Here is a 144,179-nt window from a genome sequence, read left to right on the forward strand (position 1 = left end):
GATGACTGGGAGGGAGAAGGAATGTTTTGATATTTCAGAGCTTAAATCCTACCATCACAGATGCCACTTTGAGCACATGGGGAGGCGGCAGTTGTCTGGGAGGGGAGGGAAAGGGGGTTGGGGACAGCGTGGCCAATGGATGTGGGATTTGATATTTCAGAGAAAAGTGTTGTAGAGCTTAAATTCTCTGGCACAGATGCCATTTTGAGCATGTGTGTGTCAGAGTGAGTGTGGGGAGTGTCACGTTATTGACTTGAACTGGGACCGTATAGAACATTGTTGCAACCAAAGTCCCTTAGTGGCACCAAATCTTGTATAAAGGGGGTCAAATGAGGTGTCTAAGATAAGGTTATGGTTTGCTGGTTATGATTATGTTGTCTATATGTGTGTATCAATTTTGTAGTTGAAGTTATGAATATTAGCTCTATACTGTCTGTAATTCAAACTTATGCTATGCTTCTGGGAGACAACCCAGACAAGTTGGTGTTAGCGAGACGAGATGTTTGCAGAAATCATGGAATCCACCCACAGTGACAGAGCTCATCTGAATGAGTGGAAGGACATGGTTTCAAAGTATAGGAAAGAAGCCAGTGAACGTGAGGACAGGAGGGACCAACGTGAGGAGGGGTTGGGTACAGCAATCATCCCAGAGAATTCATGGCGGGAGGGGGAGTGCGGGGGGGTTAGTTTGGTTCCTGCAGGGATCTTCCCTGATACCAGCCACGCGGTGCGGGGAGGGATAAAGCGATCATCCAGAGAATTGGATGGGGGGGGGGGTTAGTTTGTTTTCTGCTGCTGCTGAATGTTAACAGGAAAACTGCAGCACTCAACGGGCTTTGCTTGGTATGTGGGAAAGGAGGGCGCAGAAGCCGAAAGACAATGGCTTACCATGGCCGCATGCAAGCTGAATTCTGTTGCCCGGACCTGTTATCTCTAGCAGCAAAGACACAGGCACTCAGTATTAAGAAGCAAAATGCGACCTTGCACAGAAATCACATGTGCTATGTAATGTGAATAGTGTTGGTCACCATGAAAGAGTATAAGCATTGTTCTGCAAAATGTATCTTTTTAAAAAATTTTCTTTTTTCCCCTCCCTACAGCAGATGCAAATTCTTCAAGCCTCCCTCCTCCGTCCCGAAGGCTATCACAGATAAGGCGTCGGAAAAAGAAGACGCGAGACGAGATGTTTGCAGAAATCATGGAATCCACCCGCAGTGACAGAGCTCATCTGAATGAGTGGAAGGACACGGTTTCAAAGTATAGGAAAGAAGCCAGTGAACGTGAGGACAGGAGGGACCAACGTGAGGACATGAGGGACCAACGTGAGGAGAGGAGAGACGCTTGAGATGAGAGGTGGTGGCAGGAAGATCAGAGGAGGCAGGATGCAACGCTGTGGCTGCTGCGTAAGCAAACAGACATGCTCCGGCGTCTGGCGGAGCTTCAGGAACGGCTGCAGGAAAACAGAGTGCCGCTACAGCCCCTGTATAACCTCCCTCCCTCCTCCCCATGTTCCATATCCTCCTCACCCAGACGTGTAAGAACGCGGGGGGGGAGGCTCCGTACACCTTCCCATTCCACCCCAGTGGACAGCCCAAGCAAAAGGCTGTCATTTTTTTAACCTTTTTTTAGTGGCCTTTTCCTTCCCACCGATCCTCCTCCCAAACCCCACCCAGGTTCCCTCCCTCTTTTTATAATCTATTAATAAAGAATAAATGATTTTTAAATGATAGTGACTTTATTTGGTTTGAAAGCAAGCTGGGGGGAAGGGGGAGGGTGGGTTCCTTACAGAGAATGAGTCAATAAAGGAGGCGGGTTTTCATGAAGGAGAAACAAACAGATATTTCACACTGTAGCCTGGCCAGTCATGAAACTGGTTTTCAAAGCTTCTCTGATGCACAGCGCTTCCTGGTGTGCTCTTCTAATCGCCCTGGTGTCTGGCTGAGCGTAATCAGCAGCCAGGCAATTTGCCTCAGCCTCCCACCCCGCCATAAAGGTCTCCCCCTTACTTTCACAGAGATTGTGGAGCACGCAGCAAGCAGAAATAACAATGGGGAGATTGGTTTGGCTGAGGTCTGGGCGAGTCAATAACGATCGCCAGTGACCTTTTAAATGGCCAAATGCACATTCTACCACCATTCTGCACTTGCTCAGCCTGTAGTTGAACAGCTCCTGACTCCTGTCCAGGCTGCCTGTGTATGGCTTCATGAGCCATGGCATTAAGGGGTAGGCTGGGTCCCCAAGAATAACTATTGGCATTTCAACATCCCCAACGGTTATTTTCTGGTCCGGAAAGTAAGTCCCTTGCTGCAGCCCTTTAAACAGAGTAGTGTTCCTGAAGACGCGAGCGTCATGAACCCTTCCCGGCCAGCCCACGTTGATGTTGGTGAAACGTCCCTTGTGATCCACAAGTGCTTGCAGCACCATTGAAAAGTACCCCTTGCGGTTTATGTACTGGGTACCCTGGTGCTCCGGTGCTAAGATAGGGATATGGGTTCCATCTATCGCCCCACCCACAGTTAGGGAATCCCATTGCAGCAAAGCCATCCACTATGGCCTGCACATTTCCCAGAGTCACTACCTTTCGTAGCAGCACCTGAGTGATTGCTTTAGCTACTTGCATCACAGCAGCCCCCACAGTAGATTTGCCCACTCCAAATTGATTCACAGCTGACCGGTAGCTGTCTGGCGTTGCAAGCTTCCACAGGGCTATCGCCATGCGCTTCTGAGCTGTGAGGGCTGCTCTCATCTTGGTATTCTGACATTTCAGGGCAGGGGACAGCAAGTCACAAAGTTCCATGAAAGTGCCCTTACGCATGCGAAAGTTCCGCAGCCACTGGGAATCATCCCACACCTGCAACACTATGCGGTCCCACCAGCCTGTGCTTGTTTCCCTTGCCCAGAATTGGCGTTCCATGGATAGACCCTGCCCCATTAACAACATGATCTCCAAAGCACTGGGGCCCACGGTTTGACAGAATTCTGTGTCTGTGTCCGTGTCCATGTCCTCATCACGCTTGTCGCTGCGCTGCCGCCACCACTGCCTCCTCGCCTCGTTTTTCTGGTCCTGGCTCAGCATAAACTCCACGAGAATGCGCGAGGTGTTTACAATGTTAATGACTGCTGTCTTGAGCTGAGCGGGCTCCATGCTTGCCGTGGCATGGAGTCTGCAGTGTTCACCCAGGAAAAAAGGCGCGAAATGGTTGTCTGCCATCCGTTGCTTTCATGCAGGGAGGGAGGGAGGGGTGAGGCTGTACCCAGAACCACCTGCGACAATGTTTTTTGTCCCATCGGGCACTGGGATCTCAACCCAGAATTCCAATGGGCGCGGGAGACTGCGGGAACTATGGGATAGCTACCCACAGTGCAACGCTCCAAAAATTGACGCTAGCCCTGGTACTTGGATGCACACCGCCGAATTAATGTGCTTAGTGTGGCCGCATACATTCGACTTTATACAATCTGTTTCCCAAATTCGAATTATATAAATTCGGATTAATCCCGTAGTGTAGACATACCCTCAGGCTCTGGATTCCTATGGATGCCAGTGTGTGATGCCGGTCGGTATCAGTGCCGCTTTACTTGGACAAAGGCAGAGTCAGCGCTGTGCCAACTCTCACTGTTTTAGTGCCAATAATCCAATTTTGGCCCCTATGATCAGGGCTGGATTTAGGGGCAGGAGACCCAGGCGACCACCTGGGGTGCCAGGTTTGGGGGGCACCAGGCTTGGGGGTGCTGTTTTCGTTGTTAGTGACAAAAGGGGAAATAGAATGTTTGAAGTAACATGTGTCAAGTATTCCTTATGTAGATTCATTTTTCACTAACCTCCTAGAATGTTCTGGACCTTTGTAGAATCTAATGGAACCTTCCAGACTTTCTGAGAACGACATTTTCCTCAAACTTCCTAGAATGTTTTCAGCCATTCATTCGTGGGTATATAAGGGACAGTGCATCACCACTCAGTCAATGAGATATAAGACCAAAGTGAAGTGAGAGCCCAACTGCGAAATTGAGAACCTTGTTTTATTGTGTAATTGTGTACCTGTGTTTTAAGACTTGAAGAGTGTAAGTAGCAGGTAATAAAGGATATATTTGATGAGATGCCAAAGATATCTATCAAAGAATCCCTATCTATGCAACAATATAAAAGAAAACTATTACTTTTTTTGCTTAACACATTTTTAAAACTTTCTAGGAGAGCAGTCCTGAAATGGGCAACAAATGCAATAAAAATATGGTATTCAAAAGTTTAACAAATGGGGAGGGGGGACCAAAGACACTCTTCGCCTGGGGTGCCATTTGGTCTGGGGCCAGCCCTGCTTGTGAGTATGTAAAAAGTTCTGACCATATGCTTTTGAGAAGTAGCGAGTGGGCCAGCCTTAGGATTTATGGTGCCCTACGCAGGATTATTAAACTGGTGCCCCTATGCCTGACTTGCTTTTAGCAACACAAACATAAGCTTACAGTACTGGAAAACTTGACACATGCACTTTATTAAAAACAATTTAAACTAATTCAGCACACTGTAATGCTGATGGACTATACTTGCACTAAAGAAGTAGCGCTATAGAAAAAAATTCTGATTTATTGACAGAGTGATGCAAATAATCTTAAAATTTTTTTAATTTGTCAACATTTTATTGGAAACTTCTATGAAGAGGTATTGAAACAAGGATTTGTTTTTAATTAAAAGCAATCTTTCTGGTTTTTTGGCTGAAAAATCAGTACTAATGTCATCGTAAGAAAGACAAAGTGATGTCTTGTTCGATTGCAGGACTAGCAAGACCAGTCAAGCGTTCCTGACTCATTGCAGAGCGGAGAGAGTTTTTAATAAGCTTTAGTTTTGAGAAACTCCGTTCTCCTGATGCGACTGGTACAGGAATTGTCAGTAGAATACGAGTGGCAATGTACACAGTAGGATATATGTCAACAAGTTTTGCTGGTATGAAAAAACTGTACAATGTCCATCACCGATTTTGCATGTGCAACATTGATAACAATGTCCTCAATTCTTTGTACAGCTCAAGTCCGTTTAAATCAAAACTATCACCGTGCTTCAGGAGGCTCTCTAGGTTCTTGCACTTTGTAATTAGCTGCTCTTATTTTCCTATTTCGTTGAATTTAGTTGTCATACAAAAATCCAAACTGTTCATGGTGTACTCGTAAGGTATTAAACCTTTCATCAATGGCAGATATTACTTTATCCATCACAACATTAAAAATATTCAACCTCAAATTTCTTTTCTGGATCTTCTATGGGCTCATCTGCTCCTTCATATTCCGCTTGCCATTTTTTCCTTGAAACTCGTGTCATGTTTGAACATGGAAATTTTGGTTCTACACCGAGTGCCTGTGCAAGCTCTCTTGCTGTAAACTGTACTTCTTTGAATCCATTTTCTCTGTATTTCACTAAAAAGTCTTGTGTAAGGTAAGTGTTGAATCAAGCTGCATCATTGGACTCTGCATTACTTTGCTTACACTTGAGATTTTAACAAGAATGTCATACCAGATTACAACAGATGTTAGAAACTTGAAGCTGGATATTTCAGAGGCCAATGACTGTGCTTCACTTTAGCTTTTGGATCTCTAGCTTCTTCCAAAATAGCAACCAGTGCGTCGTAAACTTCCTCAGATTGATATCTCAATGTTTTTGCACTTTCTGCTCTGCTTTCCCAGCGTGTCTCAGATAGAGGCTTAAAAGTAATACCATTGACATGTGCTTTGAATATTTGCCATCGCTGAGTGGAAGCTGAGAAGAGCACATAAATGCATTGCAGCAAGCCAAAAAAAGAAATAGCTTCTACAGAAGACTTGGCCATATCACACAAAATCAAATTAAGGCTGTGGCATGCACACGGAACAAAAAAGGCTCGTGGATTTTCTGCCAGCAATCTGGCTTGCACGCCAGAAATGCATCCTCTCATATTGGCGCCATTATCATAGCCTTGTCCTCTAATGTTCATTACGGACAATCCCATTCGTTTTAGTTCATCAAGGAGAGCTTGAAGAAGTCCAAAACCTGTAGTGTCCTCTATTTCTAAAAATGTGATAAATGATTCCTTAACTGTAATCTGTGCTGAATCACTAATGTCGACAAATCTCACTACTACTGACATCTGTTCTTAATGACTTATGTCCAGAGTGCAATCTAGAATTATGGCAAAATATTTTGCCAAAGTAACCAATGAAACAATTTTGTCTTTCACTTTATCGCTCATTACCATGATCAGTTCATTTTGAATTCTTGGTCCCAAATAGTGGTCATGTATTTCATTTTCAGTTACTCTTCGGAGATGTTCACGCATCACTGTGTCAAATTTTCCCAGCAGTTGTATAAGGCCCAAAAAATTGCTATTTCTTGGCTGGAATAATTTCTCAACGCTTCCTCTAAAAGCAAGATTGTTTGTTAATAGATGTTCAAGAACACGACGCCAATGCTGCTTCTCTGACTCCAGCAATCTTTGGGCATCAAGAGTTGTCTGATTTTTTAACCTTACACTCAGCTCACACCATTTGTGCATACTTTCAATGTGGTGTTGTGCCTTTTCATGTTGCAGTAATGTGTGACTAAGATTTTGCCAATCATTAATACCCATGGTTGCTGTCTTAAAATTGCAACTGTTGAAAATCGTGCATGGGAAACAAAATACAGCATCCTTGCATTTAGAGTACACAAACCACCGTCTGTTGACAATTTCATCATTGGAAAGTCTTTTGTAGTAATTGTTTTCTGTGAATTTCCTACCTTTAATATCTTTAGGATATTTAAGACCTTTTATTCTCACAGGGCCTTTCTCAAGAATAATGGCATGTAATTCATTGTTTAAAAAGTGTGGCCATGCACCAGTGTCATCTATATCCCATGCTAGTACAGTTTCAACTGTAATTTCTTGTTTTGTGTCTGTGTCTGTTTCAAAGGATTGTTCCATGTGTTGTTGCATTTTTTGAGCTTCGTCTGCATAACAATTTTCTTCAGCAGTTACTTGATGATCTTGATCAACTTTGTTGTTTTCATGACATACAAATTTAAGTATAGAACCCTACTGTGCTTGTATAGCTAATCCTATTTCATTTTTCTGTTTTCTTTTTTGTGACCCAGAAAGTTTTTTTCAATAAGACATAACTTATAAAGGTGTTTTTTAAAGAAATAACTGTTTAAATTATTGTCAGTTTATCAGAAATATTATTTAAAATAACTAATATAGGATAGCCATGAGTCTGTGACCCTGACTGAGACACAGTAGCATTGGAAACCCAGGTCATTTTTACAAAGTCACTTTTAGTTTTAAATGTATAGTGGGCATCAGTCTTACTGTTAGTTACAACTCTCTATCAACCTTCTACTGTAGATAGATCAGTGGCATTATCCAGTTTAATAAGCTGGGTTTCCAAGCAGCAGGAAAATAGAACCCTAGTTTTATTCCTAGGTGAAGCACAAAGTGACCGGAATGAAGTCAGCACAGAATCATCTCCTCTAGATTAGGGTAGCACAGAAATGTTACAGAAGTCCTATTGTGCCTCATTTTTGTTTGGAAAGACGTTAGCAATAGCAGCACATTTTGGACACTTCCAGAAATACAGGATACATCACTGCCTCTAAAGTTCCATCAAAAATTGACATTTTCACAGCTCTAGCATGATCTGCTACACAGATTCTTCCCAAGGAAGTGTCCCTGGCCTTTTTAACTCCTATTAACCATGTATTGACTTTATGAAAGCATTGTGAAAACGTAAGACAGTGGCTGCCCAATTTGCTCTGTGCTGACAAAAACTATACTGACTCACTAAAAAAAAAGAAAAAAGAGAGAATCTTAGTACAACAGATGGTCACTCTAGACACTAGTAAGGGGATGAGCATATTACAGTTGTTGGAGGCTCTATTTAGCAGTAACAGGGCTAGAGGAAAGCCAGTCAATGTTTTTTGTTTCTCTGATGAAAACTGGCCCACTCCCTGCCCCAAACCGAACTTGTCACAAATAATTGTCAACAACTTAATTTTCTGTTTTTTGGTTAAGATATTGATTTTAAAAAAAGTATTGAAATTGGATTCAGGGATTGTTAGCCAGCATTTTTGGCAAACAAAGTTGTTCAGTGACAATCTAAATGGTAACACCGTCCTGCTTTCATGCTTGGCTCACCCCCCAGCCTGCTGGTCCCACAGCTGCAGTAGAGGAGGAGATCGGTGGAAAACTGCAGGACCCCCAAATCCACCTCTTGGGGGGCAGAGTGGCAACAGCAGCAGAAAACCCTCAGGTCCGATCACACGCCACCGGGCACCACCGCCAGCCCCACGGACCATGGTGAAGTTAGCCCAGCATCTGATCTCAGGGACGGGGCACCCACGGAGCCACAGCAGCTCATCCTGCCCCACGCGGCTCCACCCGGATGAGATGGATCGCTGCCAGCCCGGAAGAGAGACATGTTCCCCAGCTAGGGTGATCAGATGTCCTGATTTTATAGGGATAGTACCGATATTTGGGGCTTTGTCTTATATAGGCACCAATTACCCCCACCCCCACCCCGTCCCGATTGTCGACAGGATGAACCATGGGTATCTCCTAGGCACTCTGCGGACGTTCGGCTTCGGGCCCCAGTTTGTGGGGTTTCTCCAGGTGTTGTATGCCTTAGCGGAGTGTTTGGTCAGGCTCAACTGGACCCTAACTGAGCCGGTCAGCTTTGGGCAGGAGGTGCGTCAGGGGTGTCTGCTGTCAGGCCAGCTGTACACTCTGGCAATTGAGCCCTTCCTCTGTCGGAGATTGATGGGGTTAGTGCTTCGGGAACCGGAGTTGCTGCTGGTCCTGTCGGCATACGCCGACGACGTGCTCCAGGACCCGGGCAATCTGGTGTGGGTGGAGACCTGCCAGGTGATCTGCTTGGCGGCCTCCTCATCTGGGTCATCTGGGTCAAGAGCTCTGGCCTGGTGGTTGGGGATGGGTGGCAGACGAGCTCCCTCCCACCCTCGCTTCAACCCATTCGGTGGAGCGCAGGTCCACTGCTCTATCTCAGCATTTACCTTTCCGTCATGCATTCTTCACCGTCGGAGAACTGGCAGGGTTTGGAGGCCAGGGTGGGTGAGCGGCTGTGAAGATGGACAGAACTCCTCCGGTGCCTCTCCCTGTACGGGAGGGTACTGGTGCTTAACCAACTAGTCCTGTCCATGCTCCACACCCTGAGCCTGCCCCTGGGGATCCTGGCCCAGCTCCAGAGGGTAGCGCTGGAGTTCTTCTGGCCAGGACTGCACTGGGTCTCTGCAGGGGTTCTAAGTCTTCCCCTGCAGGAGGGGGAACAGAGCCTGGTCTGCCTCTGTCTCCAGGCCCTGCAGAGACTCCTTAAGAACATAAGAACGGCCATACTGGGTCAGACTTTGGTCCATCCAGCCCAGTATCCTGTCTACCGAGAGTGGCCAATGCCAGGTGCCCCAGAGGGAGTGAACCTAACAGGTAATGATCAAGTGATCTCTCTCCTACCGTCCTTCTCCACCCTCTGACAAACAGAAGCTAGGAACACCATTCCTTACCTCTCCTGGCCAATAGCCATTAATGGACTTAACCTCCATGAATTTATCCATTTCTCTTTTAAACCCTGTTATCATCCTTGCCTTCACAACCTCCTCAGGCAAGGAGTTCCACAAGTTGACTGTGTGCTGGGGGAAGAAGCACTTCCTTTTATTTGTTTTAAACCTGCTGCCCATTAATTTCATTTGGTGGCTCCTAGTTCTTATATTATGGGAACAAATAAATAACTTTTCCTTATTCACTTTCTCCACACCACTCATGATTTTATATACCTCTATCATATCCCCCCTTAGTCTCCTCTTTTCCAAGCTGAAAAGTCCTAGCCTCTTGAATTTCTCCTCATATGGGACCCGTTCCAAACCCCTAATAATTTTAGCTGCCCTTCTCTGAAACTTTTCTAATGCCAGTATATCTTTTTTGAGATGAGGAGACCACATCTATCTGCAGTATTCAAGATGTGGGCATACCATGAATATAAGGGCAATAAGATATTCTCCATCTTATTCTTTATCCCTTTTTGAATGATTCCTAACATCCTGTTTCTTTTTTGACTGCCGCTGCACACTGCATGGGTGTCTTCAGAGAACTATCCACGATGACTCCAAGATCTCTTTCCCGATTAGTTGTGGCTAAATTACCCCCCTCATATTGTATGTATAGTTGAGGTTATTTTTTTCCAGTGTGCATTACTTTACATTTATCCATATTAAATTTCATTTGCCATTTTGTTGCCCAATCACTTAGTTTTGTGAGATCTATTAGAAGTTCTTCACAGTCTGCTTTGGTTTTAACTATCTTGAGCAGTTTAGTATCATCTGCAAACTTTGCCACCTCACTGTTTACCCCTTTCTCCAGCTCATTAATGAATAAGTTGAATAGGATTGGTCCTAGGACTGACCCTTGGGGAACACCACTAGTTACCCCTCTCCATTCTGAAAATTTGGGTACGTCTTCACTACCTGCCGTATCGGCGGGTAGCAATCGATTTATCCGGGATCGATATATCGCGTCTCGTTAAGACGCAATATAGCGATCCCCGAACGCACTCACTGTCGACTCCGGAACTCCACCAGAGCGAGTGGTGGTAGCGCAGTCGACGGGGGAGCCACGGCTGTCGATCCCATGCAGTGTGGACCCCAGGTAATTTGATCCAAGATACTTCAACTTCAGCTACGCTATTCGCGTAGCTGAAGTTGCATATCTTGGATTGATCCCCCCCCCGCAGTGAGGACCAGCCCTTTACCATTTATTCCTACCCTTTGTTCCCTGTCTTTTAACCAGTTCTCAATCCATGAAAGGCTCTTCCCTCTTATCCCATGACAACTAAATTTACGTAAGAGCCTTTGGTGAGGGACCTTGTCAAAGGCTTTCTGGAAGTCTAAGTGCACTATGTCCACTGGATCCCCCTTGTCCACATGTTTGTTGATCCCTCAAAGAACTCTAATAGATTAGTATGACATGATTTCCCTTTACAGAAACCATGTTGACTTTTGCCCAACAATTTATGTTCTTCTATGTATCTGACAATTTTATTCTTTGCTATTGTTTCAACTAATTTGCGTGGTACTGATGTTAGACTTACCGGTCTGTAATTGCCAGGATCGCCTCTAGAGCCTTTTTTAAATATTGGCGTTACATTAGCTATCTTCCAGTCATTGGGTTCAGAAGCTGATTTAAAGGACAGGTTACAAACCATAGATAATAGTGCCGCAACTTCACATTTGAGTTCTTTCAGAACTCTTTGGTGAATGCCATCTGGTCCCGATGACTTGTTACTGTTAAGTTTAACAATTAAATCCAAAACCTCATCTACTGATACTTCAATCTGTGACAATTCCTCAGATTTGTCACTTACAAAGGACGGTTCAGGTTTGGGAATCTCCCTAACATCCTCAGCCATGAAGACTGAAGCAAAGAATTCATTTAATTTCTCCGCAATGACTTTATCGTCTTTAAGTGCTCCTTTTGTATCTCGATCTTCCAGGGGCCCCACTGGTTGTTTAGCAGGCTTCCTGCTTCTGATGTACTTTAAAAACATTTTGTTATTACCTTTTTGGCTAGCTGTTCTTCAAACTCCTTTTTGGCTTTTCTTATTACATTTTTACACTTAATTTGGCAGTGTTTATGCGCCTTTCTATTTACCTCACTAGGATTTGACTTCCACTTTTTAAAAGATGCCTTTTTATCTCTCACTGCTTCTTTTACATGTTTTTTAAGCCACTGTGGCTCTTTTTTAGTTCTTTTACTGTGTTTTTTAATTTGGGGCAGACATTTAAGTTGGACCTCTATTATGTTGTCTTTGAAAAGCGTCCATGCAGCTTGCAGGGATTTTCACTGTAGTCATTCCTTTATGGTGCAGGTAGTCCAGCATGGAGCATGTTGGCACAGTCCTTCCTGCACCGCCTCCGAGGGCTCCGATATGACTGGCAGCTCTTTTTTCTCCATCTGAGGGGGTCTTCTGTGAGACCTCTTCGAGTTGTTGGTCTTCTATCAGGACCTCCTCCAGACCTGGAAGCTGTTTTCGGCAACCAGGTCTGTTGGGGCCACCGAAGGGGCGGACCGCCTCGCGGAGCCCTTGCTACACAATCCCAACCTACGTGTGCAGATGGCGGAGTCCCTCTCGGTGCGCCAGAGGCTGGTCCTGGCAGAAACCACCAGAATCGGAGACCTCCTGGATTACAACAGGGGGGCAGGGTGGATCACCAAGCACTTGGTCAGCACATGGGGCTCTCCACCCTTCAGACCCTCGCATGCGCGTACTCCAAGAGGTGGGGACAGCCTTATTGCCCACCTCTGGGGTTTTCCTGGAGTGTGTCCTGCGAGAGAGTGCTCCCCACCCACCCTTCACCCCAGGCCCTCCAGACCTTTTCATCAGGTCCCTGTCCCATGAGTCCCCCAGCTCCCTCCCCTCCATAATCCAAGACAGCTGTGTAGCCTGCAGCCAGTTCTCTTCCAAACCACGCCAAGGGAACAACTTTACACACTTGTGCTCCACACATTTCACTTCCTCACCCTCATGTCCTGCTCCCATACCAAGTGGCGGGACTTTCTACCACCTGTAGAGGGTGAGGAACCCTTTTGGGCCAACCTATATTCCACGCTGGTCCCACAGTCCACCAGGAATATTAGTTGGGGGCACCTCCATGGAGCCGTGAACATGGGCATGCACCTGGCGTGGTTCACCCCATCCCTGACACGTGCCCATTTTGTGGGGTGAGGGAGACTCTGGCGCACACTTATTTAGAATACACCAGGTTGCAGCCCCTATTCCAGCTCCTCCAGAACCTCCTGTTTAGGTTCTGGCTGCACTTTTCCCCACACCTCTTCATATATTCACACCCTGTCCATGTGCCCATGAACCTCCTCGTCCGCCTCCTCCTGGCATTGGCCGAAGTGGCCATCTACAATACCAGGTGGAAGATGCTGGATGAAGGGGTGCTCTGCAACTGTGGGGCCTATTTATGTTCCTCCCTTGGCTCATGCATCCAGGCAGAGTTCCTCTGGGCAGCATCTGCTGGTTTCCTAGCTTCTTGGAGCAGTGGGTGCTGGCTGGGCTTCTCTGTTTGGTGCCCACCTCTGGATCCCTAGTTCTGAACCTATGATCCCCACTCTCATCCCTGTTATTCCTTAGTTGTCCCCCAAATTCAGTTGGGTCCTGAATCCAGTTGTTTCTCCCACAAGAAATTTCCAATAAGGAGGACCCTCTACCTCCACCAGCTCTGGGTGGGGAACCCAGGGGGTGGGGATATGGGGGGTAGAGAAGGGGAAGGAGACAGGGTCCGCCATGGTGAAAAGTGGACAGGGCCAGGCTCCCTGCCCCCCCCACCCCATTCCGACAACACTGTCTTAGCCTGGATGCAGATTTCCCACATGACGTATCTGATTCTGCGCAGCACCCTGTGAGGGCCAAGTTGGAGCTGCTGGCGAGGAGTCTGCCTCATTGAACCCAACTGCCTTTGTCCTCTCATGTCACAAAGTGCCTCTGCGGGGAATGGGGGTCTGAAACTGAAACTGAGCATCTCTGCCACAGTCACAGAACTGGGCTCCCCACTGGGCAACCCTGAGCAGGTGGAGGTGAAAAGGGAAACTGGGGGGGTTTCACAGTGGGGCAACAATGCCATGCAAAAAATTTTCCCTGAGCTATCTCTCTGGCAGGCTGGGGAAAGACTCATGATGAATCATTTCCAATTCCGAGAGCATCTTAACTCCTTAGAGACAGCAAGAGGGAGATACTGTATCAGGGAATAGCTTTGCTTTGAAAGCGTAGGAACATTTGCATCTTGGCTTATTTTCTTTCCAAACAAAGTGGGTGTGACTCTGTGGGCAAAAATGCATTTGGTGTAATTTAAAGAGAGTGAAGCTTTTAAGTCTCCTACTTAAAGCCATCCCTTAGGAACTGGGTATCTCAGGGGATCCCCCACTGGTTACAGAGCAGTTCAGACTTAGCCCAGGTCTATAGCAGCTCAAAGTTAGCCTCGTGCTCAGTCAGCCATGTGACAGGAGTTGGGGAGCTGATGTGTAGTGGCTAGTTGCCCCTCTTCCTTTACACAGGAGCAATAGGCAAGGAAGGTCTGAGCTCCCCGCCCCTCAGGCAGAGAGATGCAGTTGGCAGGAGCCAGAAAGCTTGCACACAGGCTGTATCAGGTCTGCCATGAACTCAGAGCTCCAGAGCTGCCCCTCTGGTGCTTCTCACAAGCAAGAAGCTCAAACAAAATTGTATTTTAAGAAGAAAGGCAGCTTCTCCCTTTCACTGGCTCTAAACGCCCAGATGTGCTCCTACCTGATGTCAGCCGCATTCAGCTGACCTCTGTTCCACAAGTCACAGTCAGCTTTTGAATTTAATGTTCTGTTCCCAAAGAGTCTTTTTCAGAAACATGGTGCAACGCTGTTTCTTTCAGGGGCGTGTGGACATGTGGCAGTAACACAAAAAGATTACAGACAAAAAGGGCAGGCGAAATGAGCTTGTTCACAAAAGCCAGGACTTCATAGCCAGGTGGGAGAGGTGGCATTGGAGAGGAGCTGGCCATTCCTCATCACCAGGAGTCACAAGCAAGTCTCCTCCTGGCCTCCATTTGTTACACTGTGCAGCTCTCTGATCATCTTTCTCTGTTCAAAAGGAGCTCAGTGACAGGGATGGCAGGGCAGGGCAGAGACGAGGTACATGGACCATCCATCCCCAGGGCTGCAGTAGCAGGAACTGCAGCTCAAGAGCCAGATGTATTGACTATAAGTATGTCTACACTGCAATAAAAAAAATCAGTGGCACCGAGTTGCAAGGCTTGAGATTGCAGTATATACATTTGGGCTTGGGCTGGAGCCTGGGATTTGAGACTCACCCCCCCTCACTGGGTTCCAGCCCAAGTCTGAATGTCTTCACTGCAATTATTAGCCTGCTAGCCCAAGGTCTGCGAGCCTGTCAGCTGACACAGGCCAGCCGCAGCTATGCTATAAGTCTTTTATTGCAATGTAGACATACCCTTTGTGGCCTGGTGCACAGGCATGTGAATCTGGAAGTCCTCAGTTCTATTCCCAGCTCTGCTACTGGTCTATACTGCAACCATGAGCAAATGAGTTAACTCTGCAGGGTCCCAGCTTCCCCATAACTACAATACCCACCTGGGGAAGTGAGGAAACAGATTGACAGAGCAAGACGGGTACCCAGAAATCACTTACTGCAGGACAGGCCCAACAAGGACAATAACAGAACACCACTGGCCATCACATACAGCCCCCAGCTAAAACCTCTCCAGCGCATTATCCACGATCTACAACCTATCCTGGAAAATGATCCCTCACTCTCACAGACCTTGGGAGGCGGGCCGGTCCTCGCTTACAGACAACCCCCCAACCTGAAGCAAATACTCACCAGCAACTACACACCACACCACAGAAACACCAACCCAGGAACCTATCCCTGTAGCAAACCTCGTTGCCTACTCTGTCCCCATATCTACTCTGGCAACAGCATCAGAGGACCCAACCACATCAGCCACACCATCAGGGGCTCATTCACCTGCACATCCTCTAATGTCATATATGCCATCATGTGCCAGCAATGCCCCTCTGCCATGTACATTGGCCAAACGGGACAGTCCCTCCGCAAAAGAATAAATGGACACAAATCGGACATCAGGAATGGTAACATACATAAGCCAGTAAGTGAACACTTCAATCTCCCTGGTCATTCTATTACAGATTTAAAAGTCACTATCATTGAACAAAAAAACTTCAGAAACAGACTTCAAAGAGAAACAGCAGAACTAAAATTCATTTGCAAATTCAACACCATTAATCTGGGCTTGAATAGGGACTGGGAGTGGCTGGCTCACTACAGAAGCAGCTTTTCCTCTCCTGGAATTGACACCTCCTCATCTATTATTGGGAGTGGACTACATCCACCCTGATTGAATTGGCCCTGTCAACACTGGTTCTCCACTTGTGAAGTAACTCCCTGCTCTCCATGTGTCAGTATATAATGCCTGCATCTGTAACTTTCACTCTATGCATCCGAAGAAGTGAGGTTTTTACTCACGAAAGCTTATGCCCAAATAAATCTGTTAGTCTTTAAGGTGCCACCAGACTCCTTGTTGTTTTTGTAGATACAGACTAACACGGCTACCCCCTGATACTAGCTTCCCCATATGTAATTAATGGTAGCTTAAGTATATGTGAGCATGACTTGATCACATTGCTAGTGCGCAAACAGAATAAAGTCCCTAACTATGATATATATACTTAGTGCTTTAAAAGCTGGAAAAAATTATGAGTCAAAACAGCTGAGAGGAAGAATTTAATCAGAAAAAAGTAAATGATAACGGAATTATTTAAAAACACTTAACTTCATGCCCTGAAACCCACAATCTCACAATCAAGGAAGAAGATAGTGCTGGTTAAAAAGAATGACCTGGTTTAGAGGGGAAGTGAAGGCAGATATAAAAAATAAAAAAATATGTATAACAAATGGAAGAAAGAGAAAGCTCGTAGTAATGACTATAAATTGGGAGGTAGGACCTGTAGAAAATTGTTAAGGGAGGAAAAGGGACTCACCGAGAAATCTATGGCCAGCAGAGTTAAGGATACTAGGAAGGCTTTTTCTTAAAGCATATTAGGAACAAAAAGAATCCTGACAATGGTATTGGCCCATTATTAGATGAAAATGGTGGAATTATCAATAATAATGCAGAAAATGCAGAAGTGTTCAATAAATATTTCTGTTCTGTTTTGGGAAAAAACAAATGATGTCATCTCATCATTGATGATGATGACAATAATATTTCTACTCCACTAGTATCTCAGGAGGTTGTTAAACAGCAGTTAACTAAATTTAGACATTTTATAGTCAGCAGGGCCAGTTAATTTACATCCAAAAATTTTAAAAGAGCTGTCAGAAAAACTCACTGAGCCATTAATATTGATTTTCAATATGTCTTGGAATACTGGGGAAGTGTTCCAATATTTGAACAGGATAAACCGGATGATATAAATAATTAATTATAGGCCTGTCAGTCTGACATTGATCCTGCACAAAATAATAGAGCAGCTGATACAGGACTGGATTAATAAAGAATTAAAAGAGGGTTATATAACCAATGACAATTAACTTAGATTTATGGAAAACAGATCCTGTCAAACGAACTTGATAGATTTGTTGATGTAATATACACCTCTACCCCGATATAACGCTGTCTTCGGGGGCCAAAAATCTTACCGTGTTATAGGTGAAACCGCGTTATATCGAACTTGCTTTGAAAGATGAATGGAACAAGTGCAGAGAAGAGCTACTAGGATGATCAGGGGAATGGAGTGGAGACTGGAAGAGCTTGGCTTGTTTAGTTTCACAAAAAGATGGCTGAGAGTGGATATGATTGCTCCGTATAAATACATTGGGGGTAAATATCAGGGAAAGTGAAGAGCTAGTTAAGCTAAAGGACAGTGTTGACACAAGAACAAATGGATATAAACTGGTCACAAACAAATGCAGGATGGAAATTAGAAGAAAGTTTCTAACCAGTAGAGAGTGAGGGTCTGGAACAACCTCCCAATAGGTTTACAATTGTATGACAGGGTGGCTTGTGATGGTGGAGGACAGGACTCTACAACTCTGGGGCTTACTTATGGTTTATGTCTTATGTTCCTAACACTCATGCTTCAGGGTTTCATCTGACCACTGTCAAGGGTTAGGAAGGGACTTCCCCACCCAGGTATTCAAGGAGGGTTCTTTTAACTCCTTTTCCTGAAGCATCAGGGATGGCCACAGCAGGAGATGGGACACTGGGCGGGGTGGGCCAGTGCTCTGAGGTGACACCAAACTTTCTCTCTCTCAGGTGTTTGGCTGGCTGGTTTTTGCTCCTATACTCCTAAGGTCTAACTGGGGTCAGGAAGGAATTTTCCCCCAGGTCAGACTGGCTGTGACCGTGTGGGTTTTTTGCCTTGCTCTGCAACATGTGGGTGTGGGTCACTTGCCAGGATTATCTGGATATGTCTCACAATCATTTCTCTACCATTGTGGTATACCTTGGTCCCTCCTGTTCTTGACCTGTGGCATATAGTCTAGTCTCCATACTTTGGTCTCTGTGACAGAACCCTATATTCATCCTTTTTTACAAAACTATGATAAATTTTGTACAACGTATGCCCAGTGAGGTATCATTTGAAAACTCATAATCTACTGAACATTATTGTCCTGGTAAAATATGTGTGACAACGTTGTATGTAAATTATGCATTTCCACTGTATAACATTGCTGTGACATATTCCAAACTCAGAAAAGCAGGCCCAAGCTAGTTCTTCAGAGCCAAAAGACACATTGATGCCCCAGCCAAGTATCACCATAATCAAATGGACTATCATGAACAATCATCTGGTTAAGTGGCCATTCTTTGACAGGAAGGAGGGGTTGAGTGAGAACTTCACATATTAGAAATGGAAAACAGCTGGGAGTTCCTGTGTAAACAGACTGGCTGTCGCCTGAACCCCAATGGGAGATAGCACTCAAGGAGGGGAAAAGGTATAAAAATAAAGAACAAATCCCATGGCTCATCTCTCGCCTCCATTCCTCTCTGCTCATGGCATCAACAGCACCTGAAAGAACACTGAACTGCGGGAGGAGTCCTGTCCTGGAGATTTCCAGCCAATAAAGACTGTAAAGAGCATATGGTGAGGAAAAACCTTTGTTTTGAATCCATTTAGCTTGCTAAATTAGGTATTAGCTTGCAGCTTATATTTTTATTTTCTTTGTAACCAATTCTGACTTTTATGCCGCATTACTTGTAATCATTTTAAAGCTATCTTTCTGTAGTTAATAAACTAGTTTTATTGTTTTATCTAAACCAGTGTGTTTGGTCTGAAGTGTTTGTGAATCTCTACTTGAGATAACAAGGATTGTGCATATGATTTTTCATTGATGAAATTAAGGACTTTATATGAGTTTGCATTGGCCAGTAGAGAGCTGGACAAGAACAAAATGCACATTTCTGGGAGAAGGTTTGGGACTGGACAGTTGCTGGTGTCACCCTGTATGTAACTCACAAGTGGCCAGCCAGAGCATTCATGTAATTCAGCTGGAAGTTATTTTGCATTCTAGAGGCTGTGCGTGAGCAGGACTAAGATTGGTTGTTGTCACATCAAAGCAGTGTAAAAGACACCCCAGGTTGGAGATTTGAGGGGACACAGCTGTCCAAAAATCCAGATTATATTCTGAGGAATGTCACAGTCTCATTTCTATTGTTGGGTTTAGCGGGTGGGTGCTGAGTGGCGTTGGTGGCCTGTGATATACAGGAGATCAGACTAGATGATCTAGTAGTGGTCCCTTCTGGCCTGAAACTCTATGATTCTATGACTGTAAACTGCAGCAAAAAGCCATTTTGCTTTAATCAAATATATACGAAGCCACATAAATAGTGAAGAGCAGGAAGAGTTGAAAGATCAGTGATTCGATTAATAGTTTGAGTGATAAAGGAAATAATGTTAATGTAAGAGACTTCTGTAAGGTGTTTAATTTGGTACAGCATGACATTTTGATTAAAAAAAACTGAACAATATAAAATTACCACGACATACATTAAATGGATTAAAAACTGGCTAACTGATAAATCTCAAAATGTAACCATAAACAGGGAATCAGATACTTTTTATTGGGTTTCCCCAGGGATCTGTTCTTGGCCCTACATTATTTAACAACATTATCAGTGAACTGGAAGAAAACAAACCGTCACTGATAAAGTTTGCAGAAAACACAAAAATTGGGGGAGAGATAAATAATGAAGACGACCGGTCATCAATACAGAGCTATCTGGATCACTTGGTAAGTTAGATGCAAGCAAACAATGTGTTTGAATATGGCTAAATGTAAATGTCTACATCTTTATCCCGCCCCCTCCCACACCTTTTTTTTTCATGACAAAACATAACCATTTAAAAGAAAATCTTTCACCATAGGTCAGGTTTTCTAAACCTTTTATCATTATTGTTGCTCTCCTCTGGATTCTTTCTTATTTGTCAACATTGTTCTTAAAGTGTGGCATCCAAACCTGGACACTATACTCCAGTTGAGACCTCACCAATACTTACTAGACTGTAACAATTAGCTCCTGTTTACATGACGCTCCTGCTGATGCACCCTCAGAATATTAGCCTTTTTCACAACTCATTGACTCATATTCAATTTGTGATCTATTTTAACACCCAGATCCTTTTCAGCAGCACTGCTGCCTACAGTTGTTCCCCATTTTATTGTTGTGCGTTTGATTTTTCCTTCCTAATGTAGTATTTTGCACATCTTTATTGAATTTCATCTTATTTTATCTTATTCTCCCATTTATGAAGATAATTTTGAATTCTAATCCTGGCCTGCAAAGTGCCTGCAACCCCTCCTAGCTTGATCTCACCAACAAATTTTATAAGCATACTCTTCACTCCATTATTCATGTCCTTTGCATTTATCAGCATTGAATTTCATGTACCAACAAATTGTCCATTCAACTGGCTGAATTAGGTCTTTCTCAGGTTCCTCATAGTCCTCTTTGGTCATGACTGACCTAAGTTATTGTGTTTTCTGTAGATTTCACCACTTCACTCCTTCCCCTACCCTCTTGGCAGTGCCAATATGGAACCTTCTGCCACTGACCTTTTGTTTTGTGTATTTAAATCAGTGGAAGTAGGCACAACGGTTTGTATAGTGCTTAATACAATGGGATCCTTGTCCATGATGTGGGCTCCTGGGTGCTAATGATAATATAAATAAAGTTATGCAGGTGCTTAAGTTCTTTCCTAGACTGGGAGCTACAAATGACTTATTTAGCGTGGTGTGGCTGACTGGAGCACAAGTAGGACTAGGACATCCCTCAACCAAGAAAATGAAACCTGATTAACATTTTTATTCAGACTCTCTGGTTTTTAAAACCTATTTAAATAAGAGCTTGTCTATCCCTGGAGCTCTTCCTGACTAGCTCCAGGGGCACACTTATTCCAGAATAACAATTTAAGCTAAATCAGACAAGGCACTCAATGTATTTTCCATTGTAGGTCACCATTAAGGAACACTTTAATTCAAGGCGTCTCTAGCTTTCCCTAGTGCTAAGGGGCGTTCATTTGATTCTGCTGTAGCTGGTGATACAGCTGCTGGGAAGCACTCACCTTATTTTGTTCTGAGATTTGTCACAGCTAACTGGACTTTCCTTTCCATTTTTCTGTAGATGCGGTGGCACTCAGCTGCAGGGACTAGGCTCAGGCTGGCAATGGGTTTGAAACTCCCAGGCTCCTACTGTGACACCCTGACACCTTGATGTCATAGAATTGTTTTGTACAAAGTGTGCCTTGCGAGGTGTCATTCTAAACATCTTGATCTACTGAACATTAATATCTCGCAAAAAGAAGGAGGAGTAATTGTGGCACCTTAAAAACTAACAAATTTATTTAAGCATAAGCTTTTGTGGGCTAAAACCCACTTCATCGGATGCATGCAGTGGAAAATACAGTAGGAAGTTTTATATATACACACAGAGAACATGAAAAAATGGGTGTTGCCATACCAACTCTAACAAGAGTAATCAGTTAAGATGGGCTATTGTCAGCAGGAGAAAAAAAACTTCTGTAGTGATAATCAGGATGGCCCATTTCCAACAATTGACAAGGTGTGAGTAACAGTAAGGGGAATAGTTCTACTTTGTGTAATGACTCATCCACTCCCACTCTTTATTCAAATGGTGTCTAATTTGCTAATTGGATTGTATGTGCTGTCATTGTATGTGACATTATAAAGTTTTGCTATGCATGTGTTACTGAAAGATATTTTGTGAAGTTGGAAACACCCACACCAAGCCTTTCAGGTACAACAATGAAGAAGCTAGACAGTGCTAATGGCCCATCAACAAAGACAATGAACCATGGAAAAGCATATCCTCACCTGCAGACACTTCAGACAGCCTATAGATAATGGCTGCTATGACTCAGCAAGTCATGCAAGAGCATGTGACTGGTCCACATGATACTGAACTCCATTTTGGTACCTGTATTTTTCCATAAAAGGGCTGGGAACTTGGCTTAGAACAAAGGGGTTCCCACCCTATGGAGAGACTAAAAGATGGGGAGTGACATCATTTTGGGGCCTCACTCCCCATACAAGAGAACACCTGAGGAACAAAGACTGAACTGGGGGAAGTGCTGGTACAAGGCTAAAGGGATTTCTAGCCTGTGTACGGAAGCTGGGTGGACTGCTTGCATCATCAGGCAGGGTGAGATATTGCTGATTCAAATCCTATCTAATATATTAGGCTTAGACTGCAGTTTTGTTTATTTGCTCGGTAATCTTCTTTAATGTGTTTGCTATCACTTAAAAATCTATCTGTAGTTAATAAACTTGTTTTATGGTTTATCTTAACCAGTGTGTTTTTGAGTATTTGGGAAAATCTCAGCCAACTTAACAAAGGTGTTGTGCATATTCCTCTCCATGTGGAAGGAGAGATAAATTCATACTGGTTGGGTTTTTGAGCAGGGCAGGGTGGCACAACTCTGGATTCCTAGGCTGGGGAGCTGGTGATATTTTGGCTGTAGCCTCTCTATTGTTGGTTCATGCAGCGGCTGGCCAGAGCCTGCATGTAACTGCAGCTGGATGTATCCCTGCCACTATGAATGCTGGTGGGAATGTAGGATCAGGAGCAAGTGGCCTGTAGCTTTTCACAGCAGCACAGTGAGAGGGAACCCAGGCTAGCAAGTTAGAGGGCTCAGTGGTACCCCAGTTTTATGTTGCACCCTAGGTGGGACCTGCCACACCTACCATTCACATCATCAGATCTTGGCAGGCCCCACTCAGCTCTTCCGTCTCCAGCACAGATAAACAGAGTACCAGGCCCAACTGACCCCCACCATTCCCCAGTGTCTGCCAACTCTGTTTTGCGTATAGAAAGGCACACGGGACTCTGTCGCTGTGGGACGATGCTCAGATCTAACAGAGGCCTCTGCAAGGGGGAGATTTAGCTGCACCTACACACACTGTCCCAGCCTGAAAACTATGGGCACATTTACTGCTGGAGGGCAACTGGGTGAAGGAGCATGCTGTGGTGCTGTGTGGGGGAGAGGGGGAGAAAGAGAAGCATCTGATAGGAAACAGAACTTCTGGCATTCACAAAGATGTAGTGGTTCATTGCTACCCCATAACCTTGTGGCAGCTGCAATGCAATATCCCAGTGTGTATAAAATTTCTCAAGTAGCAGGAGAGCAGCTGTATGCATCCATTAAAAGTTACATTTCCTAGCCCTGAATAACTTGGGTTAAGACTGAAGGAGCTCAGTCAATTTAGGTTACTGAAGAGAAGGTTAAGAGGCAACTTAATCATAGTCTATAACAGGGGTCGGCCACCTTTCAAAAGTGGTGTGCTAAGTCTTCATTTATTCACTCTAATTTAAGGTTTTCCATGCCAGTAATAATTTTAACATTTTTAGAAGGTCTCTATGTCTATAATATTTAACTAAACTATTGTTGTATGTAAAGTAAATAAGGTTTTACAAATGTTTAAGAAGCTTCATTTAAAATTAAACTGAAATGCAGAGGCCCCCGGACCAGTGGCCAGGACCCGGGCAGTATGAGTGCCACTGAAAATCAGCTTGTGTGCGGACTTTGGCACGTGTGCCATAGGTTGCCTATCCCTGGTTTAGAAGTACCTTCACAGGGAGAAAATAACCAATACTGGAACTTTATTTTAATCTAGTAGACAAAGGCATAACAAGATGCAATGAGTGGGAGTTGAAGTCAGCAATGTTCAAAATGATTTTTTTTTTTTTTAAAGTGTAATAAACCATTAGAAGGGATGGGGCAAATTCTCTAATCTTAGAAGCCACTGGGTGTTTCTAAGATTGAACTAGAGCCTATCACAAATCATTGACCTAGATACAGGAATGTATACATATGTTTTAAACAAGGCAGTTTAACTTGCTTTTAGAAGATTTGGCTGAAAATGAACCCTTGATGGGACGTTTCATTAACTGAACCCAGGAATGGTTTGGTGGTGCCACCTGCAGATCTATTGTCTAATAAATCCACAGATGACTCCTCCCTGCTGTTAGAGATGGGACTGATATGCCCCACCTCAACAGCAATGACACAGCCCTTACCTTCCTTGAGATGTTGCTTTACTCCACATCATTCCCCTACCACATTCTCATAGTTTATGATAAATAACCTGATTCAAACCACCAAGGACATTTCAGCCTTGGTATTTAGGAAGGGTATTCAGCAGGGAGGAGGGTATTGAGAGGGTATTCAGAAGGGAGAAGGTAGATCAACACACAACTGTGAAACTCTTCACAGGGAGGTTTCCATAAGACCAGCCATACTGGGTCAGACCCAAGGTCCATCTAGCCCAGTATCCTGTCTTCCAACAGTGACCAATGCCAGGTGCCCCAGAGGGAATGAACAGAACAGGTAATCATCACATGATCCACCCTGTCCCCCATTCCCAACTTCTGGCAAAGATTAGGTACACCATCCCCATCCTAATAGCCATGGATGGACCTATCCTCCATGAATTTATCTAGTTCTCTTTTGAGCCCTGTTATAGTCTTGGCCGTCACAACATCCTCTGGCAAAGAGTTTCACAGGTTGACTGTGCATTGTGTGAAGAAATACTTCCTTTTATTTCAAACCTGCTGCTTATTGATTTCGTTTGGTGACCCTTAGTTCTTGTGTTATGAGTAAATAATTCCTTATTTTCTCCACATCAGTCACTATTTTATAGACCTCAATCATATCCCCCATAGTCTCTTTTCCAAGTTGAAGAGTCCCAGTCTTATTAATCTCTTTTCATACGGAAGCCATTCCTTAACTCTAATACGCCCTTTTGTCACCCTTCTCTGAACCTTTTCCAAATCCAATATATCTTTTTTGAGATGGGGCAACCAAATCTGCACACAGTATTCGAGATGTGGGCATATAGCGGTAATATGATATTTTCTGTTTTTCTATCCCTTTCTTAATGATTCCCAACATTGTTTGCTTTTTTGACTGCCGCTGCACATTGAGTGGATGTTTTCAGAGAACTATCCACAATGACTCCAAGATCTCTTTCTTGAGTGGCAAATCATTTTATATGTATAGTTGTGATTATGTTTTCCAATGTGCATTACTTTGCATTTATTAACACTGAATGTCACATGCCATGCTGTTGCCCAGTCACCCAATTTTGAGAGATCCTTTTGTAGCTCTTCACAGTCTGCCTGGGACTTAACTATCTTGAGTCGTTTTGTATCATCTGCAAATTTTGCCACCTCACTGTTTACCTCTTTTTCCAGATCATTTATGAATATGTTGAATAGGACTGGTCCCAGTATAGACCCCAGGGAGACACCACTATTTACCTCCTCTCTTCTGAAAACTGACCATTTATACCTATCCTTTGTTTCCTGTCTTTCAACTAGTTACCAATCCATAAGAGGACCTTCCTTCTTATCCCATGAGAGCTTACTTTGCTTAAGAACCTTTGGTGAGGGACCATGTCAAAGGCTTTCTGAAAATCTAAGTACACTATATCCACTGGATCCCCCCTTGTCCACATGCTTGTTGACCCCCTCAAAGAATTGTAGTAGATTGGAAATCATGCCTCACCATTTACAAAAACTCTTCCAACAAATTATGTTCAACTAGGTGTCTGATTTATTTTTTTTACTATAATTTCAACCAGTTTGCTCAGTACTGAAGTCAGGCTTACCGGCCTGTAATTGCAGGGAGCACCTCTAGAACCCTTTTTAAAAATTGGGTTTACATTAGGTATGTTCCAGTCATTTAATACAGAATCTGATTTAAATAATATATTACAGACTACTTTTAGCAGTTCTACAATTTCACCTTTGAATTCCTTCAGAACTCTTGGTTGAATACCATCTGGTCCTGGTGACTTATTACTGTTTAATTTATTAATTTGTTCCAAAGCCTTCTCTGACACCTCAATCTGGGGCAATGCCTCAGATTTGTAACCTAAAAAGAATGGCTCTGGTTTGGGAATCTCCCTCACATCCTCAGACGTGAAGACCAATGCAAAGAATTCATTTAGTTTCTCCGCAATGGCCTTATTGTCCTTGAGTGTTCCTTTAGGCTCTTGATTGTCCAATGGCCTCACTACCTGTTTAGCAGACTTCCTGCTTCTGTACTCAAAGTTTTGTTGTTGTTTTTGTTTGTTTGTTTTTAAATAGAGTCTCTGGCTAGCTGTCCTTCAAATTCTTTTTTGGCCTTCCTATTTGTATTTTTACACTTCATTTGCCAGACTTTATGCTCCTTTCTATTTTCCACACTAGGATTTAACTTCCACTTTTTAAAGGATGCCTTTTTGCCTCTAACTGCTTTTACTTTGTTCTTTAGCCTTGGTGGCACTTTTTTGGTTCTTTTACTATGTTTTTTTTTAATTTGGGGTTTACATTTAAGTTGAGCCTCTATTATGGTGTCTTTAAAAAGTTTCCATGCAGCTTGCTGGGATTTTACTTTTGGTGCTGTACCTTTTAATTTCTCAGAGGGGTAGCCGTGTTAGTCTGGATCTGTAAAAAGCAACAAAGTCCTGTGGCACCTTATAGACTAACAAATGTATTGGAGCATAAGCTTGTGTGAGTGAATACCCACTTCGTCAGACACATGTAATGGAAATTTCCAGAGGCAGGTATAAATATGCAGGCAAGAATCAGTCTAGAGATAACTAGGTTAGTTCAATCAGGGAGGATGAGGCCCTCTTCTAACAGTTGTGGTGTGAACACCAAGGGAGGAGAAACTGCTTCTGTAGTTGGATAGCCATTCACAGTCTTTGTTTAATCCTGAGCTGATGGTGTCAAATTTGCAAATGAACTGAAGCTCAGCAGTTTCTCTTTGAAATCTGGTCCTGAAGTATTTTTGCTGTAGGATGGCTACCTTTAAATCTGCTAGTGTGTGTCCAAGGAGGTTGAAGTCAGTTTTAAGGTTATAAACTAAGTCAAGAACTTCCCAGCTCATTCTGCCCAGCACTAATGAGAAGAGCCTGCAGGGTCAGGATACTCTGTTTCCTTTAATTCATCAAATTTTCCCACATAGGTACCAGTAAACATGCCGACCTCAACATCTTGTCCCAGATCTTGAACTTTCATTTCTATTAAGTTGATAGGGTTGACTGATTTTTTCATCTCTGTGGATACTGCTATATTGGAATGTTGGTAAACTGCACTGAGAAGACAGTAAAGGAAAAGGAATCCACTTCTGTCTCTAGTAAGGTATGCATTCAGAATTAAAAATAAAGTCCAGCTGATTGTTATGACTGGCCAGAACAGCTCCCATAGGTGAAAGGGACTATAAACTGCATCTGTGCCTGCATTTTGTATGGCAATTCCCTTTCTCCACATTTTTGGTACCTAACACTCAATGCCTGAAGTCAGTTCAGCACATACTTTTGGCACAAGCAGCGAGTGTTGCAGTTGTGGACATCTGCATTCCGGCAGGTATTTCGATTAACTTTTTTTTTTTTTTTAATTGCACCACTGCAGCTAACAGTAAAACCAAGATGATACTAAATTCCTCTTTCAGTCACTGATGTAAGTTCAAAGTAAGTGACTCTTTTACACTACTGTAATTCCAATCAGGACTTGGCCCTTAATTGGGGCAAAGAGACATGATCTCAACCAAGAACGTTAGAGTTTAATTGTTTTGATTTGTTTTGGGGATTCTCCCCCACCCCCCACCCCAATAGCCAAAGTTACTGAACCATGCTCCACAGGAACCACTGGATAAAGTTTAATTTTATTGATATTTTCCACAGTTGAGTTGAGCCAATACAACATCTTCAGAACATCTAAATGAGCTACATGTATTTTGAAAACTAGGGTGGAAAATATTTTAGTTGAAAGCTGAGAGCTCGTATACAGATTGGTTATGAATGGTTATGACAGAGGATTCCTCTTCTCCTCTTGGTTTAGCAGGGAAAGGGTGCTGCATGGAGATCAGGTGACTTGAAAAACACCCAGACCTTTGGAAAACAGCCACAAAATACTGACTTTAGATAGATGTTTATTAGAGGAAACTGGCCATTACAAAAAAGGACCAATAAAAACATACAATACATATGCATAGTTTTCAATACACTGCAAACTACAACAGAGAACACTGTAAATACACTTACAACACCCACCTGATATTTTGATACACATGTAGTTCATTTCTTGGATCCCATGCTGTCTGATCAGCAGGTACAGGAACTCCTTGAAGAGGACAGCAGTCTAAACAATGCTATTGTTGCATCATTTTTCTAGCTGTCATTTGTCCCTTTTTAATAGTGCCAATGTATTCCAAGACAAAAGGCGGCCTTTTTCTTCCAAAATATAGATTGAATGCATTGTTGTAGCAGTTAATGCTTAATTTGAGAATTCTTGTAGCAACTCTGTTTAACCTGCACCATTAATGTATCCACAATGTTCTCCTGAATCTCTTCCTTTCTAGTCTGAATTCTTATGACTGATTTAGAACAGTAAATAAAAATACAAGATCTAATAAAAGGAAATTTGGGATTGTGCCAATGATCTCATTTTCCTGCTCTCAAACTCTTATGGTTCATTATTTCTCATTAAACATTTCAGCTTCTAAACAAATATTTATCTAGTCAGGGTATCAACAAGACCAATCACTTTCATTGGTATGAGGGTAGCAATTCAGGAATTTAAACTGAAGTCCCCTATAAATGAGAAGTCTGTGCAAAACTTGTATAAAGAATCTTGCCATACTTGCCACAGTCACTTTTCATTAGGCTTCACAGCAAACACTACCTTAAAAACTTCAATGCACTTAATTACCTGTCCTTAACCACCTATCCGTGATAGAAAGCTGCATTCTCTCACCACAAAGCAGGCAGTGATACTTAATTTGAACATGTACGCAAGCTGCCTGGAGAAAAAAATTGGTACCTATACAGTGCTTTCCATGTTCCACGTGAGATAGGTGAATATGCACTATTCCCATTCTACAGATGGTGAAACTGAGGCAAAGAAGTGAAGTGACTTGTCAAAGGCCACAGAGCAAGTCAGTGGCAGATCAAGTCCTTAATTCCAACCAGCGTTCATTGCTCCAGACCATGCTACCTCTAGACAGCTAAAAATGTGTTCCCTAGCTCTTCTTGCATTGTTCTTTAGATCTTATCCTGGTTTCAGCTGCTTTCCATACACTTCGTACACTGTTCTGGGAATCTAAGATGAGATAATATTAAGGAAAGTTAAGAGTACAGGCTTTTTGCTGCTTACGTACCATTCTCTGTTATCAGCTTGCACCTCAACAATGTTGTTTCATTACTTCTTAAAAAAGACATTGCTATTAAGATTTGGAAAATATATAGCAAAACCACAACACTAGAGAAAAGATACTAGCCAAGCAAAAGATGTACTTAGCATCCAAGTCTTCCCATGTTAGTACATTACAGAGGTTTTAAGTTTGATTCGTTACCATTAACATTCACAATATTGGCTTCCACTTCTAGTGTAGACTCCAATTATTTGTAGTGTTGCTAAACCAAGCTATCAAAACAATGAATTGGAAATAATTAAACTCTAAAACTAAACAACAGAAGGATATAGCAATTATAAAAAGGACACAAGGAAGAAGAGATGTTTTAGATTATATTAATAACAGATAAGGCAGCCCTAAAGGAGAGTGAGAAAGGAAGACATAAGAATGGCCGTACCGGGTCAGACCAAAGGTCCATCTAGCCCTGTATCCGGTCTACTGACAGTGGCCAATGCCAGGTGCCCCAGAGGGAGTGGACCTAACAGGCAATGATCAAGTGATCTCTCTCCTGCCACCCATCTACATCCTCTGACAAACAGAGGCTAGGGACACCATTCTTTACCCATCCTGGCTAATAGCCATTAATGGACTTAACCACCATGAATTTACCAAGTTCTCTGTTAAACGCTGTTATAGTCCTAGCCTTCACAACCTCCTCAGGTAAGGAGTTCCACAAGTTGACTGTGCGCTGCGTGAAGAACTTCCTTGTATTTGTTTTAAACCTGCTGCCTATTAATTTAATTTGGTGACCCCTAGTTCTTGTATTATAGGAATAAGTAAATAACTTTTCCTTATCCACTTTCTTCACATCACTCATGATTTTATATACCTCTATCATATCCCCCCTTAGTCTCCTCTTTTCCAAGCTGAAGAGTCCTAGCCTCTTTAATCTCTCCTCATATGGGACCCATTCCAAACCCCTAATCATTTTAGTTGCCCTTTTCTGAACCTTTTCTAGTGCCAGTATATCTTTTTTGAGATAAGGAGACCACATCTGTATGCAGTATTTGAGATGTGAGCATACCATCAATTTATATAAGGGCAATAATATATTCTCAGTCTTATTCTCTATCCCCTTTTTAATGATCTCTAACATCCTGTTTGCTTTTTGACCGCCTCTGCACAATGCGTGGACATCTTCAGAGAACCATCCACGATGACTCCAAGATCTTTTTCCTGACTTCTTGTAGCTCAATTAGCCCCCATCGTATTGTACGTATAGTTTGGGTTATTTTTTCCAATGTACATTATTTTACATTTATCCACATTAAATTTCATTTGCCATTTTGTTGCCCAATCACTTAGTTTTGTGAGATCTTTTTGAAGTTCTTCACAGTCTGCTTTGGTCTTAACGATCTTGAGCAGTTTAGTATCATCTGCAAACTTTGCCACCTCACTATTTACCCCTTTCTCCAGATCATTTATAAATAAGTTGAATAGGATTGGTCCGAGGACTGACCCTTGTGGAACACCACTAGTTACCCCCCTCCATTCTGAGAATTTACCATTAATTCCTACCCTTTGTTCCCTGTCTTTTAACCAGTTCTCAATCCATGAAAGGACCTTCCCCTTTATCCCATGACAGCTTAATTTATGTAAGCGCATTTGGTGAGGGACCTTGTCATAGGTTTTCTGGAAATCTAAGACCATCCCAGACAGAAAAATCTGTTAAGACCCATGTTGCCTCAAGGCAAAGGAGGCTGGTGCTGGATGAGTAGATACAGTCTGATATACAACTGTCAGTAAATAACATGGATGGATGAAGCCTCACAGCCAAGTTTTGCCAGGAAACCACTTTGTTCCTCTAAAGATGTGAATAGGATATTCTGTAGCCAATGCCTCCCTTCCACAGCAGATTTTATTAGGTATTAGTAATGAAAACATCCATCTCCCAAAGGAAATATATGGCAATGTACAGTACAACCTCAGAGTTACAAATACCAGAGTTATGAATTGGTCAGTCAACCACACACACCTCACTTGGAACCAGAGCAGCAGCAGCGGGGGGGGGGGGGGAGGGGGTCGGGGAGGGGGAGGAGGAGGGGAGGGCAGGAAGGCAAATACAGTACAGCACTATGTTAAACAAACTACTAAAAAATAAAAGGGAAAGCAACATTTTTCTTCTGCATAGTAGTTTCAAAGCTGGATTAAGTCATTGTGCAGCTGTAAACTTTTGAAAGAACAACCATAATGTTTTGTTCAGTTACAAACATTTCAGAGTTACGAATAACCTCAATTTCTGAGGTATTCGTAGCTCTGAGGTTCTACTGTACTGCAAACTGGCAGACCTTATGTATATGGTGTCTTTGGGTTCTACAGATAAGCCAAAATTGGAGTTGAATAGAGAAAATATTTGTTTTGTATCTGATTAATTAGGCATTATCTTGAAATGGTGTAGTATGAAACACTGGGAAAAACACCAAACACTTTAATCTGAGCCAGACACTAACAGGCATGTGTGCTTACAAAACAAAAACAACCAAACCCACTTTCCAAGTAGGAATCAGAAAGGTAGAGGTCTGGAAATGGTGTACAGACTACTTACTGTGTGTTCTTCCTGCTGTACAATGGAAATCTCATGTGAGGCCACTAAAAGATCAGCTATAGAACAGATTGTTACTTTGGTTACTGTCCCTTACCATCTCATTGTGTCCTTGGGTATGGACAGATTGACAGGTGTACATTTGCTGTCTTCTACTTCAATAGTAAGCTCTTTGGGACCCTTTTTTGTTCTGTGTTTGTACAGCACCCAGCCAAGTGGAGCCCAGGGCCATGAGTGGAACTAAGCACTATGGCAATACCAATAAAAGGCAATCTAACAATCTTGGACTCAGTAAGTACTGTCTCTCCTAACACTTCTGAAAACAGAATGAATGGTATTGCACGACACTTCTCACAGGCCTTGTATGCAGAAGGAGTTTTATCAAGCTGCACTGGTGGGAGCCCTACAGTAGATGGGTCTGGTGGCATCAGACACTACAGTTAGACTAACAAACAAACAAATGTTTTTTAGCTAATTCCCCTGTTGTCCATAAGGCCTTACGGTCCCAATTGAGCCCGATGGAACCACAGGAGGCTGAGGGGGCACATGAGCTGCAGAGAATTACTTAATACCATGGAAGGGATTTTCAGTGACGAGCACAATCCATGACACTAAAATTAAAGACAGCAGGCAACATCATATGTAACAGTGTTCCACTGAGTTTACTGACAGAACATCTTGTAGCTAGTCAGGATAATCACAAGGGGTGAATGGGTGAAATGATCACCAATTCTGCAGAAATTATGAATTTTAAGATTCCTCAAGAACTACTTGACAGCTGTGATTCACAACATGGGGCCATTTCTCTGCACGATGAAGGAAACCAGAGAAAACTTCAGTGTGTGGAACTTTGGGGAAGTATGAGCTTGCCAAATCACACAATTCCTTCCCACTAAGCCACTCTGCATCTGCTGTGCTCCTCCCTCTGGGAAAAAGCAATGGCTGATGGATTTGCATAGTCACAGATCCACCAGTGCTGCCTCATTCCTACCATCTCTACACAATGAAGAGCAAAGATGTAATCCAGACTGAACAAGGGATTCAGAATTTGCAAACAGCCCCACTCCCAGAGAAAGCTGCATAACATAAGGGAGGTATTATGGAGCTAACAGTTGTGAAGCAACCTGTTTATGAAATGTACTGACAGGGATAAGGATTTTGGAGTTCACTTTACCAATGACAGCAGAGTGTGTGATGGTTCATTGTTTTATTGGAGAAAAAACAGGAACAGAAGGGGTATTATAAACAAAGGAAGTTATTTATTTAGTATCAAAGTGCTGTGCTGTCTCCACAGAGATGTATACATATTTGGAGGAGGTCTTCTAAGTGACCATATTTTGGTGACAGGAAGCTACAGAGGACGACAGGGGGATTCTTCTTGCTTAGTGTAAGTACTACCTATATCCCAGACAGAGATTAGAATGAGGATACATGTGAATTAAATACAAGCAGGGAGGGAGAGGAATTATTCCATCTTAGTACTAATCTGGACACGAGAACGAATGGATATAAACTGGCCGCGGGGAAGTTCAGGCTTGAAATTAGACAAAGGTTTCTGACCGTCAGAGGGGTGAAATATTGGAACGGCCTTCCGAGGGAAACGGTGGGGGCGACGGACCTGTCTGGTTTTAAGATTAAGTTAGATAAGTTTATGGAGGGAATGGTTTAATGGTCAAACATAGTAGCCAAAGAATACCAAACAATGGTAGGTAAATAATATAATGGCTAACAGAGGTCAGGCTGGAGACTCTTGCCTAAATGCTCGGGGTCTTACTGATCGCCATATTTGGGGTCGGGAAGGAATTTTCCTCCAGGGTAGATTGGCTGAGCCCTGGAGGTTTTTCGCCTTCCTCCGCAGCATGGGGCAGGGATCACTAGCAGGAGGGTCTCTGCCAATTGAAGTCACTAAACCCCAGGATTGGGGACTTCAACAGCAGAGTCCAGGGAAGGGGTAGGGGCGATTTTGTGGCCTGCAGCATGCAGGGAGTCAGACCAGATGATCATAATTGGTCCCTTCTGACCTTAAAGTCTATGAGTCTATAAGCAGCAGCAGATGTGGATCCACTTGCAATTAAAAACAAGATTAAATTTGGAATTTTGCTGGCAAAATCCACCTTATCACGGTTCTAGGAAAAAAGAATTCCTTGGAAGCTAACAGTACCTCTGGATATAAATGGAACCAGATGCTTAACTATGTATTCATGAGTATGTACCACCATGAAAATCTTACAATTCTGGAATGAGGAAAATGTTTCCTGAAAGACAGTGGCAGGGGCCTCAGAGGAGGGGTTTACCTTCTCTTGGAGCACGGATCATGCCTCAGAAACAGGTAGATGTATTCCCTAAAATGAAAGGGTGGGCCACCTGTGCACCTTGATGGTTTTTAACCTCCTCCGCTTCTGTGTTTATTTCAATTTTTTTTGCTAAGTGAGAGTTGCAAAGAAAGTTCCTATCACAATCAGGAAATAAGTTCCTCAGAACTGCAGGCCTTTAGTTTGCTTGACAAAGTGTAAGAGCAGGTTACAAACAAGTGGAGGTCATTAAGTAATGGTTTGGAAGCATAATGTATTTGTAGCCACTCTGTATCCAAAAAACTTAAGTCAAACTGAAAAACAGAACATGAGCAGAGGTTTAATCCAGAAAATATGGGCCTCAGAAATACAAAAGAGAGACTAAAGATCAAAACACACAAGAAAATCCAAGTACGCATAATGACAGGTTTCAGAGTAGCAGCCGTGTTAGTCTGTATCCGCAAAAAGAACAGGAGTACTTGTGGCACCTTAGAGACTAACAAATTTATTAGAGCATAAGCTTTCGTGGACTACAGCCCACTTCTTCGGATGCATATAGAGTGGAATAAATATTGAGGAGATGTATATACACACATACACATACAGAGAGCATGAACAGGTGGGAGTTGTCTTACCAACTCTGAGAGGCCAATTAAGTAAGAGAAAAAAACTTTTGAAGTGATAATCAAGCTAGCCCAGTACAGACAGTTTGATAAGAAGTGTGAGAGTACTTACAAGGGGAGATAGATTCAATGTTTGTAATGGCTCAGCCATTCCCAGTCCTTATTCAATCCTGAGTTGATTGTATCTAGTTTGCATATCAATTCCAGCTCAGCAGTCTCTCGGAGTCTGTTTTTGAAGTTTTTCTGTTGTAAAATAGCCACCCGCAGGTCTGTCATAGAATGACCAGACAGGTTAAAGTGTTCTCCCACTGGTTTTTGAGTATTATGATTCCCGATGTCAGATTTGTGTCCATTAATTCTTTTGCGGAGAGACTGTCCGGTTTGGCCAATGTACATGGCAGAGGGGCATTGCTGGCACATGATGGCATATATCACATTGGTAGATGTGCAGGTGAACGAGCCCCTGATTGTATGGCTGATGTGATTAGGTCCTATGATGATGTCACTTGAATAGATATGTGGACAGAGTTGGCATCGGGCTTTGTTACAAGGATAGGTTCCTGGGTCAGTGTTTTTGTTCAGTGATGTGTGGTTGCTGGTGAGTATTTGCTTTAGGTTGGGGGGTTGTCTGTAAGTGAGGACAGGTCTGTCTCCCAAGATCTGTGAGAGTAAAAGGATCATCTTTCAGGATAGGTTGTAGATCTCTGATGATGCGCTGGAGAGGTTTTAGCCCCATCAAACTGTACTGGGCTATCTCGATTATCACTTCAAAAGTTTTTTTCTCTTACTTAATTGGCCTCTCAGAGTTGGTAAGACAACTCCCACCTGTTCATGCTCTCTGTATGTGTGTGTGTATATATATATCTCCTCAATATATGTTTCACTCTATATGCATCCGAAGAAGTGGGCTGTAGTCCACGAAAGCTTATGCTCTAATAAATTTGTTAGTCTCTAAGGTGCCACAAGTACTCCTGTTCTTTTTTCAAGTACGCATACTGTCAGAACCACGTTAGATCTGGAGAGAAAAACAAAGGGAATCATGGGAAACACTTTGTTCTGAAGTTCTAGTAGAACTCTACCCACTTCCTTCACTGCTGGCATGTAGGTAAGGTTCAGTTGATACAGGTCAGTGCACTTCATCTTTCGAACAGTTTATTAGACCTCTACCTGGAAAGCTGACTAAACATCAAGCCAACAGAGCCCAAAAAGAGGCAAAACTCCTGCCCTTTTAATGGATGTTCATGCCAAAGGGGAAAGTAGCACTAAGATCTCACCTTCCAAGGGCCTGCCCATGTAATAATGTCTTCGCTATTCAGGAGGTTTAAAGCCAGAGTGCTGCACAGGCAGGAGGCTTTACTTCAAGCATGGAAGACTCAGGGAAGCAGTCATGAACAAGGAGAGAGCCAGAGTCATTCCCGATGTCTGCTTTCCCTCTCACAATCCTAATCAGACTCACAGTAAGAAAGAAGTGGGCTGTAGCCCACTAAAGCTTATGCGTCTCTAAGATGCCATAAGTACTCCTGTTCTGTTTACAGTAAGGAAGCTGAGCCTTCCTCAGTCACTGAACTCTCTACTTAGCTGACAAGGGTGGTGGGGTTTTCACTCTACTTTGCCTTCTCCTTCCTTCCATCCCCTCTTGCATGGCATCAGTCACTTGCACTAGTACTGCAGTATTACTCTGAGTGAGCTCCCCAATGATACATTATAAGTGCGCTCTGAGGTTCCCACTCATCACTTTAGGCATCAATGAAGGGAATTAAGAAAAAATAATCCACAATAGCAGAAATATTTCCCCTATTTCCTGCCATAGAAAGTTGTTTAAGACTGAACCCTGCCCAGCTAAAGAACTAATAGTGTGAACGGTCTTAAATATTAGCTAGATGCTCAAGATGATTCTGTGAGCTAGACAATTAATTTTCTATATTTGCCAACAGAATTAGTTCTAATATATTAGTAAATGGGAGCTTAAATTTTTCTGACAAAGCAAGGACTGTGGGCCACAAACTATGGTTAGGCTCCTAGATAATAGAAATCCAGGCAATCTAGAAAGTTAAAAAGGAGAAAGATTTTTAAAATGAATGTAACAATATTCAAAATAGTAAACAGAAGAGGCATACAACTTCCTCTACCTTTCATTTATCCTTCCACTAGGTTTTCAAAGTGGAAGGATATATTGCATAAACCCTCTCACCCACCAAAAGTAAAACTGTTTAAATATAAATATTGTGAGTCATGTTCTAATAGCAATTAGACACTCTAGAGTGCAAATCAGTCTGCTATTGGTGCACTTGTTGGGTGGCAGAAGGCGTTCAGCCAAACAGCACATCCCGTCAGTTCACTCCTACAACATAGCATTGGAACACCATGATTTCCTAAATTAATGTGTAACAAAGCTCAATTGTTATACAAACCTTGAGAAATTAAGACAAAATATATCAAATTAATTATCACAAATTAAACCTTCCACCTCAGGCTATTTTAAATAAAGAGCTACTGGACCAAAGTTAAGCCTGGTGTAAGCAGAGATTCACTGCAGCTACTTCCCTGTTATTGAATTTTTCTCGTTGAATGTCCTGCAGAGCACAACACTAAGAAAATTTAAACATTTGTGCTTTACTAAGCACCCAAGACACTGGTTTACAAAGGTCATGTCATATATTTTAGGAAGCAATTCAGTGCAGCTTAAATTGTTGGGACATTACCAATCATATTTCTGCCTCTGCATCCCAGTGTTTCTCCCAGAATGGTGTTCCATTATTCAGATGAAACATGCAAATTTTGATTGTAAAATATTTTATAAGTTTTTCCAATATAAATTCAAAGCTTATCCAAGATGCAATTCAACTGATCTAGCCTGATTTCAAATGGTGAATGTATTGACATGGAGAAGAACAGAACAATCATTTGGACGAGATGATTCAAGAATGCCTAAAAACAGCAATAGGGAGGAAATACAAACACTAAACTACACTGCAATTTGAGTCCAATTTGCTCTTCAGAAGCATGAGAATGAAAAACTATTACTACTTACCATACATCTAGATTTGTAGCATCTGATGAATATCCTAAGGGGAGGGAGGCTAAAATGTATTAGTAAACACAGGAGAGAAGACATTTTAAAAACAGACACTACTAAAATGTCATGAATAAGATTAATTTCTGACTGGTGTTTCTCAGTGAAACAGGAGATTAACCAACCATTTCCAAAGCATCTGCTCATTTAATAAGTCATTAACATGGCCATCCCCACTAGTCATGGAAAAATTTTTATACACCGCTACCTCGATATAACACGACCCGATATAACACCAAATTTGGATATAACGCGGTAAGGCAGTGCTCCCGGGGGGCGGGGCTGCGCACTCCAGTGGATCAAAGCAAGTTCAATATAACACAGGTTCACCTATAACGCGGTAAGATTTTTTAGCTCCCGAGGACAGCGTTATATCTAGGTACAGGTGTATTAGGACATATATAACCAAAAGGCTTTCACTTCTCCTTTCCTTACACCAGCATCTGCATTCTTTCAGAAAGGAGCAAAATAGAATTCAGCTCATTGACTGAGCTGTGATTAGGGCATAATTTAATATCACAGGGAAGTAAAGGGACCTTAAGCACTGGTATCACACTACTTTTGCAGATATTTATAAAGATGTCATTGTCCAGTATACCACAACTGAAATGTAGTCTAAGCATCCAGGGGCCTTTGGCACTGCAGTTCAGTCCCTTATTATTATAATTTGGAGCTAAAGATCTCATATTCCTTTTTTCCAAAGAGCTCTCTCTGAGTGAGCAATACTATCAAAGGCTCTATTCTTTCAAGGCAAAGTGTCCCCCCCTACACTAAGCCACAGCAAACAGACTTGGTGCAAGAAGGTCCCTGCAAGGGGGAGGGAATACAGAAGCTTTCCCATCCATGCATACCCCCTTCGATGAGAGTGACCAGTGGATCCATGTAATTGCAGATCCAGACCCCATTCCTGGCCTGACTCTCCCCTGGTGTCCAGAATCCCTCATAGAGCAGTACTCCATGGTACATATCATCCCATGCAAAGACACTAGGAATCCATTTCAAATGGAACACTGAATCCACTGCCACCAGGATATTCCATGCTGTCGAAAAGATTTGCCCCTTAAAAACTGTAATAATCACAAGTAAAACCAATCTGGACCCTATCCCCTAACAGACTGCATCTCCATTTGTGAGCATCAGCTCTCCCCCTTTCCCTCAGTGCTAGCAGTCAGTATTACTTGGCTTCAGCTGATTTATCCAGAAGGAAAAAGGCATTTTTGTTCTTTGCTATTATGGACTATGTATTCTTATTCCTTACCCTACCTTATTCATTCCCCACTGACTGCTGAGATTGCAACAACACACCTCCGGATGTGAAAGACAGAACTGGTTTAGGATACTGAAGCAGAAGTGGGACATTAAAAATGCTGTGTGGTTGTTCCACGTTCCCAGTGGATCGACTATATTCAGATTGTCTGGTCTCCTTCCTCTGAACAATGAGCCACCCACTAAACCATTAATGCAATTTACTCTGAAGGGAATAGGTGTTAAATCTTTAATATTAGCAGCCTAACACTTTTCTCGGATATACAGTATGTCCCACAGAGCAACCATTCACTAGCCCTAGGGAAATGAACTGGATGATCTCATAGTTGGTTTCTTGGTTTTTTTGTTTTTTTTTTTTAAATAATATCTTTAACTTTTGTTATACTCTCCTGGTTTTAACACAACTCTAGTAGAGACTTGTTAATCAAGAGCATTTGTAATTGTTACTGGCTATATTTTCATTGTGAATTAACTTGAATGAGGCATGACTCTCACGGTGTGCTTATACAGAAATTATGTAAGTTTTATAGGGTTGCTTGCCTCTGGACTCTTGATATGGTGCTCTGAAGCCTTCAGTAAGTTACCAAGCATTGACTTGAAGTGTCCTTTTGAGTCATGCCATCTGCAATGATTGCTAATTCAGAATTACTACACAGCCACAACCCTCATTGGTATTTCTGACAACTACTCTGTCATCAAGATTTAGTTGGGAATTGGTCCTGCTTTGAGCAGGAAGTTGGACGAGATGACCTCCTGAGGTCCCTTCCAACCCTGATATTCTAGGATTCAAGAGCAAAACTCCAGTGATCAGAACTCAGGAATTGCCTTATTCAGTTTTCTGTGTCCAGTTTGTTGTATGATATATCACAATTTTACTATGAAGTCATACAAAATGACTTTTTGCTCTCCTAAGACTTCAATTTATTCATTGTCAGATGCTTGGTTAAAGATCTGAGATGGCAAAAAGCTGGTACATACACTTCAAACCAGTAAAATGCCTCATTGTTGGCGGGTGAAGGAATTAAGACATCAGATTAAACTAAAGCAGTAAGCATACAGATACATCATTTATATGCTACCACTCTGTTGGTTGCCATGCCTACAAGCAGTTTCTTCTATTACACTTTTCAAAAGTCAGATTTCAGTCAGGAAACAGGATATTTTTATTAGCCAACAGATTTTTGCCATATTTGTATATCCCCTTAGCAACCTGACTTGTGATCTTTATTTACAAAGATCCATTCATTCCAATGGGACAAACTAATGCAAATAAGACTTGTAATTATAGGCCCAATGAAAGAGGGCAGGACTGAGATGATACTATCCACACTTTAATAGTTTATGTGCATAACCTATCTCAGTTACCTTCTTAAAGTGTAATGTGTGATCCCAGCCATGACCTGCTTCCCCCCATCAATAAATCACTACTGCCACCTCATCCTATTCCTCAACACCTGCATTTAGGAAAGTTGAGACGTAGGGAAGACAGGCCTGGAATCCCTAGAATCCTCCAATTTGTTGTTACATTTCCTCCTTCAGGACTACACTCAAAGTACCAGAAGAAGTCCAAGGATATGGGAATGGAGTTCTAAGAAGTCTTTAGTCTTACCACTTCGGGCACTGCATGAATTGGCTGCAGCATTTTCAAGTAAGCAGACCACACATCCCCCTTTCTATGCATACCGTCCCCCCAATTTGCCTGTTTTCTAATACTCACTGGTTGTTATTGTGTGTTTGAGCTATCACAAGTTATATCAATTCATTCTATCTGGTAACTCTATTTTAAACAGGGACCACTGATAAAGGAACTCAGGGAGCTGTGCTGGCTCTGTTCTGTAGAGTTAAGCTGCTGATGTCAGTAGTTTGGTATTAAATATATATCCTTCAATGTCTAGACACATTAAGACCCAGAAAACATTGGGCCTACCAGAGTGGGAGATGACCTCTGTACGTGGGGTTAGCAAGCAACCGCTGCTTACTCTAGGGATTCCTTGACAGGAGACAGGTGGATGAATGGATTGCTGTAGATAGGAAATGCAATTTTACTTAGAAGCTTGTTCATTAGAATAATTTTGAAAGGGTCTATCAGTGGCTTTACTTTGAAAATAAGGGATGCTTTATATATCACCTCTAGCATGTCCCATTAGTTCTCTGTTGCCCTCTAGTGGCTCTGACACTAACAGTATTAAAGAAACTGCTAAACAAAATACAATGCAATCAGATTAAACATTATGCTTGACTCACTTGACACATGCTTAAGTGTTTTGCTGAATATGGTTAAGCTTAATCACGTTCCTGAAGTTAAGCATGTACTTAAGTGCTTTGCTGAATCAGCACCTACATAATGAACACCCAATATGGCACGTATGGGATACACATGACCAAGAGTATAGCATTAAGAAAAAATGCACCAAAACCAGAGTCCCTTTGGAACAAATCTTAGCAGTATTCTAACAGTGCCCTAGCAGGAAGCTTGGTAGCCACGCCATATATAATGACAGGTTTCAGAGTAGCCGCCGTGTTAGTCTGTATCCGCAAAAAGAACAGGAGTACTTGTGGCACCTTAGAGACTAACAAATTTATTAGAGCATAAGCTTTCGTGGACTACAGCCCACTTCTTCGGATGCATATAGAGTGGAATAAATATTGAGGAGATATATATACACACATACACAGAGAGCATGAACAGGTGGGAGTTGTCTTACCAACTCTGAGAGGCCAATTAAGTAAGAGAAAAAAAACTTTTGAAGTGATAATCGAGATAGCCCAGTACAGTTTGATAAGAAGTGTGAGAATACTTACAAGGGGAGATAGATTCAATGTTTGTAATGGCTCAGCCATTCCCAGTCCTTATTCAATCCTGAGTTGATTGTGTCTAGTTTGCATATCAATTCCAGCTCAGCAGTCTCTCGTTAGAGTCTGTTTTTGAAGTTTTTCTGTTGTAAGATAGCCACCTGCAGGTCTGACATTGAATGGCCAGACAGCTTAAAGTGTTCTCCCACTGGTTTTTGAGTATTATGATTCCTGATGTCAGATTTATGTCCATTAATTCTTTTGCAGAGAGACTGTTCGGTTTGGCCAATGTACATGGCAGAGGGGCATTGCTGGCACATGATGGCATATATCACATTGGTAGATGTGCAGGTGAACGAGCCCCTGATGGTATGGCTGATGTGATTAGGTCCTATGATGATGTCACTTGAATAGATATGTGGACAGAGTTGGCATCGGGCTTTGTTACAAGGATAGCTTCCTGGGTCGGTGGTTTTGTTCAGTGTGGGGGTTGCTGGTGAGTATTTGCTTTAGATGTGCACGTGAATGAGTAGTGCTGTAGATGGCGTTGTGTTCAGCATGGCTGAGGTTATGGGGCAAGTGATGTTGCTTTTCCACAATTTCAGCCTTTGCACATTGACGGAAGCAATCTATGTAGAAATCCAGTCTGTTGTTTCGACCGTCCGGAGGAGTCCACGCAGAATCCTTTTTTTGTAGTGCTGGTAGGGGGACACTACTGTGCTAATAAGCGATGGTCACATAAATACCACCCTATACCGGAAACCTACTGACGGTTACACTTACCTACATGCCTCCAGCTTCCATCCAGGACACACCACACGATCCATTGTCTACAGCCAAGCTCTAAGATATAACCACATTTGCTCCAATCCCTCAAATAGAGACAAGCACCTACAAGATCTCTATCAAGCATTCTTAAAACTACAATACCCACCTGCTGAAGTGAAAAAACAGATTGACAGAGCCAGAGGAGTACCCAGAAGTCACCTCCTACAAGACAGGCCCAACAAAGAAAATAACAGAACACCACTAGCTGTCACCTTCAGCCCCCAACTAAAACCTCTCCAGCGCATCATCAGAGATCTACAACCTATCCTGAAAGATGATCCTTTACTCTCACAGATCTTGGGAGACAGACCTGTCCTCGCTTACAGACAACCCCCCAGCCTAAAGCAAATACTCACCAGCAACCACACATCACTGAACAAAACCACTAACCCAGGAAGCTATCCTTGTAACAAAGCCCGATGCCAACTCTGTCCACATATCTATTCAAGTGACATCATCATAGGACCTAATCACATCAGCCATACCATCAGGGGCTCGTTCACCTGCACATCTACCAATTGATATATGCCATCACGTGCCCGCAATGCCCCTCTGCCATGTACATTGGCCAAACCGGACAGTCTCTACGCAAAAGAATTAATGGACATAAATCTGACATCAGGAATCATAATACTCAAAAACCAGTGGGAGAACACTTTAACCTGTCTGGCCATTCAATGTCAGACCTGCGGGTGGCTATCTTACAACAGAAAAACTTCAAAAACAGACTCCAACGAGAGACTGCTGAGCTGGAATTGATATGCAAACTAGACACAATCAACTCAGGATTGAATAAGGACTGGGAATGGCTGAGCCATTACAAACATTGAATCTATCTCCCCTTGTAAGTATTCTCACACTTCTTATCAAACTGTTCTGGGCTATCTCGATTATCACTTCAAAAGTTTTTTTTCCTCTTACTTAAATGGCCTCTCAGAGTTGGTAAGACAACTCCCACCTGTTCATGCTCTCTATGTGTGTATATATATATATATATCTCAATATTTAATCCACTCTATATGCATCCGAAGAAGTGGACTGTAGTCCACGAAAGCTTATGCTCTAATAAATGTTAGTCTCTAAGGTGCCACAAGTACTCCTGTTCTTTTTGCCATATATAATAGGTAAAGTGTATTTCAATTCAAGTTTTGGTTTTTAGGGGGTACTTGAGTCTCCTGTTGGCAGCCATCATCTATTGAAAGAGGACATATGTTATCAAATGGAATCTAATGTCAAAACTCCCATGTTGCTATAATACCAACACTACCACTTCTGCTTTTATACAGTGCTTTCATCAGTAGATCTCAAGGCACTTTAGAAATGAGTGTAAGTATCATTACCTCTATTCTACATGTGAGAAACTGAGGCAGAAATAGAAAGTAATTTGCTGGCTTAAGGTTCAGAAAAAACACTTTTGTAAATAAGCTGATTTTTAGGACTGTCAATTAATCGCAGTTAACTCACGCGATTAACCCAAAAAAATTAATTGCGACTAATCGCAGTTTTAATTGCATTGTTAAACAGAATATCAATTGAAATGTATTAAATATTTTGGATGTCTTTCTACATTTTCAAACAAACATTGATTTCAGTTACAACACAGAATACAAAGTGTACTTTATCTTTTTATGACAAATATCTGCACTATAAAAGTGATAATCAAAAGAAATCATTTTTCAATTCACCTCATACAAGTACAATAGTGTGATCTCTATCGTGAAAGTTCAACTTACAAATGTAGATTGTTTTTGTTACATAACTGCACTCAAAAACAAAACAATGTAAAGATTTAGAGCCTACAAGTCCACTCACTATGAGCACATGAAGTAAGAGTATATTTAGAGAGGGCAACTTGTATCATGGCCCCAAAGCACTCACAGTACTCCATTCGCATTAACTAGATGGCTAAAGAATGTGAATCTGCAGGGTAGTGATAATTCCCCCTGCTTGAGGACAATATTCTAAATTCTGCTTTTCCAGCAGAGCCATGTCAAGTAGCTACTAATCAGGCGTGTCAATTTTATGGCAGTCCAAGTTATAGGATTTAAACAGAAATAGCAAGAACTATGTTGTTTAAAGATGGTCTGACACGCTACACCTCTCCTCTATTGCCACATCCTGCTTATGGAAACAAAACTCCAAGATGGGAATGTTTACCTGTTAACTGGGTCCCAGCACACACATTCCTGACGGGTTGATCTTGCTCTTGATAGGCAGCAAACTCACCCAACTGGAGGAATTAAAGTCTCTGGTGTCCTCTGGGGGTTTTCCTTCACCAGTTGAAAGTGATTCTATAATACATCTCAATTAATAGAACTAATTAAATAGTTTCAGAATTAATTCTGCACCTTACTTTCTAGTCCAGCTGTCTTTAAAAAACAGGAAATTTAGTCAAGTTATAAGAGCAGAGAAACGCAAGCTGAAGTCCTAATTTGTATTCCGGCACCGTCCCCGATTCATAACTGGACAAAATACCTGATTTAATTTCCTTGTCTGTAGAAGATAGATAATACAACATCTTGTGAGCTGGGGAAGACTTAATGAATAAAATTACCTGGAGATCCTCAAACAGAAGGTGCAAAAAAAAATAAAAAATAAAAAAAAAGAATACATGCAGTATCCTGCAGTCTTGTAAACTACTTTATGTTTATGAGAGTTGCCAATAAGAAAAACATTTTACATTGTACAGAGCAGTGAACATTTACTGGCATAAACAGGCCAGATTAGCTTCAAAGTTAATTGCACCTAAAAAAAAGCCTGCACTGCTGTTTTGAAAATAAATGGATAGTACAGAGATGACCAAATTATTCAAATATCAACCTTTGTGCTTATCCTATAAAAAGTGTATGGTAACAAAGATACTGGACTTTAAGAAGAAAACTCACATAAGCAAAATTTAAAAAGTACCATAAGATACTACATTATGTTCTTAAGATTGTAGAAAAACCACAGTAAGATACATTATCGTCTGAGAAACAGCAGGGTCAGTTTTAGCAAATCTGAAGCTCACTGACAAGCCATTCATTTGTGGTTCCCCCTCCCAGCTGCAAACATCAAGATTTAGTGTGCGAGCTACTACCATCCTTCCCCAAGCACCCCGAATTCCTTTAAAATACCTTTGAAGACCTGGTCACAGCTAATTGTGTGCAGAACTGAACTAAGATAGGTAAATAGTGGGTGGCAGCGTCCAGCTAAAAAGGAGAGGTGAAAAGTGGAACCTGTAGCACCTGACAGCCAAAGCCACAATGGAGGAGGAAATATCTTTATTTCCCGGGGCCTCAAGTTATCACTTCCGGACTTTTTCAATACAAACCAGCAGAAGTAGGAGCAATGAACATCACACTGGCATTTCAACCTCTTCCTTGTACAAGCACCCTACGTGTGGCAGTTTCAGTCTGAATCAGTACTGAGAAGAAAAAAAAAATTGGCTTTATAATTACAGGCATAGCCACAAGGGGGCAGTTAGGATTGCATCCTCAACTTTAACTTTGGCATTTTCTTATCTGAGAGCTTAACGCTGCCATGTTCTCTAAATGATAATTCCACAGAAAAGCTTACTTTAAATTCTTTCCTGAAAGACTAAAAAGCTTAAGTGTCCTAGGAAATTACAGACATCTGAATTTAAGGAAAAAAGTCTCTTGAATTAGGGAAAAGAGAAACAGAAATCCAATCAGAACAGGCAGATTTTCTGTTTCTGCATCTTCAGGGGATTAACTCAGAACCAAGTGGATCTTTGCAGCAATCCTTAAATAAAATCCAAAAGCAAATGGGGAAAGAGGGAAAGCAAAAGATTTGAGGGAACACACTCCCAAACTGCACTCTAAAGTCATATCTGGTGAGAATTCAGTGTCTAATTTGTAATGGTAAGAACATGGGGAAAAAAAGACAACTCTGGAATACCACTTGTGCTGATTGGCAGCACGATGGGAGTAGAAATATTTGTATTATATACAAGCATTTCTGTAGTACTGAGCACAACAAAATGACTTCTTAGTCCTCTAAGTAAGTCTACGTAGGCCTCCGTGATGAAATTTCTGATCTAGGTTTTTAAAGTTGTATTCAACCAGTGAGTTCCTCGTGCAACCATGAGCATCCCAGGCTTTATTTTCTTCAGATCTGGGCTCAAGATAGGAACTCAGTAGAGACTGGAGTGAAAAGAAATAAGCACAAAGATGGTCTGAATAATGACTTTCCTTGTGGAAAACCAGGAAATGGGATTTTCAGAAAGGGGTTCACAGGTCATTTATTTTGCATGCAGGAAGACTCAGGGAGCACCTTAAGCAAGAGCATATCATTCAGAGCTGCTGCATTTTCCATCAACTATGTGCTCCACAACTGAGATAGGCTTATGTCTGAAGGATCTCCGAGAGTGGCTCAAATAGACTGACTGCCCTCTGGCTTCCTCATCCACAAGTGCAGCAAGTCGCTCCAGTCACTCAGCCATGGGTTGGACAGGTGGGAGAGCTGTTCCCGGACACTAAATGTGCTCTCTCAGTTTGCAGAGCTTGCAGCTGTTCTATCTTTGGGACAGTTACCAGTATTATAATAGCATGAACAGAAAAGCCTGGGGCCCTGTACTAATTTATGGATGATGTGCTTGGGTAAACAGGAATGGCCTCAAATTCAGAGTCTCTTGGGGTCACTGACATCAGCAGATGCCCACATCATTAGCTCCATATGGGAGTGTTGCCTATTACAGCAACTTGATCACTTTGTGTTGAGAGGATCTTGGTTACTAAAAAATAAGACCACACAAGTTTTTCTGGAGAGCGGATAGTTATTCTGGTTAGAACATTCTCTTTGGGGATCCTTTGACACTAGAGAAAAGATTACTAATTTTGTGGTAACTAAGAACTCTATATTCTGTACCTCCTCATGAGTGCTAGTTCCTACTTCTCCAAGGGGAATGTGGCCCAAGTTTCTCCTATCTATGAGGTTCTCTTCTCAATGTGATGCCGAAGGATGGGAGAGGGTCCTCTAGTGTCTGATTAACAAAAGAACCTGATTTGGATCCAGACTTTTGCAGATGGAGTGACCATCACAAGAGAGGTAGCCAGACAGATATGATGTACAAGAACTATTTCAAGCAGCTGTTCTAAAAACTGTCCCCAAATAACAGATGCCTCCTTTATAGCTTATCTGAAAGATTCTTCCCAGCTACAATACCTCTGTATTTTTCCATACTGCCCCTTGGTATGCAATGGACCTCCATAGACTCTCAGAATATCATGATTAGAAAGGACCTCAGGAGGTCATCTAGTCCACACCTCTTCTCAAAGCAGGACCAATCCCCAACTAAATCATCCCAGCCAGGGCTTTGGTCAAGCCTGATCTTAAAAACCTCTAAGAAAGGAGATTCCATCACCTCCCTAGGTAACCCATACCACCCTCCTAGTGAAAGTTTTTTTTTCTAATATCCAACTTCAACCTCCCCCACTGCAACTTGAGACCATTACTCCTTGTTCTGTCCATATCCCAGCCCAACAAGCCACATACCTCCTTTCTCACACTTTTATAAGCTCACCAATGAGTATTTGGGAGAAATTTGAATGAAGGGAGTGCCAATAGCAGTTAATGCCTGTGATTAACTGAAAGCAAAATTAATGTGTTAATTTTTTTAAACACTTTAATTGCAGACCTCTGAGCAGGAGGGAGGCATCAGCAGTGGGGTGGCTGAAGCCCCAGCCTGCAGCTCTGGGGGCAGCAGGTAGGCTGGAGCCCCACACGCCGGGGAGGGGGCGGGCTGGAGTCCCGAGCCAGGCTTCAGTCCCCCTCAGGGCACAGAGCTGAAGCCCCCAGACTATATTTGAAAATATAGAAAACATCCAAAAATATTTAAATAAATGGTATTCTATTCTTTAATAGTATGATTAAAATGGCGACTAATTTTTTTAACCTCACGATTAATTATTTTAAATTGCTTGACAGCCCTAATTAAAACCCTACATATTATCTGTACTCCCTGTTTCCTGGTATGATGTCTTCTAAATCGAATTATCCAGTATAGAAGGCTGTAAATGAGTGAGTCAATCAGAGCAGAGTATGGGGAGTTATGAAACCCAGATTCTATGTCAAGTTGATAATGGTCCACAGCATATTGGGCAACACACTAAAAAAAGGTTTTGTCTATTTCCCCATTTCTAGAATGGAGAAAATATATACCCACCATTATCAAGGATTTGAGACCCACTAGAGGAAATATATTACAAGAGTATTGCAGTTAGCCCTGTGGCTATTGCCGTGAGCTCCTTTTAAAGTTCCAGTTTTCTTTTCAAATGAGTCATAAGAGTATGTCTCATGCCCTCCCAAAGGAACTGATGCAGGTGTTACTAAGAAATCAGTCTTAAGGAACAATCCATGTATGGTCTGATACTCACTTGGGAATTTGACTCTCCTGGAGACATTAAGGCCTTTTCTAAATAGGAGCAACTTAGTGTTTAATTAAAAATATGTTTAAAAACAATTTAGACTGGTGTAAAACTCTATGTAGGTGGTCTTAAATTAATTTAATCCTTGCTAATACTGATCCCTTACCACATTACACTCAGCTGATACAAGGTACTTAAAACTCATTTAAGAACATCCACACTGGGGTTTGCAGTGGTTTAACTGAATTTTAAATATAACTCTCTAATTTACACTGATGCAAGTAAGCTAGTGCCTTCCAACCCTTTGAGTGGGAGAGAAAGCTAGCCTCCATTGCAGTCTTCCACTCAGATAAGTGGAAGGAAGTCAGGTCCTGAAAGAGCTGTATGCAACAAAGAATTGTTGTGGAGGCTTAACGAGAGGTCCTCACAGAAGTTCGGGCTATTGTGGAGAGAAAAAAAGAAAAGAAGTGCTTGGCAATTAAGCAGGAAATAAAGGCCTCTGCTTTGTGATGGGGGGGCTGCTAGAGACTATGGGTTTAACTTCTCTGGGTGTAGAAACTATTCTAGGGGAAGAACTGGATCTTTTTCTTCGTTTTGGTCTCTCCCCTATGGAACCTTTCAGGTGATGGGGGATCATCAGGAAATTTTTCTCAATACCCTCCAGGCTGAAAGCAATTTGAATATGAGAAACTAGTCTTACTCCAAGTCAGGTGAAAAGAAAGTCTCCCAGCTTTACATAATATAGCCTTTATTCTGCTGAGAGAAACACATTTTTATAAAAACATAAGACCTTGACCATCAATGCAACTGCGTGTGAAGGCGGCAAAAGGAGAGATAGGTGGAAAAGAAACATTGGGATGTTAGAGGAGTTCCTTTCCTCTGACTGGCTGGTGTCAAAAGAGAAGAGCAATGGTCTTGAATGAGTGCACTGAGGTTACAATGGATCTAAACATGCAACAATCGTCAAATGGGAAAGGAAGTTTACATGTTCAGCTGAAAGTTGTATTGACTTAGTTAAGGAGCTGAAGTTAAGAAACCTGTGTCTGGTAAATGAAAGGCAGACCTGGTAGTGCTGCCTTTAGTTAAGGTTGCCTACCACTTTTCATTATAAGACCCAGTTTCAGTTGCTTATAAAAACTTTGCCAAAATTAAGCCCGAACAGTAGAACTTCTCCATCCAAGGCTAAATATTTTGGGAACAATCCAGCTAAAATAGTTAAACTGTATGAGAATACAATAATGGGGAAACATCTTCCCCATATTTAAAAAAAGTCTGCAACAGTTTCACTGAGATACTGTAGCACCTCCATGATTTGCAGCAAGGATCAGATGGGGCAGAATGGTTGCACTGCTGTCAGGGTTGTGCCTTTTCCAACCCCATGAAAATTTCCCCAGATTTGGCCAAGATTTATTGGAGGCTTATATCCCACATGCTCAGTAGAGACTTGAGTTTGGCTGCCAAATTTTCCAAAGATTGTCTGCACTGAACGCTCCAACCTGAGAACTGCAGGTCTGAGCAGAATTTTCCCTGCAATTGTGCCTCCTGGCTGCTGTGATGCTGGGAACAGAACTAAGAGCAAGGAGACACTGCTGTGGTCTCAATGCACTCCCTCCCCTACCGGCACCCCGGTAGTATGGACGAGGTGTATGCAGAGCCCTGCAGAGAGGGGTGGAGAGCAAGTTAATGTGCCTCTTTACCCCCCACCTCCACCCAGGTAGGAGCTGAAACCCCCCCTCCCCCGCAATGGCTATTAGCCAGGATGGGCAGGGATGGTGTCCCTAGCCTCTGTTTGCCAGAAGCTGGGAATGGGTGACAAGGAATGGATCACTTGATGATTACTTGTTCTGTTCCTTCCCTGTGGGGCACCTGGCATTGGCCATTGTCAGAAGACACTACAATGGACTAGATGGACCTTTGGTCTGACCCACTATGGCCATTCTTATGTAGGGAGGAAACCCTAACTAGAACGAAAAGAGATGAGAAATGGGAAAAAGGACAAGCTAGTGAGGAGGTACAAGGACAGAATAAGCACTAGAACACACTCCCCTCCAAAACCTGGAATTAAACTGACAAGTCCCAAGTCTCTGCTGGCAGAAATGTGGGGTCTCATCCTATTCAGAATCACAGACAATAACTGACTTCTAATGCTACTAGTTACCCCATTAGCTCAAGCAGTAGATGTCTGTGCTGTTGATCTGAATTTCCAAATCCTGCTGTTGACCCAAATTGGGAGTCAATATGGTTCCATGTGATGGAATTTGTTTTTCCCCCCAGTCTGCTTCTTTAAAAGTAAGGAAATTGCATCCAAAAAACTACATTAAAAGAATGTTATGGTTGCAAAGTCAAGCACTCAAGTTAGAATGCCCAAATTAAGATTGCCTGTGCAACCTTAGTTCAGCCCCGTTGTGCATATGCATTATGGTAAGTCTTGAATTACATGATAAAATACCTTTTGCCACAGGACTCCTGCCTTATCCAGTCTATGGCATGGTTTCCGCTATGGAAATGAATTAGGGTAATCTGCAGGACTCCTGCCTCACTTGTCACAGAAGCTGGAAGGTGCACAGCAAATGAAGCATTAGATAGTGGGAATAAAAAGATGGCATAGCTATGGTGTTCACTGCTGCCTTGGGGAACTGGATTTTACCCCGTTTCTGCCAGAGTTCTGTATAAATCCCCAGCATGTCACTTAAACCAAACTTTTCACAAATGGCTGTTAAATGCATGTTCCCAACGTGAAATGTCTAGGCCCAGATTTGCAGAAGTGCCAAGCATTCACAACTACAACTCAAGTCAATGGGATCTGTGCTTTGAGCGTAGGAAGCGCTAGAAAAATGCTAACTATTCTGAAAAGAATTAGGCCTTCGATGTCTCAAGTTGGGCATTCAAAATTAGTGGACACTTGACAATGTTGACTAATATCTATGCCTCAGATCCCCACCTGTAAAATGGGAATATGACCACCAGTTTCACAAGGCTGTTGTGAAGATTAATTCATTAAAAGACGTGCAGCACTTATACTAGAGTTAGCACCATAGAAACATTCATGAAAAAGTTAATGACTTTGTATTTTATTTTAGTGCAGGAAGTTTGGGTGGTGTGAAGTAAATAAGGCCTAGAGCCAGACATGGAAAGAGGAGCATGAAAAGTATTGAGTAACTACCCATTCACTGAAACCGGCAGGAGTCCTATGGAAGAGATAGTATGCGATTACGTAATTAAAAACTACAAGGGCGGCAAATGAAAATTGCACAGACAATTTGGGCATTTTCAAACTTGAGTGTTTGACTGTGCAGCCTTAATGTTTTTAAAATAATTTTTTCTATGTAATTAACCTCTGAGGATAGGACAAGCAGCAATGGGCTTAAATTGCAGCAAGGCCGGTTTAGGTTGGACATTAGGAAAAAACTTCCCGTCAGGGTGGTTAAGAACTGTAATAAATTGCCTAGGGACATTGTGGAATCTCCATCATTGGAGATTTTTAAGAGCAGGCTAGACAACCACCTGTCAGGGATGGTCTAGAGAGAATACTTAGTCCTGCCATGAGTGCAAGGGACTGGATTAGATGACTTCTCGAGGTCCCTTCCAGTCCTATGATTCAATATTTTGTTATGAGCTACAGTATTAACTCAAAATGCACTCACTGACATGGAGACTGCTGGTATTATTTCTCAGAAGACTTGTGTGGCTCCTGTAGTTATTTCCATTGTGGTTTGCTGTAACTACGTCCTCCATGTGTCAGGTAGGGGAGCTACTACCACCATTTTGACTGTTCCTGTGATTACACATGATCCTGTGATTACACATGACAAAGCCCTGGCTGGGATGATTTAGTTGGGAATTGGTCCTGCTTTGAGCAGGGGGTTGGACTAGATGACCTCTTGAGGTCCCTTCCAACCCTGATATTCTATGATTCTATGATCCTTTCACTTGCTTTGTCTCCAAATGATTGTCTTACAAGATTACATTTAACAGGTCCCATTAGCTTTAATTCCCAGCTCTACCCAGCCTATTTGGGATGCCAGTGTTAAAACAACTGTAAGAGTTTACTTTTTTTAAGCTTGTTAAAAGTATTTTAGTAAAATGATTCAGATTCCAAAGTCAGATGGGACCACTATGATCATCAACAAAAAAGCACCACTTATGATGCAAAAAAACATGCTGAAGTATAAATATGCTAGTAACGGCTTGTAAAGTGACATCTCCAGTCTATGGGCTTGTCTACATTACCCATGGGATTGATGGGCAGTAATCGATACAGCAGGGGTCGATTTAGCACAATAAATTGGATTGCCAAACACTCTCCCATCGACTCCGGTACTCCACCATGGCAAGAGGCACAGGTGGCATCGACGGGAGAGCATCAGCCGTTGACTTACTGCAGTGAAGACACTGCAGTAAGTAGCCTTAAGTACATCGACTTTAGCAATGTTATTCACCTAGCTGAAGTTGCACAACTTAGATCGACTGCCCCACAGTGTAGACCAGACCTATGTTTGCACTTGGAGTTGGAGTACTGCCTCAAATCTGTAGCTCCAAGGAATACAACCAGCCACCAGCTGTGGGTTTTGACATTGTTTTATTGTGGTCGCTGTAAAAATTGGCACAAAACTTCAAAGATTTAGAATTTGATCATAATAAATTGCTGCTGTAGGCTATCAGAACTATTAATCTCTAAATTCATACAACTTTAAGAGGAGTTAAGAGGCCATGAAGACAAGGTGAGTTTATTATCTGTATGTTGTGTGCTAGCTACTTGAGTGTAGTATACAGTGTGGTCTGTTTGGGGGACCGTGTGCTGAGCTTAGCAGCCTGCAGGACAAAGCTGAGAGCTTCTTAAGGAGACTGAGCCCTAATCCATTTAATATCCATTAACTGTTAATCAGGGTCTGTGCTCCTCAGTGAGAAAACAGGTGTTTAAAAAGCCAGCTCCTAAGGGACCAGAGCTACCAAACAGGGCAGTTGTGCAAGGGAGTTTAGAGAAGGAGCAAGACAACCAGGGACACCTAACATTCTCCACACTTAGGTCAATAAACACCAACCAAAAACACACACAAAAAAGCTACAGGAGTGAAAAGAATGCAGGCAGAAGTCCAACAGCAGAGTGGAGGCTATCCAGTTTATTGCACTGAATGTGGCATGTATGATTACTGGCCTTATATATGCATTCAGTGCAAGAAGCTCATGGCCCTCAGAGACAGAGTACAGGCTCTGGAGACCAAAGTGGCTAAACTGGAAGCGCAAAAGGAGTTAGAGAGGTACACAGAGGAAACTTTCAGGGATACAATGGAGGAGTTCCATCCCCAGTCTGACAGCCTCTGTGCTGCTGTGAATGAAAGTCTCGGGGTAGAAGATCATGAAACTGGAGTGGAGGGAAATGATCCCATGGTTGGGACCCTCCTTCCAGATGATGTTTTGGTATCCTCTCACACTGAGGATACCCATCCTGCGGAGGGAATCCCATTTATTAGGAAGAGACAGGTAATAGTAACCAGGGATTTGATCATTAGAAATACAGATAGTTGGGTTTGTGTTGACCGGGAGAACTGCCGGGTGCATAGGTTGCGGATCTCTCGAAACATCTAGAGATATGTATGTGCAGTGACGGGGATGAACTGGTGGCCATGGTAAACATAGGTACCAATGGACATAGGAAAAGGTAGGAGAGAGATGTCCTGGAGGCCAATTTTAGACTGCAAGATAAGAGATTAAAGTCCAGGACCTCCATGGTGGCATTCTCTGAAATGCTCCAGTGGGGGGGAGGGATAACTCAGTGGTTTGAGCATTGGCCTGCTAAACCGAGGGTTGTGAGTTCAATCCTTGAGGGGGCCACTTGGGGATCTGGGGCAAAATCAGTACTTGGTCCCGCTAGTGAAGGCAGGGGGCTGGACTCAATGACCTTTCAAGGTCCCTTCCAGTTCTAGGAGATGGGATATCTCCATTAATTATAATTATTATAATTCCAAAGGCACAGTGAGAAAGACAGGCAGAATTGCAGGGGCTCAATGCATGTCTGAGATGATAGTATACAGAGAAGGGATATAAGTTTATTAGGAACTGGGGAACCTTTGGGTAAAGAAGAAACCTATACAGGGAGGATGGGTTCCACCTAAACCAAATCAGAACCAGATTACTGGCATTCAAAATTTAAAAGGTCATAAGAGGGGTGGGTTTTTTTGTTTTAAAAAAGGGCTAGGGGAAAGGTGCGAAGAGCACATGGTTCGGACAGACATCCAATAGAGGGGGATATATTAACAGGGATTCTCTATACCCTAGTAAAGAGGAGAGGATAGGAAGTTGATAAAGCAGAGGTACAAACTGAACAGAAACAGTCAAATGAAAAAAGCCCCATTCAATTACATCACATTAAGGGAGACAAATATTGACCATTTTTGTAACTGCATATATACAAATGCTAGAAGTCTAAATACTAAATGGATGAACTTGTGTGCCAGATATTAAATGAGGATATGGAGATAGTAGGCATCACAGAAACTTGGTAGAATGATGACAATCAATGGGACACTAACACCAGGTACAAATTATACAGGAACGATGGGAGTAGGTTACAGTGCCATCCACCTACCAGTGTATGTGAAAGAAAGCAGAGTCAAATATAGTAAAAATCAAACTAACATAGAATGTCTCTATATAAGAAATTCCATGCTTGACTAGGAAGAGTATAGCAGTATAAATACTGACCACTTGACCAGGATGGTGGTGGTGGTGAAATGCTCAGGAAGATGAGAGAGGCTATAAAAATAGAAAAAACTCAATAATGGCAGATTTCAAATATCCCCATATTGACTGTGTACATGTCACTACAGGACAGGATGCAGAGAGAAAGTTTCTTGACACCATAAATGACTGCTTCTTGGAGCAGCTTGTCCTGGAGCCCACAAAAAGAGGGGCAATTTTTGATTCAGGTCTAGGTGGAGCACTGGGTCTAAGTCCAAGAGGTGAATATAGCTGAACCACTCAGTAATTAAACATAACATTGTGTGTGTGTGTGTGTGTGTGTGGGGGGGGGGGGGGGGGGGGGGGAAGAGGGGGAATACTGAAGAAGCCGACTAAAGTAGCATTTAACTTCAGAAAGGGGAACTACTCAAAAATGAAGCTAGTTAAATAGACGTTAAAAGGAACTGTCACAAGAGTGAAATGCCTGCAAGCTGCATGGAAATATTAAAACCACCGTAGAGGTGCAAATTAATTGTATACCCCAAATTAAAAAGAATAATAAGAGGACCAAAATAAGAGTACTTATTATCTGGAAGAGACAGTGGAGGAGAAAGACCTGGGTGTACTGGTTAATCACAGGAGGACTATGAGCTGCCAACTTCATGTGGCTGTGAAAAAAGCTAATGCGATCAGGAAAGCCTTAGTACCATTATACAAGACATGGTGAGACCTCATCTAAAATACTGTGTGCATTTCTCATCTCCCATGTTTAAGAAAGATGAATTCAAAGTGGAACAGGTTCAGAGAAGTGCTAGTAGGATGATCCGAGGAATTGAAAACCTACCTTATGTGGGGAAACTCAGAGCTTCGCAAGCTTAGCTTAACCTGATGAGAGATGTGACTGCTTTCTCTAAATATATCATAGGGATAAATACCAGGGAGGGAGAGGAGTTATTTCAATTAAGCACCATTGTTGACACAAGAACAAATGGATACAAACTGGCCATCAACAAATTTAGGCTTTCAATTAGATGGAGGTTTCAAACTATCAGAGGAGTGAAGTTCTGGAACAGCCTTCCAAGGGGAGCAGTGGGAGCAAAAAACTTAACTGACTTCAAGATCCAGCTGGATAAATTTATGAAGAGGATGGTATGATGAGACTGCCTATAATTATATGTGGCCCATCTACACCTGCTAGAGGCAAATATTCCTAACAGCCAGAGATTGGGCACTAGATGGGTAAGGTGCGACATACTGTACCTCAAAATAGCACCCTGTACCCACATATTCACCACTGTTATATGGTTATGATATTTTGTACAAAGAATGCTTTGCAAGATAATCATATAAAAAGTCATGATTGCTAAAACTCATTGTTCTGTCAAAATACATATATCATGATTGTATATGGATTTGAGAGATTTTGCTATATGGTTGTTAATGAAATATGTTGTGAGTCTGGGAGATGCCCACAGCTAGCTCCCACAGGGGCAACAAGGGAGGTGGCCCACACCTGGACAGGTGTTAAGAGACCCTCACCAGCCATTGAGCAGCAGGGAAGAGTAAACAAGATTTACAATTCAACAAGAGAGAATTGCTCAAGCTCCACACAATAGGGTTTGCTTAACTCTCTGACTCAGCAAGGCACACCCAAACACCCGATGCTTGATTCTACCTTTGAGCTAGTTATTTTTCCAGACACATGGAGAGTATAAAATAAGGAACAGTGACATCGTGAGTCCACCTCTCTCCATCTCCACAACTGGAAACAAGAACTTTTGGAAAAGAGAAGCATGAGTGAACTGAGGAAGGATGGTCCTAGCTAGAATGCTTTCTAGTTAATATGAACTGTGAATAGAATTCTGCCTGCAACATCTAGTAGAGTGATTCAATCTTGCTTCGTCTGATAATGTTCAGAATATAAACTGCGATTTTACCTTTTATTTCTTACGTAACAAACTATGACCTCTATGCATAACACTTACAATCACTGAAAATCTTTCTGTAGTTAAACTTATTTTAATGGCTTATCTTTACCAGTGACTTTGTCTAAAGTGCTTGGGGAATCTGCTCAGATGACAAAAGCTGGTGCAGGTCCACCATCTTTTGATAAAGCGGTGAACGAATTAATGACTTTACATTGTTCAATAGAAGGTCTTTAGCAGTGTAAGATGGTATATTTCTGGGGTGCAACACTGGTATTTGCTTGTATTTTTCCTGTGTGGGGTTCATGAGTGGCTTAGAGAACATTCATACAACTTAGCTGGATGTGTCCCTGCAGCATGTTATTGATGGAGTGATCACAGCACCTGGGTGAGTTTGCTGCTTGACACTAGCAAAATGTCATGAGAGCGCGCCCAGGCTGGAGAGTCAAGAGAGTACAGTGGTCCCACAATTCCAGATTGTATCCTGGGGATCTGTCACAGAGGGTTGAATTACTACAGAAAACTCTTTTCCAGGTGTCTGACTGGTGGGTCTTGCCAACAAGCTCAGGGTCTAACTGATTACCATATTTGGTGTTGAGACGGAATTTTCCCCCAGGTCAGATTGGCAGAGTGCCTGGAGATTTTTCACCTCTCTCCGCAGGTCACTTGCAGGTTTAAACTAGAATAAATGATGGATTCTCTGTAACCTGAAGTCTTTAAACCTTGGTTTGAGAACTTCAGTAATTCAGCCAGAGGTAATGGGTCTATTACAGGAGTGGGTGAGTGAGGCTTTGTGGCCTGCTAAGTGCAGGAGGTCAGAGAAGATTACCACAATGGTTCCTTCTGGCCTTAAAGTCTGAGAGTCTATGAATGCCACCAAGGCTAAACAGAGTAAAAAACTGTTAGAGGCAAAAAGAATTGTTTAAAAATTGGAAGTCAAATCCTACTGAGGAAAACAGATAGGAGCATAAACTCTGGCAAGACAAGTGTGGTAGCAAAAAGTCTCAAAAACTAACAGCAAAATTTTTTTAAAGTACGTTAGAGGCCAGAAGTCTGGCTGGCAAACAATCAATCAGTGGGACCACTGGATGAACACGGTGCTAAAGGAGCACCCAAGACAAGGCCATTGCAGAAAAGCTAAATGGATTATTTGCATTGGTTTTCACTGCAGAGGATGCAGGGGAGATTCCCACACCTGAGCCATTCTTTTTAGGTGACAAATCTGAGGAACAGTCTACAGAGGTCTATAAATTCATGACTGGTGTGGGAAAGTAAATAAGGAAGTGTTATTTACCCCTTCTCATAACAAGAACTAGGGGTCACCAAATGAAATTTAATAGGCAGCAGGTTTAAAACAAACAAAAGGAAGTATTTCTTCACACAACGCAGTCCACCTGTAGAACTCTTTTGCCAAAGGATGTTGTGAAGGCCAAGACTATAACAGGGATCAAAAAAGACCTAGATAAATTCATGGAGGATAAGTCCATCAATGGCTATTAGACAGGATGGGCAGGGAAGGTGTCCCTAACCTCTGTTTGCCAGAAATCGGGAATTGGTGACAGGGGATGTATCACTTGGTGGTTACCGGTTCTCTTAATTTCTTCTGGAGCACCTGGCATTGGCCTCTGTCAGACGACAGGATACTGGACTAGATGGACCTTTGCTCTGACCCAATATGGCCGTTCTTAAATGTGCCTGATTGAAGTGTTAATAGAGGAAGTTTTGGAACAAACTGATAAATTAAAAACAGTATTAAGTCACCAGGACCAGATGGTATTCATCCAAACATTCTGAAGGAACTCTCACATGGAACTACACAACCACTAATAGGGTATGTAACTTATCACTTAAATCAGTTTCTGTACTAGATGAATGGAGGATAGCTAATTAAAGCTGATTTTCAAAAAAAATGGCTCCAGAGGCAATCCTGGCATTTACAGGCCAGTAAGCCTAACTTCAGTACTAAGCAAATTGGTTGAACCTGTAGTAAAGAACAGAATGATCAGACACAAAGATGAACACAGTTCATTGGGGAAGAGTCCACACGGCTTTTGTAAAGGGAAATCATGGCTCACCAACCTATTAGAACTCTTTGAGGGTGGCAACAAATGTGCACAAGGGTGATCCAGTGAGTATCTCCTACATAGCCTTTCTGAAAGCCTTTGACAAGGGCCCTCACCAAAAGCTCTTAAGCAAACTAAGCAGTCATGGGATCAGGACGTTTAAAACAAACAAAGGAAGCACTTCAGGGGAGGGATAGCTCAGTGGTTTGAGCATTGGCCTACTAAATCCAGGGTTGTGAGTTCAATCCTTGAGGGGGCCACTTAGGGATCTGGGGCAAAATCAGTACTTGGTCCTGCTAGTGAAGGCAGGGAGTTGGACTCAATGACCTTTCAGGGTCCCTTCCAGTTCTATGAGATAGGTATATCACTTCACAAAATGCATAGTCAACTTGTGAAACTTGTTGACAGAGGATGTTGAAAGCCAAAACTGTAACTGTATTAAAAAAAAAAAGATAAGTTCATGGAGGATAGATCCGCCAATGGCTATTAACTAAGATGGTCAGGGATACATGGATGTCCCATGGACTCTGACTGCCAGATGCTGGGAGTGGATGACAGGGGATGGATCATTCCATTGCCCTGTTCTGTACATTCCCTTTGAAGCATCTGGCATTAGCCATTATCAGAAGACAGGACCCTGGGCTAGATGGACCATTAGTCTGACCCAGTATGCCCATTCTTATGTTATGTAGGGAAGCAGATATTGCACAAGCCAAGCACAGTACTAGCAGGTATTGTACAGGATTCCCACCTCAATCTTGTCAATGAACTTCAATCTTGACGTGCAGCACCTTCTATTTAACTCATTTCCTCCAAGTTTTGCCAACATTCCTCAACTCTGTCGCAACATTGTATAGTTGCAGGCTTTCCACGAACAATGCCCATCTGTTCTAGATTGCATGATGGTTTCGCTAGGTACTTAAATGTTCTAAGACAGTCTCTAGTTGAGACCTCACAACTCATTTTCAGGTGTCTAGGTTCAACAGGGACATGTACTATGCTATTGCCACCTCTATTTTAGTAAGGTTTCTTAAAACTATAGTTTTATGAATTTAAAAGCCCTACTGGGAAAAATTCTTCAGCTTTCTGAGACTGGTGAAGGATCATTTTATATGCTTCATTTGCTTGTTCCTGATATAGCCAAAATAAGCTTGTTTTAATTCTTGATACACTTTTGAATTTTGAAGTACCTAGAGCATCCTATGTCTAAGACACCTTTAGAATAGTTTGTTTTCAAATATTATGCAATCCTAAATTTCAAAGAGAAAAAATAAAGATAATTTAGCTAAGAAGTTCAACTGCAGAAACCAAGTCATGCTTACCTCTTGGATATGGACATGATGATTTTAACTTCAAGCATTACCTTTACATTTGGAAACTCTCCGTTGAAATGGTGGCTCTTGACAAATGCTTATAATAAAGGAACGAGAGCCTGGTTCCTCCCTCCACCCCCAAATGCCCTTTCATCTTACTGAAGAAAATTAGAAATAAAGTTCTCTTACCGACAACTCCAATGGTTAATGTCCCCTGCGAACCCCACCTAGCAAGTCGACATCATGACATGTCAGGTCAGGGCAGCCTCAACCACGCTTCCCTGATAGTCAGGTAATAAAAGGAAGGCATTAAAACAGGAAAGGGACTCTTACAGGTTTCTGGATAACATCAGAAAATATGATGCAATATATTCTGACTTGTCACTCAGAGCTTCTGGTAACCTCCAAACAAGATGTTAAAATATTTCTCCAGAGGGACTCAACTACGTTAAAATTTCACAGGTTCCTGACCGATACTCAGTTATTTGATAGATACACCTTGCCCATGTAATGTTTTGCTTTAAAAAAAAATAAATAAAAAACTACTACAATCAAGATTTTCATTTTAAAGATTAAGATACTCTTTTCTACTTAATAGATTTTAGATGCTAAATTAAAATATACCAGTGTCACTCTAGACTTTGTCCAGACAGATTAAGTAAGCCAATTCATTACACACAAAGTAGCTTCATACAAGTCTTAAGTTAACAGAAGCTCCCATTTTTTAGAGAAATAGGAAAACACGCATCGCCCAGTGCACTCTTTCTATAAGGCTCTTGGCCACTCTCACAAATAGTTCACTTGAGTGATTGAGAGCCCAATTTTGCAAGCTGTAGTCATTCAAGTTGCCTTACTCACACAAATTGTTCTATTTAAGTCAATGGCTGAGAAAAGATTACAGATAGGAAATTTTCAGGATTTGACCTATATATAGGAAAACAGTAAGAACCCAACCTTTTAGTACCTCACCAAGCAAAACTCCTGTTGAAATGAACCGAGGTTTTGTTTGCATTAGGACTCCAGGATTGGGTGCTTAGTGTAATACTACTTCTATACTAAAGTGTAGTATTCCCTCGCGATACTTTGCATTTTTTTTTTTAATTTTTTTACACTACTAGCCTTATAGCAAGAGTGTTTACTGTTTTGTATTATTCAAATACAACAAATGGGCTTAGATAATAGGGTCCAAATGCAGAGGGGGCAAAAATATAACCAGGTGTCTATAAATACAAAAATCATTCATGTGGCTATCTCCTAGTCCTTTTGGATTTAAGAATTTTGAATAAATACTTAAAACAGTATGCTTATTGAAAGATTGTCATCTTGTATCAATATATACTAATGAAACTGAGTCCTGTTAGAATAAATTATAGTACTAGAAAAGACATTTAGCCCTTTGTAAATGCAGACTAACCTTAATGAATTGTTAAAATTAAAATTTAAGAATTTAACCTTTTCAATGTGAAATTAAGTCTACCAGAACATAATTGCTTTAACATTTTTGCTCAAAAAGTTTTGGAATTACTAGAAATCTGGCAACCTATATATATATATATATATTTTTTTTTTTTTAAAGTCAAACACCTTCATATCAATACAGACATTTAAGCAACTGCTATAAATGAGTGATCAAATAATTATAGGAATCCCATTTCATGGCTCCCCCACCAACCCCAGCAGGACACTTGCACAATTGAATTTAAACATGGGTGTGTGAGGAGAAACACACTTTCAAGATGAAAAATCCTGCCATAAAACAAGTTATGCAGAAGGAAAGATCAGAGTAATTTTTTTTTTTTTTTAATTTTATTTACTATTTGGTTCTGTCAAAATGGTACTGGAAAGGTGGTATAAATGGTATAAAATTCTTCCTGTATTTGTGTCACGGAACATGCTATGTTCTTCCATTTTGATATTATGGTATCTTTATGGTGATATCTCTTGGTGCAGTTTTCTCTAACTTCAATGTATACCACTGATTCTTTCCCATAGTTTAGTGTGTCTTCTAAAAAGAAGGAGTTTTATTTAAAGAGTTTTTGCAAGTTTTAACTGATGCATTTGGGCATCCACAAGTTGCATAAAGAAATCAGTGCAGCTTGTAAGTCTTGCAAGTATCAAAATTAATTGAATTTCATTTTAAATTTGTGTAAAATAGATCACTTCACTTCCAGTGTCTATCAAGGTATTAGAATAACTTGTATTTTGGTGTAAAGGTATCCAAAGATGCAGCTTTGTAGTACAGGCAATCAGTTTTAATGTTGTCAAGTGGGGTAGCCGTGTTAGTCTGTATCCACAAAAACAACGAGGAATCCAGTGGCACCTTAAAGACTACCAGATTTATTTGGGCATAAGCTTTCGAAAGCCCACATAAATCTGTTAGTCTTTAAGGTGCCACCAGACTCCTCGTTGTTTTAATGTTATTTCTGTTCCTTGCTATTTTCTGTAACAGATTATATTAGAGTAACTTTAGCCTTTGTCCATATAAACAAATATTTTGACACTTTCCCTCTGTCAAGGGTCTCTAAGCTGTCTGAAATGTGCATTAAGTTCTGTTCCTTCCAGGGAGGGAAGGCAGTACTTAAATTTGACTCCAGTTTATCTATACCAGATTTCCTCCCCCCATCTTTATAATTTACTAAAATGAAAATACTATTTGGGACTGTGGGAATTTGTCTGGTTACCAAAACGAGATACATCTTTTCATGTCAATTACTTTAACTACTAAAAAGCCAGACTCTGATAGAAGAGGGTAAGATGTATGCTTCTTGTATTAATAGAATTACAAGCCAGATAGTCACTATAAGCGTAAACCTGCAACCCTTACATAGGCCATAGTCCCACTGACTTCACTGCTTGAGTCAGGAATAAGGACTACAAGATTTGGCCCAATGATTTAAGGCAGGTTTTTTTTTGTTTTTGTGGTTTTTTTTTTTTTTTTTTTTTTAATATAAACTGACATACCGTGACTAGAATGCAAGTTAAAAAATGCTTTATGGACTGTTATATGGCTGATGTTTTTATTGGATCAGTACCCTTTAAGTTAGTACATGGACACAAAGGGAAAACTCATTTTGAGAAGCAGGTATACATTTTCTCACTCCAGTTCGGTCAAGTCAGAAGCCATAAAACTCATGCAAATGTCTACCAGACTCACAAAAACAAAACGGAATGTGGGGGAAGAAATAGTCTCTACATTCTGATCTAATACAATTGTTATGAAAGACACCAAACAGCACCGAGAGGCAAAGGGAACATGTGCCTACTGAAGTTTAATGTCCCCAACAATTTGTGTGTTTAGAGTATTGTAATATAGTTTGATCAACATATCTGAGGGAGAGTGTTAATATGGACATTCAGCAGGTCCAGAAATGATATTTTTTCCTTGTAACAAGTTTTAATCCTTTTGTTTTTCTTTCTTGAAAAGCAAGTGTTCACTGGGGTACAGCATAGCCCAAAAGATACCGAGAAAACTAATTTCATGACTTGGCAGTCAAAAAGACCTCCAGGATTGTCAAAGGTAGAAGTCAATAAAAGCAACAAAATACTCCAAAACACATAGCTAGTAATCACCCAGAAAGATGGTGACTAGTATTTTTTTAAATTTAAGCCTTTATTAAAAGGCATGAGAATTCTAAGGCAAATTGTTCATCATGGCAGATCATCGAAATGCCAATGACGGAATTAAGCAGAACATAGAGAACATGTTTGTGTTGTCTGTAGCCAACTCAGTCTATATTGCCACAGCACTTTAACTTACAAGTCTCAACCTTGTCATAAACACTAGCACAAACAAATTTAACCATTTGACCTAAACTAAGATTCTTGGGACAGAGACTCTCTTCCTATATGTTTGTACACCACATAGTACAATAAGGACAGATACCTATGTGGGGGCTGCTAGAGGCCCCAACAATACATAATATTAACAGACAGGAACAGGGGCTAACAAATTGCAGTCTCCAAATTCCTTCTCCATACGAGATAATTATAATTAATAACTGTTAACAAGCTCTGCAAGAACATTCAGATGCATTTGAACCCTTTTAAAAAGCAAAGCATTAAGTATCAGAACTAGATGTGATTAGGTTATAGAACACCAATTAAATAACAGTGCCCCCTTTGGACTATTTGTAATTTCGCCTAGCTTTCAGTCTGATGTCCACAATGCTACATGTTGGAAAGCACAAAAAATTTGAATGAATTTGATCACTCACATAGGCAGTTATACTTTGAAAACAATGTTTCTTCCAAGAATTACCAATGAAATAATGTTTTAGGACACAATTGAATTTGAAATAGGTAATGTTTTGAATAGATTTTTGAGTTTTATTGAAATCTTACATGAACAAGAAATTGGAAATACAATCACATCAAGGAACAAATTGCCACGGCTTTGACGTTTAAGCCAAACAAATTTTGTAGGGCAGATTTTCAAAAAGGTGTGAAGTAATAACAATTTAAAAACACAGTTAACCTACTTCTAGGAATGCAAAACATACAATCATGTTATTTTCAATACAAGAAATCTTAATTTTTTTGTTTTAATTTCTTAAAACTACTAAGACAAAGCACTAGCTTTTACTTTTATGTACAGCATACTCCTATGTAGTCTACCCAAAATCCGAAAAAGGAAACTGTCCAAAACCAGAGGTTCTGCAAAATCATGATTGAACAGTGTGCCCATCCTGCTTTTAAACTGCTAAAATGAAACCTAAAACAATAAAAGCACTGAAACCCCAAATGGAGTTTGGGAATTCTGCAAGCCCAATAATGTCCAAGTGCGTTTATGAAAAAGGAAAATAAAAGACTCGAATATATACACAATAGAGTGATTTCAGCCCAATACAAATGGCAGCCAATTGCTACTGAAAGATGAAACATTAAGCCAATTAATTTTTTTTTTTTTTTAAAGGATGTAGAGCTATAGCCAATTCTACGTTGCCAATATCATTCTCAAGCCCTCCTCACTTGTCTACTTCCACTGTTGCCCATAAGTATCCTGATAAAATTCCTGGTTGTCATTATTGTAACCATAGTTACCGGCATAGTCACCACCTTGCTGGAGCGGCTGCTGAGCGATGGGTTGGGAGCCCCAGTTCTGCTGGTTGTTGGTCTGGCGGCGCTTGGAATCAGGTTGGTTGTACCCATCTGCCTTTCTCTTGCCTCCTACGTTGCCCCCACGGTTGCCCCTGGCTCCACGAGCACCACGTCCTCTCTGCTGCTGTGCAGGACCCCCTCTCCCACCCCTGGCTCCTCTTGGTGGTCCCATGGGTGCCCCCCTCTGTGAATAGCCAGCTCTACCTCTTGGTGGTGGTGCTCCCCGCCCCCTAGGTGGTGGTGGAGCACCTCTCCCACCCCTTCCTCCTCCTCTTCCTCTTATAGCATAGCCATCATCATAGCCATAATAGGGATCTTCATAGCCACCACGGTAGTCATGATAGTCGTAACCATAATAATCATCATAATAATCTTCATAGCCATAGTAATCTGGGGGATAGCCATATCCACCTCTCCCTCCACGACCTCTGCCTCTAATAGGAGGTGGCATACGAGGTGGAGGGTAGTAATAATAGTCTTCATACCTAATAAAAAAAGAAACATGCATTAATTTGTCTTGTAAGAGTCTCCTAAACCACCATTACCTTCTGCTTAAATTTAACAATATATGGACTGGGGAAGGACTGCCTCGGTTAGCTTACATTCTGTAGCAGCATGAAGTTCTGCTATTTGTACATTACAATACTGCAGAAGTGAAGACTTACGCAGTGCTTCTGGAGGCTTGTCTGGCAGCCTGGCGTTCTTTCCTTTTCTTATCTGGTGGTTTAGCTAACACTATTTCAATTTCTTCCCCCTCTATCTCTTTTCCATTCATTTCATTCATGGCCTGTACGAAAGTCAGAAAAACACCACATTTAAGTTTACTTTCAAACATCAGAAAAATGTTACGCCTTTCTAAAAATGTTCACTAGTTCGCCAAAAAAGATGCAGTTGAAATTGAAGGGAAAATATAATCAATCCTTTCAAGGATTTCACATTGCAGGATATGTCAAACAAATTAACACCCCCAAATTTTAACTTCTGCATCTGTTATGAAGGTTACTTGAGCCACTGGAAGTTAAAAACTTCCTTCAACACTCCCATTCTTACACTAGCTATAAGGATGACATGTCAATTCCATTCTAAATCCTTCTATCATGAACACTGAAACATTTGTTTTGATCTCCTGGTCTTTGTATGATAAAGTGAAAAACAAAATAATTTTTTTTAAGAGCCCCTCAATAAGAAATCTGATCTTTGCCAAGTCTAGAACTTACTAAAAAATGAGAAGCAACTTAACTGTATACTGCATAGATCCAATACTCCTACTTTCTTTAAAAAGAAACATATTTCAGATATCAGGGGGTAGCCGTGTTAGTCTGTATCTACAAAAACAACAAGGAGTCTGGTGGCACCTTAAAGACTAACAGATTTATTTGGGCATAAGAAGAAGTGAGGTTTTTTACTCACGAAAGCTTATGCCCAAATAAATCTGTTAGTCTTTAAGGTGCCACCAGACTCCTTGTTATATTTCAGATAGATGCACAGAAGCAAGTTCTTGACTACAGGTATGAACAGCATGCCCACCAAAAAAACCACAAACACCTATAAAAACCTGATTTGCATGCATCAGGCATTTATTCACAGAAAAGTAGTCTTCAGCTAGACCAGACATTTGCACACTGACTACATTTCAAAGTCCGGTCCTCCCTCTGAAAGGTATATGGTAAAAGAGGAGCAGAAGGCCATTCTGATAAGACATCCCCAGGCAAATGCTATCCATGGGATCCTCCACAGCCAAAAAGAAAAAAGTGAGCAAGTTGTAACTTCCTGAAGTTACATAGGGTTGGCTGGAGCATGGGAAAAGGATCCCTGTGAAAGGGCAGACTTAAGGGGATCTTGGACAGTGTTAATTGTGATCTCTTAAACCTTACTTGAAAGAGGAATCCAACATTTTGGAGAAAGAAAATCTTAGTAACTGAAGTAGACTTATAAAAAAAACCCTTAAAGCGGACTAAATATTTCGTCCGTTCTCAATTGCTCAAATTTTATTCTTGATTTAATGTAATTTCACTAATTCTCTTGGGCAGTAATTTCTATAAAACAGAGCTCCCCCCTTTGCTTAATTAAAACAGTAGACTCTCAATGTATAAACAACTACAGGATACAGCTAAACAGGTGTTCTCAACAAAATTTTTGGTGGACTCAGTACAGCCACCAACTCTTGCTGGTGACCACTCTGACAAATTCTCCTAAAATACTTAATTAACTTAGAGAAAGCAAATAAATATGTACATATACATGTACAAATCATTGCAATTTATTTATGTAGGGGATTTTTTTTGGCAGAGTCAATAAAAATAACGTACAGTTCTATTTTATAGTGCCCCAGCCACCTCTCAACCCATCAACCTTGGTTCCTGCTGCCTCCCTCCGCCCCTCCTGGGTGCCCCATTGTCCCCTCCAGGCCCCATTCCTCCCTGCCCCCCCATTGTCCTGAGCTCCTTTCCACAGCCTCACACCCCAGGCTCAGCCCACTCCTTGCCTCTTGGCCAGGGAACCCAGTAAGACTGGCCCTGCTGAAGCCCCATTCCCAGAGTCCCACAGCTGAAGCCGGGTTGGGAAGGGGGGGCGGGGCCTCAAGCCCATCTCTGGCTGAAATTGGGGGGGGGGGGGGGAGGGGGCTGAAGACCTCTCCCCAGAGCCCTCTCCCTGGGCGCTGCAGGGAGGAGCCGCTGCTTTGCCCCCTCCCCCATCTGTGCCCAGTAGGCTGTCGTGGCCTCAGGAAAAACCCCTGGTGGCCGCACAATGGCCACATTTGAGAAATGCTGAGCTTTGATGGAGAGAAGCCGTATCCTCATCCCCAGGCATTGGCTCAATAGTAAAAAGTTGAGTGTCCGTTCAGCAGGATGTTGCCAAAAACTACTTATGAAAGAATGAATCTGCAGCCACCATGCACATTGCTGCAGACTCTGGTAGCAGAGCAAGGGCTCAAGTGATTAAGTCAGTAGGCTTCTTTTGACTCTCCGTCAATGGGAGAGCACGCAGCAAACAAGAGCCAGAAAATCACTCCTGGGGGAATTCTGTGCCCCTGCGCAATACAGAATTTGCACAGAATTAATGTTTGTGCACAATTTCCTGTTTCCCCTCACAGAACTGGAGCTGCAAGTAGCCATTAGAGGCCATTGTACTCTGCAGAGCCCAGCTCTCTAGCTCGCAGTGAGCCCAGCCCTGTGGGGATGGAGGCTCTGCATGCTCTGGCTGCCTGGATTGATCCTCATCCACTCAGGGATGGAAGACAGACTGGGAGACCCAGCTCTGGCAAAGAGTGAGGAAGGGCAGGGCCGCACCACACCACATCTCCCAGCAGGACAGTAAAAAAGTTGAGGAGACTAAAGGCTCTGGGAGGGAGGGAGTGCGTGCAAGCGTCTTGGTTCAGGGGGTGCCCCCCAACTGGAACTGGGTCATAATAAGGGTTTCTCTCTTTCTACTTCTGGGGGAATCCTTCCCCGCCGCCCCCATCTGTATCATGGACATATTTGTTGACAGCTATTTTGAAATAAATGACCAAAATAATTTAAACTGGAGTGATTCTATTATTTTGACAAACAAAATATGCAGAAATTTAAAATATTGTGCGCAGATTTTTTTATTTTTGGTGCAAGATTCCCCTGGAGTAGAAAATGCTTTTTAAAAAGGAATTTCTGCAACAGCAATGCTTGTTGAACCTTTCTAGCTACTGAAATGATTAGAATAAATTACTGGAGTTTTCCTGTAGCAGGAGTAATATCAAACAGATCTTACACTATATAGAATTAAATGTATACTGCAATGTACACTTCCTATATATTTTTCACCAAAGCCTAAGAGTTAGTGTTTAGCCATTCAAAGGTAAGAAAACCAGTTTTACCTTTACCGCCGCACCTCTATCCTCAAAGTGAACAAAAGCATAATCCTTTAATTTCTTCACTCTTTCCAGCTTTCCAAATTCTGAGAAGGATTTTTCGAGGATTTCTTCTGTCACTGTAGTGGCTAAGTTTCTCACAAACAAAACTTTCACCTAGTGAAGATAAGCATCAAAGATGTAAGTAATTCCAGAACTAAAACAGACATCCAAGGGAACAAACGTATTAGCTGAACTACTAATAAACAAACCTCATTCCTCCACTATGCTCTACTTCCTAATGACAGATTTCAGTTAAGTCTTGAAAAATTCAGTGCCTATTTTCAAAGAAAGCAGGTCATATCCTTTGGGGTTTTCAGTTTAGTTGTTTTCCTTGCTGGGAACCAGTGTTCCCTCTAAGCTGCGCAGCAGCTTGAGAGTCAATCAAGTACTGGGCACTTGATTAGTAGAGCCCCACACAGCTGCTCCCGGGACCCTCCTGCTTGCTATGCTGGGGGGGGGGGGGGGGGGCGCGGCAGAGAAGAGGAGGACAGTGGCTCCCTCTCATGTACCTCATCTTCACAGAGCAGGGGAGAAAGAACAGGGCAGCTCAGGAGCAGGACAGAGCTGTTTCTGAGTGTCTCTCTGCTTAGAGACAATGCACAGTGTCTCACTTCCCCAGCAGCCCGCGCGCGCACACATACACACAGTCACTCACCTCCCAATACATACTTGTGTTGTTACTTCTTAGTACTTCCTGCAACGCACAAAAACAACAGGGAGTCTGGTGGCACCTTAAAGACTAACAGATTTATTTGGGCATAAGCTTTCGTGGGTAAAAACCTCACTTCTACAGATGCATCCGAAGCAGTGAGGTTTTTACCCACGAAAGCTTATGCCCAAATAAATCTGTTAGTCTTTAAGGTGCCACTAGATTCCTTGTTGTTTTTGTAGATACAGATTAACACGGCTACCCCCTGATACTTGATACAATGCACATATATTCTCTGTAATTTTATTCTTTCAAAGTGCTGTTATTTTAGTTTTTTGACTGGTCTATGCATTTCGTAACTTTATTTCTCTTATGTTTAAAATTTAATTCCTTGAGTAGTGACTTCTAAAATGTCCTGGCTGGAGTAATTATCCCTATGGTAACTTTTTAAATATATATATCTAGGTCTTTTGTTTCCACTGGTGGCACACATCACCTCGATATTGGTGCACATAAAATTCATTCCGCACACGTATACAAAAAAATAAGAGGGAACATTGCTGGCAACCAGTGTCATGTGCAATATGATCAGGATTTCTGACTGGGAACTCTAGAGTCCGGGGGCACATTCTTCACTCCATTCTGTTTTTTGATGACATTAAGGCGGTGCAAGAGAAAAAAAGACAGTTATGAAAAAGTAACTTGTTTTTCAAGGTGTGTTGCTCATGTCCATTCCATTGTAGGTGTGTGCGCGCTCGCCACATGCACCAGTGCCAGAAGTTTTTCCCTCAGTGGTATCTGTAGGGGAACCAGCTCCAGCGCCCTCTGAAGCGGCGTGCATATGCACCGGTATAAGGAGCACCACTGGCTCCCCCGATCCTCAGTTCCTTCTTGCTGTAAACTCAGACTGTTGGGAAGGAGGGCAGTTCATGGAATGGATATGAGCAACACATCTCAAAGTTACGAAATGTAACAGTCTTTTTTCTTCACGTGCTTGCTCATGTCCATTCCATTGTAGATGACTCCCAAGCAGTACCACCGGAGGTGGGTAGGAGTTCATGGACGTGTCAATTGCAACACAGCTCTGCCGAAGCCTGCATCGTCTCTGGACTGCTGAGTAATGATGTAATGTGTTGTGAATGTGTGTACTGAAGACCACATCGCAGCCCTGCAGGTGTCCTGGATAGGGACATGTGCCAGGAAGGCAGCCGAAGACACCTGAGCCCTAGTCGACTAAGCCTTCACTATCAGTGGAGGTACAGCCTGCACCAACTCGTTACAAGTATGGATGCAGGTGGTGATCTATTCGAAATCCTCTGAGAGGACACTGGAAGGCCCTTCATCCTGTCAGCTGAAATGATAAAGAGCTGGGTTGATCTGTGGAAGGGCTTGGTATGCTCCAGATAGAACGCCAGGGCCTGCCGAACATCCAGAGCGTGCAGTTGCCTCTCCTCATTGGTAGAGTGAGGCTTCAGACAGAACACCAGGAGGAAGATATCCTGGTTGACATGGAAATGCGACACCATTTTAGGCAGGAAAGCTGGATGGGGCTGCAGCTGGAACTGGTCTTTGTAGAATACTGTGTACGGTGGCTCCAAAGTAAGGGCTTTGCTCTCAGATACATGCCTTGCTGAGATAATCGCTACAAGGAATGCAACCTTCCACGACAGATGGGAAAGGGAAGAAGCAGCCATGGGCTCAAAGAGGGAACCAGTGAGCCTGGAGAGGACTAGGTTGAGGTCCCATTGGGAGACCAGGTCCCGGATCGGCAGAAAGAGCCGTTCAAGGCCCTTCAGGAACCTGATTGACATCTCATGCAAGAATACCACTTTACCCTGGACACGAGGATGGAAGGCCAATATGGCTGCCAAGTGCACCTTAATCGAAAAGAGGGCAAGGTCCTGGTGCTTTAAGTGAAGCAGATAATCCAGGATGGACTACACAGACAACTGGGTAGGGGAGATGTTGCACTCAGACACTCAGCAGGAAAAAAATGCTTCCACTTTGCCAGGTAAGTCGCTCTGGTGGAGGGCTTTCTGCTTTCCAAGAGAACCGGCTGTACCTGACTAGAGCAGGCCTGTTCCTCCGGGTTCACACAGAATCCAAGCTGTGAGGTGGAGAGATGTGAGATTTGGGTTCAGGAGCTGACCATGATCCTGCGAGAGTAGGTCCGGGTGGCTGGTCAGTAGCCATGGGGCCATGAGCATGCCAAACCAATGCTGGCAAGGTCACGCCGGGATGATCATAATGACTCATTCGTTGTCCCTCTTGGTTTTTGAAAAGACTTTGCTGATAAATGGATTTGGTGGGAAGGCATACATCAGGTCTCCCTGGAGAAAAGCATCGGAAAGGGGGCCTCTGCCAAGGCCTTGGATTCAAGGTCTGACGACACTTTCTGTTCAATCTGGTGGCAAACAGGTCCACTCAGGGAGCCCCCCACTTCTGGAAGAGCGCCCTGATTACCTCCAAGTGGAGTGACCACTCATGGTGAGAGAAGGACCTGCTGAGGTGATCTGCCAGCATGTTTTGGACACCGGGGAGATCCACGTGGATCGCATGCCGAATGCAAAAGTCCCACAGGTGGAGGGCATCCTGGCAGAGAGCCGATGAGCATGCTTCCGCCTGCCTGTTGACATAGAACATTGAGGTCATGTTGTTCATCAACACCTGCACTACCCGATCGGACAGCTGGGGAAAGAAAACACCACAGGCTAGCTGGATGACCCTGAGCTTCCTGATGTTTATATATAACGCAAGTGCCTCTCAAGATCATAACTCTCGAGTTTGCAGTGTACCAAGATGTGCTCCCCAACCAAGGTCGGACGCATCAGATATCAGGGAGAACGTGGGTCGTGGACTCTCGAACAGCACTCCTTACAACACCAACCTCGGATCAGTCCACCACTGCAGAGAGGTAAGTACCCTCAGAGGTATGACATGACTTATGAGGAGAGGCTGAGGGAACCTGGATTGTTTCATCTGCAGAAGAGAAGAATAAGGGGGATTTGATAGCTGCTTTCAACTACCTAAAAGGGGGTTCCAAAGAGGATGGATCTAAACTGTTCTCAGTGGTGCCAGATGACAGAATGAGGAGTAATGGTCTCAAGTTGCAGTGGGGGAGGTTTAGGTTGGATATTAGGAAAAAAATTTCACTGGGAGGGTGGTGAAGCACTGGAATGGGTTACCTAGGGAGGTGGTGGAATCTCCTTCCTTAGAAGTTTTTAAGGTCAGGCTTGACATCCTGGCTGGGATGATTTAGTTGGGGACTGGTCCTGCTTTGAGCAGGGGGTTGGACTAGATGACTTCCTTAGGTCCCTTCCAACCCTGATATTCTATGAGGGACCGTGATGACTTTTGTCCAGGTGATGTCTGGCCAGAGAGTAGACTGCTACTAGCCACATCTGAAGGGCGTGCGGCCTGAGTCTCACATGGCGGACAACATATGTGCATGCTTCCTGTAGCCCTAAGGATTAATCTGCTGGTCTGTATAAATATATCTTTCTTCTAAATTTGAGTATTTGATGTAATAGGCTTATAGATTTATATTAAAAATAAGTTTGGCTGTAATGCAAGAGGCCTACAGGCCAAAACCCTGTATGTGAAGCGAAGGGAAAATTAGCACATTTTGGGACCCTCACCCAGAAAAGTAAAAATAGAGAAAACACCCACGCAGATGCCTAGAGACCTTTTGCCTAAACCAATAACAATAAAGGATGGCAAAAGGGGATTTTTCAAAGTGCCCACAAATGTGTATTTACCGGTCATCCATATGCACATACATATTAGCCTATGAGGTAAATGTACCCTAACATTTCTGTGGAGGAAGGATGAAATTTGGGCATAAGAGGAAGGATTTCCGACCAATGCCCTATAAAAAGGCGAGGCAGCTCGCCATTAGGGAGGCGATCTATCCACTTATCTACTCCTGTCTACCCTTCATTGCCTCCACCTTCAACAATGTAGCGATGCTACCCATCTACGACGGCTATTAACTATCAATAGGCCGTACTTTATTTCTTTTCAAATTTTAAGTTTAAGGTAACTAGGCCAAGCTTGCGTTTATTTCAGTTTAAGATTTATAAAGCTAAGTAAAGAGAGTAAACAGCTCTGCATTTAGCTTCCTCTGCCAAGTGTGAAAACCAAAGGCATTGTCCCTTATTTTCCAATACCAGGTTATTAAAACGAAGTGTGAGTATTAACCAAAAGTGTATTACTACATACATATCTCTTAAAGAACTGTGATACTTGTAACTCTGTAATCCTAACTGTTTTACCATTTGCTTACTATTTCATTGATTTTAATACAAGGTCTTTATGACTATATCTGTTTCAGTGTAAGCTTCCGGTCATACCCCCAAAGGTCCTTTTTATAAACTCTGAAGCCTGATTCAGGACGAACTATCTTCTGATCAAACAAATTGGTGAGCCAAAACCCATACTAATTAATATATGTGATAATTTAATTAATAATTAATTAAACAAAATTAAATTAAGTGGATACATTAAATCAACACTACTAACACACCCCAAATCAGGCTACATTCCATGTCACCCAATAGTCTAAGACAGACCCGGGCCGTGGTGAGCAGATGTGCAGTGATGCTGGCAATTAGATGTCACACTGCCTTGAACCTGGCCTCTGGCAGAAATGCTCTGGCTTGGGTAGAGTCGAGTACCGCCCCAATAAAAACTCTAGCCATTAGACTCTACCAGAAGGACCAGAGCTTGACAAGCAGCGTCTCGACGCTGCACTGGACCTGGACAAGCCCTTGATGAGCCAGTCAAGGTATGGGCAAATCTGGATACCCCGACGCCTGAAGTAGGCTGCCACCACAGACATACATTTCATAAACACTCTTGACGCTGTTTCTAGACCAAAAGGGAGCATTGCAAACTGGTAGTGGACAGTCCCAAATATGAAACGTAGGAACCGTCTGATCATGAAATATTGATATGTGAAAGTAAGTGTCTTTCAAATCGAGGGCAGCATACCAGTCTCACGGATCGAGGGAAGGAATCATGGAGGCCAAGGAGACCATGTGAAACTTCCACTTCTTGAGATTCTTGTTGAGGCTCTGCAGGTCGAGGATGGGCCATAGACCCCCTTTGGTCTTTGAGATTAAAAAAACAGCAGGAGTAAAACCCCTTACCCCTTAAATGTAACAGGACTTTTTCCATGTCTCCCACTCCCAGAAGGCTCTGCACCTCCTGAGCAAGCAGATGCTTGCAAGAAGAGTCCTTGAAGGAGGACAGGGGCAGGGGAAAAGGAGAAATACTCTCCAGTTTTTCTATCCCCCTGCTACTGTGCTGAGGACCCACCCGTCAGATGTTAGAGGCCCAGGCAGGAAGGAAGGGGAAGGGGAAGAGGCGGTTGGAAAACAGGGGAGCAGGATCCAGGACACAGACTGGAAGGTCACCCTTGAGTTTACCCTCAAAATGCCTGCTTCCCACCCGGTTGTTACAGGTGGAGCTCGAGTGAGCAGAGGATGCCAGATGGTGGCCTTCCCGGCACTTGTAGCCCTTTCCCTTTTTACAAAGGGCTCTGACCAGTGTTGGCTCCTGAACCATTGGTCTGTGGCAGCTTAAATCGCTTCCTCGCTGGCCCCGGTACGTACAGGGCCAGGGTGCACAAGGTAGCCCTCGAGTCTTTCAGGCCTTGCAATTTATTGTCTGTTTGCTCGGAAACCAGTGCCAGGCCATCGAATGGGAGGTCCTGGATGGATGTTGAACCTCTGTCGAAAGGCCTGATGACTGCAACCAAGGACGCCTGCCTCATCAAAATGGCTGAGGCCATGGTTCGGGCTGCAGAGTCTGCCGTATCTGATGCCGCTTGGAGGGCTGCCCTGGCCACTGCCCTACCCTCATCGAGGATAGCCAGGAATTCCTTCCTGGGTTTCTCTGGCAGTGAGTCTGTAATATTTGGCAGTCCATGGCCAAATACTAAGTCATAACAGCCAAGCAAGGCCTGATGGTTGGCCACACTTAGCTCGACGTAGAATAAATTTTTCTACCAAAGAGATCGAACCTCTTTGCCTCCTTGTTCTTAGGCGTCAATCTCGGTTGACCCCGTCTGTTGTGCTCATTGGCTGCCAACACAACCAGTGAGCTTGAAGCAGGGTGGGTATAAAGATACTCATACCCCTTAGTGGGGACGCAGAATTTTCGCTCTGCCCGCTTGAAGATGTGGGTGCAGGGAGGAGGGCATCTACCACAGGGCCTTAGTGATTTTCACCACTCCCTCGTGCAACGGCAATGCCACGCTGGCGGTGGCTGCAGCACCCCATACATCAAATAGGGAGTCCAAGAGCTCTGCCAGCTTCTCTGCTTCCAGCCCCAGGTTTGAGGTGACCCTCTTCAGGAGCTCCTGGTGATCCCCGGCATAGTCCTGGGGACCTGGGTGAGAGAGCCCCCGCTATCACCTCATCAGGCAAAGAGGACAAGGAGGCAGGTACAGGCAGGTCTGCCAACTCCGCCACTTCTGCCATGGGAGCCTCAGCACAGACTGGCTGATCCTGGGGAGCCTGCTCTGATTCTGCGTCCGAATCAGGTGGTGGGCTGGAGACCGTCGCCGACCATTTGTCAGATGCCACCAAAGCCAACCTATGCCCCTGCAATGGTTGAGGAAATCACCAGGGATTCCAGAGGGCCCTTGCTGCCACCGATGGCCCAGCAGAGAATGCCAGTGCCTCTGATGGGTGACCCTGGCCAGCGGGGATAATCTCCTCGCTGTCAGAGCCCAAGGAGGGGGACACATGTCTGGGGAACCAGAATGGTGCCAAGGCTGCCTGTCTATCCCTATCCCGTCGGCTCTGGCCCTGGACCTCCGCTGAGGACCTGTACAAGGGCGATGGCTCTCGGTGCCGTGATCCCAGTGACTGCATTCGATTGATCAGCAATGGTACCCAGCGATCAAAGCCTTACACTTAGCAAGCAACGTCGCTCTGCTGAGCGGGAATGTGAGTGAGTAGAGCGACGTGTCCGAGACCACTGATGCGCTTACGGTGAACTGCACCAGCAGTCCAGCGAGCTGTGACGGTTCCAGGGACCAGCATCTTGACTCTCCGGAGCGGTGCTGTGAGCCGGGAGACGGGCTCCGGGGCTCACAGCACCAGGGCTCTGGGGTCTCGTGCTGCGCCTCTGTGCTAGCCCACTGGCTATCACCGCCTCGAGCCCAAAGAACGCTGCCTGGAGACCGGGGACAGACCCTGGGAACTCTGGCAGTCAAGCCGACCCTCGTCTGGTGGCGCTGCTCAGGTGAGCGCTGACAGGGCACCCCCTACAGTGAGGAGCAGTGCTGCACTGACGGGGACCGTTTAAAGGGTCCCAAGGTACGTTTAGTCCTTGAACAGGGCACCTCTGTGACCAGTGTAGGTAGCACCAACAGGGACAGAATGTCCTTTGCAGCCTGAAAAGCCTCAAGCATGGACAGCACTACCAAGTGCTGAGTGCCTCTGCCACTCCGTTGGAGCCTGACCTCCATCCAGATGGCGAAGAGCTGTCCCTCATGGATCTTTGCTCTCCTCCGGCCCTCTCCTCCCCTTTACGGGGTATAAGAGAACGTCTCCTCCCAGCCTCTCTTACTTTTTAGCTGGTACCAGGGATAGGGATCGGTGTCGGACTGAGGCCGGTGCTGGTGGCATACTCCGCACGGAGGCCGCAGTGCTGGGAGTAAAGTCTGATCTGGTCTGCTCTGAGGCCTGTGTAAGGGCTGACTCCATAAGGAGCGCTCGGAGATGAATGTCCTGCTCCTTTTTGGTGCACAGTCAGAAGCTCTTGCAAATGCGATACTTGTGGCTAACGCGGGTTTCCCCTAAGCACTTCAAACAGCTTTTCTGGGGATCACTGATTGGCATAGGTTTCTTGCAACAGTCACAAGGTTTGAAGCCCAGGGACCAGGGCATGCCCCATCCATGGGCTAAGTCCCATTCGAGACTAACAAACTAACACCTAGTCTACACTAAGGGAACTATTAAATTAACAAATTTCTAACAACTATGTACAGAAAGTTCACAACTAGGCAAGGTTGAAAGGAGTAAGCTTGCCGAGGCAAGGAGATGTTCCAGCACCATCACTGATGGTAAGGAGGAACTGAGGGTGGGGGGAGCCGGCGGCACCCCTTATACATGCACGCCCCTTCAGAGGGCGCCATAGCTGTTCCCCTACATATACCACAGAGGGAAAAACTTCTGGCACCGGTGTATGTGGCGAGCACACACACCTACAATGGAATGGACATGAGCAAGCACTCAAAGGAGAACTGGTCTCAAATCCCTTGCTAGGGATTACCAATGGAACAGAGCTGGCTCTTATGCTTACTCCCTCCAGTACGGGTGGGGTGGGGAGGGGAACGGCTGGAGTGAGATTCTCATAACTGTGGTCCAATCACATCTCCCTCATACTCAGTGTGCCCAGAGGAAATTGGATGCAGCAGACAATCCAGCCCTCAATATCTGTGCAAGATGGGGGTTTGTTTTTTGTTTTTGTTTTTTTTTATTGAGCAATAGAATACTAAAGTTTATACTGCTGACATAAGCCACATGCCTTGGGGTCAATGAGTTATGGGTAGATTCATCTTCCTCTAAAGCATCCAGTATCTGTCACTGCCAGAGGCAGAATGCTAGAAGAGCTAGACCATTAGTTCAATGCAGTAGGATAGTCCTATTTAACTCTACACTAATGGGAATGGCCTCTCTAGTAGAAGTGCCCTGTACTGCCATACTGGACAGGTAAGTTTGATTTCTAGTGCTAGTTATTTCCACTCTAGGGGCTGGAGTATTGGATGAAAATGCACTCAACTCACAAAAAAGTAAGTCCATCTAACTTTTAGAGATTCCCCAACCAATTGAAGAGTGACATCATTCAGAGGCAACACCAAAGCTGCTGCCACCAAGGTGTAAATAAAATCATCACAGACTGCAGAGTAGCTCTGCCATCCCTACCTTTGCCATGACTTCTGGATCTGGTTCCTCTACAGGGTCAGCCCATTCCACAGTCACAACATTTCCCCAGACTTTTACTTTCCCACTCATCAACCGACGTCGAGCCTGTGCTGCAGACTTGTGATCTTCATATTCCAGGAAGCAGAATCCCCGGTTCTTCTTCTTATCGTCAGGTTGATGATATAGGATTACATCAACCAAACCCTCTGTAAAACCAACATCTGGATATAGTTTCATAAAATTTAAGGCCAGAAGGAACCATTAAATCATCTAGGTCTGACCTCCTGTATATCTCAGACAAATTCCACCCAAATACCCCTACAACTTCAGTTAAAACCAAAGCATTTTATTCCTCAGGATACTGAATTGGTATATGCCACATGCAGAAAACAGGAGAAACTGAGGTGCCACCAATGCTTGAGGCCCCTGAAATTACAGGGAATTAGGTGAGGTATGCAAAAGTGATCCTAGCAGAAGATCCATGCTTCCGGGGAAGACAAAAAACCCACCAAGGTACCTGCCAATCCGACCTGGAGAAGATTCCTTCCCAACTAAAAAACTGGAAATCAATTAGATCCTGACCATAGGAGCAAGACACCAGCCAGGCATCTAAGACAGAATTTTCTATACCATCTCAAGGGCACTAGCTCACCCTGCCCATCTCTACCCATGGCAGATCTGATGCTTCAGAAGGAGAGAAAAATCCATATTACAATTGGGTATTGGGGGATAAAAAAAATCCTTCCTGAGCCCTGCATGCAGCCATCTGAGGCATGAGATCAGATTATATAGTCACCATAATACAGAGCTACAAATGTTATGAGGATTTTGAGGGAAATGCAGCCAGTCTCATTCTCCCCCAACCCCCACAAGGGAAGGGGATGATGAGAGGAATTCACAGATTCCCAAGTCAGGTAAGACCACCATGACTATCCAACCCAACTCCAGCACACAGGCCACAAAACCTCTCCCATAAACTGGATTGAAGCATGTATTTCAGGAAGTTCTCTAAACTTGTCTAATCTGAAAGCCTGAAAGAGTCCACCACCTTATCGGGTAAACTGTTTCACTATTTGATCATCCGGACTACTAGGAAACTAAAGCATTTCAGGGTTGAATTTGTGCATCTTCAACTTCCGACCCATGCAGGGTGGATAAAAATCCATGTTTTGTTTTGTTTTTAATCTGTTTTTGATAAAATGCTTTTTGAGGAAAAAACTTATCTAAAGATAGTTTTAATTAAGATACATTATAGCTCAAAGATATCCCATCGTAGAACAGGGATTATAAATTCTAATTCTATAGTATTAGACAATATATTCATGTAATGTTTAAGAAAAGTTTTGTAAATGAGTTTCAATAGTTCACGGATTAGGGACCCAATCTTATGGCGTTACACAGGCTTCTGTATAGAAGTGTCTCCAGAGGTAACATGCTTGTTAACAGCAAAAATGTTTTTAAAAATAAATATATAGGAGGTGAGAAATAACAGACCTCAACTCTATTGTCCCTCTGCAAATTTGTGTACACAGAGTCAATTCCTTACCTCTAAGTGCAAAGTTTGAAAAAGTTCAATGAATTGAAGATTGTTGGGGGCAGAATAGATCTGGACAAGGAGAAGTCTGGCGATAAATGTGAGAAGCAAGGGACATATGCTTGTTTTGTTAAACTATTATAGGTTTGCTGTTGAAGAAAAAAAATCCAGACTACTTAATGTTGTTTTAGTTAAATAAAAAAAAATTAAATGTCTGTCTGGTGATGTTCTCCTCCTAATACAGCATGGCAAGAAAATCCTCCAAATATTAATGATTAACCTGTTGAATTGGAGATATTTATGAAGTCATTGAAGCAGATAGTTCAACTCCCAATTACCTTTGGTGAATGAAAAACAATCATTCATTTTCTGATATAGCTGTAAAACTAATCTGAAAAGTTTTCAAAATAAATCACTGTTTAAAAATGTATAACGCGTACCTTCTAAAAATGAAACCTAGATCTACTCGGAGTTGTGAAGAATATGTATTAAGGTTATAACAACTAACTAGAATGTACTTTTATGTAGAACACCATGATTAAATCGAGTCTTCCTGACCAGTGATTAAAATCATGATTTAAATCAAATCCACCCTGCTACCATGTGATCTTGTTATGCCTCTTATCAATGAGATTAAAAAGCTCTGCAGTACACCACATATCTTTTCCATGTGCAAGTACCCATACAGTGAACAAGCCATCTCTCAACATGCTTCCATCAAGTCTCTGCAGACTCAACGGTTGAACACTGAACTAAGTGCATCCACGTACCTCTGTAAGACAGTCAGATACATGCACACAATTTACCCACACACACAAAAGTCAGGTTATCAGAAATTGGAACTCTCCACTAAAAAAAAAAAACCACCAAACAAAACAAAAAACCCCACACCACTCCCCTACAACAGATCCACCTTCATGGATTCTGCACACCAGACCTATTAATTGTCAAAAGTGGATAGGAGGATGGGGCATATGATATACAGCATATTCCATTTCAGCCCTGACTTGGACGTTATTAACCAAAACATTTAGTGACAGTTAAGGTTGCAACGTGACGCATCTGACCCACTCAAAGCCTTAAAGGAAGAGTCTCCTGCATTCCTTGACACTTCCATGCTGCATTACAGCTCAGTTGGTCACACAATTCAGGAGTCCATAGGACTTTCATTTCCATTCCCCAGTAGATACTGAAAAGCAACACATATCCCAGCTTCAAACCTGTATTCTAACACAGAATTGTGTTGATGCAAAAGTACGACACCACATCTATGCAGTCTGTTAATCTGCCTTAATATTACTAAGGTCACCATTAAGGTTTTGTATTAGAGCAGTGGTGGGCAACCTGTGGCCCGTCAGGATAATCTGCTGATGGCCCGCGAGACAGTTTGTTTACATTGACTGTCTGGAAGGCACAGCCGTCTGCAGTTCCCAGTGGCCACGATTCACCGTTCCCAGCCAATAGGAGCTGCAGGAAGCGGCACGGGCTGGCCGTTGCTTCCTGCAGCTCCCATTAGCCGAGAACAGCGATCCATGGCCACTGGGAGCTGCGAGCAGCCAATGTAAACAAATTGTCTCGCGGCCTGCCAGCGGATTACCCTGATGGGCCGCAGGTTGCCCACCACTGCATTAGAGCGTGATACGATACACCAGGGGTAGAGGCAACCTTTCAGAAGTGGTGTGCAGAGTCTTCATTTATTCACTCCAATTTAAGGTTTCACATGCCAGTAATACCTTCTAAAAAGGTTAAAATGTCTCTTTCTATAAGTCTATATTATATAACTAAACTATTGTTTGTAAAGTAAACAAGGTTTTCAAAATGTTTAAGAAGCGCCATTTAAAATTAAATTAAAATGCTGATCTTACGCCACCAGCCTGTTCAGCTCGCTGCCAGCCTGGGGTTCTGTTCACCTAGGCTGGCAGCAGGCTGAGTAGGGCCCGCGGCCGGGACCCCAGACCTGGGGGTGGGTGTTTCAGGGGTCAGGGCAGAGGGCTGGGGGACGGGGTTCAGGGCAGAGGGCTGAGTGTGTGGGGGTGCAGGGCAGAAGGCTCAGTGTGTGTGGGGGGGGTCAGGGCAGAGGGCTGGGGTGCTCGGCTCGTAGGGGTGCTCCCAGCCCCCTGCCATGAGCCGCTCAGGGCAGGGGGCTGGAAGGGATATGCTCTGTTCCACCCCCTTCCCCCAGGCTCCATCCCTACCTCCTCTACGGAGCTGTGCGCACGCTGCCGCTCTTCACCCTCCCCCTCGCTAGGGCCATCAGCTGATGGGCCAGGGACAGAGAGGAGGCAGGGAAGGAAAGCACCACGCTGGGAGAAGAAGCGGGGGTGGGGAGGAAGCTTGGCTGCCACAGAACCAAGCTTCTGCCTCCTGCCCCCGCAGTGGAGAGTGGTGGGCAGGGGGGCTGAGTGGGGCTGGGGGCCAGGACCACGGCAGGGAGCTGCGTGCCACTCAAAATCGGCTCACGTGCCGTGTTTGGCACGTGTGCCACAGGTTGCCAAACCCTGGGGTACACACTTGACTGGCTGATACAGTTTGGGTCTCAATTCAGGTCAATAACAAGGGTGGGGACATACATGGAAATATAAAGAGCAGCTGGTAGAAGTTCATGGTTTCCAGGTCAAGGAAGCTTCCCCTACACTAAAGAGTATTGTGTGGGAGCCTCTCTCAAATACTTAATCATCCTACTTCTGAAGTCTATGTATTCTGTGTATCAACCCAAGCTGCACCAAACAAACATGAAAAACTCCATTACAATATCAATTTTAGTTTCTATCTTTTGTCTTATTTTCTTCATTTCTGAAAAATATTTAATACTCCAATCCCTTCTGTCCCAGAAGAGAATTCAAGAGATCCTTTCCCCATCTCTCTCTGAAAAGAGTCAGAGGCTGGGCAGGACAGACTCAACTCTTTTCCTCTCTGCTCCCTGCAGTTCTTATAACTTGGTACCCTATGAAGGAAGCAATGGGACATTCCCTTCCTGCAGGAGAATTGCATAAGAGATCAATAATTCTGCACCAACTCTCCCTGCATCTTCTCCAGCTTTGTGATGGCGGGTTGCTTTCTCCTCACAACCTCTGCTTATGATGTGGGGGAGGGGGGACAAAGAAGAGGACAGGAGAGAAAACAAACGGGGTTAGCACTAGTACTGACCCAGCTACTCCCACCCCTCCACAACTCCATATTTTGAGGGCCAAAAAGTTGCTTGATCATTCCCTCCAACCTCTCAATTGGCTCTAGGTGCTGCTTCCATGACATTCTTCACCAGATGGTCCATCTTTAGAGGCTGCCCCAGAGCCTCTCCCTCTATTATAAGATCTGGGTGACTTTGAGTGGTCAAACTCAGACTAAAAATAAGTTTTATTTAAAGGCAGATCAACTCTAACTGACCCTGCTCCTCCCCACCTACTTTTTTTTTTTATATTAAAGAAAAATTTCAAAAAACTGAGCTCGGCCTTTTAAAGTTAGTTTCTGATGCTCAGTTTCCCCCATATAAAAAGTTTTGTTAGCAGTCACATCTACAGCAGGTAGAGAGTGGTGAATGCAAAAGAAATATGAACCTTTTATACAGGCTATCAATCTGGAAGTTCATCAAGCCTATGGTACTTCCCACCAGCAATGAACCTGGAACTCCATTTGGAAATAATCTTTCATTATCACTGGCATTTAAAATTTATTATCAGTTGCTATCATGCTATGAAAGTTAATTCCTGGCACTAATCTTTTACCATGCAAACTCTTTGTTAAGTGGAAGCTCTTTACCTGTGACTTTACTGAACTCTTCCAATATGTTTTCCTTGGTCTTGTTCTTTGGAATTGATCCAACAAACAGTCTGTTGTTCGCCACAGAGATGCACACTCCAAGGTGTTTCCCAGGACGGATTTCATAGTTGTCACACTGGGGAATATTAAGAGATGCCACTAGTATATTTCAGTTTTCACTCCTTAATTCAATATGGATCAAAAGGACAGCCAGCCAAACTAATTAAACTTCACATCTCTATTAGACATGTGAGATAGATAGATAGAGTACAGATTTTATATTGTAATAGAAATCATGCTATATTGGCCAGAATTCGAGATTTCTGAAAAGTTCTGAAAAGCCACATAACAGACAAAACTACATTTTGATAGCATTTCTCTCCACACCACCCTTCATATGCTGCTTTTCTTCTTAGGCCAAAAGAAAAATTTTCCTGCATCTGGAGAGTATCCTGAATATTGTGGCTGCTACCAGAATACACACACAGTTATAGTATTAGCCTGACGTGAAACAGAATCAAAATCAATTAAATTATGAAACAGTCTTGGGCATGCAAACACAACATAAGGTTGGTTGTTTCTCTCAGCAGTATAACGAAACATGATACAGGTGAGTTGCATCATACGTGCATTTAACTTACGCAAATTCAACTATACACGCTCGGCAAAAAAAAGAAAAACAATAAGATACCTGTAAATAGTGCGGGTGATTCCACCCAATGAGCGTATGCCCCGGAGTGAGCATGAGATGGGAGACGTGAATCTGCTGTTCCCTCAGTCAGTCTCAGATCCCGCGTGCCTCTCATATAGCGTGAGCATCTCGCCGCGCTGAGTGTGATTCTAGTGTTTAAAGATACGTATTTTTCGTACAACATGGCTCCTAAACGCAAGGCAACTACTTCATCTGGTGCTCAACCGAAGAAACAGCAATCTGTTCCAACACTGGAGGAAAAACTGGCTGTGTTGGACTTAGAGACAGTATGTCGGTCTCCAATGTGGCACGTAAATATGGCCACAATGAATCTAGCATCTGTGCCATCAAGATTCGAGAGAGAGAAATTCGTCAAGCCGTGGCATCAAGTGCTCCAATAACTGCTAAGATGATGAGCCAGGTGCGTGATAAGACTTTAGTGAAGACTAAAATGGCTAAAAGACATGAACCGTAAACGTGTGCCTACCGATGGTAACATGTTGCAAGAAAAGGCTCTTAGCCTCTACGCGCTGTTCAAACCTCCTGCCGAAGAGGGATGGCCTTCTGATAAGAAGGAATTCAAAGCCAGCCAAGGTTGGAGTAACAGTTTTAGGAACCACTTCAACCTCAAAAAATGTGCAGACTACTTGTGAAGCTGCATCTGCCAATGAAGAGGCAGCAAAAGCCTACCTAAAACAATTAAAGAAAATCAGAGGAAAGAGGCTATCTTCCGGAACAAGTTTTTAATGCTGACGAGACTGGGCTCTTCTGGGAAAAAAAAAAAAAAAAAAAATATGCCCAAACACACTTACATTTCGAAATCAGAAAGACAAGACCATGGCTTCAAAGCAACTAAAGACCATGTGACTGTGTTGTTTTGTGGCAATGTGGCTGGGCATTTAATAATGCCGGGCTTGCTCTACAGGGCTGCAAATCCCCGTGCCCTAAAAGGCAAGAACAAAAATCTCGTGCCTATGTTCAGACAATCAAATAAAAAGGCTTTGGTGACGGCAAAATTATTTCTGGATTGGTTCCACAAGTGTTTCATTCCAGAGGTCAAGCGGTACCTCGAAGAGAAAGGACTTGACTTTAAAGTGTTGCTGATCATAGACAATGCTCCTGACAACCCTGCGGCACTCCAGTTTGCACATAACGTTGAAGTCGTCTTTCTCCGCCCCCAATACCACCTCCATCCTCTCAACCAAGGCGTGATTCGCTGTTTCAAGGCCACGTACACGAGGCTTACGTTCTCACGGATACGTAGCGCTATGGATGCTGATCCCAATCTTAATGTGATGGAGTGTTGGAAGTCCTTCAACATTGTCAGTTGCATCACTTATATCAAACAGGCAATGGATGCAATCAAGCCTGAAACAGTCAATGCATGTTGGCAAAACCTATGGAAAGAATGTGTGAATGATTTTAAGGGTTTCCCGACCATTGACAAAGAAGTGAAACGCATTGTTCAGGTAGCCAGGCAAGTGGGTGGTGATGGCTTCGTCGACATCCTTGAGGAAGAAACTGAAGAATTAATTGAGAGCCATAGAGAAACACTGACTAACGAAGAGTTAGAGGATCTGATAAAATCGTCTACAGAAAATGAAGATGATGACAACGAACAGGAAGAGCCAGCAAGTTGGAATCTTCATAAATTTGCTGAAGTGTTCCAAGCAGCGAAACACTTGAATGGTTTAATTTCTGAATACGATCCCTCTATGGAACGAAGCCTCAAAATCATACATAGTATTACAGACTATTTGAGACCGTATCAAGAAATGTTTGAGCAGCTCAAGAGACAATAGCGACAGTTGCCGATCACCATGTTTTTCAAGGAAAAACAACCAGCTGCAGATGAGCCTATGCAATCAACTTCTCAAGCTGAAACAGAGCCAACCACTTCATCTACAACTCACTCTGTCACCCAAGCTCTCCATCACCTGGATCGACATCAAGCTCTGATGACCCCCTGTAATTACCCCCGTAATTAAAAATACAGTACTGTTAAATTATATTTTGCATATGTACTCTATTATATACACCATACATTACTGTATACATTAATACATATTACTGTACTGGGTTGTATACACAAAACCATGTACAGTATACTGTACTTTATGGGCAATTTAAGGGATTTTCAAGGGTAATTTTGACTATACGCGATTTTCGCCTTACGCGCTGACTTTAGAACCGAACCCGCGCGTAAGATGCGACTCCACTGTATTTACAAATCCTTATTTGTATTTGGAATTACATTTGGAATTTCCTCACTTTCTTGATTTCACATTTCATCTAAGTTGTATGCTCATTATAGTGGCCCAGAGTGATGAGAATATTTTTTTCCTTTTGTGAAGTGCCATAGACAGCTTTTCTAGTTAAAAACTCATTTAACATTTTAAAGCTTTCTAGAAAACGTTTGGTTTGTTTTCTTTAGTTGCTATCAGCTAATCCACATTTGTCCCAGTTCTGGTCAAAGCCAGATTACTCTATGGGTGACGGTGGCAACAATATGATAAACATTTATAGGCAAGACCCCTCTTCCTCTTTTTGCAAATTTCCTCAGTTTATCCAGAATTCCTCTATGACTTTAGGCTGGGATTTTAAAGAGGAGCCTAAAAATAAACTTAGCAGGTAGGACTTTCAAAAACATCTTTAGGCAGAAATCCCATCCAATTTTCTTAAACTGGGATTTTCAAAGCACCTTTACCTACTTTCAGATACTAACAGCAGCTCAGAAAAACAGATGTTTGATAAAATGCCCTCAAAGTAACCTACTTGTTTATGAAAAGTAAAAAATAAAGGCTTCTCTCTCTATTCACTAGCATTGCAATTCTTCAAATTGGAAAAAAAACTGCTACCCACTTTTTGTAACTGTTCTTTGAGGTGTGTTGCTCATGTCCATTCCATTCTAGGTGAGTGCATGCATGCCCACATGCGCTGTTGTCAGAGATTTTTGCCTTAGCAGTATCCCTAGGGCTGGCTGAGGCACCCCCTTGAATGGTGTGCCCATGTGCTGGTATATCAAGTGCCACCACCCCCATGCCCTCTCAGTTCCTTCTTGCCAACAACTCCAACAGAGGGGTAGGAGGGGAGGTAATGGAATGGACATGAGCAACATCTCAAAAAACAGTTACAAACGGTGGATAACCATTTTTCTTCTTCGAGTGCTTGCTCATGTCTATTCCATTCAAGGTGACTCAAGCAGAATCCTCAGATGTAGGCTTGGAGTTTACCGTCTTGCAATCTGAACCACTGCTCTGCCAAAGCCAGCATTTTCTTGAGCTTCCTGGGTCAGCATATTATGCGATGTGAACATGTGGACAGACGACCAGGTCATAGCCTGACAGATTTCCTGGATCGGCCCTGCGCCAGGAAGGCTGCCAACAATGCCTGTGCCCTAGTCAAGTGAGCTGTCACAATCGCCGGCGGAGGCACTTTAGCCAACTCATAGCAGTAGTGAATGCAGGCCATGATCCAGGGCTAAAATTCTCTGAGCAGACACTGGGCGATCTTTCATTCTGTCTGCCACAAACAACTGTGCTGACTTGTGGAATGGTTTGGTTCTATCTATATAGAATGCCAGCGCTCGCCTGACGTTCAAGGCATGAAGTCTGCGCTCCTCATCCGACGCATGAGGCTTCGGACAAAAAAGACTGGTAAGTATATGTCCTGGCCCGTATGAAACGGGGAGATGACCTTGAGCAGAAATGCCGTGTGTGTGTCATAGTTGAACCTTGTCCTTGAAGGCCCTATAGGGCGGATCTGAGGCGAGTGCCCTGAACTCAGATACCCTGCGGGGTGAGATTATAACAACCAGGAAAGAAACCTTTCAGGAGAGCATCAAGGGGGGGAGGCAGACAAAGGCTCAAAGGGGGGGGGGGGGGAGGAGAACGCCCCATGAGCCTGCACAGCATGAGGGTCAAGTCCAAGGGTGGGACAGGGTCCCAGACGTGTGGATAGAGGTGCTCCAGGCCCTTTAAAAACCTTGCCTTCATAGGATGGGCAAAGAGACCTGCCCTGGAATGGAGGATGCAACGCTGAGATGGCTGCCAGGTGGACCTTGATGGAAGATGGGGACTATCCCATTTAAGCCTGAGATGCAACAAGTAGTCCAAGACATCCTGCAGCTAGGCCTGAAGATGCTGCTCCAAAGCTCAGCATGCGAACCGCTTCCACTTTGCTAGGTAGGTCACCCTGATTGAGAGCTTTCTGCTGCCCAACAAAACCTGCTAGACCCAAGCCAAGCATGCCTGTTCTTCTGAGCTCAGCCATGCAGGAGCCACGCTATCAGGTTCGGATGCAGCAGGTTGCTGTGGTTCTGAAACAGCAAGTTCAGCCGAAGAGGCAGGGAATAGGAACAACTGCCAAAAGATCCAACAGCATGCTGAACCAGTGCTGATGGGGCCATGAGGATAACCCTTGCTCTGTCCTGCTTGACTTTCACCAGGACTCTGTGGATTAACGGCAGCGGCAGAAAGGCATACATGAGCACCCCAAACCAAGGGTGGAGGCTGTCCAGACCCTGGATGGAAAACAACTTGTAGCACTTCCTGTTCTGACTGGACACAAACAAGTCCACCTGGGAGTTCCCCACCTTTGGAAGATTATATCGACCACAAGGATGGAGAGACTATTCGTGGTGAAATGAGAAAGTCCTACTGACCTGATCTGTCAGGATGTTCCTGGAGCCAGGTAGGTGGGCCACAACCAGATGGATAGTATGCTGCACACAGAAGTCCCAAAGGCTGAGCACCTCCTGACAAAGGGTCAAGGATCTGGCACCTCCCTGCCTGCTGATGTAATACATTGTGGCTGTATTGTCTGTCAGGACTAGCACCACTCTGCCTCTCAAGTGGGGCAAGAACGCCTGGCAGGCCAGACGGAGGACCGCCCTGAGCTCCCTCACATTGATATGGTGGGCTAAGTTGTCCCACAGCCAGCAGCCCTGTGTGTGAAGTTCACCCAGTTAAGCTCCCCAGGCCAGATCTAATGCGTCAGAGACCAGGGTTAGAGATGGGGACAGAGTTGCGAATGGGATCCCTTGGAGCACTGACTGGGGAGCCAACCACCAGCGCAGAGACAGTATGATGTGGTTCGGTACTCTGACCATCCGGTGCAGAGCATGTTTGCTTGGGGTATAGGCCAGCCACACTTGGAGAGGCCGTAGATCTAGCCGAGTGTGAGGAACCACGTACGTGCAAGCGGCCATGTGACCCATCGGGTGTAGGCAGATGTGGCCCATAGTGAGCGGGTGGCCCCTTATCAGACAAATCAGGGATGACAAGGCCTGAAAGCGTTCTTCCGGAAGGCAGGCCCTAGCTCACCTGGAGTTGAGAACTGCTCTGATGAACTCTATGCACTGGACAGGCGTTAACGTGGACTTTTCCATGTTTATCAACAGGCCCAGGTGGCGGGAGGGGGAATGCACCAGTTCGAGGCTTCTCTGTACCTGTTCTGGAGACCTAACCTTGATGAACCAGTTGTTGAGGTACTGAAACAGATAGATCCCTTGATGTCTGAGGTAAGCCGCCACTGGTGCCACATATTTTGTGAACACCCTCAGGGCCAAAGGGTAGCGCTGTGAACTGGAAATGGCGCCCTCCCATCATAAATCGGAGGAAACACCTGTTGCCTGGGAATACAGAAGAGTGGAAATAAGTGTCCTTTAAGTCGAGAGCAGCATACCAGTCTCCTGGATCCAGGGAGGGGGATGATGGAGGCCAGGAAAACCATGCGAAACGTCAGTTTCTTGAGACACTTGTTGAAGCAATGCACGCCCAGGATGAGTCTGAGGCCCTAATGCCGAAGGCAAAAGGGGGAAGTACCGGAAGTAGAACCTTTTTCCTCTCATGCCCCGAGGAACCTCTTCTACTGCCCCCAGGCACAGAAGGTTCTCAACCTCCTGAACAAGTAGGGTGCTCATGAGAAGGGTCCATGAAGAGGGACGGGGAAGTTGGAGGGAGGGGGGGGAGGGGTGGCCAAAAACTGCAGGGTATAGCCCCGAGATATTATGTCCAGGACCCAGCAATCCGATGAGAGCCGCGACTAGGCTGAACAGTAGGGGAGGAGACCACTGAAGAAAGGTAACAGCCTCTGCTTTTCCTTTTCATTGGCCAAGGAGACCACTAGTGAGCCGGGGGAGGGTGGGTATACGCAAAACTCAAAAAAGATACTCAAAACTTTTGACCAGGACAAAGTACTTATTTTCGGCCCGTTTTGAGGTGGGAGGAATGGAAGACAGTGTTTGCCCGACAGCCTTGGCAATGTTGAGGACCTCTTCATGCACCACACAAATCAGGGTAGAGGCCGACAGGACACAATAAAGCGCCCGCCTGTTCGACCACATCCTTCACTTCGAGGCCCAAGTTCTCGGCCACCCACCAGAGCAAGGCCTGGTGGTCCTGAAAAATCATTGGGCATGCTGGCCGTGGAGAGTCCTGCAACCGCCTCGTCCGGGGATGAAGATTATGACTGTCCCAGCGGAGGGGGGCCCTGGTCTTCCTCCTCTGTCAGGGAGGGTGGCTTAGGGGTGGGGACCACCTCCCGAGTCTCAGCTTCCGGGTGTCTCTCTGGTTCCAGGCTCAGTGCTATCGGTGCTGGTTGCTCTGAGGGAGCTGCCGATAAAGGGTGCGGATAAAGGGTGGGAGCTCAGTGGTTTGAGCATTGGCCCGCTAAACCCAGGGTTGAGAGTTCAATCCTTAAGGGGGCCATTTAGGGATCTGGGGCAAAAATTGGTCCTGCTAGTGAAGGCAGGGGACTGGACTCGATGACCTGTTAAGGTCCCTTCCAGCTTTATGAGATAGGTCATAGCCATGACTGGAACCCCCCCATGCATTCCAACAAGTCCGCTGCACGGGCCACTGACCCGGCTGCCATTGCCTCTGTCGATGCTAGATCAGTAACCCATTCCCGCCTCTGGGGTCTAGGCAACGGGCTGAAGCGACCCTCTGTTCTGGAGGAACCTCCTTCCGGAGACCACAGAGGGGCTGTAGATGCCTGAGTCTGCCTTGAGACCACCGATAACGGTGACTGGTGCCCTGCATGGGGGGGCCAGTACCCACACCATGGAGACCTGTGTCAGTGCCAGAGGGGACTGGAAGCGGGAAGAGAACATTGTCACGGCATCAGCAATCTGTGACGAGGAGACGACCTGCAGGATGGCAATCGGTGCTGGTAGTAGAGGGAACGGCACATTCTTCTTGGCGAACTGCGTTGGTGCGAAAGTGACAGAGACTGCGGTGCCAGTGACCAACTGCAAGCATCTGCCGGCGGGAATGGAGGCTCCAGCGTGCATCGGCGTGGTGGTGGAGAGTGTGCCGTTGTCTCGGGGAATCTGTGGCGCTCCACTACTTCTCACTTGCCCTCTTGGGGAGCCTTCACCGAAGCTTCTGGCACCTGCTGTGCTAGCTGTGTAGGCGGAGGCCTGTGCTCCTTCAATGCCTGGGGAGCATGTGTTGGCATCGGTGCCGGCAAGGAAAATGGTCCAGTACTGCTCACAGGAGTCAGAGGAGGACCTTTTATTGGGCTAACGGCCCCTGCTGGAGAAAGCAGACTGTGGGGCGCTGGGGTGAGTGGATGGCCCATGGCAGTTCCTTTGCCTGCTGTCCCCTGGCTTTTCTTCACTGACACCGGGGAGCCATGCTTCTGCGTCCTTTTTCGGTACCGGTGACAGGGAGCAGTGACGGGCGAAGCCCAGTGCCCGTGTACTTTTTACCGATGCCGAGGTGCTTGGTGACTCATGCCGAGGAGGCGCAGATGGACTCCGTAAGGAGAGCCCAGAGCCAAATGTCCCACTCTTTTTGCGGACAAGGCCGAAAGTTCTTACAGATACAGCACTTGTCTCAAGTGCTTTGGGGAGGCACACGTCAAAGACAACTGCCATGAGGGTCACTAACAGTCACAGGCTTATTACAATCTGTGCAGGGCTTGAAACCGGGAGACTGGGGCATGCCCTACCAGGGGCACCCCCTGGACCCTTAACAACAATTAAACTATTAACAGGTACTTAATACTAACTACTAAGGATAACTATATACATGGCCTTAGGGCACAAAGTCCAAGGGAGAAAAAACGCTAGTCCTCATCAAGCAAGGAAAGGTGCTCTGACCACCACGGGCGGTAAGAAGGAACTGAGAGAGCGTAGGGCCAGCGGCGCCTGAAATACGAGCGCATGAATGCAGCACACAAGGGGGCGCCACAGCCAACCTTACAGATACCGCTCAGGCAAAAATCTGACAATTGCACACGTGGGCATGCGCACACCTAGAATGGAATTGTAATGAGCAAGCACTCAAAGAACAGTTTATTGAAGGGATAGATTAATATTTGATTAATATTAATATTTGATATTCAAATTAATATTTGATCCAAATTCATTTGAAAATTTGGCTTCAATACAAATAGAGTGATTCATAATACAATATTTAATAGAAACTTATTAGAAGTTTAAGTGAACTCAGAATCTGCTTTTCAATGGTGTGTGTCTCAGTTCTCTTACTCTGTTCTGGCTGTTGCCTGAGCCCCAGAACGAAGTTAATTTTTTTAATATGGAATCAAACTGAAGTTTTCTTAACATAGCTGCCCCCAAGGATGACTTATATGGCCCCATGGCCATAGATTAGACACTACAGGTCTAGTTTAGGGCTCAGCAGCCCTACGAGTAGAACTCTAGAAACAGCCAAGTCCAGGGATAAAGTCTGAGCTAATGCTTCCTTTAAAAAAAAAAAAAAAACAGGAAGAGTTTGGATTCTATGTACTGTGGGGAACTGTGTTGACATAACAGGTAGTGAAAGTCACTGCTCACAGGTGTAACCTAGTAACTAATACTTTATTTTTCCTACAACTCTTATATCGTGATACAATTTAGAGGTCCAAGCAGGCTGAAGCCTCATTGTACCAGGACTGTCCCTAGATGCAGAGCCCCAAACCGAAGATATAACAGGCGGACGAAAAAGCATGTTTGTATCTGTACATAAGGTGTTGGGGCTGCAGAGAGAGTAACAGTATGTTTTAGCACAGACTGGAGGTGTGCACAATTTGTAACCGATCATTAGCAGTAATCACAAATCACCAATCACATAGCCACTGTCACATGGCAATTCACTGCATGAACTATAGCAGAGCTGAGCTTTGAGGAGGGATTTTAAAGAAGTATGTTAGACTTGGTGGAGTAATACTATTAACCTGCTGTGTCCAGAATGAGTTAACTCACCAGTTTGACTGCTTCTTGTGCTGAGTCTTTGCCACAGAAGGTAATAAAAGCATAACCTCTGTTCTGACCAGACAGAGGATCCATCATGAGGCGCAGATCCCAAATTGGACCAGCCTTCTCAAAGAGTGGCACCAATTCATCCTCATACAAGTCTCTGGGAATCTTGCCAACAAAAACCTGGAGAGAAAACGAAACCTCCTTAGAAGCCTTTACAGATTCTGACTTGGAATTGGCGTTTTAAATGAAGTTCTCTGGGAAGAAAAACTCCATGATTTATGAACTATAGAAGAAACCCCTACTTATGGCTGTAATACTATCTATTCATTATAGACTCATTTCACAATTCGGATACGTCTACACTTAAACTGCTACGCCAGCACAGCTGCAGCTCTAGTAAGTGGCTAAACTGAAGCACTACAGCAATGGGAGCGGTTCTCCTGACCCAGTAGTTATTCCGCCTCCCCTAGAGACAGTAGCTAGGTTGATGGCTATGTATCACATAAAATAGACAGATTTAAATATGTACTTAACAAGGAAGAACAGAAAACACTATAGGTTTAACATATAAACACAACTGAGGTGATATAGCTATTCACATATGAACTTCTCCATTTCCTGAGTCTAAACTAGCCCACATGTGGCTCTTCGGAAGTTAATATGCAGCTCCTTGTATAGGCACCGACTTCAGGGCTGGAGATACAGGTGCCAACTTTCCAATGTGCTGGCGGGTGCTCACTACTTAACCCCTGGCTCTGCCACAGGCCCTGCCCACACTCCACCCTTCCCATCACCACCACCCCCCCCCGAGCCTGCCTGCCGTGCCCTCGCTCCTCACCCCCAGAGCCTCCTGCATGTCACAAAACAGCTGATCGGGAGGTGCGGGGAGGGAGGGGGAGGCACTGATTGGCAGGGCTGCCAGTGGGTGGGAGGTGCTGGGAGTGAGGGGTGGGGAGCTGCTGATGATTACTATGGCTCTTTGGCAATGTACATTGGTAAATTCTGGCTCCTTCTCAGGCTCAGCTTGGCCACCGCTGGTTTAAACTGCAGTAGCTTCTGTGGAAAAGAAAAGTTCTCACTCATGCTGTACATGTTGGCTGGTGGATTTTTTGTTAAGATAAAAGTTGTAAATATATACCCATGATAGTTTAAACAGTGTAGGATAGAAACTTACTATTTAGAAAACAACTTTGCAAATTTTTGCTAAATGTAGTGAATGGCAGACACGCTTAAATTTAAAATTTTGTTCTTCCTAAACTAAGTTTCAAAAATTGGTCGGATTTCCCAAAGTCACTTTTGGACGCAGATCAAAACAGAAATTCATTACTCACAGGTGAATGTTATTGAGAGCTGAGCATCCAAACACAAGTATTATTATAAAAACTGTTTTGAAGATACACACAATATATGCCTAAGCAGAGAAGTATCGAGATTTTACCACCAATTTACAGACACTTGTCCACTCAAGTTTTTTCAAACAATGGATTTTTTAAAAAAAATAATGCAGTTTTCTAAGAAAGCAAAGTAGCATGTCTTGATTTTTTTTTAAAGCAGTTTTAAAAGAAGTACAAGGGTTTAGGAGCAGACTCAAAAACACCAAATACTTTAGTCACAGGCATACCCACCCTCACATATTCTCACAGCATTTATCTAGACCAAGATTAAAAAAAAAAAAGACATCCTGCATCACGTTAAGTCTAAGTGTGGACAACCTGCTGTTAGCTAAGGCCTTTAAACACATACTAAGTTGATGTAATTGAAGGTAAGGCTTAAACTCGATCATCTCAGCACATTAGAGGCAGCGTGCCATGTCTACGTTAAACTTTTGTCCGTCAGAATGAGCTAGCTAAGCCTAGGGTATGTCTACACAACAGCAGGGAGGTGTGATTCCCAGCACAGGTAGACGTGTGCACTAGCTCTGCTCGAACTACCATGTTGAATATAGCAGCATGGCTGCAGTGACCATATCACTATATTTAGCACTTTAGATCGGTGTTTCTAAATGCAGCCACCAGGAACTTTTCTTGCCACATCCTCTCCCAAGGCCACTAGCAGCAGTTGGGCCCTGCCCCCCTCTGGAGACACAAATGCTGGAGGTGCAGGCAGCTGGTGAATTCCCCACTTTCCTGGGGTAGGGGAGGCAGGCTTCAGCCATGGGGCTTCGGGCTCCATCCACACAGTGGCAGTCTCTGGTTCCAGGCTCACCACCCCTGGGCTCCGCTGCCTCCCTGCCCACCTCCCCATCCAGGGCTTAATTTGTCCCAGGGTTTGCCGGCGCTGAGTAAGTGTGAAAAGTGATATTAACAAAAATACAAATATCACTTTTCACAGCAGAAGACTTATCAGCTTGCAAGTCTTACGGGAAAAAAGTGAAACCAAAAAAAGCAGGAAAAAAAACAACAACAAAAAGACAAGACCATGCAAAGCACCTTATTGTGTGTTTCTATTCTGTTTCGGTCCAGTAAACAATAGAGACAACTGTAAATTATTTCTATTACTGAGTGAAAAAACACTACATAAATTACAATTATTTGGACATGTGCATATTTATTTGTTTTTCCTAAAGTGAATTAAGTATTTTAGGAAAAAATGTCAGTGCAGCCACCAGCAGGAGGTGGCCACACTCTGAAGCCACCAAAAAATTTGCTGTGAAAACCCCTGTTCTTGATCAAGCAGAGCTAGTATGTGCATATCTACCTGAGCTAGCAATCCCACCTCCTAGCTGTTGGCTAGGCATATGCTAGGATAAGAAGTGTGAATGACTAACAAGACTGTGAAATGGACTAGACAGTGGAAGAAGAGAAAGGTTTCCTCTAATCTACTTCAGCTTTAGGGACCATAGGGGATTCTTTTAACAGAAGGTAGATTCAAATAGGTGTGATTTTCAAGTTGATCATTTCCCTTTAACAAAACCCAAGGCAACAATTATTTGCCTAATATTCTCAAACAAGGAGGAGTCCAAGGATGATTAGAATACTCTTCAGCCATGGAGAGTAACAAAACTTTTTACCACCATGTATTAGAGATAAGCAGTATTCAAATCACACTGTTATGCAAAGACCCTGATCAGCTGTGGCACTAGCCACATCATCAGTACCTATGAGAATGTTAAAAGAGCACAGAGGTTAACTAAATTAATTTGAGAAAGATTTTCCCCAACATGCATGCCCAGCCTACTAAACCCCAGTTTCTACACCCTTTCTGGGCACAAACCCCTACCCATCCATCCCCAACATACGTTACACATATCCTGACAGGTTCTACAATGCAGTTGCTCATCAATTAAAGAATTTGCAGAACTTTTGAGGCCAGTGGTACCAATGATATAGGAAAAGTTAGGGGGAAGAAAGGTCCTGGAAGTCAAACATTTCTCATTTTTGTGCAACCTTTCAATAACTGGAGTACATGTATGCCTCACTGTACTTACAATAGCACCATTTTTATCTCTCAATACAGAAAATAAACCATAACAGTGAACAGAGGCATTTGTAAGTCTCTGGGCACTTGCAAAAATCTCTTCTGTAGAGTTCATTGACAGGTTTTTGGGGGTTTTCTTCCTGTAAATGAAGTAAAAATCAGACTGGCAGGTAAAGCAAATTCCTGTGAGCACATGCATCATCACCCTGCCACCCAAGAAACAGCAACACCATACATGCTTGCAGAACACCTGACAAAGCACTCTAAATTTTAGTGAAAATTCCTACAGCCAAGTGAAGCAGCTATTATCCCTGTGTTACAAATGAAAACCGTGACTCACCCATGTGTACAGAGGTGTGTGAGGTGGAGCTCTTCTAAATCCCAACCATTTAAATATTTTATTAAAGCGAATGTTAAAAAATTATATAATACATAGGTTGAGAAAAGAGTGTCTGTACATCTGGTATAGTGCTTAGATTATCACAAATACAAAGTTTGTTTTTAAAGTCATAAAATATAGTGCATAATCAGCAGTAACTCAAATTTAGGTGAGTAAATTTAAGAATACAGTTTAGATATTAGCATCCGAGTATTCAGGTACCCTTGAAAAGTTATAGACAGCTAGTTGTGGAAGCACGTATATCAATGAGTGAAGATTGTCCATCAGTAATTGAGAATTTAGGGTAGGTTGTCCATTTAGAAAATACAATCCACGAGGAAAGTGATGGCTATGTCTGGTCGCAATTGGCTGTCAGTTCCGGGGATAGAGTTCACAGCAACCTTCCCCAGGGGTGGCAGGATGGCTCTGGCCAAACGATCTTGTGTCACAGCTGCCAGGCTCTGGAATGGGGCTTGTAGCTACACAGGACGTGGGGTAGCATCTCATTGGCATAGCTGCACTTCCTGCATCACTTGTCCTGATTCCCGTGGTGGAAGGCTCCATTCAGCAGGACGCACGCCCTGTGGATGAACCTCCAGTCAGAAAATCTATTGAAACTGTCCCCAGCGAGGAAGTGGTTGCTGGCGTCCCACTTGCATGTCCCCTCGAACGCCTTGCCCTGGTACAGCTTCAGGTTTTCCACATACTGGCAGCAGATGGCATCCTTCAGGGTCCTCTCCAGCATGGTTCTAGCTTTCGGAGCGAGGATTGTGTGGTCCGTGTTCTTCACCTAAGGCACTAGGACTCCCAGCTCCTACTGTTCCTCGCACCATGTCCAGCCGCATAGCGGGCACGAGTCCACAGGGAAGCAAAGTCTCCCCCGTCTCTTCCAAATATGCTTTCCAGCGAGCCACTCAGGTAGGTGGCGACATCTTGGTTGGAGGGGGTCTTGGTGCTTCTTGATGACATCTCGTATGGCACGTAGTAATGGCATGTAAATAGTATAATGGCTAACAGGGGTCAGGCTAGAGACTCTTGCCTACATGCTCGGGGTCTTACTGATCGCCATATTTGGGGTTGGGAAGGAATTTTCCTCCAGGGTAGATTGGCTGAGCCTCTGGAGGTTTTTCGCCTTCCTCCGCAGCATGGGGCAGGGATCGCTAGCAGGAGGGTCTCTGCCAATTGAAGTCACTAAAACACAGGATTGGGGACTTCAACAGCAGAGTCCAGGGAAGGGGTAGGGACGGTTTTGTGGCCTGCAGCATGCAGGGGGTCAGACCAGATGATCATAATGGTCCCTTCTGACCTTAAAGTCTATGAGTCTATGGCACTTTCTGCAATGTTCCTCACCATGGGATCTGGGCACATCAGAAGGTGGAGGGCATGAGTGATCACTAATGTTGCACAGATACCCATACGAGACACGTTGGCGTCGCCCTGCCTGTGTGAGATGTAAACCAGTTCATTGCTGGCTCTCTGGGGAAGAAACATCCACTTCTTTACTAGCTGCCTGATGGTGTTGTCTGCCTTGTTCAGAGGTACCTTGCCATAGCAGATCCCCTCAGGACAAATGATATACGGGGGATCAGGAAGGTGTTCAAGGCGTTGATCTTCTGCCATGGGTGCCAGTAGGGAGGAGTCGATCCTGGCCACAACTCGTAAGATCTACGCAATGGTATCCTCAGGTGTCTGCTGGATGCAGAAACCTATGGGTGTGCCGAGATCTTAGCATGCTTGCCCGTCCTTGAGGAAGATCATAGGTTCACCCTGGATCTGAAAAGACATCGCGTGGACCGAGTCCCTTCTACTGCCATCGATATGCAGGGAAGCTTAGTCCCGTCCAGTTGGCAGCCTGGCTGGTGATGTCGAGCATTTGTTGGAGTCACTCGGGGTTGTCTGCAATCAGGACCAGATTTTCTGCATAGGCCAGGATATTCACGGTGTTGCCATACAGGTCAAAACCACGTAGCCCGCAGGAGATGGCTAAGTTGAAAACAATGGGGCTGAGGGGGCAACTTTGCTTCACACCACTACAGATAGTAATTTCAGGCCTCTCTCCTTCCATGGAGCGGATGGTGGTAGTGCAGCCTTCATATAGTTCCTGGATCAGGTGGAGAAAGTTTTCAGGCATCCCAAAGTCTCGCAGCATGGCAAAAATGTGCTGACTGGGCATCAATCCAAAAAGTATTAGCCAGTTCGAGCCACGCTATGGCACACTGCCTCCGTGCCCTCTTGACCATGTGGATGGCAGACTGAAGGACAAGAGTTGTGTTCATAACAGCCTTTGCATGACATGAAGCCTTTCTTGATTGAACTGACAGCTCCTTCATTCACCGACCAGTCTGTTATCCTAGCCGTGAGGCACTTGGCTTACACTTTGTACATGGTGGAGCAAAGAGAGATGGGTCTCCAGTTGCTGGGGTCGTCTCGCTCACCTTTCTTGTAGACTAGCACTGTCAGACTTCTTCCAGGAGCTGAATTGTTTGCATTTGTTGAAGAGTGCAGTTAATACCAGGCAGCCAAGATCTCATTTTTTCAGGATGTTATAGCAAATGCCATCTTTTCCTGGGGCTGTGTTTTTGGTCTTCGTAAGTCTGATCTCTACTTCCCGTGATGTAAAGTCTTGTTCCAGGTCTCCTGCACAGTCAGAGGATGAAGTCACTCTGGACGCTGCGCATCATTCTGAGCTACACGGTCAAACACACTCTTGAAGTATGAGAATAGTCTCTGACAGGACTGCACAGTAAGCTGAGGGCCCATTGAGGATCCCTCTCCTAGCCTTAGGGCGGTTTGACTAGTAGAGATTTCTGGATCCTGGAAGCTGCTGCTAGGTCGTAGCGGAGACTGATGTTCCTTCTCCTGGCTTCTCTCTGGTGGTGGTGGTGGTGATGATGTCATGTCTCCACGCAGGAGTTCTGTGAGCAGTCACCTAGAGGAAAAAGTCAATGACGCAGAGATGGAGTTAGGACAACAGGGTCGCATGGTAGTGTGTCCAGTTCTCCACTCCGGAGATGTCTAGCCAATCTCAGCAGTCACACTGTGGCAAGCAAGAAGCAGAAGAGGAGACCCCTGGTAAGTGGTTTTGCTTTGTAAAGTACGGAGGTGGGATGAGCGCATAGAAATGTACATGCTGACTGTTTCTGTGCTGGACATTTCCTGTGCAGCTAAGCAGTACGGCTGAGCAGGATGTTGATGCACACTGAGATTTCTCAGGACTCCTCCAGTGATCTCTCTAGGAAAAAGTTTCCTGAAAGTGCTCGGCAACCCTCTTCCCACTTGAATGTTTTGTTCCTTCCCCCGCTGAAGGAAACTTTCCCGCACCATTCTGTAATCACTTGCGCAGAGACCAGAGCAGCACACAGGCAAGCAGCATAGGGACCAGGTCAGAAGCCGCAAGCGTGCAGTAGATGCACCCTTGCTTCTTCTCAGGAGTGAGATATCTGCTACAATGACCCCTGCTGTTGAAAAAGGTGGGAAAATTTACAATATTGTCTGTAGTTGACTGCCCCGCGATTGTTTCTTATTGCTTTTCTCCCCATGTAGAATGCCCCCTCACCCGGAGGTAAACTCACCATGCTTGGGGTGTTTGCTGACATGAGTGCTTGTCATGGGTCTGTGAGAAAGTGATTAGCATATTATTAGAGGTGTATTTTATTCTACTGTTTCAGTGCTGTGCATATACTTAATCATGCTTCTGTGTATTGTTCCTTGTGCTTCTGCAAATGTGGCCTTCAGAGGCACCCCTTACACACTGAGGGGCTCCACCAGATAAGAAAACTCCCCAAGATGGAGCAAGGAAGACATGTTCCAGGAGCTGCTGTAATACTTAGATGCAGAAAAGAGGGAATGCATGGAGTGAAAGGAAATCAACAGGCAGGACAGAAAAGAAAATGAGGGCTTTATTAAGTACACTACTGAGAGGATGATTAAAGTTATGGAGGAGCAAACTGAAATGCTGAAGTCCTTCATACCGCCCCAGACTGAGCAGATATGTTCCTGCACTCCCCTTCAGCACATTCAGAACTCTTTCCCATGCACTCCCCAAATACCACCTGCACATTCCTTTCCACTTTCCCAGACTTCTCACTTTCCCATTCACTCCACGCCCATGGACACCTTTTCAAATCATAGCTGGACTTTATGCACAGCTCTGAAAGTCAGCCCTTCTCTGGTACCTCCTTTCCCACCAAGTAAAGGTGTGTGTTGGGGGGCGGGTGTGTTTTCAGTGCAATAAAAGCAAAAACTTTTTAAATAAGTAATCTGTTTCCTGCAAATTGTGATAGCGGGTGGCAGCAAAACACACACAGGCAGTTTAATCATATGGCCTAGGATTTCAGTAAGCAAAAGTCACAAGTACTTCCTAGCAAAACTAATTTCATTAAGCATTGCAGTTCCAAGCATAGTAATATACATTACTGGTTCTCATTTTCAAAGTGTTGCCTCAAAGCCTCCCTGACTCAAATTGCCCCCCATTGTGCCCTCCAATGGCCCTGGTATATGGCTGATCAAAATCAGTAACCCGGGGGTCTGCCTCAGCAGTCCACCTCGAGCACACTTTTCACCCTTACCTTCACAAATACTGTGCAACATACAACACACAGCTATGACCATAGCAACATCCTCACTGAGGTCTAACCTATCGTAAAGGCATCACCAGTGCACTTTTAATCTGCCAAACGCACATTCCACAGTCATCCTGCACCTACTCAGCCTATTGTTGAACCACCCCTTACTGCTATCCAGGTTTCCTGAGCCATGGCATTAAGGGGTACGCTGCATCTCCCAGGATCACCATGGGCATTTCAACATCCCTCACTTTAATCTTCTGGTCTGGAAAGAAAGTCCCCACTTACAGCTTTCTGTACAGGCCCATGTTCCTGAAGATACATGACTCAGCTATTTTTAGTAAAGTTAGGGACAGGTCATGTGCAATAAAGTCACAGAAGTCCCTGACTTTTACTAAAAACCATCCCTGACAAAATGGTGAGGGAAGAGTGTCTGTCCAGCATCTCCCGCCTCCCCCCCCAAGCCGCTGAGTAGCTTCAGGGTCCCTCTGCCGCCACCAGGAGCTGAATAAGTTTCCACTACAATCTCTATTCTCAAAACACAGCTTTATGTTTGGCGTCTGCCAAAAGATGATTTTTTTTAAAGGTTTGAGCAGAATCCCTTTGTTTTGGAATTGAGAGCATAAAAAGCATTTTCCTCATCACAAAGCAACTGCCACTTTTCCCGCTCAGGGATAACACAAACATCTGAGCTATGTAATGTCAAATTGAACTTGTAAATAGGCCTTGAGGAGCAGCAAGTGCATTGCCAAGTTTAATGAAGTTTGGCTTAAATTTTATGTAAGTTTGAAAGTGTGGAACTTAGCACATTCAGTAGAGGATTCCATTAAGCCACTAGCTGAGCACTTATGTATGAAGTATACGTGTGCGTGCAGTAGTTAACTAAGCTCCATCTTCCTACTAGCTTCAGAAGGAGGACAAGTTGATTAGCTATGAAGAAAGCTTTGTCAACAGAACTTGTCAGCTTGTTAGGTGCACATGGTTGTGGTGCTAGCTGTACACAGTGCAAGCGTTTTGCACAATCAGCACAGCAAGGTGATGGCGGATGTTACAACCTCAATCCAAATAGTACAATGTGAAGTATTAGCTGTGTACATAGCCTAAAACTATTTTACACAAGTGGATCTGTGACTGACAGGTGTCTGCTATATAACTGGGCACTCTTCCTTTAGATATACCTAGGAAATTAAACAAAAAAATCCTAAGCAAAAAGGCTTCATAAGTACTAAGAAGTTAGGAAATGCAAGAGTTAAAGGTTGATATACATCTTTAGCTGCCCCCTGTGCAAACAACGTCAGACTTTGCAATCACAGGCTTAGATGCCAAGCATCCAATGTTCTAGAACTAGCAATTACAAGTTTTCTAAGTATTCATATTTTAAGATGCAGAAGAAAGCCCATAAGAGCATTAATATATTAAAGTAAGAACTTATTGGCAAATTAAGTAATAGTCTTGATTTCAGTCTCCATTTCAGCCATCTCCTGTTCAGGTTCTCTTCAATTTTTTAAAGTCACAGCCCCTTGTGGGCAAACAAATACTGGTGTACATGAACTGCATGACATCAGTAGGTCACTGGTGACTACATTAAATAAAATTGGTGCTAGCACTGTGCCTTGAAGAAGTCTGTTCTTCTAAAAAGCAACAGACAGTCCTCTGTTCTTCTAGAATCACCAGTTACAGAGCCATTTAAAAACATCTACCGCACAGCCTTAGCTAGCTGCCATGACAATCTATGAAGAATTCTGGACTTCTTATACAGCACACCAATCTGCCAAATGGTGTCATAGGCTGCTATAAGATCAATTTCCCAACAGAAGTAGATACCCCACACTCTCCTACAGCCAGAAGTAGGACAGTCAGCTAAGCCTTTAGAATTTCATTCAGTGTAAAGTTCATAATAGATATTTATCTTGAATCTCTAAAAGCAATCAAGTTCAATATGTTCTTGCCAGCCTACACAATTCAGAAGGTGGAGCTTCTGACGAGCTCATTAGGCCTGATGTATAGCCCATCCCAACAGACAAGACTGAAAGGTAACAAAACTATAGGTCGACTGAGAAAAGGGGACTCTGGGAGGAAAGGGGATGTAATTGTCAGCATCCATTGACAAAAAGGGTATTTCTGGACAAATGAAGCAATCTGGGGGTCTAAAAAACAAATCTAACAAGACCTCCAGACTAATCAGACCGTAAGACAAGAAAATGCCTTCTATGTACTGCCTGTTATAGATTTTGCAAAGTCTTCAAAATAATTCCTCCTGCAAATCAGCATTATCTCCTTATTTTAAAGAAGCCTCAGCAAGTTGATTTTCATCCAGGTCCCAATATACACAAGGTATCAGAAGAGGTAAACAGCAGTATAAAGACAGAGCTGATTACACTAGCATGACATTGTCTCCCTAGTGGCTTCATGAACAAGGATGACTGAGTCTTGGGGAGGACTCCAAGGGAGTGCTTTCAGGTAGGAGTCATAATACAGCTATTTAATGCTACTTTATATTGTCCTGAGGGATCAATAGATATTTGTCATTCATACTACGTCATATAATCACATCAGCAGCACCACACAATGAACTCATTCACCTTTGTGCTTCCAATTTCCCCTCCCATGCTTTGCCTTGCCTGTTTAAACTAAATGAGTGTACAATGCCTAGCACAACAGGACCCCAATCTCAGTATAAGTTTTAGCAGCACTAGAATACCTATAAATAAGACAGCACTGAAAACAGATGAAAGATCCAGCCTTAAAAATAATCTCCTGCCGCTTTCCATTTCTAGGCAATTTACAATTATGAATATTACTATTTCTATACACAAATCATTGAGGCCTGATTAGATGGAATTTAAGACCCAAGTTGTTTCCTTTTGCATATGCATAAGATTGTGAGTTCAATCTTAACTTTAGCGTTTCTTGACTTTTGTTTCACAGTGCCATTTCATGCATTTAGTATACAAGTCAGCTGTGTTAATGCCTAATTCAAACTCCATCTCAGGAGAAGGAGACTGAAGAGTTTCTCTGCATGTTTATACAAGATGAAATTAGTGCTCATCAGGTTGTCTGTTCTTAAACCCTCTCAACTATACAATGTAGATTCACAGGGGTTCCCATTCACTGTACTACTCACAATCATTCTTCTACACTAGGTAGAAAGGAAGTCTGCAGTACCAGCAGTTGTATATAGCTATAGTGGCGGAGCTAAGAAGAGGAAGTGAGAAGTCAGACCACCACTTATATAACATTAATAGCTTCTAAAGGATAGTAATAGACTCCTGATTTACATAACATATACAATTTGAAATTTAGTGTCATAAAATGGATACATAAACTCTATTTCTGTAAATAGCTATAGGAGCACAGTTTGGCAGTTTCAGCTGTACATCCACATTGCACAGGGTCTTCAATTTAGGCAAACAATGTCAATCTAGGCTACAATTTGGCATACAAACGGTTAGCCAGAGTATGATTTGGATATAAAATTCAGTTAAATTATACACGTTTGTGAGGGGGATGAGGGAATTTGGTAACAGCAACCATAAATGCATAGACAGAATAAAAAACGAAGCCACTCCAACCACAAATATCCAACCACAAATATCCAACTTCATTCAGTTTTCCTTTGTTGAACTATACCTCTACCCCGATATAACACGAATTTGAATACAACACGGTAAAGCAGCGCTCTGGGGGGGAGGGGGCTGCGCACTCCAGCAGATCAAAGCAAGTTCGATATAACGCTGTTTCACCTATAACAGTAAGATTTTTTTGGCTCCCGAGGACAGTGTTATATTGGGGTAGAGGTGTATAATTTCAGGGTGAATTTAGGCCTCTTAAAAGCTGGGGACCTACACCAGATTGAGCCACACAGTGAGCCACACGGTGCAGGATAATTAAGGGGTCCTTTCAGACAGGTTTATAAAAAAAAAAAAAGGTGTCTCTTTTTAAAAAAAATATATATTTAATTGAGAGTGATTGTCATTTCCTTTTAATATTAACCGAAATGACTTATGTAAATAAACATTGATTAGTTGAGTCCACTGTCGCTTTTCCACATCCAGCTGTTCTGTAATATATTTGAAATTTTGCTGCAAGTGAAAAATAACTGTCTTCCAACTAGCTGACACATTAGTTTTAAGGTGGTTAACACCAATGGGTTCCCTACAGCAATTTACAGGAAGATTCTATTAAGATGCTGTGGGGCAGCTATTGAAGCCAATGTGTTTGCAGTAAATTCAAGACTATTTGAATGAAAAGTACTTCAATTAACAATTAAATCTGTCTTTTCGGTAATTGTGTTAATTGATTTCACTGACAGAACTGAAGTTTGATAGTAGTCCTCTGAAAGTTTTCAGGATGCTTGTGTAACTGAAACAAAATGTATGTGAACGATCCATAAAATGTAGGCAACCCATCCACAAATATTCATTTATTTAGTATACACTTCGTACCTGAACACTTTACTTACATTTGCAAGCATCTGCATCATTTTTTGCATGTAGTCTCTAACAAGACCAATTAGTGTCCCTCAATTTACATTCATGTTGTACAAGAAAGGTCAAATGGTTTCCTTCTCAATCATATCTGTTTGGCTAGACTTAAGTCATCTGACGGTTTGGTCATCTTATCCTATTTTAAAAGCTTGTTCAAGTAATTTTACTCTCTACACCATCTCTGCTTCTTCTGCAGAAGCAGAACGTAATTGAGGAAAGCCAATTTGATATTGAAGTGTACCCTTATCTGCAAGGCTCTATGCCAGTAGTTCTCAAAGTTTCGTACTGGTGACCCCTTTCACATAGCAAGCCTCTGAGTGCAACCCTCCTTATAAATATATAAAGTTTTTTAATTTAACACCATTATAAATACTGGATGCAAAATGGGGTTTGGGGTAGAGGCTGACAGCTCGCAACCCCCCATGGGTCCCAACCCCCAGTCTGAGAACCCCTGGCTCTATGTTTTTACTTGTTGTATCGTTTACTTTAGTCATTCTAATTTCCTGAATTAGTAAAAAAGCATAACAAAAAGGCCCAGCGCAATAATCTGCAAATACTAACCTCTGTTCCAATACCAGGCTGAATTCCTGAGTAGATAATGTCTGGAGGAGGGCCCCCATATTTCCTCTGTCCAGTGGTCACATCCAGAGTATAACCGGTCCTCTCTAGCAAAGCCTGAAAATTGTAAAAAGTTGTCACATTAGATGGTTTTAATGATATGAAGGTTAATTGGGATTGACATTTCCTAATTTGCACTTTGCCAGGACTGTAGAGCAAGCTATAGGCCTCCTCAGGAGGCTGTGCAGACCACTGTCAGTGGGCACAGAACCGTTACATTGTATAGAAAAGTTAACAAAAACTGTTTAGCTTGCTTTTCAGAAAAGCAAGACTAAACACACCTGTTTTAAGCAAACAGATACATTGACATGGTGTCCCAGAAGTAACATGCAACATATTTCCAGTATTTGCTGTATTCTGTATGATACATTGAACAGCATACTACATGTTCCTCCCAAAAGTTGTATGTGGTTGTTTTTTTTTTGGCGGGGGGGGGGGGGGGGGGGGGGGCACTAGTTTGCATCAACTAGGTGGTCTATCAAATTCGTGGCTGGGAAAAAAACACGCCATGGATCATGAAATCTTGTCTTTTGTTTACTTTTACCCTAAGCTATAGGGTCATGCCTGGCATGACTCTTTTCCATCAAAATTCTGTGGTAATACAGATACTTCTGGAAACTTGGGAAAAAACCATCTAGCACATCATATGCAACAGTTATGAGTACGAGTCTACTTAAAAACGTGGGGGGTGGGTGGTTGTCACATTTTTCACAAGTTGGTCAGGGCATAAAGAGCAAATTTCACAGTTGTGTTCATATACACCTCTACCCCAATATAACGCGACCCAATAGAACAAGAATTCGGATATAACGCGGTAAAACAGCGCGCTGATCAACCTGTGAAAATTGTGTGATTTTTCCATGATTTAAGTAGACCCCTATTCATAACAGTTGCTTAAGATGTGTGCTCTGTTTATTTTAAAGTGTCCACAAATATCTATATTACCACAGAATTTGATGGAAAAAAGTCACGCAGGCATGTTCTCTTCAGATAGGCCTCAGTCTAGTCCTTCAAAGTAACATACTTACAGTAACCAAAGTTTCATATTAAGTATTTAATTTGAAAGACCTGCTAGTTTACTAATGGAAGCATGCCTCTTCAGTATTTGTCTTATGTGCATTTCCTGGCAATGTCAGCATGGAAAGCTGCCGAACAGTGTTGTATGCTACTTCAGTGTATTGAAGAGGATTTATGAGCATACTCAAATTTATCCCATCTCTTTCTAGACACAAATATACCTGTTCCTCCATTACAAAAATTAAGCTGCATCTAAATACATTACCTTAATCTTTGCTTCATCTGGTCCCTTTGTTGACTCTTGTACTTTGCTTCCTTGTTTCTCTCTCTGCCTGTAGGTCTTCATAACTCCACATAAAAATGCACTTTTGTTCTGTAGACGCAATTTATAAAGTAATTCAATTGAAGCGTATTATAAAAGCCATCTAAAGCCACTGGATCTTACACATTGGCTTTTGCAATGTGTCATGTTAAGAATTCCTTTGGCATTTTGATTATTACATTAAGAACATCTCAGCTGATGTACATTATCGGAACAAACTGATGATAAAGACAATAAGACTCCAGCTAGCACTAACAGGTCACACTTTGGGTACGTCTATACTTACCTCCGGGTCCGGCGGTAAGCAATCTATCTTCTGGGATCGATTTATCGCGTCTTGTCTAGACACGATAAATCGATCCCGGAAGTGCATGCCGTCAATGCCAGTACTCCTGCTCCGCGAGAGGAGTACGCAGAGTCAACGGGGGAGCCTGCCTGCCGCGTGTGGACCCGCGGTAAGTTCGAACTAAGATACTTCGACTTCAGCTACATTATTCACGTAGCTGAAGTTGCGTATCTTAGTTCGAAGTGGGGGGGGTTAGTGTGGACCAGCCCATTCACTCAGTATAGTGCTCATTCCAACATTAGAGGATTTTGCCTTGCACTCAAAATACCAATATCAAAGATATATGCCAAACTTCCAATTTGGGTTTGAAACATTAGAATCTGCAACATCAAGTATTTGCTTTAAGGGAAGTCAGAAGTGCCAAAACACTATTATGCTCACACTTCTGGAGCTCTCACCTTACCTGTACATGCGACAGGTCACTTTCTTTAAACTGCTGTAATACAGAGAGGGCTCCTTCTTCATTAAATTCCCTAAGAGCATCAATTGCTCTCTCATCAAGATCGACATAAGCTACCAACCCTAAAAAGTTAAAGACAGAAAAGTTACAGATTTCTGTTTAATTACACAAAGCAAGATGGCTAACAACTAAGCTATTTGCTTTTAAATCAAGCAATGGTTATACTGCATATTAGTAAATAGAATTATGCATTATTTAATATTAACTACATACTCGTATACAAGTATATGAAAGGACATGGATATACGAATGAAAAAGAAATTAAAATGTATATACCTAGGCACTAAAGTAAATTAAGTGCAATATTAAACCAAGAGCGTAACAGTTTCAGAAGCTTTGGGAATCCAGTCTGCTGCATAAAGCAATGCTACATACCAGGGTTTGAAATAATGAACTCTGGCTCATATTTCCAATAGATCTATGAACCCAAAGCTTTAAGTTTCCTTTCTTTGAATGGAGCCATTCCAAAATACACTGACAGGGGAACATTGCCTATACCTTACTCACTTGCCTATACCCTACCCATAATATGCAAAGGTAGCCACCTGACTGAGGATCTGAGCCACTTATAGCCACCTTCCACCTCACCTCAAAAGCATTAGAGATGGAACAATTTGTTTACTTCTTGAAGAAGGTGGGAAGAGTGGAGATTACAGTGGATTTTCCACTTGGGAAAGTACAAAAAAACATTTTGACCCACCCAGTTTTTAGCAGCCAGAATCCAGAAAGACATTATTTCGAGCCCTGTTATGTACCCCAAGTACACTATTATTAGCTTTACAGGTACAGACCCAAAGACAGTGGACCAGTTCTGAAGCGCATGTTATTTTGAGATTTAGAAGTTTTTCTTCTCTTTGGAATATCAGTAGTTTTATGGAAGCTGTGGAGTCCTGCCAGTTACAGACAAAGATTACATTTTCCAAGAAACCTGCTGATATTTAATAGACTTCAGTGTGAATCCACATACAGAACTCCTCACAACACTTTTGAGCATTCTGGAATTTAAATTACTGCACACTTCTTAATCTCCACTGGAGTTCCGAAACACAGTAGCACAGAGCACAAAGACTGCATTTCAGAAATGATCCTGCATATTGGAAGGCACCTGTATCATTCACAAGTGAAAAGACTGAGCAGATTAAAAATCCCAAAGTACATTCCCAAATTTGGCTGTGGCTTCAAAAGCAACTAATAGAGCTGATAAAACCCTGCATAGTGTAGAACATCTTCAGTTGATATTAAGGAAATTTGAACACGTGTTTTCAAAAGTTACCCATGCAATGAAGTCACACTAGCTAGTCAATTACTGGGTTAAAATACTCTTACTTGAGAACTCCTCACAACACAAGGTAACGGCAACACCTTCTAGACTCGAGTCCCACAAGTCCCTTGCCCAGCCATTTACATCTACCCTCAAGCCATGATGTGGATATCATCATAACCCACACTTAGAGAAATGCATCTCTAAGCAAATAAAAGCTGGCAGACACTCACTGGACTGACTTCCAAAAGAGATCGTCCACACGAGCCAGAATATCAACATACTGAAGATGGATAAGGTATTATTTTGAATTGCCTTCACTTGGTTCATTGACTTTTTAGACTGTTCAAAAAAGAGAAACTGGCATCTTGTCACTGAGGTATTCAGGTAAGTGCATGAAGCAGTTCCATTTATATCTCTAAACCTGTTCAAAGAACACTCTAAGGAGGAAGAGGAAGTTTCCATTTATAAGACCAAAATAATGGGGAGAAATTACCCCCCCAAAAAACAACACAAAACTCTTCCTGCAAAGGGACCCTTTCTCGCTAGGATTTCCAGAGACCATATTATTCAATTTGCTGAATAGCTTACTCCTGGACTTGTGTTAAAATGAAGTTAGAGTGAAAACTTCAGTGTAATGACTGACATGGATTCAACTGTTCAGCTGGAACTAGACAGAACATAAAATCCATAGGCAGACTGGAGTTCAAATGTCGTCCCAGGCAAGACAAGCTAGTTGTATTCCCCACTGAGCCATCTACTCAGCCCTTTAAGTGTTTTAAGAGTCACTGTGAGGAGTTGACAGTAGAAAAGTAAAAGCAAAGTGATGACTGATTTGGATTAAGAAAAATGTGCAGTTTAGTATGCTGGAACATACATCTTTACTTGTGAAAGTCTAAGACAAACTGATGCACTGTCTCCTGAAGCAACTAGGACATCATTCAACACTAAGGATGATTCCAATAATTAAAGAGTCAGTGTCAAACCCAATTTGCCTTCAGGGAAGTGAAAGTAGCAATACATTCAGAGCTTCACAGATCAAACACAGTGAGAATTTTTAAACCTTAATCTATAAAATTTGAAAATGGTATGCCCTCACTTTCATAACCAATCAGAAACAAGAAATGTATATTATACCTGTCTGAAATATTTCATCAAGTCTCTCTGCCACCTTCTGTGGGAGGCCTGCCTCTATCAGTGTCTTGTAGTGTTCTGTGTGAGTTACACTGGAAGTATCCATTGGTTCTTCCTCTTCTTTTAACTGTACCGCATTACCATTCACCTGATTAGCCATTTTATTATGCTGCTGGAAAAAATTCAGGAGCTATATTACATTAAGCCAGAAATAACTAGTTTGTAGGACAATGCATGATTTATCTAAACTAATTGTATACATGCTGCAAATGACCTGTATCAAAATCGTATTTAATGCTTTTGGGATGCAGCTGATCTAAGTTTCAATAAGTACAGTCCTGTAACATTGTGGAACATGTACATGGAAGAATTTACATTTTTAAGTACTTCATGTACATCAGATCTAAACTTAACTTTGATTGTCAGTAAGGTATCTGGTTACCATAGCAGCTGGAGTGTACTGGTGTGTTACATAACACCCTTCAATTCGTGAACAATAAGCCACATCAGAACTACTGCTATTTTCATCTCCCATTCCTCTAATCTTAAAATGATTATTTTTATGCAGGGTATCTTAACATATCAATGTCAATACACGTTTGCCAACTTTCACATAGTTTCCTGGCTTGCTGTCATGACTTCTTTCAAACTCAACTTAATGTTACATGAGAGGCCATACTCTTTTGCTCAGGATGCTTCAGAACTCAAAACAGAAAGTGCCATACTAAGACATATTACCAATTTCAATCCATAGTGGTACAAATCCGAAAGTGAAAAAACCACTTCAGGTAGAATGTTTTAGATTCTGCAAATTGTAGCATAACAAGATACTTGGAATTGTACTAGTTTCAAACGAAGCCATGACTGCATCTTGAATGTCTCATACTAGTAAAAGACTCGATGCAACAATCAATACAGAAGTTGCAAGGATGTGCATTCAAAAGAGGCACAGCTACTATTTTAGACAACTCCAATGGCCTTTGCCTAATTCACTGTAAATTTTGCCTCAATTTCTCTATTAGCCAGCTAATAGATGTTTTCACCTCAGCTTTCACGGCTGAGGTTGCAAACAACTACCTAATGGAGAGATATATTAGGATGGTCAACTGTATAAGATCAGCAGAGATTCAAATGGTGCTGCGCCGTATAAGACATGGAAGAAGAGTTGATGATGCACGTATCAGCAACGGAATGGTAACTACACAGACATATGCAACACGACAGGAACAATGCAATATGTACTGGAATACATGATATGAAGATGGTTCAAGAATAAACCGTTTCTAATGTTGAAGCCTCAAGATATCTAGTCAGCTACCACAGAACAAATCTCCTAAATAACACCCAAGACAGACAAGCAACATATCCAAAGCGTCTAAACTAAAGCCTATGCACTGTTCTGAAAATGCACAAGGACAAATTTGCTGGCTTGAGCCAAATCATTCTTATTAGACAGACAAGAGATTCTGCAATGGATTGAGAGAATTGTGGTGACTGGGAGCGGACAAGACTAAAGTGACACACTACCTTATGCAAGCTATATAACAAAGCCAACTTCTGCAGCTGTATGACAGGTTTCAGAGTAGCAGCCGTGTCACTCTGTATCCACAAAAAGAACAGGAGTACTTGTGGCATCTTAGAGACTAAAATTTATTTGAGCATAAGCTTTCGTGGGCTACAGCCCACTTCTTCGGATGCATAGACTGGAACATACAGCAAGAAGATATTTATACATACAGAGAACATGAAAAGGTGGGAGTAGCCATCATGTTCTCTGTATGTATAAATATCTTCTTGCTGTATGTTCCAGTCTATGCATCCGATGAAGTGGGCTGTAGCCCACGAAAGCTTATGCTCAAATAAATTTTAGTCTCTAAGGTGCCACAAGTACTCCTGTTCTTTTTGCAGCTGCATGGTATACATGTATCCACTTAGACTATTCATTCTGCTTCTTGATCAAGCCTCACATTACTTTCTAATAAATTCAAATAAGGTATAGTGTATGGTTTCTATTTAAAGTGACAATATTACTGTACTGAACATGTTACTAGAACCATGCTTATGCACCACTACCCACCATATTAAATCCCAAAACATTACTGCAATGTTAAGTTTGTGCAGTGAATTACACAAAGGTCAATAAATGCAAAATTAAGGCTAAAAATTTGCTTGTGTTAGGTATCTTTAAAAGCCATCTCTCCCCCCAAAAACTTGAAATAGTTTTAAAAATATTTCAGGTGCTATATATATCAGCCTTTGAGTCTCATCTCTTCTCTCCCCTCCCCCCCCCCAACTCCTTTGCCATTTTTTTGTAGCTTGACAATCATTTTTCTTTACTTTAGTGTCTCTCACTTCTAGGGTTTTGCACAAGGAAATTGGATATACAGGGAAAGTGAAATAGACAAAATAGCCTCAACTACAGTAATTGTATTACCTCTAACAGTAAAAATGTTCACAAGTGTGTAGCTCAAGTTGATGTTGTCCCTTTAAGAGGCTTTTCGTAAAACTGGATTAACACTTCAAAAGTCATTTTCACACAGCATTAACATCTTCCATCGGGAGAGAGTTGAAGACTTTAGTCATGTTCTCAAGCTTGACTAAAACTTGTGCTGAGAATCATTGGCTGTACACCTCTAGCTGCAAACGTAATGCATTTGCAGTTCCACAGCTAAAGCTTCTCATAAGCTATGAAGTATTGCTGTTATAACCTAATGGTATGAAATATTTAGTGTTACTATCAGCTTGGTATTTATGTAGGAGTATACAATCTAGTTTTTACTACAGTATTACTCCAATGCAGAATGTACTTTTAGTATGAATTTTAAGCCTATTTTACTTCACTTCAAGTCAAGTGTATTCTTCATGTTATACATTTATCTTTGCAAAAAAACTTGAGAATTCGTGAGATCACATAACTTAAGACTATTGTAATGCATATGCACAAACCAGCCATGTTAAAATTATTCATCCTTAACTATGCATCTCCTGTCATGTGTCTAACTGCAAATGCTTCTTTAAGTGTAGTTCTACTCTGAAACATGAAGATATTATGATAGGAGTATTTTTTGTCTCAGTGATTTCCAGATGACATGCACACCATTCCAATAACAAGCAGTGATTTTTTTTCCAATCTGCTAGTTTTGCAAACTCAGACCAGAATCTGAGTGTTAAATGGTGGTTTTTCTTTCATGCTTCATCAACACACAAGCCAAAATCACATCCTCTGCAACACCCTTATGACCCCATTGTCTTCAATGGGGCTGCACAGGTAAACTGGAATTCAACAGTCATACTGATGCACAAAGAGGAAAATAATCCAGCTCTCTTCCACTTAGCTGTGTCAGCTATGCAAACACACCAGAAGTAAACACCAGTAAAATTTTTTTGTCACCAAAGAAAGTTAATTGAATATGCTGTAAGATCAATTGATTACGAAGGTAACAAGTTTACTTTAATTATTCAGACTAGAAAAGAACTTTGAAGTGAAGCAAGTGTAAAAAAGAAAAGGAGAGATGTTTGAGTTTGCACATGGATCATGCCCATGATGTGGCTCAACTATCAACCAGCCATACGTGAAAGCACAAAATGTACATATGAAACGGATTATGTGCACATGAAGAAATTGCACAAGTAATCCAAGTTTCTGGGGGATAGGAAGATTCTTTAACCCAGATGTATGCAAAGATTATAGATACACGTCCAGAAGGATGATTTCCTTTGGTATGCATGAGATATGTAGAATGTGCAAAGATGGGTGGACTTCAGGAGGTGCATACATATAAAGATGTGCCTATTGAGCAAGCAGCAGTATGTGAAGTTTGGGAGCAACTGTAGATTAAGTGTGGATGTTTTGTGTAGAATCCATATTGGTGTCCAGGCCATTATCTATCTGCACCATTTTGAAGTTGCAGAATGGTGTTTTACATAAGACTCCATATTGGCATTGCCAACTATGCAACTGAGGAGAGCACTGTATTTTTTGTTGAGTTACCTGCCTACCCATATCTCAAAGTCTTAAAGTAACTAATCCTCATTGAGGTCTAGCCACATACGAAATTGGAACTCTGGGTGTTTTTTAGTTACCTGAGGAGGGAGGGGGGCAGAGACGAATTATACTCAAGTAATTCAAGTAGTCAAACCTACATTTTTCCACAAAAAAAAGTTCTCCTTTAGTACCAGTCCAACTACAAGATAATACAGCAGCTCAGAACAGGGACTTGTCCTGGACTGCTATTCAGCTTGCTACAATGGTTGTGGTACCATGGAGCAGCAAAGTTTGTACTCAGTCAACTTTAAAGGGCAGCAGGCATAACTAAAAACCTTATGGATATTTTGGATTGAGCCTGCACCAAAGCCATTTCTAAGAGCTTGTCTCCACTTACCGGTGGATCGATGCTGCAGCGATCAATCCATCGGGAATCAATTTACCAAGTCTAGTGAAGACCTGCTAAATCAACTGCCGATTGCTCTCCCATCAACTCCGGTACTCCACCGGAATGAGAAGCATAAGTTAAGTCTATGGGAGAAACACCTGTCGACCCAGCGCCATGTAGACACCGCAGTAAGTTGACCTAAGGTACATATTCACATCACTGGAGTTGTGTAATTTAGGTCAACTTACCCCCATAGCGTAGACCTACCCCAAGTTACTTATTTTAGTTCCCCCACCTCCCTTTCATCACCACCTACTAGACAGCTAATGCCTCATTGGAGGTTTAAAGACATTACATTGAACATTTTGAAGTTCAGCCATTCGATTTATGAATGTATCAAACAAGTTTTTTTGAAACTGACAAGTTATATCCTACCCCAGTAGCTTTACTGAAGCACAGTAGAACAGATTTATCCCTCCCTCTCCCCCAAAAAAGTTACCTTCAGTCTAAGATCATGGAAAGTTTAAACCCAAAAGAAGAATTTAAGGAAGATGTGAGGGAATGCAAGGGTTTATAATGGAAGTTGAACTGCGACTTGAATTACTGAAGAACTTCACTAGCTCACACTACTGACTGGCAACCCAAAGAAAGTTTTGCAAGTTCTACACACACAAAAACCTAACTATAATGCATCAGTTTACCTTAAGCCAGTGGTTTTCAACCTTGGTCCGCAGACCCCCGAGGGGCCTGCAGACTATGTCTAAGATTTCCAATTAAAATGCAGGGGGTCCACAAAATGAAAAAAGGTTGAAAACACTGCCTTAAGCAATATTTGTGATACAAATGAGTAGTTATTTATGACAGTTTAAATTACATAAAATATACTACAAAACGTTAATTAGTGTAAAAGCTATAGGACTAAATTTTTGCTATGAAGTTACTGCCTTCGTGCAAATTAAGAGCTTTGCAGATTACCAAGGTCCTAAAGTCTAACTTCTAGTACAGTAAATACAATGGAGTATTTAACACATCCACCCCTCCAGAGCAGCTTTGCTCAACCTTTCCCATAAAATGACCTCATGATACGGGAAAGCATAGGGACACCTCCCCCACAGCTAGAGGAAGGTCATTACGACCCCAGGTTGAGAGGCTATGCTCAAGAGTATCTATATAGACATATAGTGCCCTGTCATCATGGTATAAATGCCTAAGGCTGCAGAATTAACTCATATTACATTATCTACATTTGAGTCAACTACCTCTCAAGGTAGCCTAACAACACTCCAGTTCCACAGAATGATTCTGAGGGCTTGTCTACACTTAAAATGCTGCAAATGCGCCGCTGGAGGGCTTCAGTTAAGATGCTACCTATGCCAATTGGAGGGTTTCTACCAGTGATCTTGCATTGGGGGTTAGGTCAGTTTAACTCCATTGCTAAGGGGGATGGATTTTTTCACACCTCTGAGGGACAGTTATACCGACCTAATTTCCTAGTAGCATCCGAAGAAGTGGGCAGTAGCCCACGAAAGTTTATGCTCTAATAAATTTGTTAGTCTCTAAGGTGCCACAAATACTCCTGTTCTTTTACAAGTATTACTGTGATTCACATCATAACTACCTAGACAGACACTTGAATAGGGATGTTAAATACTCTTAGGAAACATGGCTTTTAGAATAAAAAGGTTAAGTAGAATTTTGCTAGTCTGCAAACCCTATAATTTACACAGAAAAGCCAGTCACTTCACAGAAAGGATTAAAAAAAAAAAAAGCACTGTAGCTAGGAATTACAGAAGCTTTTTTACTCCTACAAAGTACACTGTATATGACACTAGTAATTGTTCTGTAATACATCATAAATAGGACTCCAAAATGTTTGGGGCCCTCACAATGCTCTCCACAGCACAAAAGTATCAAAGCTGATGGAATCTTCTTGCTCAGTACTGGGAGAGAAGACAAAAAAGAAATAAAAGTCTAATCAACTTCCTCTAAATAAACCTATGTTGAACCATAGGTCAAGTAGGGTAACTGGCTACATTCACAGAGTAATGGATAACAAAGCCACTTAAATACAGTAACTAAATCCACTTTAAAAACCTGTATTTTTAATCAAAATGTTAGTGAACAGAAGTTCAGTAAAGTTTACAAAAGAAAATGCAATTTCATAGTAATCAGGTCCTAGAGAATTTTCTCTCTCTCACACTAAACAAGATTTACCATCTGGAACGAAGTAGATAAGTAGTAACTTGAATTATTTTATATAGGTTTAATGCAAAATTTAGCTTACTAAAACCCACACTAGCAAAATACTTCCTACGGGTGGTTTTACAGAGAACAGATGTGTCATCATCATGGCAATACAGATAAATCAGCATTAGTCAAAATATATCCTAGCCAACCACGCACACGTGGTAGTGGAGATAAAGGGTCTCATGTGGCCAGCAGCCAAGGGGCTTGGCCTCCAGGCAGCTTCCCTGAGCTACTGTATAGTGGCACAGGCTGAAGAGGGCGAGAGCTGCGTTTTCCCCACAGCAGATGTAATGCAATGCGGACGGCGTTAAGCCTAACACGGAGCAGGAGCCAGCGCCTGCCTCTTGTCACCCACATGCAGGAGCCAATCCACGTGGTCGAGCGGAGCGGAGGAAGTCAGTCTCCCGCTACCCCGGTCGCCAGGCCCGACCCGTACGCAGAGCGGACCTCCCACACACACCGCCGGGAAACAGCCGCCCACCAGCCACGGCCCCGCGCACCACAGACCGGGCAGCGACAGCCTATACGCCATGCGCCGCTGGCCACCTCAGCTGCCCCACTCCCCCACCATCCCAAGCCAGGTGCCCAGCAGCGCCTCTGCGAGCGCGGCCTACAGCCCCCACCGTCCACAAGGCCCCGGCCGCCCTGGGCCCGCCTCGTCTAGCGCGTGTGGCTATCCACCATCGGCGCGGGCCCGGCTGGGGACTCTCCGCAGCGGAGCGCTGCAGCCCGGCTCTCCCCCTCCCCCGCCCGGTGGCGGCCCCGCGACACTCACCGGAGCGCGGCCTGCGCGGCGCGGCTGAGGCCTAAGCAGCGACTGCAAATGGCGCGCGCGCACTTCCTCTCTCCTCATGGACGGCGGCGCGACCCCGGCAACACGCGGGGTTTCCCGGAACTGCTTCCAGGGATTCCTACATTAGCCAATCAGCGTATTGGGCGTCAGACGAGCACCATGCGAAACCTATTAGAGCTGGGAGGCGAGACACCCTTATTCCCCCTGGCCAATTAGAGAAGACGGCGAGACCACCCGCGCAACGACGAAGGCCGGCGCGCAAGCAAGGGCAGAGCTCAGGGATTTAAAGAGCCAGATGCGTTCCTCCCGCCGTCTGTCTAAACAAAGGGAGGGTGAGGCGGGCCCCGCCCCTTACTACCGAGAAGCCGCTGGAGCTGGGCTGGGCGGGGCGGGGCTGCCTGCTGGCGGGGCAGAGTCTGTCCACCCTCCAGCCCCGCAGGTCTCTGTCTGCCCCGCTGGCTCTCTCTGCTCCCCTCCCTCTAGTCCAGTCCCCTGCCCGCAAGGCAGCACCAAGTTTTAGCTAGACCAGGGGTCGGCAACCTTTCAGAAATGCTGTGCCAAGTCTTCCTTTAGTCGCGTGCCAGTCATACATTTTAACGTTTTTAGAAGGTCTCTTTCTCAGTCTATAATTTATAACTAAACTATTGTTGTATGTAAAGTAAATAAGGTTTTTAAAATGTTTAAGAAGCTTCATTTAAAATTAAATTAAAATGCAGAGCCCACCGGCCCAGAGGCCAGGACCCAGGCAGTGTGAGTGCCACTGAAAATCAGCTTGCGTGCCACCTTTGGCACGCCTGCCATAGGTTGCCTAGCCATGGTCTAGACTGTTCCTGACAGGTGTTTGTCTAATCTGCTTTACCATCAGAGTCCTGTGGCACTTTATAGACTAATAGATGTATTGGAGCATAAGCTTTCGTGGGTGAATACCCACTGATGCATCATGAAAGCTCATGCTCCAATACGTCTGTTAATCTATAAGGTGCCACAGGACTCTTTGTCGCTTTTTACAGATCCAGACTGACATGGCTACCCCTCTGATACTTGACTGCTTTACCATCCTGACAGTTAGGAAGTTTTTCCTAACCTAAACCACCCTTGCTGCAATTTAAGCCTGTTGATTCTTGTCCTATCCTCAGCGGTTAAGAACAATTTACCTCTCTCCTCCTTGTAGCAAACTTTTATGTACTTGAAAACAGTCCCCTCTCAGTCTTCTCTTCTCTAGACTAAACAAACCCAATGTTTCAATCTTCCCTCATAGGTCATGTTTTCTAGACCTTAATCATTTTTGTTGCTCTTCTCTGCACTCTCTCCAATTTGTCCACATCTTTCCTGAAATGTGGCGCCCAGAACTGGACACAGTACTCCAGCTGAGGCCTAATCAGCATGGAGTAGAGCAGAAGGATTACTTCTCATGTCTTGCTTACAATACTCCTGCTAATACATCCCAGAATGCTGTTTGCTTTTTTTGCAACAGCGTTACACTGTTGACTCATATTTAGCTTGTGATCCACTATGACCCCCAGATCCCTTTCTGCAGTCATTTCCCATTTTGTATGTGTGCAACTGATTGTTCCTTCCTAATTGGGTACTTTGCATTTGTCCTTATTGAATTTCATCCTATTTACTTCAGACCATTTGTCCAGATCATTATGAATTTTAATCCTTTTCTCCAAAGCACTTGCAATCCCTCCCAGCTTGGTATCATCCGCCAACTTTGTGTGTGTACTCTCTATGCCATTATTTAAATCATTGATGAAGATATTGAACAGATATTTGCTTAACAACTGCAGGACAAAGAGTACTGCTAGTGACAAGAAGTCAGTTTCATTATGTACTCAGTGCTGATATGGCTGGGCTGCAAAGAGGCTGAGAGTATTTAAGATCTATTTTGAAGTCTGTGGAAGTACTTTAAGAGCTTGTGTACACTTACACTGGAGCAGCGGCACTAGTGCTGCTGCGGCGCTGTAGCAGTTAGTTAAGATGCTACCTCTGCCAAAGTTAATCCACCTCCCTGAGCCCTGGTCTACACTACGAGTTTAGGTCGAATTTAGCAGCGTTAGATCGATTTAACCACACGATGAAGCTGTTTTTGTCGACTTAAAGGGCTATTAAAATCGATTTCTGTACTCCTCCCCGACGAGGGGATTAGCGCTGAAATCGACCCTCCTGGGTTGAATTTGGGGTAGTGTGGGTGCAATTCGACGGTATTGGCCTCCGGGAGCTATTCCAGAGTGCTCCATTGTGACTGCTCTGGACAGCACTCTCAACTCAGATGCACTGGCCAGGTAGACAGGAACATTTGAATTTCATTTCCTGTTTGACCACTGTAGCGAGCTGATCAGCACAGATGACCATGCAGAGCTCATCAGCACAGGTGACCATGGAGTCCCAGAATCGCAAAAGAGCTCCAGCATGGACTGAATGGGAGGTACGGTATCTGATCGCTGTATGGGGAGATGAATGTGTGCTATCCAAACTCCATTCCAAAAGACAAAATGCCGGAATATTTGAAAAAATCTCCAAGGGCATGAAGGACAGAGGTCATAATAGAGACCTGCAGCAGTGCCGCATGAAGCCAACCAAAGAACCAGAGGCGCAAACAGCCACTCCGGGTCAGAGCCCCAGACATGCCGCTTCTATGATGAGCTGCATGCCATTCCAGGAGGTGCCCCTACTACTACCCCACCCCTCTGCTTCCCTCCTCCCTCACCCCTCCCAGGCTACCTTAGCAGTTATCCCCCCATTTGTGTGACAAATTAATAAAGAATGCATGAATTTGAAACAATGACTTTATTGCCTCTGCAAGGAGAGATCAAATGGGGGAGGGGAGGGCGGTTGGCTTACAGGGAAGTAGAGTGAACCAAGGGGGCGGGTTTTCATCAAGGAGAAACAAACAGAGCTTTCGAACCGTAGCCTGGCCAGTCATGAAACTGGTTTTCAAAGCTTCTCTGATGCACAGCACACCCTGCTGTGCTCTTCTAACCGCCCTGGTGTCTGGCTGCTCAAAATCAGATGCCAGACGATTTGCCTCAACCTCCCACCCTGCCATAAACGTCTCCCCCTTACTCTCACAGATACTGTGGAGCAACAGCAAGCAGTAATAACAATGGGAATAATGGTTTCGCTGAGGTCTAACCGAGTCAGTAAACTGACCCAGCGAGCTTTTAAATGTCCAAAAGGCACAGTCTACCACCATTATGCACTTGCTCAGCCTATAATTGAACTGCTCCTTACTACTGTCCAGGCTTCACGAGCCATGGGCGCAAGGGGTAGGCTGGGGTAGGTGCAAGCGCGCGGTGCTGCCGACTGGGAGAGCAGCCTGAGGCAGAAGCTTCCAGCTGGCATGATATTCCAGGCAGGACTGAATATCCATTAGACCAGGGGTCTCAAACTCAGATGATCCCGAGGGCCGCATGAGGACTAGTCCATTGGTCCGAGGGCCGCATCACCGACACACACAGCCCCCCACTGCCTCTTGCCCCGCCCCCACTCCACCCCTTCCAATTAGGCCCCGCCCCTGCCCCACCCCTTCCCTGCCCCATTCCAATCCCTTCCCTGAAATCCCCACCCCAACGCTGCCCCCAGGGGGTGCAGAAAGGGTGCAGCGGGGGCTGACGGCAGGGAGTTGAGGTGCAGGAGGTGTGCAGGGTGCTCAGGGCAGGGAGTTGGTGTGTGGGGTACAAGAGGGGTATGGCAGAGGGTCAGGGTGCAGTTGCAGCAGGTGGCTCAGGGCAGGGAGTTGGGGGTGCAGGAGGCGTGCGGGATGTGGCAGGTAGCTCAGGGCAGGGAGTTGGGGGTGCAGGAGGGGTTCAGAGTGTGAGCTCCAGCCTGGTGCCGCTTACCTAGAGCAGCTCCGGGGTGGCAGCAGTGCTCACTGGGGCCAGAGCAGGCTTCCGTTCGAGGAAGCAGCTGGAACTGGGTCCCTGCAGCCCTTGGGGGAGGGGGAGAGGCTCAGGGTTCCCTGCTTGTGCTGCTCTTGCGGCTCCCCCAGATACCTCCCACGAAGCTCCCATTGGCCGCAGTTCTCTGTTCCCGGCCAATGGGAGCTGCGGGGTGGCGGTGCCTGGAAGGAGGCAATGCCGGAGCCCTCTACCTCCTTCCCCCTCAGCCCGCAGGGACGTGCTGCCGGCTGCTTCAGAGAGCAGCGCGGGGCTCGCAGCATCAGGAGGCAATTCCACGGGTAGGCAGAGGGGCGTGGGGAGCTTGGCAGGCCACACACAAGAGCCCCGCGGGCCACATGTTTGAGACCCCTGCATTAGACGAAACTTGAAGAGAATGACCTGGAGCCTTTCCTTTTTTTTTCCAGGCGCCCCCGACTGACCTCACCGAGGCTGGCCAGGAGCACCCATGTCTGCCCAGGCGACCCCGACCAACCTAACCAAGGTCAACCAGGAGCACCCACGGGACAACGATTGCTGCTAGCAGTTGTATTGCACTGTCTGCCGTCCGCAAGACAAGGCCAGGGGATGCTGCTGTGTAGCACTGCAGTACCGCGTCTGACAGCAGCACCCAGGAGACATATGGTGACAGTGAGCTGACCAGGCTCCATGCTTGCCATGGTATGTCATCTGCACGGGCAACCCAGGAAAAAAGGTGAGAAATGATTTTTTGCCGTTGCTTTCACAGAGGGGGGCCCCCACGACGTACCCAGAACCACCTGCGACAATGTTTTTGCCCCATCAGGCATTGGGAGCTCAATCCAGAATTCCCATGGGCGCTGTAGACTGTGGGATAGCTACCACACTGCAACGCTCCGAAAGTCGACGTTAGTCTCGGTACTGTAGATGCACACCGCCGACTTAAGTGGGGACACGCTTAGTGGGGACACACACAATCGACTGTATCAAATCAATTTCTAAAAAAATCAACTTCTATTAAATCGACCTATTTTCATAGTGTAGACATAGCTACGGCTTCTCAGGGTGCGTCAATAGGCGAAGGCCTCCCATCAACATAGCACTGTCTACACGGGGTGTTAGGGCTGTGTAACTATGTCACTGAACAATGTAGTTATACTGATACATGTTTGTGAGAAGACCAGGACTAAGAGTTTGATATTAAAAAATTTAAATCTGAGGCCCTGTTTGAGTTGACCATGGTGTACCTTTAATATAAATATTCATGTGTTTTTCAAATAAGTAGTCAATGTATAAGTTTTTATAACAATTAACAGTCTCAACCCATATTGATAGTTTGTATTGCCATAACCATAGGCCACCAGTTTCTCTAGATCTTTCATTGCTGTGACTCAGACCTGAAAGCTATCTCCTTATAGACATCACAGTGGCGGACTATCAAATAATTAAAGATTATATAATGAATACAAAGGGTACAGATTTAGAATTGGATGGGCAACCTTAATTCTAGTATTTTTAACTACTGAGTACTTGACTTTTGCAATATTTAGAAGTTCGCAATATAATCGTATATGTAACTTTCTAGGTTTTTCTTCTTTTTTAACTAAAAACTTCTCACATAGGTCAACGGTAGGATTACGCCTTTACCGCTATAGCACAATCCTCTACTGCTTGAGCTAAAGGACTCATTACATTAGCTCCCAGAAGCAGTGGCTGTTATCCTCTTTAACCAGTCATTAGAGGGGATGCAAAATGCAAATGTAACCATGTGGGGGTGTGACAATGCGGTTCTGGCAGAACCCAACTGAGAGTGCCAACTCAGGACAAATTGCTAAAACAGGGCAGTTACAGCCCAAGGCTGGGGTTTTTCCACCTCTAAGGCCAACCAAACCAGCCAGACTAAGACTTCGGTCTCATCCCACTGGCTAACCGCAAGTCTCACAAGCAATCTCCTTAGACACTCCAGTTTCCCATTATTACCACCAGTGCCACTCGTTATGGGGACAAATGGTTATGAAAACCAATACCCCAGTAAAAGAAAAAGGTTCTCCTGATCCCAAAGGACCAAGCCCCAGACCCAGGTCAATATACAAATCAGATCTTACCCACAAATCACGCTGCTGCCAATCCTTTAGAATCTAAAATCTAAAGGTTTATTCATAAAAGGAAAAGATAGAGATGAGAGTTAGGATTGGTTAAATGGAATCAATTACATACAGTAATGGCAAAGTTCTTGGTTCAGGCTTGCAGCGGCGATGGAATAAACTGCAGGTTCAAATCAAGTCTCTGGAATACATCCCCAGCCGGGATGGGTCCTCAGTCCTTTGTTCAGAGCTTCAGTTTGTAGCAAAGTTCCTCCAGAGGTAAGAAGCAGGATTGAAGACCAGATGGAGATGAGGCATCAGCCTTATATAGTCTTTTCCAGGTGTAAGAACACCTCTTTGTTCTTACTGTGGAAAATTACAGCAAGATGGAGCCTGGAGTCACATGGGCCAGTCCCTGCATACTTTGCTGAGTTACAAGGCGTATCTGCCTTCTCTCAATGGGTCCATTGTATAGCTGATGGTCCTTAATGGGCCATCAAGCAGGCTAGGCAGAGCTAATCTCAGCTTGTCTGGGATGTCACCCAGAAGCATAGCATAAGTTTGCCATACAGACAGTATAGAGCCAATATTCATAACTTCGACTACAAAACTGATACACACATATAGACAGCATAATCATAACCAGTAAACCATAACCTTGTCCTAGACACCCCATTTGACCCCCTTTATACAAGATTTGGGTGCCACTACAGGACCTTGGTTGCAACAATGATCTATACGGTCCCAGTTTGTCAATAACATCACACCCCCGACGCAAAATTGATGCAGGAAGGGATGACACAAACATCACTGACTGCATCCCAAGAGCTCCCCATCCTGGGTTCTGTCTCACTACAGCTAGTATTGGGTTAGAAGCCGTACCAGTGTATAACAGAAATGGTTTATCAAAATCATGTTCAACCACATGATTGAACCTCTTTACAAACTCAAGGTAAAACTTAGTTAGAACAATAGTGGATTGGATCTGCTCTGGCAGCATCGTTCCTGTATGTCTCATGTGATCTTGCCAAGAGCTAAAGAAAACCGTTACTTTATCCATACAAGCTCGGGCAAATGTTTGGAACCCAATTAACATCGAATAAATGCAGATATTAAATGTTCTTCATAGTACAGGAATCTTGGCATTTAGCCATGAAAGCAATATGGTAGTGTGCCTCAGTCTTCCTTTTCATACAGCACATTAGGTCTGGAATGTCTTTTCCCCTGTGAAAAGTTCACATATTGTTTATAGGCATGAACTGTGAAACACCAGTGTAACAAGGCCTTTTAACATAACGCGTGTTTTCATGTATTCCTTTTAACATGTTCAAGGGATTCTCCAAAAGATTAGGCACATTGTACATTTTTACAGTTTGTGGCAATAGCAACCCATTCATTACAAAATTTAGCAATAACAACAAGTTCATTGCAAGTGTCCATCTGCAGTCATGTTTGTCATGCCACACCTTTGGCTCAATAACATTGGAGTTTGGGCATTTTAGGGTTAACCTGTGGCTTCCCTTTGCAAAATTCAGTTTTCTCTTTCCCCCTTGTCCAGCAGGATCAAACCCTGATTTTTCTTGCTTAACAGAATTCACTGGCTGATGGGGTGGGCCCTCTGTGCTAACAGCTATTAGCAAGTCCTTCCTTTCCCAGCCAGGCAAGTAATTTGCACTACCCCAGACCAGAGCCAGTCCACCAGTTTTCATATTCGTAACTGCTATCATTTCCAAGGCTGGACTCTGTCTTAAAGAGATACCACACAAATCCAAAGAGTCTGAGGGTGAGCGTTTGCTCGCTCTCCCCCGCATCCTCAAGCATTTAGCCATAAAACTGCTCTGCTCTGACACATCAGTAACCAAATCTGTCCTCAAACCCTGAAGCCCAGACTGCTCATCTAAAGAATCAGAAAGGAGACATTCCTGTTCCAACACCATTGTCTCCCCAACAAGTTGGCCCCACACAGCCACTTGGTTATAGGGCTGCCTCAATTCCTTAACAACTTTTACTTCCTCTGAGACCTTCTCAAAGCTACCCACACTGGATCTTTTAAAAGGCAAGTCAGTGGATCCATCCACAACAGACAATTTTTGGCTGCTAGGAACTGAAACTTCCTTGATTAAATCACTCTCACACCCTTCAGTTGCAGGGAACTGCTTGCACCGATTACCATGAGGATTCCTTTCCCCAGGAGCTTTTCTAAGCAGCAATTCACCCCTCACAGAAATTCTGCCCTTACCCTCTTCACCTAGGGCTTGCTCTAAAGGAACACTTTCCTGAGCAACAACAGACTCTGTCTGGGTCTTACTTGCATTCAGGATCACCTTTGGCCCATCAGGCAGATCTCTACACAATCCCCTTTCAGGCGAACCAGTAGACTTCCTAGATAAAAGGTTAGAAATATTTCCCTTCTCTTTGCCACACACAAGCTTAGGAATTTTTTCCTTTTTGCTACAAGTTGTTAAACTGTCCATAGGTACCACAACCAAATTACCTTTCTGCTCTCCTTGTGCCCTGGCTAGGGTATCACCCTGATCAGACAGGGTTGCTACACCCTTCTCCAACCACACAGCAACAGGCAAAATACAAGCACCAGAATTGTCTGGTCTCTGGGATTTTGCTAAGACACTAACTGGATGCAACCTAGTTACGGTGCCATCCTCCCCAACAGATGCAAACTTAGGACCATTCCCTTCCTGGGCTTTAGTTGAATCCAGAACCAACTCTGAGACAACTAAATTACTCTCAACCATCACAGGCCGAAAGGCACCTTCTGTCTGCTCCACAGACAAAGAAGAGTTGGAGACACATTTTCCTTTACTAGACATACAGTTTGGGATTTCATTTCCCTTGTCCCAGCACACTGGGCTGTTCACAGACAACTGCTTGGAGACTGGGGTAGCTTCCTCCATAGGCAAGTCAATACCCCTGACAGACACAGGCACATTTCCTTCACTGTCACTATTCTTCGCACAGGAAACAGATAAGGTACAGGGACACTCATCTTCCACTCTCCTTGCCTTCCCAAACTGCTGACTAGATAAAGCCATCAGCTCACAAGACTGCCTAGGCTCATCCAAAATCTCCTTGTCCTCCTCTCCCTTCGCTTGATCTAATTCCAGATTTACTTCTGAGACATTAGATAGACATTCAGAAACTTCATTTACAGCCAAACAGCTACTTTCCAAAGACAAACTTTTGGAGAAACCCTCCATAGGCACAACCTTAGGATCAATCCTCTCTTGTGCCTGGTTTGTATTAACTTGACTGACCATAGCTTTAATATCATTTCCAATCATAATATCCTTAGGGATTATGTCTTTTACTCCCACAACCATGGTGCCCTCCAATCCCTTCCATTTCAGGTGGATTTTAGCCAAAGGCACCCTGACAAAATACTTAGATAAGGCTACAACAGTTACATCTTCACCAGGCAAATAATCTTCCTTCCTGACAAGACTTGCTTTAACCAAAGTGATATCTGCTGCGGTGTCCCTCCATGCCATACACCTCACTCCATTCACTTCTGCACTGCTAATAAACTCTGCGTTATTTCCCCCATATTTAGCTTTAATGTGAGTTTTAAGGTCAAATTCTTCAGAGACCACAGAAACAGCATTTGCACACAGGGCACCAATGCTGGGCTCTGTGTGGCTTGCCTGTGAGTTTACAACAAGAGGGTTAGCATTGGCCGTGGCATTTGGGTTTGCTGGTTTTGGGCTGCCCTTCAGTGTCGGGCAGTCTGGTCTCATGTGGCCCAGGATACCACAGTAATAGCATGTAACCTGTTCCATCCTGGGATGTGAGTTCCTACCCTCCGGGCCCCCTTGAACTCCTTTAGAAGAGTCAGGTTTATTTTTAAATCCTTCCCTCCTCTTGAACTGGGGAGAATGGTGATTAGTTTTCCCCGGGGTTTTACACCCTTCTCGAGCCCTGTTTTGGGTATGGGCATCCACAATCTCTGCTGCCCGTAGGACTGACTCAGGGTCCCTGTCACACACAGCTGCTCTCACATGGTCAGGCACAATGTCTAAGAACTGTTCCAAAGTTATTAAATCCAGCAGTTTTTCAAAACTCCCATGAACCTTGGCTCCCACAACCCACCTTTTAACAAAACCCATCAGCTTATGAGCACATTCTACAAAAGTACAATCCTTCGACATTTTAAACTCTCTAAACTTAACTCTGTAAGATTCAGGAGTAACCTTGAACCGCCTTAACACAGAATCCTTAAACCGCTCATAATCTAAGGCTTCTTGTTCCCCCAAGTCATTGAATACCTCCCTGGCTTTTCCAGTCAGTCTGGTCAGCAGGACGGGCATTCGCTGACCCTCAGGGATCTGGTACAGATTGCAGAGGCGTTCAAAGGTAGATAAAAACTCCTCTATATCCTCAGTATCATTGTAAATGGGACACATCCTTTCCCAGTTTTTCCTCATGGCGGGGGGGGAAGTGGAGTACCAGGTGGGGATGACTTTCTCCGCTCTTCCATTACTTGGAGCTGAAGTCTGGCCGTCTCCTGTTCCATCCTGTGAGTCTCCTGCTCAGCAGCGAGCAGCTCTAGACGTCCCTTACGAGCTCTCTCTTCTCTCTCATCAGCCTCCTTCTTTCTTTGATCAGCTTCTTTCTCTCTCTCTCTCTCTTTCTAACTCTGCTATTTTTTGCTTCTCCAGCAATCAAAGCTCTGCTAGCTTCTGTTCATGCTCAAATTGCAGTTTACTTGTCACCCTTTGCATCCTAATTTTTTCTGCATCTTCTGCAGCCTCAGGTAAGGGCTGTGCTCTTGCCCCCTGATCACTGGCTATTAACAGATTTCTCAGTTCTTCCTTTGTAGCTTTCTTTCTAAAGCTTATCCTCTTTTCTGAACACAAATTTTCCAGGGCTTTTTTGTCAAGTCCCTCATATGCTCTTTGCTCAGCCATTGCAGCAGCTCCTTAACCAACAAAACTCTCAATCCCAAAATTCAAATTTGGACAGCGCGGGGTTCTGACCCAAAGCTTAATTGACCTGGTTCTGTGGATCCAAGCACGACTACGCCAATGTGACAATGCGGTTCTGGCGGAACCCAACTGAGAGTGCCAACTCAGGACAAATTGCTAAAACAGGGCAGTTACAGCCCAAGGCTGGGGTTTTTCCACCTCTAAGGCCAACCAAACCAGCCAGACTAAGACTTCGGTCTCATCCCACTGGCTAACCGCAAGTCTCACAAGCAATCTCCTTAGACACTCCAGTTTCCCATTATTACCACCAGTGCCACTCGTTATGGGGACAAATGGTTATGAAAACCAATACCCCAGTAAAAGAAAAAGGTTCTCCTGATCCCAAAGGACCAAGCCCCAGACCCAGGTCAATATACAAATCAGATCTTACCCACAAATCACGCTGCTGCCAATCCTTTAGAATCTAAAATCTAAAGGTTTATTCATAAAAGGAAAAGATAGAGATGAGAGTTAGGATTGGTTAAATGGAATCAATTACATACAGTAATGGCAAAGTTCTTGGTTCAGGCTTGCAGCGGCGATGGAATAAACTGCAGGTTCAAATCAAGTCTCTGGAATACATCCCCAGCCGGGATGGGTCCTCAGTCCTTTGTTCAGAGCTTCAGTTTGTAGCAAAGTTCCTCCAGAGGTAAGAAGCAGGATTGAAGACCAGATGGAGATGAGGCATCAGCCTTATATAGTCTTTTCCAGGTGTAAGAACATCTCTTTGTTCTTACTGTGGAAAATTACAGCAAAATGGAGTCTGGAGTCACATGGGCCAGTCCCTGCATACTTTGCTGAGTTACAAGGCGTATCTGCCTTCTCTCAATGGGTCCATTGTATAGCTGATGGTCCTTAATGGGCCATCAAGCAGGCTAGGCAGAGCTAATCTCAGCTTGTCTGGGATGTCACCCAGAAGCATAGCATAAGTTTGCCATACAGACAGTATAGAGCCAATATTCATAACTTCGACTACAAAACTGATACACACATATAGACAGCATAATCATAACCAGTAAACCATAACCTTGTCCTAGACACCCCATTTGACCCCCTTTATACAAGATTTGGGTGCCACTACAGGACCTTGGTTGCAACAATGATCTATACGGTCCCAGTTTATGTCAATAACATCACAGGGGGTTATACAAACACTGAAACAGGGGGTTATGTAAGCAAGAGGAGACCTATCTTACAGGCAGCATATATAGCGTGCATAGTTTTTGCAGGTTCTTTTTGAGAAGCAGTGTAAGTAAATGGCTGAGACTTTGGTTTGTCATATTAGAGATCTGCATTCTATTCTCAGGTAGGACAGATATTACCTTATGTCTGTAAAATGCTTGCTTCCGTTCTAAGGCACCTCTGGGGCTTTACACAACTGTTTTGAAGCACACAGAATTATTGTAAGTTCTTTGGGGATAGGGAACATCATTGTGCGTGTTTGAACGAAGCATAGAACAGTGGGGTCCTAGTTCAGGACCAAGGCTGTTTGGTGCTACCACAGTGCAATAATACCAGTCAATAGAAAGTGACACTTTAATTTATGGCATTCTGGTGCCCAGCCCAGTGCACCTTCCCTTAATCAAAAAGGTATTTGGATGAGCAACAGCAGGAGACAAGGCCATTTTGTGTGTATCTTGTTGATAGAAAACATTGTTCCATTAGGGAAGACTTGTTCAGGTCTGATGGCCCTGCATTGGTTTGTCATAGCATCTCAGTTACAATCTCTCCCCTAGGTGCCAAACCTCTGCTACAAAGTGGATGCTCTAATCCACAGTAAAGGTTATAATCATAAATGGTGTTCATAAAACAAAGTGGCATTCACAAGTTGATCCAGACTGTCACAGTAGGCTTCTCAGGGAAGCCACAGAAGTTGCAGGTTAGAGCCCATTCCAACTAGGCTTATGCAAGGGTGGAAGTAGTCTAACGCATAGCATGATCTAACGCAGTGGTTCTGAACAGGGGTCTCTGAACCCTTTTGGGGGGGCCCCCATGAACCCTTTTGGGGTGGCCCTGCAGCTAAAACCCAGAGCCTCAGCACTTCCCACGGGGCTGAAGCCCTGATCTCAGGCGCCCCCGTGGGGCTGACACTGGGAGCAGTGGGGATGAATCTCAGAGCCCCAGTGTTCCCCACAGGGCAGAAGCCCTGCACCCACGGGCAGAGTTGGGAGGCAGGGGGGTATTGCCCCTGCCCCAGAAACTACACTGCAAGAGCAGGGCAGTCCTGAGGCAGCTCCACACACACCCCTCCACCTCCTTCTCTCCCTGCCAGGTGGGAAGCCAGAGCCGGGCAGTGCGGGACAGCTACTGCTCTGGCAGTGCCATGGAGCAGGCAGCCGTGGCATTCCCTTGTCTCCTGCTGCTGCAGAGGATTGAAGCTGCTCCTCAGCTCCCAGTCCCCTTTGTTCAGGCAGCCAGTAAGAGCCACTGGGTTGGGGGACCTGGCTCCATGGCTGGCTGAGCCGTTGGGGAAACAGGGACTGCAGGGGAGCCCTCCCAGCACACAGCCCCTAGCTACCCCGCTCCCTGTACCCCAAGCTACCCCCTGCCCACACACAGCCCCTACCTACCCCCCCCCCCGCACCTTCAGCTACCCCCATCCCTGCACACAGCACCTAGCTAGCCCCCTCCCTGCATGCTCTTGCATACATATTACCTCCACACACAGCTCAGCTTTAAGATGCTAAACAAATCTATGAGTCAATTGGAAATAGTCATGCTCTCATTGCAAATATTAATACAGTATTTTCTGGTACTGGAAAGGAGAGTAAAAGGCATTCAACTCCGGCTTATACAGTTTCTATGGGATGTCAATTCTTAATTTGACTACTTCACACATAGAACAGTAAAAATAATAAAGCAACACAGAAAGCAAACAAAACCACAAACACGTGCCAACACTGAAAATATGAAGGGAAGTAAAATATCAAGTGGTTGGTTATGGATATTTTAAATTGGTGTTTAGGACACACGCTGTGCAAGTACAACAGAAACATGCAACGTTAAAGTTTTGGTGACACACACATTGTGAAACCAGCTTAAAAAGTCAGAGTAGGCTCATAACATTTTTACAAGCTCTTTAAGTAAACAGAGCACATTGACACATGGCTTTGGAGTTTGCAGACAGATCCCTGCTTCAAAGAGCTTGCAAATAAAGTCTTCATCCTACAAAACACCTAGCACCAAACCCAGTGCTTGCTACTTATGAGTCAATGGGAGTACTCTGAAGAGCTAGAACTATAGCAGATAGCAAAGATCTGGCCTTAATGATTTCCAGTACCTCTCCCCAAACAAATTCTAAACTTTAATGGAGATTACTTGTCTGCAATCCAGACAAGTGATTTCCATTAAGTTTTAGAATTTGTTTGGGGAGAGGGCCGGACAAGAGTTTGGCCCTAACTCCTGCACAACAAAGTGCTGGAAGCCCTTGGAAATAGATTCTAGGACTGGAAGGGACCTCGAGAGGTCATAGAGTCCAGTCCCCTGCCCGCATGGCAGGACCAAATACCGTCTAGACTATCCCTGATAGACATTTATCTAACCTACTCTTAAATATCTCCAGAGATGGAGATTCCACAACCTCCCTAGGCAATTTATTCCAGTGTTTAACCACCCTGACAGTTAGGAACTTTTTCCTAATGTCCAACCTAGACCTCCCTTGCTGCAGTTTAAACCCATTGCTTCTGGTTCTATCCTTAGAGGCTAAGGTGAACAAGTTTTCTCCCTCCTCCTTATGACACCCTTTTAAATATCTGAAAACTGCTATCATGTCCCCTCTCAGTCTTCTCTTTTCCAAACTAAACAAACCCAATTCTTTCAGCCTTCCTTCATAGGTCATGTTCTCAAGACCTTTAATCATTCTTGTTGCTCTTCTCTGGACCCTTTCCAATTTCTCCACATCTTTTTTAAAATGCGGTGCCCAGAACTGGACACAATACTCCAGCTGAGGCCTAACCAGAGCAGAGAAGAGCGGAAGAATGACTTCTCGTGTCTTGCTCACAACACACCTGTTAATACATCCCAGAATCTTGTTTGCTTTTTTTGCAAGAGCATCACACTGTTGACTCATATTTAGCTTGTGGTCCACTATAACCCCTAGATCCCTTTCTGCCGTACTCCTTCCTAGACAGTCTCTTCCCATTCTCTATGTGTGAAACTGATTTTTCCTTCCTAAGTGGAGCACTTGGCATTTGTCTTTGTTAAACTTCATCCTGTTTACCTCAGCCCATTTCTCCAATTTGTCCAGATCATTTTGAATTATGACCCTGTCCTCCAAAGCAGTTGCAATCCCTCCCAGTTTGGTATCATCCGCAAACTTAATAAGCGTACTTTCTATGCCAATATCTAAGTCGTTGATGAAGATATTGAACAGCGCCGGTCCCAAAACAGACCCCTGCGGTACCCCACTCGTTATGCCTTTCCAGCAGGATTGGGAACCATTAATAACAACTCTCTGAGTACGGTTATCCAGCCAGTTATGCACCCACCTTATAGTAGCCCCATCTAAATTGTATTTGCCTAGTTTATCGATAAGAATATCATGCGAGACCGTATCAAATGCCTTACTAAAGTCTAGGTATACCACATCCACAGCTTCACCCTTATCCACAAGGCTCGTTATCCTATCAAAGAAAGCTATCAGATTGGTTTGACATGATTTGTTCTTCACAAATCCATGCTGGCTGTTCCCTATCACCTTACCACCTTCCAAGTGTTTGCAGATGATTTCCTTAATTACTTGCTCCATTATCTTCCCTGGCACAGAAGTTAAACTAACTGGTCTGTAGTTTTCTGGGTTGTTTTTATTTCCCTTTTTATAGATGGGCACTATATTTGCCCTTTTCCAGTCTTCTGGAATCTCTCCTGTCTCCCATGATTTTCCAAAGATAATAGCTAGAGGCTCAGATACCTCCTCTATTAGCTCCTTGAGTATTCTAGGATGCATTTCATCAGGCCCTGGTGACTTGCAGGCATCTAACTTTTCTAAGTGATTTTTAACTTGTTCTTTTTTAATTTTATCTGCTAAACCTACCCCCTTCCCATTAGCATTCACTATGTTAGGCATTCCTTCAGACTTCTCAGTGAAGACCGAAACAAAGAAGTCATTAAGCATCTCTGCCATTTCCAAGTTTCCTGTTACTGTTTCTCCCTCTTCACTAAGCAGTGGGCCTACCCTGTCTTTGGTCTTCCTCTTGCTTCTACTGTATTGATAAAAAGTCTTCTTGTTTCCCTTTATTCCCGTAGCTAGTTTGAGCTCATTTTGTGCCTTTGCCTTTCTAATCTTGCCTCTGCATTCCTGTGTTGTTTGCCTATATTCATCCTTTGTAATCTGTCCCAGTTTCCATTTTTTATATGACTCCTTTTTATTTTTTAGGTCATGCAAGATCTCATGGTTAAGCCAAGGTGGTCTTTTGCCACATTTTCTATCTTTCCTAACCAGTGGAATAGCTTGCTTTTGGGCTCTTAATAGTGTCCCTTTGAAAAACTGCCAACTCTCCTCAGTTGTTTTTCCCCTCAGTCTTTATTCCCATGGGACCTTACTTATCAGCTCTCTGAGCTTACCAAAATCTGCCTTCCTGAAATCCATTGTCTCTATTTTGCTGTTCTCCCTTCTACCCTTCCTTAGAATTGCAAATTCTATGATTTCATGATCACTTTCACCCAGGCTGCCTTCTACTTTCAAATTCTCAACGAATTCCTCCCTATTTGTTAAAATCAAGTCTAGAACAGCTTCCCCCCGTAGCTTTTTCAACCTTCTGAAATAAGAAGTTGTCTCCAATGCAGTCCAAGAATTTGTTGGATAGTCTGTGCCCTGCTGTGTTATTTTCCCAACATATATCCGGATAGTTGAAGTCCCCCAAATACTTGAAAGCTGTGCTGTGCCCCTGGTCACTGGTGAACACCAGTGAAGATCAAGTACTCCCATTAGCACTGGGAGAAGTAGTTTGTCTGGGACATAGGCGCTGACTCCGTGGGTGCTTTAGGGATGGAGTTCAATGGGTGCACCCCACCCCCAGCTCACCTTCGCGCCACCTCCTCCCCTGAGTGCACTGCTGAGTCCTGCTTCTCCCCACTCCCTCCCTGCACTGTGAAACAACTGTTTTGCACAGCAAGCAGTGGGAGGGACAGGTGTAGATAAATCTTTGATAATTTTCACATGACTTTACATTGTGCCTCTTCATGTAACCTTGTGGTGGGTCTACCCACGTGTGACCTCTGTTTTCATGGGACTTTATATCAAAGCTTCATTTAGAAACTTTGCATTGCCCTTGGTATAATATTATAGCCCCTAAGGATAGAATAAGATAGAAGAAAAATTTCTGTTTGCTAGCAGTAGAACAAGAGCTCTCCCCCCACCCCCCACTCTTAATCAATTGCCCTGTTGAATGAATGAGGTGTGAATGAGGAAGGCATGGAAGGCAGCACCTCCAGACAGCCTCAACTGTTGGAGAGGGGCTGGGAGCCAGACCCAAGGACAATAAAACGTGTCAAGTGGGCTCATTAAAGACAAGCAGACATACTGACGGCCTCGGGGGTTAGAAGCAAGCACCTTCTTTTGGAAACACCCTCTTTGCAGCATTGGGACAACACTCAAAAGAAAGCAGCACAAAGGACCAATGGACACAGACACAGAGTTTGAATCTGGTATAGATTTGCATAAGAGGAAAGCTGCTATAAAAGTGAGGTGTCTTGCAGAGGACCCCGGGTCTCGTCTTGTCAACATGGGAGCATCGATCCGGATCGGCAGAAGCCCGGCTCCACCCCCTCCCCCATCTAACTCACCTGGCCAGTGAAGTTAAGGGGAGCAACTAATTGGTAACAACAAGACGGAATGGGTTTGTGTGTGTGTGTGTGTGTGTGTGTGTGTGTGTGTGTGTGTGTGTGTGAGCGTAAGTGTAATATATTATATGTATATAATACAGTGTTAATGAATACATGTACTACTAATAAATGTGGCGTTCTGCCTTATTCCCCTGAAAGGATCCTGTGCAGTACTTTAAGTACAACACAGGGAGGAGGCGTGTAAGAGGTCAGACTCACCCCTGCAGCACCACCTGCTGGTTACTCCAGGGAATCAGCTCAATCCAGCCCAGAGCACCCTCTGCAGGCCAGTGATCCACCTTGTCACTACTGGCCCCCAGGTCCCTCCCAGGACCCCAGTGCCCCTTGCTCTGGGTGCTGCCCCCTGGCAGTACCCACACACACTGGGTCTCCCCTCCCATGGGAACCCCCACCCACTAACCCCACCTCACTGTAAGGCTATTGCCAGTCACCATCTAGCCCCACTGCCTGGGGCAGACTGCAGTGTCAACCACTCATCACAGACAAGGTTGGGTTTGGATCTGCTGCCTTGACCTACCTCTGGGCTAGATCTGCAACCCCCAGTACCTTTGGCCCAATGCTAGGCCACAGCCTGGGGTTTTCTAGGCTGGAGCTCCCTAGGCCTGCTCCACTCAGGTACCCTGTCTCAAGCACCCTGCAGCCAGGCCCTTCTCTCTCTGAGTACAGAGATAGACTGCTGAGTGCCTGGCTCCCAGCCTCTTTATACAGGCCAGCTGGGGCCTGATGGGGTGAGGTCCAGCTGTGGCTGTTTCCCCAATCAGCCCAAGTCTTTCCTTCCACAGCCCCAGCCCTCTGCAGGGTTGGCTTTAACCCTTCCCAGGCAGGAAGGGGTGACCACCCTGCTACAAGGAGGAACATGGCACGCTCGGGGAAAGAGGTGGGGCCAGGGCAGGGATTTGGGGAGGGGTCCAATAGGGGCAGGGAGGGGGCAGAGTTGGGGTGGGGACGAGCACCCACTGGCACCAAGGAAAGTTGGAGCCTGTGGTCTGGGAGACACTCACCATCCCCTAAATGACCAGGTAGTATCAGTGGCTGGGAGGGATCCCCCTAACCTCACAGTGGTCTGTGGCAAAAAAAACAAAAATAAAAAACCAGAACCACACACCACCACCTTCTTCCACCTTCAGCTGCTAAAATCCTCTAGCACTTCTTCCTTGGAGATCTAGCCCCAATAATCCATGTGTTTGTCACCGTCAGACTTGATTACCATCACTGTACATGCGGCTAAACATTTGAGCAATGGAGACAACAGCTTGTGCAGAATTCAACTGCCAGCCACTGTGAACTTACTACTGTGTTCTCCATTGGCTCCCAGAGGCACCTCTCCTCACCTGCCACAGCCCAGCCAGGTAACCTGGCTGGGGGAGGGGGTCAGCCAAGCTCCCCAGCCACTGCAGCCCTTCACGCACCAAACTCCCCCCCCTCCACTACCCCTCTCACTACCTTCTATTCCCCCACACCACCAGCTTACATCTGTGTGGCTCCATTAATTGGATCCGCAGCCCTTGCTGCTCTCTTTTGCAGCCGCTCAGGCATGCACCTTAGAGGGAACGCAGCTGCCCACCCAAAATAGAAGTCAAACTACACCTATGCCTGAGCCCCCTCTCCTCTCAGCCGAGAGTCCCAAGTCCTTCCCTCCACTGCTGCACCTTGGAGTTCTTATAGCATGTTGTGGGGGCCTCAGAAAGAAAAAGGTTCAGAACCCCTGATTAATTAATTAATGCAATTAAGTCCATATGGGTAGTCTTTGGGTAGGATAGGATATTGGTTGACCTTTCACCCTTCCTGCATATGCTACAAGTAGTCTAGGAAAGCTTCTGAATGGCTTTATTCTGTCCAAATAATAATAATTAATGGAGAGATCCCATCTCCTAGAACTGGAAGGGACCTTGAAAGGTCATCGAGTCCAGCCCCCTGCCTTCACTGGCAGGACCAAGTACTGATTTTTGCCCCAGATCCCCAAGTGGCCCTCTCAAGGATTGAACTCACAACCCTGGGTTTAAGCAGGCCAATGCACAAACCACTGAGCTATCCTTTTCCCCATATGCCAAATGAAATGAAAATGCCCTGGTGTGCAGTTTGGCTTCTCCCATTTGAAGTGGGGCTTGGGAGAGAAAACTGGCAAGTTAATTACATGAAAATTTGAAGAAATCTCAGGTAAGATTTTAGGAAGAGGTTTAAGGGTCACCTTGTCCTTAAGGAACACTATGTAAAGTGGACCGACCATAAGTGCCTGAATTTTTCGTACCCTTTGGGCTGATGCTATTACTACAGGACATTTTTATAGATAGATGATACAGTGAATATGTTGCTAGGGGGTCAAAAAGACCACTCACCTGACTAAAACTATATTAAGATCCCAGGAAGGAGTGGGCTCCTGGACTATATTGCAGCTTTATGGAGCTGATGTATAGCCTGGAGTGCTGTAAGGATAGCTAACAGAGATCCTGATTCCTGTAATTCTAAGAGAAACAAGTGGCATTGTGCTGCCACTTCATCCATTTCACTGCACAGGTCAGTCTAACAGAGTCCCTCCTACTGCACACTAATATTCTGAACTTCAGCAGAGCAGCTTCTTTTGTCGATAGGTAACCAGCCAGCATCCACATTGGCTAATGTAGTGTTGCTGGGTCCAGATATAGGACCTTCCATTTGTTCTGGGAGATCACATCAGGAAGGACGGGGGCTGACTTGACAGGTTCCTGGAGTCTGAATATCAGAATTTTTTGGGCCAATCTGGTGCTAACATGATCATTACTACTGAGTCCTGTCTGGGGTTCCTAAGGATCCTCAATATTAGTAGCATCAGTAGTTTAGGTGTACATGATCCCTGGAGTCCACAAGATGAGTAAAGTGGATGTCAGAGGGCCTGTGCTCAGAGCTCTCCTCCCAACCTCCCGCCAAGAGATGGCTTTTGGTACTTCTTGTTCCAGTGTGTGGTGAATAGGTCTACTATCAGATAACCCCACTTGAGGAAGATACTCTGCAAGATGAAGACCTTGACAATCCATTTGTGGTTGCTTGTAAATTGCCTGCTGAACAGCTCCACTAGGACATTCGGTAAGCCTGGTAGGTGCAGAGCTACTGGTGTAATTTAATGACAAACACAGTGTGGCGGGTTCCCCCCAGGGTGCCGCCTGGAACTGGGGTACCACTGAGCCCCCTGATCCACCAGCCTGGGCTCCGTCTCACACTGTACTGCTGTGACAAGCTACAAAGCCTTCCAGCCTGCACTTTTACCAGCATGCATACAGGTAGGGACACACCCAGCTGCAGTTACAAGCAGGCTCTCTGACCAGCCCCTACATGGGAAGGCTACTCCCAGCTCCTCAGGCATGCACCCCCTCTGGAGTATAAACCAAAAATTATGCAGTCTTGTGCTGCACAGGGAACCGTACAGTATAAGCTCATAAAATTCACCACCTCCCTCAATGTGGAGAGGAGTATGCAACAGTCTTTTGCCCCTGAATTATGATTCCCACACACTTCACTCCAACTCACTGGTTTAGATAAAGCAAAAAAAAAAGTTTATTAACTACAAAAGATAGATTTTAAGTGATTATAAGTGATAGCAAACAGATCAAAGCAGATTACCTAGCAAATAAACAAAAACACAAACTAAGCTTAATATACTAAATAGATTGGATATGAATAGCAGATTATCACCCTAAAAGATGATACCAGCAGGCTGCAGATTCTTAAGGGGTAAGCTGCACTGGCTTTACAGCTTGGAATCCCCAGGTGTTTCATTCACAAGCTAAAAATCCCTTTAGCCTGGGTCCAGCACTTCCCCCAGTTCAGTCTTTGTTCCTCAGGTGTTTCCAGGAGTCTTCTTGTGTGGGGAGCGAAGAACACCAGATGATGTCACTCCCTCCCTTATATAACTTTTGCATATGGTAGGAACCCTTTGTTCCCAAAGCTTGGTTCCCAGACCAGTCTGTGGAAAAATACTGATATCCCACGATGGAGTCTAGAGACATGGTCTCATCACATGTCCTTGTAGAGTCATAGCAGCCATTACTCGGAGGCTGTCTGTAGCATTCTCAGGAAGGCTCCCCAGGTGGGAGCTAAGCTTCTCCTAAGGACTATTTTGTTTCCTAATGGCCCATTGCCCCGAATAGGCTCTTCCTCACCATCTAGACTGAAAACATCTTGTCTAGTGGGCATTACCCCGGTGTAACTACATTTGAAATACATATACATAGTCAATATTCATAACTTCAGATACAAAAACGATACATGCATACAAATAGGATAATCATATTTAGCAAATCATAACTTTTCCAATGACATCTCACATGACCATCTTGCATAAAATGCATCATAATTATGCCATAATCATATAATAATAATATCACTGTGAAGAATATGGGGTGCAGTGTCACGTAGGTGCAGAGCTACTGGAGTGATTTAATTAAAAACACACCAGTTCCAGAAGTGAACAGCTTCTTGGCAAAGAGGAGATGACCTTTTGCCGTAAAACAGTGTTGTAGTATTGTTTGTCATTACTTGGACCATTTGCTCATGTAGCATGAGAAGAAATGCTATGAATGGTAGACAAATAGTTCTGAGGTCCAGAATGTTTACATGAAAGTGAGTCCCTTCAGAAATCCAGAGTCCTTGGGTCTAAAAGTGGTCCAAGTGAATTCCCCTTCTGAGCATGAAGACAACAGTCACCAACATCTTGGTAGGAAGATATGGAGAAAATGGTAACCCTTTGCTTACCTGGAGAGGGTTTCTTCCACCGTTCTCGGGATGAGATGACTTCTCAGAGGATCTTTATTTCTGTGTGATGTCTGTTTGGGAGATACACAGATTTCAGCCATCCTTGCGTGGAGCACAGATGAAGTCTGTTATGCTGTGTGACATAAGTAAAAGAGGCCATATGACCCAGAAGTCTGAGGTGAACTCATGTTTGAAAGTGAGCTTGTAGCTGGTTTATGAGATCTACTGTGGTGTTGAACCTGTCCCATGGCAGACTGGTCCTTGCTGCTGTGGAATCTAGCACTACCCTTTAGCAGTCTATTATTTGGGTTGACAGCAGTAACAACTTTTCTTTGTTGATCCTGAGGCCCAGTGTGTTGAAAGGATGTAGGATCAGGTGAATGGAGTTATTCATCTGATGTTCCTCAAATGAGCCAAATTGTCCAGGTATTCCTGGATCCCTTGTCTCTTCAAGTCTTTCATATTTAGCACAAGTCAATATCTAAATTGTTCAGCCATCTAAGTGCTGCATCATCTAGGAAGTGTTGCAGTTCACTCTCTAATCTTTTCATTGTGTGCTCTTCCACCACGTGTTTGACTGTCTGCATTGCTGCCCCTCAGTCACACTGTGAAGATTGGGCTAAGCCAAAATTTTTGCATTGTGGCAGCCACACTCGCTGTTCCAGTTAGCAGCCTGTTAAACCAATCTGCATCCCAGATTGCAAACAGGTGGGTGTAAGTTAGGACTTCAGAAGTTCATCAGTATGTCTGTCTCTCTATCCCTTAGTTGCTGCTACTCTGCAAGGATATAGGTGTCAGCTCTCATATGCCATTGTTCATCCAAGATTGACAATGGACCAGCAGCACTGGACATGAATGTATGAATGGCCACCACAAAAGGATGTTACAAAGTTGGTTGTGGCAAGGTGTGTTGCTTATTTACACCTATTGAAACCATTGTCAGCCTTGTGTGCAGCAGATTGTTTTCATCTGTCATAGCCCTCTGTGCATTTTTAAAGGTGATGGCATCTCGTCAAAGTTTGGGGAAGCTATATGAGCCAACACATATCAATTAAATGTTAATGTGTGGCTAAGACAATCACTAATGATACAGGTAGCTGGATTCAGCTCTAAATCAACAAGATGCGTGAGCCAACTCCTACTCCAAACTGCTGCAAAATAGTCCACGGGAAGGAATACCAGTACCAGTACTGAGGTCCATAAAACATTTGCCTCTGCTCCCTAAAGGGTTCCTGCTAGTTTCTGGAGCACAGTGGGGGAGGGCATCTTTTTCTTTAAGCATTCTACAGGGGACTGGTATGTTAGACTACAGTCCAGGCTGACTCCTAAATAAGTGACAACTGGCTGGAAAACGAATAGACTATCCTCAACACAGACTGAAAGGAGTTGATTGGCCAGGTCATTGTTCAGATGGAAGATTGTGGCCACCATCTTAAATTCACTTAATGTAAGTGTCAGCTGAAAGAT

General features: G+C 43.7%; 1 protein-coding gene and 1 long non-coding RNA gene across 3 annotated transcripts; both read right to left on the reverse strand.

The window, feature by feature from the left end:
* Positions 1 to 27,733: 27,733 nt before the first annotated feature.
* On the reverse strand, positions 27,734 to 61,466 carry LOC128827901 (uncharacterized). Its single transcript, XR_008443115.1, has 2 exons — positions 61,235 to 61,466; positions 27,734 to 29,188 (listed from the first exon to the last, which is right to left on the reverse strand). It is a non-coding gene; the product is annotated as an uncharacterized LOC128827901 (long non-coding RNA).
* A 3,882-nt stretch (positions 61,467 to 65,348) lies between these two features.
* Positions 65,349 to 120,311, reverse strand: HNRNPR (heterogeneous nuclear ribonucleoprotein R). Of its 2 annotated transcripts, none has more exons than XM_054012115.1 (11): positions 120,207 to 120,311; positions 112,815 to 112,980; positions 110,360 to 110,478; positions 109,554 to 109,661; positions 108,215 to 108,328; positions 94,809 to 94,985; positions 84,907 to 85,042; positions 79,617 to 79,822; positions 69,993 to 70,142; positions 66,808 to 66,929; positions 65,349 to 66,627 (listed from the first exon to the last, which is right to left on the reverse strand). In XM_054012115.1, the coding sequence occupies exons 1-11, from the start codon at positions 120,282 to 120,284 to the stop codon at positions 66,018 to 66,020; spliced, it is 1,986 nt and encodes a 661-aa protein (XP_053868090.1). In that variant the 5' UTR covers positions 120,285 to 120,311; the 3' UTR covers positions 65,349 to 66,017. The 2 variants fall into 2 exon arrangements, with proteins under 2 accessions (XP_053868090.1, XP_053868089.1); XM_054012114.1 differs by having other exon boundaries at positions 112,815 to 112,983; positions 120,207 to 120,300.
* Between the last annotated feature and the right edge of the window lie 23,868 nt (positions 120,312 to 144,179).

The sequence above is a fragment of the Malaclemys terrapin genome, chromosome 22 (assembly GCF_027887155.1).
Source record: "Malaclemys terrapin pileata isolate rMalTer1 chromosome 22, rMalTer1.hap1, whole genome shotgun sequence".
Classification (NCBI taxonomy): Eukaryota; Metazoa; Chordata; order Testudines; family Emydidae; genus Malaclemys; species Malaclemys terrapin.

Excerpts from the sequence above, each read along its gene's own strand:
- HNRNPR (XM_054012114.1), bottom strand. The coding sequence starts at position 120,284 with ATGAGGAGAGAGGAAGTGCGCGCGCGCCATTTGCAGTCGCTGCTTAGG. Across the intron at positions 70,143-79,616 it reads ATCCAGAAGTCATGGCAAAG|GTGAAAGTTTTGTTTGTGAG; the intron begins GTAGGGATGGCA and ends TATCTTCACTAG. Across the intron at positions 66,628-66,807 it reads CAAGCCTCCAGAAGCACTGC|GTATGAAGACTATTATTACT; the intron begins GTAAGTCTTCAC and ends TTTTTTTATTAG.